This window comes from Diprion similis, chromosome 3 (genome assembly GCF_021155765.1).
Source record: "Diprion similis isolate iyDipSimi1 chromosome 3, iyDipSimi1.1, whole genome shotgun sequence".
Taxonomy (NCBI): domain Eukaryota; kingdom Metazoa; phylum Arthropoda; class Insecta; order Hymenoptera; family Diprionidae; genus Diprion; species Diprion similis.
The window spans coordinates 10,478,352-10,585,928 of NC_060107.1; the positions used below are offsets into that span (position 1 = coordinate 10,478,352).

A 107,577-nucleotide genomic window follows, 5' to 3' on the forward strand; every position below is an offset into this window, starting at 1 on the left:
ACAAGCACAACTGCAAATTCTTCTGAGTACGTTCCGATGTTACACGGCAGCACTAAAAATTCCGTAAGACAGAGGCAGAGCTACTCACGAACTCGATAGCGTAAAAAAGATGAAAGATTGTTGACAGCACTGCGAGCTAGTTAAACTATAAAATTCCTAGGGAATTTGGCAACCGTTGCGGGATTCAATGTACACTGAGTATAGAAATGCGCTAAGCGTTCCCTTCTCAGTGTAGGTTCATAGTCAAGGGTGGTCAGCGGTCTGTTTACAATCCTTGCGTTGTTTATGGTGAACTCTTATGCATATGAGATAAGTACATACATACAAAAGAAATGCATCTAATCAAGTGAGCGATATTGATAGCTCGGAGTAAAGTGAAATATGTTCGCGTGTGAAGTACGGGAATATTAATCACACTCGTTGTTTTTACCGCTTCGAATTACCGATCCCCGTAGTAAAGGCGTCTGAATATGTTGTCGCTTCTATTTGCGTACCTGATCGTGGCGGACGTCGTCAACGTGAGTCTTGGGCTCCACGCGCGAGACTCCCTTGAACATCATGGGCGATGTGAGCCGATAACGATACCGATGTGCATGAACATTCCGTACAACGAAACGATCATGCCGAACCTGATGAGCCACCAGAAACAGGAGGACGCCGGACTCGAGGTACATCAATTCCTCCCACTGGTCAAGGTAAAGTGCAGCCCAGACTTGCAGTTCTTTTTGTGCTCGATGTACGTTCCGGTCTGCACGATATTGGAGAAGGCGATACGGCCCTGCCGGTCGCTCTGTGAGAGTGCAAAAGCTGGCTGTGAGTTGCTCATGAATCGCTTTGGCTTCCTCTGGCCGGACAACTTGGAGTGTTCAAAGTTCCCGGTTTATGGTCACGACGAAATCTGTGTTGGCGACAACAATACCGCGTCCACCGAGCCTTCCAGAACACTCGAACCCCAATCCCAAGGTCCGCGAGCAGAGTATCAACCCGTCTGGAATAACCGGCCATCTGATGGCAGTGACTTCTTCGGCGCTCGTGACTATGGCTTTGTCTGCTCCATGCACTTCCAGGTCCCTCATGACCTTGGGTACAGTCTTAAGGTCGGGGATGACACAGAACCCAACTGTGGCGCACCCTGCGAAGACATGTTCTTCACTCCGAAGGAGCGACGTTTCTCTAGAATTTGGGTCGGCACCTGGGCCTTCGTCTGCGCAGCATCCTGCTTTTTCACTGCTCTGACTTTCCTCATTGACACGGACCGCTTTAGATATCCTGAAAGGCCGATCATCTTTCTCTCTGTTTGCTACTTGATGGTCGCCCTCGTATACGTCGTCGGGTGGGCTGCCGGCAACTCTATTTCTTGCCGTGAACCCTTTGCTCCACCTCTGAATGTCAGGGTCGAAACAGTCTCCACCATCACGCAGGGGACCAAGCACGAATTGTGCACCGTGCTCTTCATGGTCTTGTACTTCTTCAGCATGGCCTCCAGCATCTGGTGGGTCATTCTCACTCTCACTTGGTTCCTTGCTGCTGGACTCAAGTGGGGGCATGAAGCTATCGAGGCTCATTCGCAGTACTTTCATTTGGCTGCTTGGGCTGTTCCTGCCGTTAAAACTATCACCATTCTTGCTATGGGAAAAGTCGAGGGTAAGTATCAATGAGCCTTGGAAGTTACGAAGCTGTTATTAGTAGTCAAAGTTAGCAAGCCAGTACATTAACTTGTTATAAATGAGATAATTTAATAATATTGAAATCTGAGATTTTCTGAAATTATTAGATTTACATGAGAAGCTACAAAATTTTGATCAGCGAGCCTGACTGCCTTATTTTAATAAGAACAGAAAGTTTGCAGGCAGTTAACCTGCTGGTTTCAGTTTTAGTCGGATATTTTTTGTTATTCCGTATGCTCCTATCAAAAAAAAGAATACTTTTTAAAATTAGTTCTGATTAGTTTCTCTGAAATGCATTTCAAGAAATATTTTCAATAAAATAACTACGAAAAATTTTAACAAATTTTCAAGCCATATCTGAGTTTTTTCCATAAATCTACAAAAGTTAATTTTCGTCAGACTCACTTTTTCAGCCATCTACTCGTATATATCTCCTAATTAAGTCACGGATCACGTTTTACAGAATTCGGCCAAGTCATTTTTTTGAAATTCCAAACCCTTGGACAAATAATACGTTTCAACTAAATTCATTTGGTAGTTTCATTTTTATATTTATAGTGAATCTTTTCACAAAATGGCGTAAAATGTTATTTCAAATTATCCTCAAATCCAAAAAGAGAAGTCTAATTCACCGTATCTAAGCCTGTATCAATGAGGGATACAAATTTGAATTTTGGCCAATTAAAATGCTAAAGTCATGCTTCAATAATTAAATATTTGTTATACTTTTCAGGGGATATCTTGTCCGGCGTCTGTTACGTGGGATTATGGAACGTCAAGGCACTGAGAGGCTTTGTGTTGGCGCCGTTGTGCGTCTACCTGGTACTGGGAACGGTGTTTCTCCTTGCAGGATTTGTATCCCTGTTCCGCATTCGCACAGTAATGAAACACGACGGAACTAAGACAGACAAACTTGAAAAATTGATGATTCGCATTGGTATATTTTCTGTGCTTTACACAGTGCCTGCCTTGATAGTTATTGCTTGTTTATTCTACGAGCAAGCCTATTTTGACCATTGGATGCTCAATTGGTGGTCAGAGAAATGCACTAAGTACTTAATTCCTTGTCCCGTTGGCGAGCGAACACGCGATCTTGGTCGTCGTCCGGAATTTGAAGTCTTCATGATTAAGTATCTGATGGCAATGATTGTCGGGATAACCAGCAGCTTTTGGGTTTGGTCAAGCAAGACGCTGACTAGTTGGAGGCAATTTTTCAACCGCATTCAGGGGCGGCGAACTGAAGCTTATGTCTGAAGATTCGCTTCCTTCTTTTAACGACTCTTGATAATAACTTTGCGTCAAAATCAAACCAGTTTCATATTTTCTTCTCTTTTTGATTCACTTTCATTTTCACTATCATTCGAACATTGCTCTTTGAACAAGATTGTTCTATTCATTCCTAGTAATTTCTATGCAACAATCATGTCAAGTTTTATACAAATATCGAGCATTTCTCACCAGTTTTTTTTTTTTTTTTTTCATATCGATAACAAGTTGGTGAGGTTTACTTCTTTAATATAGTGTGTAGAACGGTAGCAAATTGTACGCATTTCATGATAATGTTCGACAAAACAAACCTTTTGAACCAAACATTGTTTAAACTCGCTCTCTGCCGTGCCACTTTTTTTACAAGGGTGACTTTTATATGTGACGTAATTAGCAACTGTTATCTAATCAAGTCTGATTAATTTCTTTGAACCAAATTTTGTTCAATCTTGCTCTCTGCCGTGCCACTTTTTTGTTAAAGCAAGGGTAACTTTTATATGTGACATAATGAGCAGCTATTACCCAATCAAGTCTGACTAATTTTCTTTTTTTTTTATCACTAGGTTTAACACAATGTTATTTTATTATTGCACGTTATTTAAATTCACCATCGTAATTCCGCGAAAGTTTTATTTTCAAGGATTTGCCCATAAGGTTTTATACTCGGGCATATTTTATAAGTGTTAGCATTTTTATACTTGTAACTTGTATCCATCATTGCCAGACTTGAAAAGATGATGGAGTAGAGCTCGCAAGAAGCTAGTTTGTGCGCAGATCTGACTTTTCCTGACTGCTGACATGAAAATAGAAACATAAAAATTCCTTAGAATAAATTATATGAATAATGTTTCCAAATAACATTTTTCAGTACTTGGAGATGTTTTGTCGAAAAGACATTACCGAAAAACGTGAATCATCTTTATAGACAAGTTGAAAGTGATAAAAATCATTTTAACAAACACATTTATTGTCTGTCTTAGATGTAAACTCACTAGAATTAATTGTATATTTAGTATCGTGGCAACAGATTCCATTTTAACTATGACAATTAGTAATGAAATGCCGGAATCTCAATATTTATTGATAGAATGATGTGCACAAGTCAAAACTATGACCTGCTACAGAATACCATAATCTATTTCAATTATCTCGTTACATGATGATATTTGGATCCTGGATGTAGCTCAAACCCAAATTTGAGAGCAAGGAGGATCAAGCGAGTATCTAAATACCATGGATGCTTGATGAATTGGAAAAACGATTCATTGAGAAAAAAAAAGCATTCAATCGAACTCTACGATCAATGGATTAACCGCATAGCCCCAATACATACAAAAGTATAACTCTCGGTGTCGAATACTTCGTGATTTTTGAACTTTTTTGAGCTGAGAGTTACTCATTCATTTGTAGTTTTTGTCGATGATAAAAGTGGTTTTTCAACACATATTTCACTCTGTGCTATTCCAATGTGACAAAATAAAAGTGTAACCGCATGTACAGGTTTAAATGAACATTTTTATCTGAAATTGAAAAATATTTTGAAACTTTATGATACTATAAATTATGAGGAAACTTTTCCGCCATTAAGACTACGTACTGAAATTTACACTCTTTTGGTTTTTAATTAGCACAGTTTTGAAAAATTACGAAGTAATCGGTTAATCGATCAACTTTTAGCAAGTTAATCAAGTCAGGTTTGATTGTTTTTCGGACTCGATTAATCGATACATCGATTATTTTCAGCTTCTTGGCCATCGCTACTACGGTTCTCAATCTCCCTGACCTTTACAGATTCGAACAAAACTTTGTAGATTTCTTAATGCAGACTTTGGAGCGTCGTCAATTTTTTTTGCGATTGCTGTTATTTGATGATCGATTCGAAATTTTAGATTATTCAAAAACGCATGATTCTTCTTTTTCTCTAGGCGACCCGTATCCATAGAGAATTAGATCTTACGCATAAGTTGCTACGAGTACGTAAGAATTTCTTTTAAGTGTAATGGGAAAACTTATGCTGCAATAGGATACCCTGTACATAGGTGCAGCTCTAGTTATGGTGTAGCATAATATATTTTTAAATACTCATGTATATAAATATTATACTGCCGTGCTGGGTTAAACAATAGAAATGAAGAAAAAATTAAACATAAATAATCGAGCTCATCGTATAAAAATGTCAGAGGATATTTTTAACTAAATAAAAGTACGGCAACGGGTAGGAAAAGAACGGCCTTTCGGTCATGTTCTTAACTTGCTCACGAAGAAGGTTGACTAGTTAAGTAAAAGAACGTGCTCTTACTATTCAAGTCACGCTACAATTCGTATCACCTGAGGAAAAAAACTGTTGCTGTTCCCTCAGTCTTTCCTGTTAAACATTGGTCGCTACATTGTTCACTATTTGTAACTATTATTTTCTAACATACAATCTCAATTCGTCCATTGAAACTATCGAGCTTCTGTATGTCGTGTAAATTACCCTTATGAAACGCTTGCGAAGAATATTCTATAATATAGATCCTCGTAATTTTATAAGTGTGCATGTTTTTGTTGCCGCACACGCGCGAATACATATACTTATCATTACTATATGTTAGGCAAACTTGTGTCAAATTATTATAGGCATTTATTCTTTATATAAATAAAAATATACATACCGGTACTATTATCGTATCAAAGATTCACAGCATAAGGTGTAATAACTAATGAACAGTTCCAATGTCAGGTCACAGTTAGTTGCATTTTCAAATTGAAAATGAATTTACTTGGATTCATTTATCGACTAACGAGTAGAAACCGCCATTTTTGGACTGTAAAAGATTGTGACAAGTTATATGAGAGTCACTTAGCCTCGATTTTGCCAGTCCAACTTTGGTTTTCAATCGATTTTTCGTCTCCTGGCATCGTTCGTTTTTGGAGGCACATCGAAGCGAAAAATTTTTCCCCATTATTTGAATACTGAATCTGTTCTAAAACGCTATGTGTAGCTATCCTTCAAAATATCTTGATCCATAAAGCTCGGTGTGTGTGTACGTATGCGTTATTAAGTATGGCGTGTTGACATGACTTTGTATCAATTTATGGTACAAGTTGAATTGGATAGTATAAGATAATGTTCTACTATTTAAATAATATGTTATGAAGTATACATTTGTCCTAATTTTTACCAAATTATTATCATATAATGTTTATCATACCTTTTTTATATTACTATAATTATATGCTTATGTAGTAAATAAGGTTTGACTTCCTCGATGTTTTTTTTTTTTTTTTTAATACAAAACATGAAGACGGACGTTTAGTCAAGCGATTCTCATGTATATACATATTTTATGAATTATTAATAGTATTAAGGTATTTTGTACATTTTATCATGATCTATGAATTTTATTTCTTTTAAAATTTACTTCTTTGAAGACTGAAGGTAGAGCGTGCCGAAGTTAATTTTCTTTCATTAATTCGACGCTACTTTAATTTCCCGGTTTGTTTTTTTTTCATTACATAAGTGACAAAATTTTCAATCAAGATACTAACTTCGCAAAAGAATTTGAACAGTCTTTGATATTGTGAATTTTAATAAAGCAATGTAATTTGTTTTACCCTTGTATTTGTAAAATGCAGTCATACTTTTTGCTAATAAAAAAAAATCGCTTTACTTTCTTCGTAAATTGTTGAAAACCGAATTCATTCAATTATATATACGATATGTACGTTGACTGTTGAACATAGTTACTCTGCTTGATATAAATATGTATCCGAAAATAAATGGAATGGTGTATACTTAATTTTATGATAAGTAAGGAAATTTATCACTACACTATTTATCGTAGCATGGTTTAAAAAGGGCCAAGGATCAATTAAGGCTTTGTCGAGTTTAAGAATGAGTTTCATTACTTTTTGAAATACACATGTGATTTCTAAGCTCAAGGTTTCCAACCCGCAAATCGGATTTTCATGATGTACGACCAGAGAAAGGGACGTAGAGAATGAGAGATATTTTTATTGCGGCTACGTTTTCAATACTACTTTTTCAAAATACAGGGAAACGTTTTTAGGCTCAAAAGAACTCATTGAATTCCGTCTCTTGTGTATTTGGCAACGCACGTATTATAAACACTGCCAAGTTGGTTTGAAAATTTTTTTCACAACGTTGTGATAAGAAAAATATGCGAAATACAACATTGAACTAGAATTGACAATAGTGATCATATATCAAATTACTTTTCTTGATAAATTGGGGTCCTTAAATTCAGAAGACATCATCTGTCAACACTAAATATATTCTTTCATTAACTAGGTGGTTTATTTAATTACAAAAGTGGTTTCTCATCGCATATTTCACACCACCTCCACTTAACTCAACAAAATTAAAGTCTACCAGCTTGCACGATGTTTTCTGTGCCTTCGTATTAGAGCAATTTATTCGAAACGATCTTCTGATTACCCAACGCGATACCAACTTGCCCTAACCACGTGTATGTCAAGGATCCCAATACCGAAAATCGTTTATTTTGGAGATAGTATACTGGAGAATGCCTTTGCCGGTGAAAAAATGCAATATGTTATCGATCAAAATCATAGCTTTCAATGTTTTTTTTTTCCATTTCATGTTATCCAGAATTATTATTATTATTATTATTTTTTGTAAAAGTATAAGCAGTATTTACTTATAACTGATTGTGACATCATCTACATGGAAGTTAAAATTTGAGTTTTAATGCTTTGTGATTTCAATTTTTACTTTAAAAACTATTTCTTAATAATGACGTAATATTTTTTCCTTGTAGTAAAGTAATAGTAACATTCGTGTGAAAAAGTGTGCTGGGTGGGGCTAAAGTAATTTGAATTGTACAGTAGTCATTTATTATACGTATATAATGAATATTGTCACCACTAAATAATATTTTTTGTACGGTGTCTCGTTTTTAATACAAAAAAAAAAAAAAACAATTACAATATCGTAACAATCGTTTATATGTATAATTATGTATTTAAAAATGAAAAAATATACAATATTCAAAGCAATTGCAGCCCGATTTTAATTATTTATCCGTCATAGTTACGCATAATAAGGGACTGAAAATGTAGAGAAGAAATAATTCATTTTAGAGAAGAACATATTAGATCATATTTTTCTCCGACAGCAAGAAGTGCTGAAAATTTGAAGATAAATATTTAAATCGAAATCATGATAGAATTGACTAACGTATTTTTCGTAAAAGAGATAAAAATTGAGGAGCTTTCATTCTTTGTGTATACACCAAACCATATCTAAATGGCACCCAGATCGAAATTTGTGTAATTCAAATTTGCTAAGTACCCTAAAAAAGCGACTTATATTGTCGGAATTAATTCTTATACGTAGGTTTACATAAATTTTTTACAAAAAAAAAGAAATAATGTATAAGGTATTGCTTGTAGAAAAGTGAAAGAAATGAAAAACTAGTCGTGAACAAAAATTGGGGCGAAACCCTGGTGATGAAATTGTTCAACAATTATTCTGAAATATACCATCTTGAGTAGTTTGAAAAAAAGTTTAAATTATTCTTACAATGTTGAGCGATTTCATGAGTTTCTAGAAAGAACTTATATTCTTTACGGACTTCATTTTCTTTTAAAAACATGAATAATGCGAGTTTTCTCATCTTATTTCTGACTCTCTTTCAGGGCATTTTAATTTGGATGTGTTAAATCGAACCATTTTCTGGAAAAATTAATACATTTTCAGCACTTCATTTTGCATCATCGACATGCTTTGAAGCACGGGTTTAATTTGGCTGACGTTATTGGGGCTAGCTTTAAGAATTTTTCTCTGAAATGCGTGTCGAGCCCATAAAATATTAACAAATGAATTTATTCCTTTTTTCATATTTAAACAACTCAAAACCTGCATGACCATTAAAATCCAAAATTTAGTCAGTTCTAAGCGAAAAAAAACTTTTCTTTACTTTGTTTTTTTGTTTGGAAAAAAGGAGCGGGAAGTTAAAAATCGAGTTCTGGTATTTCTGCGATAACTGGTGGATATTCTGAGAGAAATTAGAAATTTTTAGAACATATGTAGTTGAAATTGTTGTTACTGAAAGGCAGTGAAAAAAATCTGGACACATCTGTAAAAGAAAATTTTCAATAAAAAACAGAATTATAAAAACTATTCCAAAAATTTCAAGAAATATTAATATTTTTCTATAAAATTTTCTGAAATGAATTTCCTGCGAATACAACTATCGAAATATATTTTTTTTAAATTTGAAGATATGGTTAGAATTTGTAAAGAGACTTTTCAGAACCATTAAATAACTCTCGAAATCCACATTACGAGTTTACAATTGTTGGAAATTCGAGAAAGTTTGGGAAAATAATTTCGGCCCGGGAAACGTTTACAGGTATCCAAAAGAGGGTGCAGGTTGTAGAATCGATTGCGCGTGGGTGTCGCGAGCATCCTTTCCACGGTTTCGTTTTGCCGAACCTGATTGGTTGGCGAGTCGGAGTGACGCGTGGAGCTGTCCTGTTTCGACGAAGGTGTAATCGCAGGGTCCGAAGCCGCGCGCGTTTGTTGTCGAGGGGTATTCGAGTCTGCAGCTCGGGAAGGAGACGAAGCATCAGAGCCGGAATATCGCACCGAGTTCAAGCCCCAAAGCTCGGTTTGAACCCTGAAAATGGTCCGCGTTTTCTGCACCAGCTTGGCCCTGGGCCTCGCCCTGACGGCCTGCGCCGCCTTTCCGAGAGCCGTTATGGCCATAGACCTGAGCCGACTCTACGGCCACTTAAGCTCCAAGAGAACAGGTAAGTCAGACTCGACGAGGAATTCCCAGTGAACAGAGAGAGTTCGAAAACAATTGAAAGCAACTGGAATCCCAGAATAACGGTCGAAAACAATTGAAAGCAAGAGGGATCCCAATTTGAATTCTAGAATAACGGTCTAAAACAATTGAAAGCAAGAGGAGTTCTAAATTTGAATCCCAGACTAACGGTCGAAAACAATTGAAAGCAAGAGGGATCCCAAATTCGAATCCTAGAATAGCGGTTGAAAATAGTAGCTTGGATGACTAGCTGCATATGTTTCCACGACAATCCGTGGCCAATGGTTAGAATGGATCCACAGGTATATCTTGCAATTACAGTCGTCAGAATCAATTAATAATAATTTTAGGGTTCGATTGAAAATATTTAAAGAATTATGTTACAAATCTTGTAAATACTCGGAATATCTTTTGTTATTATTTCAACTAGATTCGTGGCGACTTGAATTACTACATAAAGTATCCGGTAGAAAATCTTAAAATCGTTAATGCTATTCATGGATTCGCATGAATGAAGTCGTGGCAGTATTCGGACAGAAAGGAATGAATAAAACTGTTCAAGATGTCTTAAACTTCATTTCAGATGAATTCAAATTTATACAAACGAATCGAATGAGAATGCGTGACACGGATTTGTATATTACAGTTTAAACACAAAAACTTGAAAAAAATCTAAACAGCCGGAAGGTATTTAAAACAGTAGAACATTCGAAAAAGGGATTGATTTATGCGGCATGCAAACCGTTTTCATGAGAAATTTATATACATTTGCGAATGAAGAAAACGAATCTACCTTAGAATGTTTGAATCTTTTTCATAAACCGGGTTTGTTTTTCGCCTTGAGGCCAGCTCAAATTATCCCTCGACTTGCATGCCACGTCATTGTGCGACAGTTTCTCCGTTCTACTTGCACCCTCAATGTCAAGGTTCAAATTGGTTCCCGAGAGCCGGCCTAGTTTACAAAAAAAAAAGAAAGATATAAAACGGACTAAAACAGATTCGTCTTGATTTTCGCCGATCCGAATTTCACAATAAATCTGATCGCGTGATGCAGAAACCGACCGAAATTGTTTTGAAAATGTATCGACAGATTTGGTTTCTATCCATTTTTTGGTGTTTGAATTGTAATGCAATTACATTTGATCCAAATTGTCATATACAATTCCGTTTCGATTCATTGATATTTGACTATTCTTAACCAATTTGAATCCACGTGGAAGCAAATCTAATAGTCATATCTTTAACAATTCGATTTCAATCTATTCGTTTCTGTCTCACGCTGTGCAGCGATGATTTTAATCTGTGTGAATCCCTGAATAGCACTAACGCTTTTATCATTTTCTACTGGTTAATTTTTGTGGTAATTCAAATTTTCATAAATCTAATTCAATCCCTGATACAAGATATTCCGACGGTTTTCGCGGGTTCGAATATAATTCATTCGGCACTTTGAATTGCATTCCAGTTTTACTTACAGTTCATTCTAGAAGCTGTAACTCTAACAATACCCGTCAATCCGTTGTATCGGTAGACAGTCTCTGTTATTGGTAAAAAAAAAAGATATCGAAACTAGTCCACGTAGCTGTTGTTTTCAATTCCAATCTTGGGATCCGAGAAGCAGATTCAGCTAGATTCAGACTTTCCATTGTTTTCAAATCCAATCTTGAGATCCGAGAAGCGGATTCAGCTAGATTCAGACTTTCCATTGTTTTCAAATTCAATATTGGGATCCGAGAAGCGGATTCAGCTAGATTCAGACTTTCCATTGTTTTCAAATCCAATCTTGAGATCCGAGAAGCGGATTCAGCTAGATTCTGACTTTCCATTGTTTTGAATATTTTCCATTCACCAGGGTGTGGATCAGTTCTATTTATGACGCCGTGCTGATCTTGACTCGCGACTGTATAGTCACTCCCTGCGCCCTTCCAGTCCGCTGAAATTAATTTGAATTAAGCGATATCGGTTCGTGGAACGGAGTAACGGAAGCGCCCTTTCCTCCGACGGCGCCTCCGCCTTATTCGATCGATACCGACACCAGTTACTCACCGCCTTTTTCACCTTGTTGTGCCTGCACCAACCGTTGCGCGCATTCACTTTACACAGTCACATGTATTACCCGCCCACTCTAGGGATATCAACAGGCGCCTATATGCTAACAATAACTTACACTTTTCCGCTCCGAGAGTTACGATGCGGTTGAAGTTGATGTAACAATGAAAATTCATGAAAAATCGTTACTTAGAACGCTTTTATGAACTCCTATGAAATTCAGTGAGACGTGAGAAAAAGGAAAGAAAATAAGATCTCCGAAGATCGCGATAAGGTTGAAGTCGTTGCAAAGAATGAATCCTTATCTATCAACTTTAAGATTTATACTAGAATTTGGTAAAATGTCTAAATGAAGCATAAATACTACAATTTTTTAGATCCTTCATTCATTCTAAATTAATTTCAAAACGATGATCTTTTTTTTTTTTTGCGTTAACGTCACTGACTTTATCCAATCAACAGGCGTCAAATCTTCTCTTTCAACTCACCGTCGATTTGAGGATTTTTCTTTTAGCCACGTCCTCATCGCAAATTACACTCTGCATTCAATATTTCAGTGAAAGAACCCTTGCAGTGTTCATTATGCCTTTGGAATTCATACTCAAATTTTCCGGCACGCGATCGTGACAGGATTCTCCGTATTACCAACAATTATAATATTTCTATATATCTCCACACAGCACGCAACGTTCTTACGCGTAAAGCTAAAATATTTTCTGGAATAATTCCTCTAACTTTGCTGCTCTGATAGCAGTATAGAAATATTACGACAATAGTTTCGAAATATTCCGTGCTATGTGGTTCACCGTAAACACCATTTCGATTCTTTTTTTTGGCTTTGCTAACTGACGAGCTCAATATAAGACTATTTTTGGAAAGTTCCAATTATTTTTATCCAATAATCAATTATTTATCAAGTCTGATTATTTTTCACTAATCGTCCCTTTAATCAAGGATTCAGTTGTTTTCTTTTAATCGACAGTTTGGCCTCTGACCACAATTTAGCTGATTTATCGTATATCGGGAAAGAATTCTCGGTTCCAATAGGAATAATATTTTTACAGGTGGAGCGTGTCACGCCTATGAGCCCTTCAAGTGCCCAAAGGATGGACTTTGCATCTCAATACAGTATCTTTGCGACGGTGCTCCTGATTGTCAAGACGGCTACGATGAAGATTCTCGTTTGTGCACTGCTGGTAAGTTTGCCAAATTAGCATGTTGTAGCTCAACGAAAAAACGAATTTTCTACACTGTGATCAAATAAATTCATGAGCAAGTCATTTGCAATTAGATTATGGTCGAACAAAATCAACAACAAGGTGGCAGATAGAATCTTGACATTTGTAATAACTGGAATGAAATTTAACAAAAGGTTTACACACAAAAAATCCCGAGATACTCATAATTATTGAGGAAAACCAACAGTCATTGAAAATATTTTTCAAGTAAAATACGGTATACGAAATATATATGGTCAATTCCAATTTTCATCTCAAAATTCGTAGCCTTTCCTGTCGCCGGAAAAAACTTTGATCCAACGTATTTCACGCGTGAAAAATTCTCATCTATCAAAATAGGAAATTAAATTTTGAATACACATATCACGACAGCTAAAAAAAGACTGAAAATTTATCAAAAAACGGATCTTACAGGTCAAACTGAAAGCTCAGATTTTTTGCTTGAAAAACTATTTCGCTAAGGCTTTTTCTCGTCAACAATAAGTAGTAGAAATCTGACGCCAAAAATTCGATGCCATTTTGTCATACATCAATGTACATACTAACACATTTCAGTGAGATAAAAATTTCGAAACCCAGTTGCGATGGTTTATTTATTATTGCCGGAATCGCTCATACCATGGCATGTCAGGAAACTGAAGACGCAAGTGCGCGTGCGCAAAGTTTTTCGTCTTCTCAAACAGGCTGGCCAACTCCGTCTGGTTGGGTTGCAACGTGAATTGCCAATACGCGCTAGAGTTTTGGGTGATGGCAACGTAAACGTAAATTCGTCACATTTTGGCTACATCAAATTTTCAACAGAACACAATCTCGAGGCAACTGTGAATCTTGATTACTAGCTTTCAGCCACAACTGAGTTGGTCATCCTGACAAACGGCCGAAAAACTCGGTGTAAATTAGTTGAATCTGCCTATAGAGTGACATGATTTGACACATCGGAATTTGGGTTTTCGGTACCGTGAGGCTGTCAGGACGTGACATTTATACAACAGCAACAATTTTTTCCAATGTTTTCCAATTTCAGCAAAAAGGCCTCCCGTCGAGGAGACAGCTAGCTTTCTGCAATCGTTGCTCGCCAGCCACGGTCCAAATTACCTCGAAAAATTATTCGGAAGTAAGGCTCGAGACGCTTTGGCGCCCCTCGGAGGCGTTCAAAAAGTTGCCATCGCTCTATCGGGTACGTAAAATTTTTCATTTTTGTAATGTTCTTTACCTATCGTAAGCCCAAGAGTGAATAAATTGTGGGATTGAGATTTAGAAATATTATTGAATTCAAATACCTTAAGAATTTGAAGGCGATTTCAAGAATTTCACGTGTTACTTTTTTTCAAACAGAATCTCAAACCATCGAAGATTTCGGCGCTGCTCTGCATCTCATGCGTTCCGATCTCGAGCACTTGAGGTCAGTTTTCATGGCTGTGGAGAACGGAGACATTGGAATGTTGAAATCGCTTGGCATCAAAGACTCGGAACTGGGTGACGTTAAATTTTTTTTGGAAAAATTGGTGAACACCGGTTTTCTGGACTGAATTATCTATTCTCGGTATTGCAAAAACGGAAACTCATCTTGCAGACACTCACTACAGACTTTCCCATGGTATCTTACATAGAACCCGATATTCTTACATTATTCACAAATTACACATTCAAAAAATGGACGATTCCCATACCTCTATATTTTACAAATCGCAAAAATTAGTACATCGTCAAATATTTGAGAGGGAATATTCGAGCAGTTATAGATGTTTTCAATAAAAATAACGTGCCACGCGTTTCCGAGTATTGCATAAGTCTTGTAACCTGCACTTCAGTATTTTCATTTTATATATATATATACAATGTGTATTAAAATTGAAGCAATGTGGTACAATGACAAATGCTTCGGTAAAAAAAAAAAAATTACTATGCCACGCGAAATCGGATTCAATGTCTATAAAAGTTTCACCAGCACAAGATATGATAATAATAATAATAATAATAATAATATATGAGTCAATATGGAGTTTTTGAACCGAGAAATCAATTCAATCTTATAGTAATTCACCGTACAGATATCACGATTGCACTATTTGGTATAAATGTTTTACAAAAAAGTTTTCGTACTTAAATAAAGTGGTGTAATATTAACCTCGAAATTTATCATATCAGAGTGACAACTTCCGAATTTCGAGTCATACCATTCTTCTAAAACATTTTATTCTTATGTCATCAAAAGAATTCAAGCTACAGATGTAAAGCATATGTGCCTGTGTATGTATGTGAGTAGGAATACGGTATACATACTCATATCAATATATATACAGGAATAAACATTTTGAATAAAAATATATACGTGTACAATATAAATACACACACACACACACACACACACACACATACATATACGAGGAAAGTTGACGTTTATACGAGCGCTATTATTTCATTAACTTTACTAACACTGGGATCCGAAATCACGAAAGGTGCCATGTGGCGGAAGAAAATTATATATACAACCTAATCGCGTTGTATTTAATGATAAACGTGGCTTTCCGATACATATTTCACTCCGTGCTACCCTAATTAATTAAAACAAAAATTTAACCGTTTGCACGACATTTTCTGTCACTTCGTGTTCCTGTAATTTAGCTAAAACCAGGGCTGAAACGATCAGCTGACGGCTCGGTGCCCCGCCATATTGCCCCAATCCTCTGGATCCCAATCTAGACCGCTGCAATATTTAATTCTTGTACTTCTCCCCTAAATCATACTACTTTCACGTATTTCATTGAAATATTATTTGGATTGTCCCGAACGGGAATTGCAGCGAGGTTGTGAAAGACTAAAGTAGCGTGTGTAGTTAGTTGATCATTTCCTTCTCCATGATTGGCTGTATTGAAATATATTTTTTTAACCTCTAACAGAATTTAAATCATTATTTGTTGATTAGTGTTCGTGACTGTCCATGATCTTATTCCAAATGATCGAATAATAAATGATCTAGCAAAGTACTACTTTCTTTTCGTCAGTACTTTAACAATAAGATAACTCGAATTTTTTTTTTTTTTTTTTTTTTTTTTTTGCTTAATATGTTTTTTTTATTAACCAGTATTTACCACACTTCTATCAAGCCATACGTGCCAACCATGTCAGGTGATGCAAATTTGCACTGGTCGGATTTCAAGGGTAATTCTGTTTGAAAATTTCTGAAGCTAAGAAAATATTGTTCGAATTCAACCGAAACAAGAAGGTCTTGATCAATGGAGAAGAATTTTTTTTGGAGAATGAACCGTCCATTGAGAAGCCTTGTATGAACGGACTTTTCTTTACAAATTGACATATCGATAACAAATGATAGTGATATGGGCGCAAGTGTAAACACGAAAAAAAGTCCTTCGGCGTTGTATAACGAGTAACAATCTTAGTAAATACAGTAAAAAAAAAAATATATATATATATATATATATATATATATATATATATATATATATATATATATATACATATCGATACATATCAGCAGCGTTGAGACTGCAAAATCTATAATAATAGCATTGCTTGACAGCGATAACTATACACTAATTTACAGGCGAAGAAAATCAATCATATTGTGGTGACTGTAAGTAAGATTTTGAAAGTGACTCCTTCTATGACGCGAATACAATCGTTCGTATTGAAATATTTGTTGGAGATGAAATAAATATGAAAGTATCTTTTTTGATGAAACGCTTAGTAATCGAGAAAGAAAAATTAATTCTTGTGCGAAAATAATTCGGGAAAGTTTTATACATTCCAAATAAAATATTAATGAAGACAACTATAGCGACGTAAAATGTTACTGTGATAATTTCGATATTATAATGGTATTGGGATTTAAAATGTCGAAAAACGCCATTCGTTGGCAGAAAATGAATGGTCTTGGTATCTATAATTATTGTAAAACTCGTTCCTTTCGCGTATTTTACTCTTTGCTAATTCAATGCAATAAAACAAAAATTTAGCTAATTGTACGGAGTTTTTTGTTCAATTATAATTGTATAATTTAGCTAAAACCCGGGCTGAAACGATCAGCTTATCATCAGCTTATCAAAGCGTACATTTTAAATCCCAGTACAAATAATAACGAATGAGAAAATCAGTGAATAGAAATTGGAAGATGTTCTAATTGATTCTGTATTCGCGTAATAATCCTATAGAATGTACGCAATGAAAGAAATAATACGTCAGCGGATATTTACGAAATGAATTCGCACATTGTGGGTATCTACGATTCCACGACATTTGCGAGGTTGAAGTCGAGTGCAATGGGAAACCTAACATTCGCGTTAAGAACAAATTGTAAAAGTCGTAAAAGACTCCCGTCGGCAAAAACAATTAAAATTAAGACAAAGTCGTGGTAGCCCTTACCTTGGTGCTACGAAAAATGATGGATCACTACGCAGCGTCTGTATCAGTTAATTTCTACAGTACCTCGTATTGTTCTGTGAAAAAAACATTATACATTTTTAGTAACAATAATTTGCATGTTTACATCGCGCCATGTGCAGTCAGTATCGGAAATTATGATCCGTAAATACCTAATTACAATCTGACATTCCATGATCTGCACTTACAGATGCGTTATTATAAATATATACAAGACATTTCCAATTAAAAACTGTGAATTTCGACACCTTTTATCTCCTTCATTTTTCACATTCACATTCTTAGTAAATTCGTTCAAATTTATGAATTTTTTGAAAAATAATCCTTTCTGAGGAACAGGAATTACATTTTTTATAAGGTAAATCGTGTGGTCGATGCCTACAGTAATTTTATGAACGTGAATAATATATTGCGTGACGCTGCGTGTACCCATTATCAACGTAGATTATATGCACAAAATTATATAATTTATATATGTATATATATAACCTCGTCGAGCACAGCAATATGGAACTTCCAATTGAAAAAATAAAAGAAAAAAGGCAAAAAAAATAAAAAATAATAATAATAATAAATCAAAAATTTAAATAGATAAAAGTAATTTATTAATAATATACCCTGTACGGTAACAACTGTATTCCAAAATAGGGCCTGGGATATAGAAGTCACCTATGAGGGATTATAATTGTAAGTCTACAGAAAAGATATTCGACAGTTTGGACTATCCGGTAATCTCATTACCTATTTATTACTGGTAAAAAGTTTGCCGGATTCTGCAAACAGTTGTGAAATATAAGTATATGATTCAATACTTGCATAATATATATGATATATATATTATATATACACGTATAATATATATACAGAATATATAATATTAAAAATAAATACATACATATCAATGATTACTTTTGTAATTTTAAGCTTTACTTACCTATCGTGTCTAAGTGTAATAAATGTGTAAATACCGTTAGTTCTGTAAGCTTCAAGATCTGTGACGCGTATTGTGGAATTCTCATGTAACACTTGTTGTATCGTAAACATATCAAACGGAATTTAGAAATTAGTATTATCTATCAACTATACACACTTGCAACCTTGAACACTAGTATTAAGTTTATTTGATCCACGTTTCTTTCATTCGTTGTTTTTTCATAACTCACTGACAGTAAACTGCAAGTTAATCAACTATGCTCATAGTTTACGATTTATCATAGGCACTCTAATTTTTTATGGTAACCACAGCAAGCTTCTTTTTCTGAAATTTATTTCATCACACTTTGTTATATGTATTGTGTCATTTATATCAAGATTTTATTACGGTTTGCAAAATTATTTAATTTTATTAGTTTACTAGTGTTGTTAAAAAAACAAGTTACCTTGTACACATCGTCGAATATTCTTTAAGTTTCTGCTGCTTTTATCACCAGTTTCACATTTTTTCCTTTCATTTTACGTTGTTAATCGTATAAACTGATCATATAATTGAAGTGACATTTTGATTTGAATCTTTTTCTTTTCAAAAACCTCGATAATCCAGAGTGCTGCTACCAATGCAGCCACGACCAAGTGTGGAGGACTAGAAAATGAATATATAGATTGAATTTAACTTGGGTCTATTCAAGGTGCCATAGAATTTCTTTTCACAATATATACAGTGTTGTTGTGATAATATCACAGCTGCTACATTACTCGAAGTATCATATTCCTTGTAACACAGAGATTGTTTAATCGAAGTGTAAAACAACCAAAACCACATTCCTGTTACCGAAATACGTATAGTTTTTCGATGAATTTATCTATTGATTGTATGAAATTGTGTGCAATTTTGCATTCAGTATTCAATATCTTAGCTAAAATTACCAAATATATTTTGTTCCTTCGTATTAAAATAAGTGCAGAAATCACGAGAAATATAGTATATATATATATATATATACAATATACATATATGTATTGTTGTTTAGTCACATATTTAAGAATTATTTGCAATGCCTCTATATTTGTGTCTTGCGTTTTTAGTAAACAATACATTTATACAGAAAGATCAAGCATTTTATTCACCTGCCTTTACTATCCCGAAGATAATTTTAAGGATTATATATAATTCATATTTTCAAATTCGCATAACTAAAATTCAAGATAATTCAAACATTTTATATATATCAACACAATTTGAGCAAAATGAAAAAGTTACTAGCCAAGATAAAACACGCAGATTTACTTTAATTGGAAGTATGTATAATTTTTGATTATTAGCCATCTTCCTCCCACTGTTAACCTAAAAAAAATCTTACCCAGTTTAGAGATGATGGCATTCGAGAACAGGACAGGTAAGGCGATACGAATATTCTTTCGTTACGATTCACACCGTATTTATTATTCCAATAGTATAAAAATATAACACTTAACAACGCACAATTCCGACGTCTGAAATTATGAAGTCTTATTTGTACCCGAAACATCCCCGATGAAAATGCTGGCTAGTTGGATCAGTCGGGTCTGTATGATGATATTTATAGGATTTGAATAGATTCCTGTAAAGACCGGACCGATTTACTTTTCCGCCATTTTTACCAGGGATAAGCATGGCTAGAGTAATATGGCGGCCCACCGAGCGATCAGCTGATCGTTTCGCCTCGGTTTCAGCAAACTTACATCAATATAACGGGGCGGAAAAGTCAATGAAAAAGATCTAAATTAAGAAAACTTTTTCACAGAAATGTTGAAAAGATTTCAAGGTCGAATTTCATCAATATATCGAAATGAACTTTGGGCATAGAATTTGGCATAGAAATGGGATTAGTTAGAGATTTTGAAAAATCCTGAGAAAATATAAGAAGTTTTTGAAAATTTTTAAGAATAAACCTCATCATGGCGGTACGTCACGAATGTCAATTTATAGATACAAAAGCTCTTACTTTTTGGAAATCAATTCACTGTGGTATGTATTCGGTCAGATGGGAGAGAAGATTGAAGCTTGTGCACGGTCCGGGCATATAGTCTCCGGAGTGACCGTTTTACGTCGTCTTTCCATACGAATATAATGAACACCATTATGCACTGCGACATTTGAAGCACATCCATGAACACCGACATTTTGTAACTTAGACTGCGCCTCGTTACGGTCCCGGTTAACCAGATCATCGGTCCCCCCATCACTACGAAAAGCTTCAAATACAAGTTGAACCTAAAATGAAACGTAGAATTATTGGGATTGTCACTTTGCAATGCGTCATCTGGTGGAAAAAAATAAAACTAATGCAGCCAAGCTGACAGTTGACCGTTGACCGTGTTTTTTTCGCGTATGGATAGTGGAGCAGGTATATTATTGATTATATTTAATTAATTTATCTGACAAAAGTAATTTGAAAGCCCAAGAATATTGATTTGCCTTCATTAGAATTAAAAACTTAGGTTATGTGGTGATAATATGGCGCCGACAACAAAGCTCTGACGTCATGAGGACATTTTCCAATATCCAATGCTGATCATTTTCACGATTTAATTTCGTGCTTCAGGATTAAAAATTTCTAGCATTATTTTTTATAACGAAACACATATTTTTATCGCACAATTTTGACCTTCGAGTTCTATTTAGGGATTCTCTTGACGTACATACCATTGTACATTTTCTTGATGGTGTTTATTCACTCCATGGACCAGGTGTGATGTATCTTTTTTACGCCGGATTATTGTTATGGCTGTAGCAATATATAAACATGTGTTGCAAATGCCTGCTGCAACAATGGGCCCGACCAAAAAACACAGGACGACGGTTTTATCTGTAAAAGGTGCAGAAAATAGATTTGAAAAATTTTTGGTGCACATTATTAATTAATGTTATAACAATCCGGGGGAGACATTAGATTTCGAACATTTTTCGCAATGACTGTGGGTTGTATTTTTCGAATTTGGTCAACAAAGGTTGTGTACAAATCGCTATTACATTATTGCACGGAGGGAAAGGATCATGTGATTCAAATTCAAGATAACACGGCGTGAGTTCCTTGCCGTAATACGAATTTTCTATAAACAAGATCATCAAAAATCATGTCACTTATAGCTCTCCTGACTGAAAATTCAGCGGGTTTAACCCGACACTTCATGGGTAAAACCTGAAAACATTTTGTTGAATAGCCAGAGAAACCTGAATTGAGGCTGGGTGAATTCTTTTTGTTTATTTGTAGTCAATGACAATTTCGGTTACTCGAAACTTGGTATTAAGTCTTCTTCGTTTATAATCACTAGGTCTAATGACGAATTTATGTTACGGTTTCCGTAAATCCAAACCCGGCCGACTACCTAGTTTTACAAGTATTTCTGAAGCTACTTTTGTAGCGAGAAAATTCGCCACCTAGTGGCCGTTTATAGTACTATCATATTCACGATGAATATATTCTCTAGTTCTTCCAAAGCACGTGGTGTTTCTTTTACCTCGTAAAATGGCATTCAATTCATGTGAACCTTTTGTTGGCAAGATTCATGTACTTACTTTATTTAAAGTGCCTAATTGTTTCTTTTAACAAATATGCGACTCGGAGGAACAAGACATAACCTTCAAATGAAATGATATTTACTTCACTCAATTCCGGAAATACATCAGAAGGTTTACTCGAATCAACACTTCATTCGATCCCGACAGGAACGGCTGTTGTTGAATCAAGGAATTGACTTGACTAAATCATTTTGATAAACTAACTGAATCAAAATTTTTTAATTGACATCATCGTATTTAGAACAAATAAGGGATACCATATTGAAGTGAGTGCACTCCAACAAAATCTGTTTTCTTGGTTCAAGAATTCCTTCCTTTCCTTCCGTGTGTTAATTAAGAATCTGATCTCATAAACGGACCTGGAATAAGCAGGAAGTAAATTACAATATATCATACACACTTTGACTGTGAGTCTTAACTAGTGAGACTACTCAAATTGCATGACTTGCGGCATAATTGCTGCCAATTTTCGCTTCATTACTTGCGATCATTTTATGGATGCAAAACACACTACATAAGTGGAAGTAAAATTAGCTAATTTGCACACAACTCGTGATGTCTTGCTTGCAAATTGCATGCAATTTGCGAACATTTCGTTATTTGGGTTGATTATAAAAGCGATTTTTTAACGCACGTTTTACTCTACGATGACTCAATGTCACAAAATACGTAAAAACCCAACAACTGGTCTGATGTTTTGTGACCCTCGGGATTTGGAAAACGGCTAACCGTAATTTACGACACCTTTTTATCCTTTGTAATGAAATATCATCAAACTTTGGTTTTAATATCAAATATCAATTTTCTAAATAAGTTCAAATTTGACAAAAACATTTCGAAATTAAATACAAATATTATTTTACCTAAAAACTCGATTATAGTAATCACCTTCTACTTTTAAATTTTTCTAAAATGACGTCGATTTATCGCAGGATTTTATAAGGTCTAATTATTCATGTGTGTACTTTTTTGAAAAGACTTTTTCGAAAACACAGTAATCACCTCGTTGTCATGAAAAATTCATTCATTGTGACAAGATTCTTCTTACCAAATTATGAATCAATACACTGGGTATATGGGTGAAATAGAATGATAAACTTCAATATCAACTCACTGCGAACATTTCCGAACAACACAACGAAACAAAACATTATCATCGGGACACCAGGACCCAACCAAGCATAAGCCATATACCATCGCAGTCTTTTCCTTTCTCTTTCTTTGACATTGCTCGGAGGGGGCGCGAGGCTTCTAAAACAAAAAAAAATGCCGTAAGTTTTACAACGCCGATATCGATTTGCTGAACTTATTTTTAATAACGAAGTTCGTTACATCTTGACCATTTCGATTTCAATCTATTTGTTTCTGTTTAAATGTTGCAACGGTATGAATCCATATTAATGCGTGAATAGCACTTGGCTTTCATCATTTTCTCGTTGAATTTTGTTTATAATAATTCAAATTGCTTATATGAATCTATTTAAATCCTTGACGAAAAGTAATAAATATTTTCGTCGTTTGGCATGTAATTTTTTGGATTGAATTCTGGTTTCTTTAATAACTTTGGGACCGTTAAAGTGGATTCAACCGGATTAAATTTTCCCATTGCTTTCAGTTCTTTTCAATATTATTAATAACTCATTTACTGGGGCCTTACCGTAGCGTCCACCAAATGTCGAAGCTCATCACGTTCAGCCATAATGCACAAGTGAGGCAAAAATAGATTCCGAAGCATGCTGGAATTTTGAAAATTAAGGTGAGTAGGGTGAAGTGAATTACGAGAATGAGAAACTTATCAGATAGCGTGTAGAGAATATCTGAAAAACTTCATTTTTGTTCAAAGGACTTCAGTAAAGTGAAAAATGCTTAAAAACGAATCGAGAAAATATTAAACATGATTAAAGATTCATGAATTAGAAGTTGGAAAGTAAACAGAGAAAATTCAAGTGTTTACGAGAGAACGATTACTTCTCTGAAAAAATCTACAGCTGATTTCAACCCCACATTTTATGCAACCCTTACCCTGTTACATGGGGTCTTTCGTGCTCGCTTAATTTCTTGTTATGCGTATATCTTGTAAACTAAAAAACGCGCGATTTGCTTCCAAACGAATTAGTAAGTGAAAAAACTATTGAATTTCCAATTACACATTTCAAAGAACATGCATGCATTTTTTCAGAATTTTCGGAGCACTTAAAATAGCCAAAATAAGGGTAAGAAGCGAAAGACTCCATGTGACAGCCAACGTATACTGAAAACCATGTGACAGGGTAAGGGTTAAAATAGGATTTAGAATCTTTGAAAAATTCAGAAATTCCTTTGGAATCCACAATTGCGGGACATATCATTTCGATTTTTGGCGGGAAATTTTCACCAGAATGGCCTGAGGTGAGTTTTACGATAACGCCTGAACGTCGTAAATAATAATACAACAGATTTTCTTTCTGACATCTCAAACAAATGGCAGTTGTTACAGATATCGGTTAGAATTTGAAATGAATTACAAAACGTTACAAGCAGTATTCAAAAAACTAATAACTCCCTTGCCATAAATTATTTTCGGAAACTTGTATTTGCACGAACTAACTCAGAAGACAAATTTCTCAAGTTTCTCAGTATTTCTACGCAAAACCATCACAAAATAAATAGAAACGCGAGAAATCCAACCTTACCAGATGAGAGTCAGAAATTGAAGTTCCGCAAAAAGTATAGATAAGTTTTATTTTGAATAGAATGTTTTTCAGATTTTCAATACAAAATGTATTTCGAAAAGAATCTGAGTTCATTCCGGGACCTGGAATATTTTGAAATAGTTCAAACATCGTCTGACTAGTTTGAATTTTCCATAAAAATAATATTTATTTTTCTCCGAACTGTCCGAAGACACGATGAATATTCTGGAGAAACTATTAAAGAATGAAAAATCTAATTTCTTTCACCAGGGTCAACTATACATGTATATCAGCATGGAATCAATCACCGTAAATTATTTCCGTGCAGGTTTTCAGATCGGTTATTAGCTTGAGCGGAGTCTGTGCGATGATTATGCATCCGATGTAGGATGCCAAGTACAGTCGGAAAATGAGTCCATGGAGGTTCCTGAGCTCCGGGACGATGGTGTAAACGACGAAGGTCGCCGAGGCGAAGAAGGCGCAAACAACGCACCCGATGATCCACGGCAAACTCTGCGGTTTCCACGCACGACAGAGCTTCGCCGAGAAAAACGACGATCCGACGTCGCGATACAGGCAGTACATTCCAACGTCGATAGTTTTGTTGCCATCCGACAGGCGCAGCGAGCCGTTTCCGAGCAAACTGAACGCCGTCGAACCTAGGAAGTTCGCAGATTCAGGACCGCAAGGATCAAGATTGAAGGGATGGAGCTGATCCAGCCTCGTTTCACCGTGCGAATAAAAAAAGTCTGTCAAATTTGGACTCGAATTGTCCTCAACGCAGCTGCCACTCTCACTTTTCGCCTGTCCCAAAGGGCAGCAGAGTGGCAAGCAGGTTTTCACGTTGCATAAACAGTTGAGCATCGTGTCGTTTTCAAAACGCGTTCCATTTTCCGCTGGAAATTCTCCCGCCTCTTCGCTACGGTTCACAACCGTCGCTGTCGGACACCGTTTCAAATATCCGTCTACTGCGAATTTTCCCGGTAAAAAATTCGCGGCCAATATCACGAGCAGCAATCCTCTCCTCACGGCCATGTCGAGGCGCGGTTCTTGCCACACTGTAGACACCAGGATTACCTACATCTATACGGGAATTTCCCGATCCCCACCAAGGCTTCTCTCATGTGTATTTCGCATTTTAAGTCTAGAAATGCCGATTTGTGGTGTAATCGTGAATCATGCGGGTATGCGGCAAATCATCTTGTCAGGTTATTCCATGATGGAAAAAATGTATACCTGATTATTGTTGCTTTCTTTTTACAAAATTCTGGTGTGAAAAAGGTGTCACTGCCTACAGCTTTGGCGATTCGAATCTTTATATTCATCACCACGCGGTCGTTGAAGCATTTCCAGTAAACACTCGCTGAAATTATCGGTACAATATTTTTATAGAGCCTTTTCTAATCGACATGAATAACGAACTGTGTGCAGTATGAAACGAAAAAGTAAGTAATCTACGCGTGTTGATCTAGGAACATGCCTTTCACTGTTCCGCTAGTGAGTTCTCGGTGTGAACGTCCATGGGCAAAAAACATCAAGTTTTTTCCGCAAATGTAACCTGTAATTTTATTGTATTTATTCATAGCAATGAGCGTAGGTTGACGAGTTGATGCGTAGTCCTTGAGGTGAATTATACTGCGTATTTCTAAGAAATATTCTTGGAAAACCCGTCTTGGACCAAAGTTCACATCAATATCACTCAGAATTACCGGACCGACTGGTTATAACGATCGGTGATTTATATCCTCGGGCTAGATAGAAATCGGCTGCTGCAACATAATAATCTCAGGATTATTTATAGAATTACCGAACACCCTGTTACGAATAATTAATCACTCCCGCGGCACGGGTTTTTATTTGCAACGGTGACGAAGTTTCATTTTCGGCATACGGAGAATATATTTTTATTCAGCTTTCAGGAAACGTTTTGAAAAAATTATACTGACGGCTGTTTAAAAACAAAAAAAAAACTTTCCAATTATTTTTAACATTAGAGATAATTAATAATAAATTTTATAAATCATATTGTTGCAGAAATAGTAAATTTACGTGAACTGACTTTGTTCGACTCCAATAAATTTATTCAAAACAATCAGTAATTCTATTTAAAAGCAATTAATTAAGCTAATGGATTTGCCATCCGTGCACAAGAGAATTGTTTATATTGCTTTGAAACCGAAATCGGGTAATGCAAAACTATTGACCCCAGAGAAAGTGTCTTGAGAATATATAGTCGATCATAGTTTTCTCTCACCCAATGTCATAGCAGATAAATAGTACATTTCATACTCATCATAATACAACGTTTTCTTAGCAATGGGTTCGACGGTTTCCGTTCCGCGGCCACGAATGAACCGCACAATAAGAGAGAAGCCGAGAAGCCTATAGTAATTAGAAAAAAACCTTTGTCAATAAAAAGCTGCCGCAGTTCCAATAAGTGTGCTGCTTTTCACTCTTCATTCTTCACTTACTTCAACGTCCCTGTTTATTCCATTGAGAAAGCTAGTCCAGCCTACGAAATTGCTATAAAATGTCAGTGATTTAACAAATTTCTTCATTGTTCCTTCAACACCGAGATGAATTCACTGGTAAATATTTAACCAATTTTATAAAACTTCATCATAATAACTGTAATATATTTTGGAAATAATCTTCAACTAGAATTTAAAGCTATTCAGTAAATATTGTCATAAATCAGATCAGATTTTTGGACTGCAATACATTATATATTTTGGATGTGAATTTTTTTGCACTCAAACTTTTTTTTAAACTGCACTATTTAGGCATTTTTTTTTACCTCTCTAGAAACTTCTTGCAATCAACTTACTGGATAATACAATTGCAAAAAAATTCAACACATTCAGAGGTTTGATAATGATTTCACGAAAAATTTGAGCTATATTCAAAGTTTCGATCAAGAAATCGATATTAACGTTGTAACATTTTTTTTAGAAATAAATTAACCAGACCAATATCTATAGGTGATAAAAAATAGATGAAAGATTTTGTGAAGAAAATTTTAATGATATTTTTGACAAAGTTTCGATTCTCCAGTGATTTACGTGAAACTGACAGTGCCTGAAAACTTTTGATTCGTGAAACCTCTACTAAACTTCTGGAACTGTTCCAATTGATTTTACAAGGAAATTTTTTTTCATAATCCCTTAATAATTCTCTTAAATTTTGACAAGTTTATGGAAAATTTCGCTAGTTCTTGCAAACGTCCGAGCAACTTTTTCCAACAGAAAATATGCTGGACACCTAAATTCAGAATTTTAAAAATGTGTGATGCTAAATGAAATTGCAAAGAAACGTTCCCCGATTTTCACGTCTAGCTCGACCGGGTCCAAAACAGGAATAAAAAAAAAACTCTCTTATTTAATCTTTCTTAAATTTCCTACAAAGAATTTGATTTCTTTCTAGAAAACCTGTACAATTTCTTGAAAACTCTCAGACATTGTCAGAATAATTGAAACGGTTTTCAGAAATATTACAAAAGTTTTTTTAGAACCGTAGAAAAAAGCAATAAATTTTTAGAATTTTTGGTCCTAAGGATGGTAATCGGTTTCAGCTCTTCACTCTAATTCTGCTGGTCGATGCCGGCCATCTCATCGCCGGCAGGTCAAGGTTCCTGGCGATCCCCCTTGACGACGTAAAGATAATCGAACTGACCTCTGGGATATCTTCTTTTATGCCGCGAGTGGCACGCAGCGCCGACGCCTACGTCCCTGTGGCCGTCGCGACGCTCCATAACGAGGAGGTCGAGCCAACTCCTAGGATCGAACGGGCGGCTGCTCACTACCTGGATTACGTCGATTTCGGTGGGCACACCGGAGAAAATGGCGCCTTTGGTTGGTACGCGGACTTCCCGGCGCATCAGTAACTAAATCATGATACATCGGAAATTCGGAATCTCTGGAAAGATGCTTCGTATTTAGTTATAAATTTCGACTTTTGACGCAGATTTTACTTATTCTAAACTCAGTGTAACAAAAAAAAAGTGCAACCATTTGCACGCCATTTTCAGTCTCTTTGTAGTCGCATAATTCAGCTAAAACTGAGGCCAAAACGATCAGCTGATCGCCTGGTGCGACGCCATGTTTGGTAGCGCTCACACTTTCAGTCTTGCCAATAGTGCAGATCTTTCTATTCAATTACGTTTGACACAAGTGATGCACGTTTGGACTTGACAAATTTTCAACTTTTTTGGATATTGTGAACGTTGATTCGTCGCGCTGTAGGTATAATAATAGTTTATTATTGTTAACATCATGGTACGCAGAGTAATTACAATTTACAATGAAATAAATATAGTGACATCCAACAACAGTGATCTTTCTCGATTGACATTTAAACATCATTATGCGTATTGTATACTACATATATATAGGTATACCTATATATTATCATTATTTTCTTTACTTCAACTGATTTTATCGATATTTTCTTTTTGGTACTAGTTTCTTTTGGTTGAATATATGTATACTCCATCTATTATTAAACTCTAAACTAAGATTAAGATATACCAAAAAGACAATATATTCGAATAAACATTCGTATAATTTAAACGTAGATATTTACAACTATGTATATAATATATTATCTACATATATCAATGTACTGTAGTTAAAGACTGTATATTGTTATGATCATTATTAATTATAATTCTTGTCATATAACATATAATATGTTTATTATATGCATATGGTAATAATAATTCCGCTATATTATTGACTCCGTATTGGATACATCATTGCCCTTCAACGTCGTTATTCAAATTTTATTTTCATTGATCTAACAAATACCTTCAATTTAGGTACACAAAGACTTATCTACAATATAGTTTCAGATATTCATATTAATTATTTTGTACATATTATATACTACATAGATCTAGATTGTGATGGGCATGGGACACACGTATAGAACCATCTAACAAAATTTTTAAGATAGTGACGATCGATCAATCATCAAGTATATACTGCGGAGGAAAATCAATCAAGTGTAAGATTTACTTGATTAGTACACGCAGCTCTCTGAAATATTTTACAATTTTTTTGGCCGCCCTTGGTCTTGGAAGATTTGCGACATACTTCTGATTATATACACATAAATTTTATTCATATAAATCTATATACCATTGTAGGTATATTTATAATTTTTTATCTTGTATAGTTTGATTATTTCATATTCAGCAATTTCTTTATCATTTCGACAATTTTTGTGTATATATATATATATATATATATATATATATATGTATACACACACGTTTTATATACACGTAATATTCGTTTTATACATTAAGATTTATATTATGGATTAGTATTTTAAAACCGGACACACCTTTGGATCTCGGGTTTCTGAAATATGTTTGTATTGAATGATTCACAACTCATGATTAGAAAATACATGATGCGTAAACATATTATGATGTCGATATAATATTAATAAATATTGATTGGATTCCAAGCACCTTTCAAGCGATTATATGGAGGACAAATGGCTTCCAGCAGAAATAAGGCAACGCATGAAAAACAATGATGACCATATTATTTAACCTCAAGATCAAGCATTTAAGATTTCAGAACGCAATTTGCATAGATATTAAAAATGCTTTTTCAAGTAAAACGTACAGGTTTCGTACACAAGCAGATAAAATTTTTACGGAAAAATACATGCGAAATATTCTTTATACCTAATTATAAATTGTTCCATTTTTCTATCACACTTTCGCAATATTAATGTTCAAAAATATTGAGATATTTGGAAGTCTCGCAAGACAATGAACAATTTGCAAAACATTTCGATTTTTATGGCCCTTTGTGTCCGTGACAAACAAGAAATGTAGTATAACCGAACGAAAGGAAAATACTTATGGCAACATACACTTAACACTGAACACGTATTATCTCCTTATATTTCCGTAGATATATGCTTGGCGTAAATATGGTTCCGACTATTTTCGAACAAAATTCTGGAAGACTCTTACAAACACTAAACAAGTTTTGTGAGCTGCGATGACGATCAGATTACTTCCACGTAATTCGAACACTTTCAGAAATTTTATGAAACATTTTTCAGATTCTTGATCAGAAATAGTCGATAATCTTTGTTAAACTTCGCTAACGTCACCTTTGTCAAGATTTGAGCTGAGATTTGAGTACGGCATCTATATACTCCAAAGTCGTTGATTCGGTAGAAATACAACCCATTTGCAAAAAACCGTTCCATTCCCTTTTAATTGGCGTTAATAAAGTACTAATAATTCGCACGAGTCACCTACTGAAACTGTCATTATGATCTCATCAAGGTTCGACTTATGTTTCCACAGTTATTTAGCGTGCATATTGATTGACGACCATTTCTCAAAGTTTACCATGTTACGGTTCCTTTCTGACGCCATATTAAGTAAGGTATGAAAATATCGTACAGAAATTCTACAGAGGACAGTATTTTACGACGTACCTGATTTAGCGACTTCACATTGTGTATTGAGACAGCAATATTTTTGGCGTAATCACAGCTGATGGCGTTGGTTGACTCGCGCATAGTGCCCCGTGTCAAGTGGTGCACCAAGCCATAACGACCTTCTTGAAGGGAACGAATACTGCTCGCCCAGAGTCACTGAAAAGTTTAATGGAAGAGGTTAGGTCGTTCCAATCACGTGAATTGTAACCAGAAAAATTTCAGACGCCAATCTATTGGGGTCAAAAGGATAAGCCCGTCTCCTGAAACAATATGGCGGTGCACCGAGCGATCAGCTGATCGTCTCAACTCCGATTTTGGCGAAAATTAAATTAAAGCCAGCCATAATGAAATGGTAGTGCGGTCTAGTCCTGAAATCTAGACTAACAGTCGCATCCATCGTCTGGTGGGACAGCACCATGGTTGAAACCGTAAAAGGACTTTTGTGCGAAACTTAAGATGCTTCATCCTGAGGTGCATCACGGTGCCTAGTATATTCCGAACGACTGATAAATACGAATGCTGTGAATGGAGGAAATCGATTACCTCTTATGTACCTCTTTGGTAAGAAATACTGGATTACCCTGGCGAGCAGGAACGCCAGAGTTATCCGCATAACTTACCTACCCGCCAATGGTATCATCTGGTAGACAGACGAATTCAGGGAGGAGGCGGGGGGGGGGGGGGGGGGGGGGAATTTTGGCCCTGGAGTATACTTCCGTAACGGAGGGAAGGGTTACATCCTTCCAGAGGGATTCTACACTACAGTGCAGCAAGCCAAGCTGATTGCAATAATCAATTGCTTACTTTGAACAAGCAAAGTCTACGATGAGGAACACTTATTCATCTGCTCGGTCAGCAAGTCCGGAAATTTTTGTATATGCTACTAGACTAAAGGTTGTGGGAAATCATTCAGCGTGCAACGAGATTATTTTAACCTACCAGTCGAAGAAACGGCGGCCATGAAAGGTACCGTCAGATGAGCCGCTATCCGTTGGCAGTTCGACACCAACGTGAAGATCTTGTCGACCCGGTACTGGGCCCACGTATCGCACCCTTCCTTGGAGAACTCGACCTTCCGGCGATATGACTTTGACGAGATGATTAAGCTTCAAGTCTCGTGGAATCTGTTGAGGTATCAGGTGTTATTATCATTGGTATTGAAAATAGCGAAAGATACCATCTGTTAGTAAAAAATCGAAGTTGTATTTGGAAATAAAATTAATTTTTGACCGATATTCTGCTCTATGTTAACTCGATACAACGAAACAAAAGTGTAACCACTTGCACGGAATTTTCTGTTCCTTTAAACGTATGCAGTTTTGCTAAAAGCGAGGTTGAGTGAATCAGCTGATCGCCCAGTGCAACGCCATGCTGCTTTAACCGCATGAAAATACTGGATTCTAACTCCCCTGAGGGAAAATCATCCATGAAAATTTTTAAAAATATTGCTAAGAATTTGCTCAACATATGAATTTTCGACGGTTTGTTAGATTTTCTGAAAACACTTTGATAAATTTTTATAATTTCTGGAAGATTTCCAAAAATCTTTCAACTTTCACGCAGGCAATTAATTTCGACTAATTTGTGGTAAAACCTCGACATTTTTTGACTAAAAAGCTTTCAAGGTTATATAGTTTTAATGATATTTACCTTCGGTAAGTACGGCCGAGCATCTTGAGGGGGATTCCATTCTCGAAGAAGATCAGGCTCTGAGTGTCGACGGGTTCTTCGTCGTCTTGTGGCTGTGTGACGGAAATATTCGGGTCCGGTAATCGTCAGCATCGAATCAATGCTTCGCCTAAGATAGTCTTCTGCTTCGTCGATCAACGATTCTGTCGAATCACCACTATTTTCAGCACCGATAGAGTCTGAACAAAGATTAGGAAGGCTACCTCTCGTTGCTGGACAGTCTAGAATAAAAACAAGCAATAAATCAATGCAAAAACGTGGGATTTAACTACACAGTAGAAGAACCGCACAACAAAGTTATTCGTGTCAAGTAGACTAAACTGTACAGGAGAGCAATATTAACACATTCATTTCTGCATATATACTCGCATACTTTTGACAAAATAGTTTTCATGGATCCACTGTTCCCGGGGACAAAATACAAAGTAAAGAATTACCTTGGAATGTGACCTTAGACCGTGTCCTCTTTGGTGGATTCTTGGAAGCCGTGCGAGAGGATGAGGCCCCAGAAATCAGTGGCGGATGAATATGAGTCGGCGAAGATGGCATCGATGACCAAGTTGGCCGTGGAGTCGATGTGGCGACGGGTATCCGCCAGGTGTCAAATGAGGCTGCCGTTGCTCTCCAAGAATGTCTTCGCGAGGATCCAACGGTAACTTCGAGACCGGGTGATGGTATCGACGTTAATGAGCCACGGTAGCGGGACGAATAAAGATCGGTCGACAATCGGCAGTCGCATGGACTAGGAAGTCCGGTCCCCGAATGACACCGGGGCCAATAACCCGCCAAGGAGCCCAAGGATTCCCGCCGGTGAACCTCCGGGGTTCTGGGACCACATCCTCGGGCGTTTAGGCAAGTCTGTCGAAAATCAAAGACCCGATTTCAGTGTTCCTAGTTCTTTTCAATCCAGAAGTCAATCTCACGAAACAGAATGATATTTCGGCAAACGCTTAATCTTATGTTTTGAAAAAAATTGTCTTTTTCAATAGAAGTTTAGTGTCAAGATTCTGTTATTCAGTATAAAACGTGCCAATTCACAAAACATTTCAGAGATTTGTAGCAAGTTGAAGTGAAATGCAAAGTCAAATCAAAAGGATAGATGATGATATTTGATTTTTTTGAAATTGTTGATTCGGAATTTTATGAACGTCTGATTGTACCTGAATTACATCACATGAAATTTGGTGACCATTCCAAAAAAATTGAAATCACAAAAGTTTTTATACTTTTTCGAATAATTTCATAGAAAACTAGTTGAAAAAAAATAAATGCTGTTGGATGATGTGAGGTATTTTTTGCTACCTGAGCATGGGGATCGTGACAGAGATGATCAGCGCTTCTCGACAATTCGGGTACCATGCTGGTGAAACTGATGTCAGAAAGCATGACTCGCCGAGCCTCTCTTGTTTTGTCCGATAGCCTGAGCCTCCCAGGAATGCCAGCAGGCAGCGCAAATTTACTCGGCAAAGTTGTAAATGCATGTGCAACTTTGTGAGCTAAGTAGCTTTCGGATCTCCACTGCGCTGGAAGTGCCGAAATATCGGTTTGGACTCCTGATTCACGACGGCTTCCTCCACCATTCCGATCCATCACTGGGCGAAGAGGCGTCGCACTCTTTCGACGTCCCGTTGCCAAGGCTTCACGATGTATGATTGGTCTGTAAAAAAAGTTGAGGATTCTGGTCACCATAAAAATTCGTATTTTGCATTTGGGCATGGATTGGGTCAGTAGATAAGACGGGAGTGTTAGAGATCCGTAAATTCACACGATGAATTTCAAACAAGGAAAAGGACTTGGCAGCTTCATTCTATAGTTACTCTGGACAAAAACACTAGAAAACATTTTCATGTAACGCAGAAATAAAGATATGGAACAAATTCTACGAAATCGAAAATGAAACGAAAACGAAAATGAAATGGAGTGTTTTTGTTCAGAACTGCGTTTGTTTTGTTCAGAAAAACAGCCAAGCCCCGAGAAATACACTTGTGCAAGGGATTTCTCGAGTCGCTGCTTCCAAGTCTGAAGTTAAATTTCTTCATAAAAAAGTGAGCTTTTTATCTTTTCACGAACCTGTAGGCAGTCGGAGGGGCCGCTAGAGTATTTCTCCGAGCAGCGTATCTAGCAGGATCTGGTTCTTCAAGAACGCCGCACTTGCTGATGTCGGTTTCAACGAGTACCGAGCATTGGGACCATATTTTGTTAAGCCTGGCACCAGACCCCTCGTCGAAGCGATCAACACTCTCTTCGCGATCGATGCTCGAGCTTTGGGATGAAACAGCCTCCTCGACCGACGAGCTTGTCTTGTCACCGTTGACCAGAGACTCGGGATCGGATGTCTTCGTGTACTTCAGAAGCACCGGTAGTCCGTCAGGTTGGCGATTGCGGAGAACAGGCCAAGCCTCATTTTCCGTGATCGATACTAGATCTTCTTGCAGACCGACTTCTCTTGTTTCGTCGGTTGTGAAGATTAGCTCGATATCGTCAAGCTCCTCAGAATCGTTCTCCGATTCTCCGGACGGTTTGAGGTGCGCCGACATCTCTTCATAGTCAGGATTACTGTCGGTGTTTCCCGGATTGTCACCGAACACCGAATTTTCTCCATCGGAGTTCGACTTCAGGCTCAACTCCTCTTGTTCACCCTCTGCGGACGGTTCAAGGTGCCCAAAATCGGTATCATGAACTCGCTGCAGCGATTCTTCACCGCCTCTTTCATTCTCTTGCAGCCGCGATGGTGTTTCCTTCTTCGTATCATCTCTACCGATCTCCATTTTGTCTTTCGATTCGCTCATCAGCGGACTCCGGTTTTTGGCAGGCACCGCAGTAGATCTGAAAATCAAAATTCATATGGATGAAGAATTATGATACCAAGACAACTAATTTACAGTCATATCCCGAAGAATTTCTTTGCATTATTTTGTGGTCTATGTATTCTGAAAAGGAAAGTATCAAATAGCCTCAAATATCGAGCTTTTGATGTGTAGTAGTTTTATCCGAAAGTCCTTCCATTGTTTAACTTTAATAGGCTAGGTTGTCTAAATATGCACTTATACTATTGCTCTCCTGTAATTCCGGAGCTTACACTTGAATCTACGAAACCCAATTATCGAAACTTCATCAGAGAGATTATGTTTGTCACGGGATTTCACTCATGAAACTGCTAATATGATAAAAATTCTTAAGTGAAAAAAGAGCCGTCAGATGAAACTTCATATCATAGGTTTCATATTTCAGATCACAGAAGCAACCATTATGGGAGTTTGAGCAGAGCCCATGATCCAGAGGCCCGATATTTCCCTAGTGAATTTGAAAATGGACGAGCAAAGAACTGTATCCGGTGGTTGGAAAATAGGAATAATGTTTCAGAAGCATTATAAGTGATACCCATCAATTTTGCACCCTAGTCTTCGTGATTTCTGAAAGGTTCGTGGTGCGGGCGCAAGTATTGCTACGCCTCCGCAGTCATTTTCGCGATCCACGACCATCTCGCGGTTCTTCGTACAGCATCCGACCGAATCAATACCGCGTTGAGGCGAGTGGGGATGTTGGTTTGACGGATGTAGAGAGACACTTTTTCACAATTGTGCATGATTGGTCAAAATACTATATGAGCTTTGTCTGAATACGTCTGGTTCGAAAAAGAAAAACAAGCCCTAAAAATCTGTTTATAAAATTTTGTTCGCAATGAATATTCAGAAAAATGATGATACAGCTAGCAAAAATTGGCTACAAATGAAGATTGAAATGTTAAATTCAAAATGTTTTTACCGGAATTGGAACCTTTTTTTGTAGCTTGATATCCTTACAGATACAATCATTCTAGTACTGACGAAATTTTAGGGGATTAACGATAAGTTTAAGAGACTTCATGGCACTTCAAATGAATTCACGTGACTTCATAAAATCGAAAAATTTCAATTCAAGTCAAGTTACTTCAATTGACTTCAAAACTTTTAAAATAAATTCAAATAACTTGAAGTGACTCCGTGTGTGAATTCATCTGACTTCTAGTGAATTTCTACTTTACTTCGTGCAGTTCTAAAACTTGAATTGTATTCAAATAACTTCAAATGACTCTAAGCTTCTTCATGGCAATTCAAATGACTGCAAACGCCTTCGAGTGACTTCACGTAAATTCAAATAACTTCAATTATTGACTTCGTGAATTAGGAAAGACTTGAAATGACTTCGTGTAAATTCCTGTAACTGACGTCAAGTTGATCACCAGTGATTTTAAATGACTTTTTGTCAAGTGAACCGAACCTGACTTGAAATACTATCAAGCCCCCGATGCAGATAGTCCTCATTCAATGGATGCGTATTATCAAAATCACGGAGCGCATTTTCATTGTTCAAATCTACAACGCAATTGTATAATAATGGGACATTGGCAATAAACAATTCCAGTGTAAGGTACGTGTATGTACATATACAACATCGGAAATGAATTGATTATAGTGTCGTTTGCCGAACATATAAGGTACGCGATTGGTAGGCCGCAGACATTACTATGCTGCGCGTGTGAATTTGTAGGCACGATATGCCTATTGCCATGACTGTATTTATGTGCGTAAATATATTTCGAAGTAGATACTAAACTACCGATTATTCAATGTTTCCGACTGTTCTTGGACAAGTATTTAGAAAAAATTGTAGGCAAATAGTTGATTATCTCTGATTTTATTCTAATTAGTTTCACGTAATTCGAACATTTTTACAGATTTTATGTAAAGATTTCACAGGGATCTTAAATATTCTTTCAGAATTGCTTTGAAAAGACTGAAATTATGAGTGAGAACATTGGCGAGAAATTGAAATAGAAATTTATATCACAAACTTTCTTGAAAATCTTTTGTGAAAAATTGGCAGCCTCAATGGATGATAAGTATTATCCTAATGATTTAAAAAAAAAAACTTTTACGTTCGTATGAAATTTTTGGAAGCGATCGAATGTAGTCAAAACTTGATCAGAATATAATCTAAGTTTGTTAGATTGGTTCAAAGTTTTATAATCTTTCGATACTTTGCTGGCAAATAGTGAAGAATATTTTTCAGCCAGAATACAAGTATAAAAAAGTAGGGAATATTTTCAAATAAAGACTTACCGTTTGTTTAAGTCGGGCGTCGTCGTAATGACTCTATTTTCTTCGGCATCCTGAAAACTTTTTTTCCTTCCGTCGAGTATTTTTCTACGCAAGACGTGATTTTCTATTGCGAGACGTTCTACCGTGTCAAGGTAACTCTCACCGCTAAAATCGCCTACGGACTCTTTCAGACGCCGGAGTTCTTCTCTGGACGAGTCGAGGGCTGTTCTTAAGGAGACGACGCTCTGCCAAAAAAACGCAATTTTCAAACACCCCTAATATCCTGGATTTTAGTATTAAATGTACTTGCTATCACTCGTGAATTAAAATATGTAATCTGCGTTGTATTTGCAATTGTTTGTAAAATAGTGAATAATTTTAACGATTTTTTTTCCCTATGGCATAATTAATGTTTAAATTAATAGAATTTTGCAAGGATATTTCAAGTTATCGATTACATTTCTAATTAAGTCATAACTGTTGAATTTTTCATTGCTTCTATGACTTGTGATTGAACTGTCAACACATTACTTTTTTTTAACATCCGTGTAACTGTACTTAGGCCACAAACATATATTTTATACTTTATTATTTTATTTGAAATGCACTTGATCTGCCAAGAAAAATTCTAGGCAAATTGTTTTTCGTTAATATTTTTAAATAACGTAGAGTTTTGTAGATTTCCATCTGGCTTTAGATTCGTTATCCTGTAATCATTTTCTACAGTAAGGCTATACTAATTGATCGAACTTCAATTCAAGCTATTTATACGTGGGAACAGAATGTGTCAAAAAGTTACGAAGAGTATAAACTTTTCTCTAATGCTTCACAAAATTTTCTAAAACATCCTTATTCAAAATCAGCGGTGTTGACTGATTTTCTACCAATAAAAAAAAAATTAATTGCACATTCCCCCTGACCGCAATTTCTTGCACAAAAGAAAAAAACTCCGAAACACCTAAAAACTATCAATAAAAATCCTTCGAATTTAATTTAAATCAGATAGAACAAATTATTCTGTATTTCCCTGGCGAAAAATGTTTCCAGCTCAGTTCAGTGAAATCAATTTCTACTACTTATGCTAAATAGAAAATAAACAAAAAATGAAGAAAAGGAACACCAACCTGATGCAAAGCTCTGACTACATCGAGGCCGGGGATCCCCGGGGTTGGAAGAACGAGCTGCAGCCCCTGCGACAGCTGACTGGTTGGAGCAGCCTCCATAACTCCCCACCCAATATTTCCGAAAAGTCACTCACTCCAACAGATATCATGCCGAATAATCTTCTCTTAACATTCACCCTGCAGCCCGATTTGTAATTTGACCAAAAGAAACTTCGGATCTCGTGTAAAACGTCACGTTTAACCGTAATTACTCATTTCCTCTGGGATATGTTTCAGTATCAATTAAATCAACGTTTGTCACCATCCACACGTACAGACAAAACGAAAAAACAAGGATATTTTTTTATTGAAAAATAGATAATCAACACTCGCGGTTAAGAATTCAAAATTGAAATATCGGTATTTTTATTTGTTCATTTTTCTCGTATTATACGGGACACCGACACACTTTCGTAGTTTAGAATACCTGATTCAATGAATATAGTTATAATCTAGACTATATTTACCCGCTCATCGATACCAGCTGCGTGTCGAGTAAATATGGGCAGGGGGAAAACGTGAGTTTGTTTTATCCCTGAATGTATAAAGCTTGCACTGTGGCGAGAAGCGAGGTGCGAGGAATTACCGCCTCTTGTTTCATTAGCTCGGTCCGTTCGTCGCGTGTCTAGAAAACAGTTAATTCTACGTCGATAGCGAAGCGCGGGCATTACGCCAACTATCTCATCTTGTGTACCTTTTCTACACACACACACAGAGACAATTGTACTGACTTTGAGTAAAAACAAGTAGTGCAAATTGAAGAAACGGTGAAATGAGAACAAAATTGGCTTTGAGTCAGTGATTATGATCAGGAAAGATCGCAAAACAATATAATTAGCAGATTTCAATACAAGTGAATTCTTTGAAATTCAAATATAAGTATCTATATTCCATTTTCGATAAACCACCACTTTGTTATAATATTAACTGAAATGCGTGTTATGGTTGAATCTTGTCAATGTAATATTAGTCTTCAATTGTCACACGCTAAGCATTCACTAAACATTCGTTCATTTTTTAATTTAGAATTTAGAATGGGTGAACCAGTTGATTTGAAAATCGCGTGTTCCATCAATAAAAGTATGTTGCATGGGAATAAGAGAACGGGATAGTCAGCTAGCAGCTGTCGAAATGGATGTGGAAATTGTTGTAAACTGAAATGAAAAACGACGTGCGGCTGGATGATGGTTGAGTGAATTCAACTTTGTTTTGTGATCACACGGCGAGAGAGAGGTTCCAGTTGTAACGGTTTGTAATTTAACCCACTTGAAACGTTTTGTTCCGTTGTTTATACCGAATGAAATTCACGGTGCAATTATTGTCGGGGTTGAGGAGGAGGAATATTGATTGGTACGAAACAGTCGGGAGCCAGACGCGTACTGTACCACGAGAATGGAGGGCCACTATACCTTACTCGAAACCTCGCTATGACGTGCAGAGCGCACGCATGTGTGTTGAGCCATAAGCAGAGTTGCATTAAGAGAATACCATAGTCCATCTTTACCGACTGAGTGAAATGTCATTTTTTTACAATTATCAGAGCTTAGCATCACTAGCGCGAAAAAATCACACCTGGTGCAATTATACATGGAATGCCTAACACAATTATGCAGCAAAATTTTTGGACTCATTTCACAGTAATGCCAGAAAATGTTATCTTGTGATTGAGTTATGTGTGACTAAATGCAGGAATACGAGTTCATGAAATTTTAGGAATATTTTCGCAACAGTGTGCGTAAAATTCAATTGTACACCTGGTTATTCGGGGTGTAAAACGCTATATCCAAAGCACTATCTAAACTTGAGCCTATTGCATTTAGTTTTTATTCTATCAACGGAAAATAAGAATCAAATGACTCGGTCGATAAAGGTAGAGCTGCTATATGGGCTTAAGCTTACATGCCTGCGATTAAAACGGTTGTTTGTTATTGCGTAGTGTGTTTCCACGTTGTTGAATTATTATTCGTCACTGCAAGTTTTAGTTGACATATCCGAAGTTACGCGTTTCGCAGTGTTTCGGTTTTCGCGGATTTTCGGTGTGTCTTTTAGCCAGTATTCGTAGCTCCTGTCCAAACGTCAGCACTCGCTGTTTATCTATGAGCAGATGTATAATATCACACAACTAGCTACTGAACAAGCTGCCAACTGTATAGTGTAGTTTTTATGGTTTTCACTAACTCTAGCCTTGTGTATAATTTACTCTACCTGCAGCATTCGATCGATGTTGTACAGCTAATTGAGGGTAGAGGACAACGGGTTATATATTCTGTGGGATCACCTGCATGAAGTATAGATTTACAAAAGGCGAATTTCTCGTGGCCACCATTGAATCTATTGCAACTCTATTTCCAAGCTAAATCTCGATCGTAGATCGGCTCAGATTTCAAACTGCTCGTAAATTTTAAACGGTATTTTCTCGTGATCTAATCACAACTAGCTATTGCAGTACGCATGCGCCACTATTTGTACGAAACCTGCGAGACACTTATAGACTTGATCTGGAGAGTTTCATTAAGAAGAGTAAAGCATCCAGCGACATTATTTTTTTAGTCATTGCTAGTATAAATTCACTTATAATTTTGTATACTCATCTTCTGCTTTCAAGTTCAATTGCCGCTCAGTAAGAATCAGCATTGCCAACTTAAAAACAAATACCAATTTGTCAATCTAGAAAATAAATTTTGCAGGATATCTATTTGAAGTAATCAATGAATGTTGATACGTACAATAAGAACCTTTTGAACGTCTAAAGCGGGTTCAAGATTGTCGAGGGCAAGATGGGAGCTCACAACCACATTGGAAGTAAACGAAATTCAGAGACCGTGGCGCCATCGCTTGGCAGTATCTTGCATTATATCGACTTGAGGCATTGGAAATTCCCTAGGTGTGAGAGAGAACTCGACGACATTTCATTCCTAGGAAATTTCGAGAATTGGTAGCTATGAGTAAATGGTAAATAAGGACGATATAGAACGATTTAGTATTAAATACTAGGAGAAGTTGAGCAGAAGAAAAAGAGGGAGGTTAGGTGTTCATTGTATTGTGATTTATGATATGTTCCTTTTGATAGAACGTTGTAAAAATGTTGATTGCACGTTTTGCGAGTCGACTCAAATACCTAAAAGTGGTCAAAGTACCGTTCAGATTCAAGCATAAAGACACACATTGGGTAAGCATCGAATATTTATAATCTGAAAATGCACTATCTTACCGGCATAATTCATTTTATAACTGTCTTGATTTTACCAAAGCGCCGGATTGATAAATGACGAAAAAACCATTTTTTTGTAGTCGGTAATAAGGAAGACTAAAACGAACACTGACAAAGCTCTGGAACATTTTGATGATTTTTATGACACCGTTTATGGAACACTTTGGCCTGATGTAAGGGCGGCTCTCCTCGTCGAGGACAACAAGTACATGGCTGTAGTTAACAATTTTAGTGACACAGATAGAATTGCTCAGACATTCGAGGTGAAGTAAACTTACGATGTTCGATTATCTTTAATTTTTTAAGGATGAGTTGGTCGTACAATCCATAAAACATGCGAAAGGAAGGAAAAATCTCTAGCAATGTTATTTGCACCATTGACCATGTACTACATCAATGAAATTTCATCACCAATATGTAATAGAAATAAATCATTTCAAAGTCGAATAACAAATGCTAAAATATCAACAATTTGAGAAAAGCTTTTAAAATTAGATTGATGAGACCGACTAAACTCTGGTGTTTTTGATCTGATGATTATGTCTTTGGGCTCATTTTTGTTTCAAGCCGAATCCCTAAAAATTGCATGAAAAATGTTACAAAAGTTCCAAGTCCAAAAACATTAGAATTTCATGTGAAATATCAGAGTTGAATCATGTTGAAGGTTCTAATTATAAAACATTTTGTCAATTTCAACAAATACTATTCAAATTTTCTCCGATTCATTTGCATTATATTTTATTATTCATGATCACCATTAATCGACGCAAAGAACATTGCTGGGGATATTTTAAACGGATTTTGTTTCTTTTTATCATTTTGATTCAGTCAGTACAGCCGAGTCATCCTTAATATGCCGATGCACAGAAGAAAGCCTCAATTTACAATTCCAAATGTTCATGCATATCTTGTTTGTGCTTATAAATTCAAAAATCTTTTCTGAGAATGAAAGTTTAGCTATATGAATACTTGAAGCGAATTAATTCAGGCTGATTATTAGTTGTTCTGATTTCAAATCTTTGTAACCTCCCTGGTGTAAAAATATAGTTGACTATTTTTGAAGTAATATCAAAAATTTTTTTTGTAATGTTTTACAATAATCAAGACTTACAAGACTGGGATTTAAAAATTTTTTCACAATTTCATTTGAAAACAGAAGAACTTTTCCACTAGCAGCATGTTTTTTTCTTTTTTCTGTGCGTTTGCCTGATGATATTGTTTTAGAAAATCAGATCACAAAGTTTAGAATGTAAATCAACAATATGTAATATTGTCTTTAGAATTCTGGAGCAATAAATCTGCGAGCAATCTACAAAGCTCAACGTAAATTGTTGAAATCGATAGAACAAGAAAAAGCGATTAAGAGAAAATTGAAAAATTTAGATGGAGGAATAGAAGGATTTTCTGCTGCCTCCGAGCAAAGCTTACAAGTCCCATCATCTGATCTCTCAGATAGTACCGATTCTGCAGATGAAACCGAGGAAGATTCTAGCTCCTCGAATGATTCTGCTGTTCCACCAGAATTGTTGTCAATCGCCAGCAGTGAAAGCTCAGGGCATTTGGACTTCGAACGAATCATAAATCCACAGAATGACTTGTCCATGAGTTCTCTGCACCAATATGTTCCTGCCACAAAACTCAAAGGTTTGAACAGGATGTAATGTTGATCATTTCAAAAATACCATTGAAATAATATCCAGTGATGAATAAAATTTTAATAAGCCAATTACAAATTACAAGTTCTAATTAGGCCGTGTCCAATACTGGCGATATCCTAGGATTTGGATTTTTCATATGGGTGGTTCTTTCATGCTGGAAATTTCCTTGAATATTTACGAAAAAAAAACATTGGACTTCTTTTTCATTCTTCAAATTTTCTATTCAGAATGAGACTCAATCAACGTTGAATATTTCCCTATTTTATTAGGCATGGAAGATTTTGTTTTGGAGTCAGAACACTACGACTACTACAAGAAAGGTTCAGACCTCTCGATTAAGGTTGAGAAGCAGCGGAAGTTGAATTTCCCTGAACATCTGAATATTTATACTTTCGAAGAGGAGAACGATACCAGATTTTCATCTCCACGAAAAGGATCGACTGGTGTTTTAGGTACGCTTCGTATTTAGTGCATTCTACAAGCTTGCGCTTTCGAATTGTTAATAGTTTGATTACTTAGATTATTACCTGCTTGATGGTGGCTCCATTCTACCTGTACTGGCTTTGGACCTAAGACAGAATGACCATGTGTTGGACATGTGCGCTGCACCTGGTGGAAAGACTCTAATCGCGCTTCAAACTCTTTTGCCTGGTCTGTTTGTCGCCAATGATAATGCACACTCCAGAGTTAAGAGGATAAAGAATGTATGTGATCAGTATTTTGACGGAATGGGCCAATGGGATGAAAAACTGGTAATCTCTCAGAATGATGCCAGAGTTATTGGTGAGCAGGATAAGTTTAACAAAGTAGGTAAAAATGAATGCGACGAAATACGGTTTCAACTAATACTTTCCGGTTGATTCCTTCTATTGACTCCCTTCATTGCTCAAAAGGCTTTTAGAATGCGAAATAATGAAAGAACCCTGATGAAAATTCTGAGAAATGTTTCGTGATATTTTTTAGAGATATCTTCTAAATATATGATCAAATGTAACATCTGAATACGATGATTGCAAAGTTGAGAAACTGTCAGATATTAAATCTTCTAGGTGAATTCCTGAAAATTTCTGAATGTTTCTAAAAATGATTTTTGCCAAGGACACCAATTGGTGACTCGTATTCAATTGTAAAAGCCATATTACTCTAGCAGCGCCAATAGTCCATATTCCTATTGCCTTCGAGCTTTTTTGGGCTTTTCCAACCGGAGAGAGTTCAAGATATGATTGAAATTAAACTTTCCCTTTCATCGTCTATGTTGCCAGATACTGGTTGATGTACCTTGCACAACTGACAGGCATTCCTTACACGAAAATGACAATAATATCTTCAAACCATCAAGGATCAAGGAACGATTAAAATTACCAGAGATCCAAACGGAAATTTTGCAGTACGTACCCATCAAAGAATCATTTCACCAGGAAGTTGCATTAATTCACTTTTCACGATCATATCCCTTTACAGAAATGCTCTGAAAATTGTTCGACCAGGTGGTACCGTTGTTTACTCAACTTGTTCTTTAAGCCCGATACAGAACGATGGTGTCGTCCAAATGGCGCTGAAAAAATCTTGGGAAGAAACGAACTCGATCTTTATCGTAAAGTAAGATTCTGTCCTCTTTACGTAGCTTTACAATATTCAATTATTCGTTCAATAATTACATTATCTTTGACATCGCAGAAACATGTCACCGTCGCTCCACCCATTGAGGTGCATCTATAATATCAGTAGGCACGGTCTCAAGTATGGTCAAGTTGTATTGCCTTCTCTCGGCAACAACTTCGGTCCTATGTACTTCTGCAAAATCATCAAAGTTCGGTAAATAAGGTGAGCACATACAAGTACTGAGAATAATATAATTTATCCTTAATTCAATTTATTACAAACACTTGTGTGTAAGCATCGTTGTCGCAATAAAAATCTTACACATTATCAAACAGAGTTTTTCATAATCATTGCACTAGTGTTCAGTTGTTGAAATTGTCCGAATCCAAAATATTGTAAGATGCCATCTGGTGGTAGAAAATGTTCCAGATATCCTTCCTACTCGAGCGCTCGATTCTAAGTGAATCGCGCGCGCGCCTGCGCTCGCTAAACCCCGTTTGCGCACAGCGCGCCGCCATGCGGCTGGGTACCCTCAACCTTGCGAGGTATAACCAATGGGTTCGCAAGGTTCGAGCATGGACATTTGGGGAATACGGATTCTGCACTTTCAGATATCTTTTCGGAATCCTGCACATTCCACTTCTTGCACTTTCAAAATTTTGATGCATCAGAGTTTTGCTTTTTGGAAGATCATATTTCGAATATGTGCTCATTTGAAGTTTTGGTCTTTGCATGTATAGAATTATTACCTTGCATTATATCAAACATGAGCTTAGTCGATGAGCAGTTTAATGATTCAGTATCAGTGCATTATGATAATAATGTTTTCAGTCACCATGCAGCACATACTAATTACAGACATGTATTTCATTAATTATCATACTTAAACAAGGTGTAAATAAATATATAACTTTTTCAAAGTTGAAACATTCACGTTGATATATTTTTTCTCCATAATTCTCCTCAACTGACTCATCTATTTTATTCTTATATTTACTTACATCTAATTTCGAGCTTCATTGCACAATTTTTCAATCGAATTCACATTTACTAGCCTACAATAAAGAAGTTCAAAAATTTAGCTCCACCCTGCACGACTTACTATTTTTATAGGAACATCATTGTTTTTCAAGTAAATTTGTTACTTAAAAATGCTAGATTTATCTGCTTCTGTGTAATCTGGAGGATTGATGTTTGTGTGCGTAAAGAATTCGGAAGGTTTTGTATTGAAGTACAAAAAAATTTTTAAACATTCTGTTTCTTGCTATGAAATTCTTGAAGCATTTTTAAATTGGCACAAATTATGAATTTAGTAATTTAACATGCAATGTACAAAGTCTGTAGTAGTGAAAATATTTCGTGTATGACAATTATTTTCTTCTTATACACTTTACACATTATTTAAACATCTTGGTTTTTCAATTGTCAATGGACCAAAGGTATAAAATTTGAATTTTTATTCTTAGTCCCGTAATATTTTTTGTTTTATAAGGAGGAAATATTGTTAATGTTTTGTTAATCTTACGTTAATTTTCTATGAATCAGATGCATGTACAGTTAAAAATATTACTTTAATGCACGATATGATTAATGAATGATTGAATAATCGAACTTATAATTAATAAATAATATTAATATTTTTTCACATTTGAGACAAATTTTTTACACGTAGAAATAGGCGATTATAATTTGAAAACTTAATCAATATAAAAATATCATTTAAGCAATCTTCAAGTTGCTTGTCGATGCGATGACTATCACTTGAGAATTTTAATAATCATTTACAAACCAACAAACGATTTATTTGCTGCATAAATAATTTGCTATGTTACAGACAAATTTAGAGAACGCAGGGTGGGGGCCATGATTCAAGCTAGGTATTAAGATAAATCTGTCGACGAATCGATAATACCTAGTTGAATTTACCATTTATGAAAATATTTTCTTCTCCTAATGCCTTACCTACTGCGCTGAGCAATTTGAAAAGCAATGCTTTTCTTTCATTTCGAAAATGTGACAAAACTGTAAAAAGTATACTAGAGCTTTCTCGATTGAAATTCGGGAAATGATGGATGATTCCGTTTGAAAAAAGAAGACGAAATAGAAAATGTTCCATCTCTTGAATCAGAAATGATTCCATCCAATTTGCCTGAAGTATCATATCCCGAAGTTCGGAAAAGTGACTGAAGTTGTCAGAAACAATAGTACGTAAGGCATTAAGAAGACATTAAAGCCAAACTCAGTACTTAAGCTACACATAATTTAGCTATTGGGATACAAAATATCGGACGACGTCATCTTGCGGTAGAAAATGTACTATAGAGGCTAACCAGGTCGTATTCAATTATAAAAGTCGAGGCTTAACGTATAATTCACTCTCTACAAATTCACTGTAATGAAATGAAATTGTAACTGCTTTCACGGAATATCCTGTTTTTCTATATTAGTTTAGTTGAACTAAATCTGAAGCTGAGACGATCAGCTGTTCGACCAGTGCGACGCCATCTTGCTTTAGCCACGTCCACACTTTGGATCCCAATTTTGCCACATCAATTCTTCTGAATAAATTATACCATTTAAGGTTTTTCGTGTTGTTTCAGAGGAACAGCTGCTTGATCCTGTGGCTTATGTCTGCTGGTGCCGATCTTATTCCATGGCTGTTCTACACCAGATCCAAAGATAGTGTAAGCCAATATTTCTACTATGTAAAGCGCTACAGTAACGAAGAAAATGATGCGCCACGCTTCGATGGTTTTCTAGAAACAAAACGTTGAGAATATTTTATTCAAATAATTTTCATTTGTTTTTCTTCTTTATTTCAGAAACAGCTATAGTTCGTTCAAAAATTTACTTCATGTTCCGGACTTGCAGAATTGTAGATTCTGAGATTTTGTAGAAATGTTCAATTATAAAACTAATAAATCGCTGTAAATACTCACATTTCCATTAGTCACGTAGCCTACAAATACCGGAACAATTAGTCCTGGTATTGTAGCAAAAGTATTTGTGATTGCGACCAAAGTTCCAGCAAAGTTTGGTGCAATGTCAACGTGGTTCGAAAGAAAACCACAAAACATTCCACCTATACAAGTTACTCCGACGGTTAAATAGAACACTGCCAAGCCTCGATCGCATCCAACGTAAGATACGCAGATCAAACACACCATTGGAACAAATGACGCTGAAAAATTAAGGTTTTGTCAAGGAAAATTACATTGATCAAATTTGCTGATATTTTTACTAAATACTTAACTCAAGTGATAAAATTTTACTAACGTTAAAGTCAACAAATTAAACGTGAATCACTTGTTTTTGTAAATTGATTTTTGGTAATCAAATCCGGAGGCTTTGAAATTATAAAAAATGCACCATCGAATTTGTCATAATTTGACGAATGTTCAATTAATACTCACCAATTAGCGTGGCAATTTTTCTCGCGACAGTAACTGAGATCCATTTCTTGCCCTGCATAACTGTAAGGATTTTACTCAGAGTCATTGTGAAGAGCCACATGCAGAGGTATGGCATTGCACTAAGAAGACCGTTCTAAAAATTTCATGAAATGATATTAGACAAAAATAAACCACATTTTTGGACAAGTATTCAATAGACATTTTGAGAAAATTTTTACCTCACTCAACTTGAATTGCAGAATATCGCTCATGAAGACCGGTAATTCGATCAACAACATGTACCACCCAAAGTTACTACAAACATGTGCAATTAAAATAGCCCAAAATGGTGGCGACTTCAAAATCTGCATTATGGGAACCGGTGGTTTCTGGAAAATCAAAGAATCAAGACATTCGAATTCAGAACGTTTACGTATTCTACTATATTTACATTCAGAATTGAAATTACCGGGATATTTTCTGCGTTGCTTTGACTTTTTCCCAGTGAGTTCGCAATGAGATCTTTTTCTTCCTGTGTAATAAACCTCTTTTGCTGTTGCGGAGAATCTTGAACTAAAAATGCCCAGCCGACGCACCAGATTAAGGATAAAGCTCCTTCCACGTAAAACACCGATTCCCAACCAAGATGTTGAGCAAGTACTCCGGACAGTGCTGTTGAGATTACTGTGCCTAATGATGTCCCTGTAAATGGCGAACAATTAATTAAAGTTTGGAAAACTATAATATTTACCCTGGCGAAAATTATTTTCAAAAATTGATCATCAATTTTCTCAGTATTTTTTTTTCATAACAATCTCTGAGAAATTCTGATAATAACTAACAATAAGAGTGTCGTACAAATTCCAATTTATATACAATGTAGGAAATTAATTTCGGCGCATTTATGAGAAGACTCTTATTTTTTCGAAATTCTTAAAAAAATTTCGTAATTCTAGTTTTAGTGCAAATATTCTTTTATAGATAAGTCAAGATCCTTGAAACTACCTTGTAGAAATTACTTTCAACTACTTCTAAAAATTTCCAAATTCTCTCAGAAACCATGATAGTTTTCGATCACGCGGTACCATCAAAAAATGCGCAGAACCCCAAAACTCTGATTCTTTTACATTTTCGATAAAAAATTAATTTGAAACGAATAAGAGAAATTTTTTTTTATCTCGAAACTCAACTTTCTTCGAAATAATAAGAAACTTGAAATCTCAAACTCTTTCAAGATATTGAGTAGAAAATGAAATTCAAAAAGATTATGACGTCTTTCCAGAAACTCTTTAGGATTTCTTGAAACCCTTCGGAAATTGTTAGAATAATTCAAACTTTTTCAGAAGTCATGTCAACGTTTTCTCAGAACTACTTAAAAAGTTCCAACTGACAGAATTTGTCAGACTTCCCATTGAGATTTTAGCTATAAATATCGCAGCAAATTTCTGAAAAAAATTCAACTGTTTTTAATGCATCAAAAAAAATCTGCAGGATATTAATATAAACTAATGAGATAATTTATGTTTATGTTGCTACAATGACAGCCGGAGAATTTCATTATAGGTTTCCACTCTGAACTAGAATGTGATTATAGTCATGGGAATCATTTAATTCTCTGGTCAAGCTAATATGGCGTCGGAATGAGTAATCAGCTGAGCATTTTAGATCAATTGAACAAATATCAAGGCATGGAGAACGTCGTGCACGGTATCAAGCGTTTATTTCGCGGCACTTAGTCGATGTGGACTAAAATTTGTGATAAAGAACTACTTTTATATTTAAATGCGGCGCAGTTACTGATGTTTACTACCAACAGATGGTATTCTCTGAATATAATAATCCCAGAAAACTGAAGCGAATTGGAGCACCGATATTTTTGTTTCAAACACTTGCCGTTATTATACGAATATCCAGGCCAACGCTGGCATAATGACTCATCTATTTTATATGCAGTGCATTACAACTACTGATTATTACCTGCATAAACGATGGAAGACAAAATGCTTCTCTCATTAGGCGGTGCCCACGTAGCAATCATGACATGCATCGCTGGAAAGGTGACACCCTGAAATAATAAGCCACAGTTTAGTCAGAGATTATAAATGCCTGTCGTCTAATTTTCCACTCGAACATGTCATGGATTGGTCCGGTAAAATCTAAAATTTTACCGCAACGTTCAATCTTTTTTATTCAGTAAAGACGTGTAGCAGTTATTGTAAAACTCACCCCTCCAAGACCTTGAGCAATACGCATCAAAATGAGGACGGAATAATGAAGTTTCGCTGCCATGGGTGACAAAATGGACGCCACGGCGTTCAACATTACCGATCCATTCATCACCCATCTTGCCGAGAAGAGTTCAGCCACCCGACCCCCTGGAAGTTGTGACACCAAGTAGCCCCAAAAGTAGGATGACAAAATGAGACCCTGTGTCGTTTTGTCCCATTGGAAGGGGCCGTCCGGTGTCTATTCAAGAAACAGTTTCAATTCACAATCAGTCACCCGATGAAGACGTATTTGTTTCAAAAGATTATCTCATCGAAGACGATTTTTTTTGTTTTTTTTTTCTGCGAAATTATAGAGGAGGTATTGGCAACCTTGATGCGAGCATGTTTGAAGCAATATGGCGTCGTATTAAGCAATCAGCTGATTACTTCAGCCGAGTTTAACGGTTATCAAGCCACAAAAAACTGCGCGCAAGCTTCTGGACTTTAATTTTATCGCATAAAGTCAACTTGGAGTAAAGTATGCAATAAAAAATCACAAGGTAGCGATATTCTGAATTTGGAGATCCCCAAAGAAAGGTCTTTATATAAGATGAACGTGGATGCGTCAAGTGAAAATCTAAATCAATTGCAATATGGTTGAAGTTTTTAGTCATAATTTGATTGAAGCACTCGAGCCGATTTAAATACGAAAATTTGGAATTTACAATATTTTCGGTCGCGTTGCCTCCGCTTCCTTCGTGAACGCACACAGAAGAATGGCTTCCATCATCTCTTGTTTGATTTCCCTGAGATCCGACGAAAGTTTGATTCACCATGGCCACCATGGCCAAGGTAAGGTTTACTTTGAACCCATAAACTATGGCCAGTCCCATAGACCCAGTAATAGCCATCAGGTATCGGGCCGGCAGAAGAACTTTTTTCCCCCCACCATTATCTGAAAAAATTTTGCACTGGTCACCTGAATACAAAAGCTATTAATTTCGAGCTTTGTACTCATTTTGCGATGTTTTTTCACAAAAAAAAAAAAAAAAAAAATGAAAAAATAACAATTGGTGCATGTCCAGAATAATGGAATAAACAAAACAAGTTCATGAAATCTATATGGAGAATGAGGTCAGCTTCTGTTGATCTAAAGTAAGTGGGACCGAATGTTGCGCCGAGATTGCTCGTCGCGCTTTTTTATAGCTTGGTGGGTGCCAAGTTATTCTGATCAGAGTTACGCAGAGGTCGGCTCAATATGGGCTCGGTTCATCCACCCCGCGTATTGATATATATTTTATTTTATATCAACTTCAAATTCAAACGAAATCCATTTTCACGAATAGCAATATTTTTCTCTGATCGCGATCTAGTCCTTTCGTATCTACACACATTAATATATTTATTTATTTATTTGCAACGGTCACGGTCTTCTGGATTCAATGATGTCAAAGGTTACGTAAACTGTTAAACGTGTAACACATGCTTGTAACTTTGTTTCGTTTCTTCGATACGGGTACTCATGGTATACGTGGAAAATATCACAGTCTATATTTGATGAACAAGTGTATGAACAATCCTGAACAATTTTTTTTTTTAATTATGAATATCTCTGCTTTCATTTTGACCGCTTTTACGTAATCCGACGATTTGTACAAATTCTGTATAAATCTTTTATAGAAAATTTGTTAGACGATTTCAGAGTCCGGATGAATAAGTCACAAATATTCTGAAATATTTGAAAGAAAATAGAATGTTATTATCTTGAAATTTATTTAAAGTCTCGTGCCAATATATGAAATCTTTTTTTACAATATGTAATGTTTTATAAAGCATTTAAGTTACGTGAAAACAATCAGTATATGTTGAGAAATAATCAGAGTATATAAACTTTTTCTAACTTTATCAGAGTTTTCAGAATTATTCAGAATTCTATGAGAAAATATTGGGAAGATTTTCACCCTAAAAAAATTATCATCCCATTGGCAGAACGTATGGGAACATAATTTTACAGTGTAAACCAAATTAGCAAGTGTATAAATTATTTGGAATCGGTCAAAGCGGTGTTATTGAGTCGTGATCAGGGATTCATAATCAACTCGTTAAATAACCGTTATAGAAATATGCGAGAAGAATTTTTTCCACTCCTTGAGCGATAAGATAAAATAAAAATATAGTAATAATGGGTCATATGTGGGGATAATAAGCACGGGTCAAGTATGTGAACGAGTATTAACTAATATTTTCAACGTTATCTATACTGTTCTGTTTGTCACTCGCGTAACTTGTTGAATTTTCAAGCCAAAACAATTATCACAGTTACCTCAATTTGTCCACGCTATTAACTCTACACGCCTTCGTAAAAAATTCAGGCAAATATATTAGGTTAACAATGAGAATAGATGTTCACACATGAATTGATAAAAATTATTCTCAGAAATTTCTCATGTATGAATTTATAAAATTTTATTAACCGTGTTTTCCGACAGTTCTGTAAAAAATTCTGTATTATTTGTGAAAAGTTTGAATTATTCTGATATTATTTGAGGGATTAGCAAAAATTGTAGAGAGTTTCTAGAAAAAGCTCATATACTTTCGAAATTTAATTTTTTGTTGAAAATCAGAAAAATTCTGGACTCTCAAGTGTCTAAAATTCTTTTTCCCAAAACCAATTTGTGGACAATAGTAATATTTTTTGGAAAACTATCGAGTTCTGGTGTTTTTGTATATTTTGCGACAAAACTGCGTAACGAAAAACTAGAATATATTTCTGAGAGAAATAAATTTAATTTTTCTAAAATGAGGACGAAGAAATTCGTAAAGGTCTGTAAAATAAAATTTCCGACAAAACATGAGTTATGAGAACTCCTCACCGCATATCAAGATTTTTCTATAAATTGAAATGTTTTTGCAGAATTCTTACAAATTATTGAAGTGGGTTACATTTTTTTTTTTTTTTTTTTTTTATCGAGAAGCTGCTGGAATTTACATTCTGAATAAAATCGTAGAAATTCCTGAAACTTTCAATTCGCGAAACATGATGCAAGAAGTTCCTCATAATTCAATTATTCAGGATTCAAAGAAATAATATCGCTGATCCTGACCAAATAGCTCGGTTAAAATCAGTGAAATTCGCGAAAAGGTCACGTGAGAAAGCTTCAAAGATTGCTGGAGGTCAGAGGGGCGAAGTATCGAATTTGGGCGGAGGCGCCAAGGTCGATCAAAGTTAAAGCCGCAAGCAGCGTGGGTTCAACATTCTCCTTAACGCACCGTAATGTCAACCAAGGTCAAAGGGTTTGCCAGGCTTCCAATTTCGAAAAAAAAAAGAAAATTCGCTTCATTTTTTTATTTTGCTTGCTTTCTTCTATATCTCAAATATATTTACCAAATAGAGAAATTTTCCTGAAAATTTTTAATAAAAATTCCAAAATTCAATGATTTGGGCACATTTCTGGAAATCCCCCATTTTTTACAGAATTTTTCAAGTTTTCTTTTAGAAGCGAAAGTCAAAGTGTAAGAATCAACTTCAGAGTCTTTACAGAGTATCAATTATCTTTTATGCTTATTTTGTATAATGTATATGAATTAATTCCTTGAATGACATCCAGTTTTACTTGCAATGTTTTCCTAAAATAAGCCGATTGCATCTTGAAAATTCCCGATTCACAGAATTTTTATAATTTTTCGAGAAACTTCAGAGAAAATAATTTAACACGTGGTTCATTGCATGCGAGGAGGTCCGGCAAGGTGAACCAAGGTTAAATTCTCCATAAATGGTTCCCCAGGGAAAAGAGGAGTCAATAATTTCCACTAGTATGAAATTTTGTCATCATGCTGAATGCACGCCTGCTATAAATATTCCGCTCGTAAATATTGATACTGCTGTCTAAAGATCCTCACCGACACGTGGATCAACTGTCAAGTTCTTAACATCAAATAGCATAAATTTTTCTAACCAAGGACACTCAAGGTTAAAGTTTGCACGGCGTAAATTCAATGAAATTTACGTCAATTTCATTCATTTTCAAATTCGAATATAATCAACGCTTTTCTCTGTGAATTTAATTTAAGGTTCGTTTTTGAAACGGTTGTCTTTTTTATGCTTCCCGCGCTAATCAATGCTGATAGAATAAGTAAGCCCATATCCTGAGATGATCGTTTTCATATCAATTACTTTTATTTCAGGTATATTGCGATGTACGACTTGTTGAAATGATTGATGACATTGCCACAAGTTTAATATAACTAAATCTTCAGTTTGTTTGCTGTTATTTCAAAACTCGTTTGCTTGTTAAACATTTCTATGTACACACCGAAGTCATCTAAAAATTATAAAAGCGATGGGGTATAAAAAATTGGCGGGAAATTCGAATCTTTCGGAAACAAAAGAACAAGAATTAAAAGGCAGCGTTTTCCGAAAGCAACAGTTAATCGTGCATTGACCCTCATAATTGTGACAAACGGGATCTCCAATCTCCCTTTCACCTGCACAGAATAGCCATGGCAAACCATTTAAAGCTCTTGACACGACATTGAGGTAAATTTTCCTGCAATTTACCATTCATTTTCAACTTGTAAATAAAAACTTACCGGCTCGATTATCAGTTTCCACTGCCATACTTGATTTACTTTTTCAACTCAATCACTGTCTTTACCCTCCAATAACTAAAAAAAATTTTTTCAAGCCAAACCTACGGTGAAAACTAATACAAATTTACTATTAAGCCAGAACAACAAGTGGCAGGTATTGACAGCATTTAGCTGTCAATAATTCGTTTATCATCAAAATATTTTTACCGAATATATAACAAAAAAAAAAGCAACACGTGACTTCGGAATATTCTATTAATACTTGTTACTCTTTCTTATTATCGTTAGAAATTTCACTAAGTTGTCGGTAAAGAAGCTAGGATTGAATCGAACGTTCTATATCGCAATTACAATTTTTCAAACACGAGCAGATCCGTTGGCTCGTTTTCGCGCGCTGAGAAATTTGTCGCAAGCTCGGAGAACGTAGAGCTTTTGAGGACTGACAGAGAGTAACTGAGGCGCCGGTCGAATCTCACCGCCTGGTGCTATCTATAAACGCACTTACACATCGACCCACTCTTACACTTTCGTTGTGAACTCGTTGAGGAACACGTCGAGCTTCGGGCAGTTTCGCGGAACTTGCGCAGAATGAGGCATCGATTTCTACAGTACTTCGAACTCGCGATTCTTTTTTACTCAGTGATGCCCAGTTCCCAATTAATACGGGATCTCCGAATTTGGGAGTAAAAATATATGACGCTGTATCATCCGATGGTAACAAAATGCGGTTCGCGAACAGCGCCATATTTAATTTTAAAACACGGACCTTTTTTCGCCACTTTTTTTTTTTTTTTTTTTGCATATTCGTCGTTTCTTGTCAAAGAAATAAATTTTTCACGGTTTTCACTGAATTCTTGCCGATTTTGTGTACATGCGCACTACGATTTACCTGGTATCGTGGGATAGTGAGCTAATTCCCTGTTTTCAGGCGCCATTTTACAACACGCTTGTTCACAAAATTTAAACAGCTGCTTGAGCAAGAATTTTGACGTAAGACACCCATAATCGGAAACTCATTCTAACGGTTATTGGAGGGCTTTGATTAGTTCAATGAATCAGATGTGATCGATCGATCAGTTTCGGCACAATGTTTTATCCAGTCGTAGATAACAGGCTAAAATTCTTGTGTGACATCAACAAAACAATAAACTTGGGAATGAAAAAATAATAAAATAATTTCCTGTGCTTATAAACAGAATTTGAAATGGTTATGGAAAACAAAAGGCCTAAGTGTGCATGTGCGCAGTGTGTACTGGACTCCTGTAAAACATAACAAATTTTCCATATTCCGACCTACCAAAAAATGTTTTTTTATTTTCCACATTGTTTATCGTTTTTTTTTTTTATTTTAAAGCTTATCGTTTTATTGACTTCACACAGGAACTTCGTACTGTTGTCTAGGCTCAATAAAACGTTGAGTCGGAAGTGATCACATCTAATTCATACTGTTTAATTAAATCCGCCATTTTTTCAACTTCTTTTTAACTTTGTCTAAATTCTACAAGAAAATATAAATACAATTCATATTTTATTCGTTAATGTAATCAATTACAAATTATAACCACGTAGTCCCCAATGCTGGTAGAATATATATGGGACATTCCACGTTAAGTCAACCAACGTCGTACCCTTACCATTTTTGATTTTCTTCAAAAAATTGTATGCCATTGTTCCAATTCCAAAACAGTACCCTGATTTTTTTCAGATTTATTTGAGTAGATTTATTTTACTTATAATTTTCTAAAACCACAATTTCCATGGTCGGGCGTAATTTAAAAGTCTGAAAAAATTCTCCAAAATCCTGGGTTATATATAAAAACGTTCAAGCAGTAACACACAAAAGACAGACTATTGTTTCTAACTTTTTCCAATTTTAGTTTCTTTAAAATGCTCAGAAAGGCGTAGAAGCAAACGACGCACCACTCTGGGTCGACGCTTAAGAATTTTGATACCTGATACAAGATTTATAAATTACGGCCAAAGACATGTTTTCAAAAATCATGAGTAAAAAAAACTTTATTAAAAAAAAATCTGAAAAAATCAGGGTATTGACTGTTTTGGAGTTCGGACAAAAGCATAAAAGTTGTCTGAAAAAAAACGAATAAAGTGAGTGTCTGACGTCGGTTGAATTGGCATCGAATGTCATGTATACTGTATATGTATACATATTATAACAATTTTCACTTTATTAAAAACATCGTAAAAACTATGAGTGCAAAACTAAATCAAGTTGTGAACCACTGTGGGTTCCTGACGTCTCGCGCTTACATGACTCTTCTCACGTAAGACGCTGTGCCACAGGCTAAATGCCCATCACGTACATACAAACATTGTATAGCTTTCTACATGTGCAATTTCAAGTGCAGGAAGTCGGTGACCATTGAGATAAGCGCCCAAACCGCAAGGAACTCTCATTTTTATTCCGCAACATGTGTTAAATGATCCTTTGTAATGAATAAATTTTTTTATGTTCATAATAAATTTCCAATTATTTCACAAATTTTACCTAAATGAATGATGATTTCTTCAAAAATTATAAAATAATTCATCGACTGACGATAAAAATCGTTTTCAAAATTTTTTGAACAGTGAAAATGAGGGAATAAGAAAAAACGTGTAGACTTCTTAAGGCTGGAAAATATTGAACATTATTTTTACCTCTTTGGCCAATTTTACAAAAATCTTTATTTTGTTTAATAGTTATAAAATGTTTGGAAAAATATTCGATAATATTCAGTTCTCAAATGTAATCCAAAATCTGAGGACTTATCAAAATTTATTTCGAAATAATCACAATTTTTGGGACTTGTGGTACAATTTTAAAGAGTTAGTAAATAACGGATTAATTCTGTGTGACGTTGCGCCACAGTTCAAATAAGTTACGTGTATTTCGTCATGCAGTAACTCGGGTCTCGCGTACCTGACGCAACACCAAGTTGTGATCGTGTCACATCTGGAGGCGGCGCCGGTAAAAAAAATCAGTCTAACTTTCAGCGTAAAAATTTTCAATCCGCAACTTATAATTTTCTATTGCAATTTCCTCGTGGTATTAATAGCTAGAGATTTCGTTACACAAAATAGAATAAAGAATGATTTTTCACTATAAAAAATAACAAAATAACTTTGTATTGATCTCTCGAAAATGAATTATTGTCAATATTCTTAATCGAAAGATAAACAAAAAGTAGGAACCTGCAGATGTTGAATTATCAAAAGAACAGTTGCAGTACTGCATACAACTATTGCAACTTTAATGGCAGGCGATAGTTTTTCTTTACCGGCTTTATTTGTACAGGTTTTCGTTTCATTTACAAACTATTGAACGGAATCAATTAAAACATAAACGGTGAATAACTGGGGTGATATGGAACGGTGGAAAGTATGTTAAAAGGACAAATCCGAGTAGAATATTTTGAAAATAAATTTTATTTTTATTCGCGTTTCTGAAAGTTTGCATTACCAAGAATATTGTGTGTAAATTGCATGATGAAATCCGAAGAATTGCAAAAGTTGCCGCCGATTCACCGAACTTGAATCTCGATTATCTCGAAACTAGGTTTGCGAGTCCGATATGGTTTTTTTTTAATTCAATTATATATTTTTTATGGTCCAAAAAGGTGTTCAATTTAGGCCGGAAAACGAAGGTTAAAGTCGAAACGTTCGAGAGCACACTATCACAATATATATGTTACCATTATATACATAATGGTCAATAACTTAGCGCAAATAATGAATTTGAAAACAAAGTTTTGAAGAAGATAGCTAGTTTACACTTTAAATTCGCTATCTCAGGAGATTAAAAAACGAAATTGCTGTTCCTCGCATAGCACTTCGGAGTCGAAATCAATTGTGTAAATTTGACACGTGCATATCGCTTTGAACGAATACAACTTTGGAAAAAAACTGATTCAGCCAAAATCTGCAAGAAGTATCTTAAGGTCGATGCCCCAAGCTCCAAAAGGATTTTTTTTCTACTGTTGTTTACGTACACTTTTCGCAAAATTAGGCAATTTTGAAATGACTGTTTTATCAACCGATAACACTGGTCTGAAAAAAAAGAACTTTTTTTTTCTCCTTATTATTATGGATAATTTGCAAAACTTAGCAAAATATCAATTATTGATCAATTTTGATCTATGAAACAAAATCATATCGTGTAATACATCCGTGACAGCCAAAAACGCAAAAAGCAGATAGACGACGCTGCCCCGAAAGATAGGCAACTGCAGCTACTTTTGAGGAACTTGTTGCATTTAATATGTAACGTCGGTTGCCTATCTGCCGGCGAAGCCTTAAATTACTTTTTTAAGGGGGAACTTGGGTGAAATTTCGGTGTTATCGAGTTTTTTGTTTCTCGAATGACTAAAAAAGATGTGGTCGAAAATTTCTTCCAACAAATTTTAGATTATGGTAGTATGTGTGCTGAAATAAAATTTCAATCTCCTGCGATGAAAGTGTATGCGCAAGGAACTTTTGACAGAAAATTTTCAGTTTACTGGTCCCAAAAATTCCTTGCGCATACACTTTTATCGGAGGAGATTGAAATTTTATTCCAGCATACATACTACCATCGTCTAAATTTTGTTGGGAGCAATTTTTGATCACATCTTTTTTAGTCGTTTCAAAAATGAAAAACTCGATATTATCAAAATTTCACTGTAGTCCCCCCTAAAATGTTGCTTCATTGGTTGTTTTCTATCATCTTCTATCATCTGAGATGTCTGTCAGCACGAACAGCGAAAAGTAAACTAGGTAAAGCGACTGAATTTTTAAATCTAGTATTTACCTGTATAATCTATGAAGCAAATCTCCTATATTGTGTTAGTACGAAGTAGTAATAAATATTTACTTTGACTCACTGGTCTTTGGCTGTGGAAGTCACTCATTATAGCGTGCATTCCGTTATTGTGTAGTCTAAGTCTGCTGATACGTCAAAGTGTGAAATAAGTCTTTATTTTAAGCTGAATGGTTACCTCTTGCTTATTTGGTATGCAAAATGCATTCATTCACACTTTAACTATAAAATTGATTTTATGTAGAATAACGAATCGATTAACTAGTGGAATAAGTAGTTTAATGTCTACTTATTCTATATAATAACGAATTATATACTTTACCGGCGACTTGTGCCTTCATCAAATTGTTATAAACTTAATTGACCTTTTAACAAAACAAAGGCTGTAAGTAATAGAAATTGGCACAAAGTTTCTTTTCTCATTGCCTCGATAATTTTATACGTCATATATTGTGGTGTAAATATATTATGTGTGCATTGCATAAATTTCAAGTATCCAGGTCAACTTGTCAACGGCCAATGTCATTTACAACCGTTACGATGGGAGTGAGTTGAAATATTGAAATGATCTTGCATTAGCGCAATTGAAAACATAAAATGCTTTGACATAGATATTTTTTAAGGAGGTTCAAGATCAAAGATTCCTCTTTGTAAATTTCTATTCTATTCGAGGTACGTCTTGAAGACGTATTTATCAAAATTATATATTTGGATGTAAAGAATAGTATAGAAATTATAAGCAAGAGCCTGGATATCGATTATTCATTTAAAATCGTTTTATAATTATAAAAAATCTGGTATATCTTTTCTACTTCACTCACTTCTCAGATTATTCTCTACAATATTCCACTGAGAAATTTTCTCCTAATATGTTGGTATTGTTGAGTATTTAATTTTTCAAAATTTCACTGACATTAATGTTGATCAAGTCATACTAATACTGAGTTGACTTTTGAACAAAAAAAAAATCTGTTTCAGTCAATTAAAAAAAAATAATTTTCTAACCGAAACAAACGATTTTAGAGTGAAGCAGAATGAATTTACTAGATTTTTTACAATTTTACAGCGTTTTGAGTTAAGAAGTCAATGTTTGAACTCTTTACAATTTAAAAGTATTTTTCTTTTCTACGTTATTAGAAACATCATCTTAGAAATCATGAAAATGTATCAATTAGATAAATACGAAGATAAATCCTCGAACATAATATTATTTTGATCGCTTCGAATTTGGTTTAACTGTAGTTTTATGATAATTCGTATTGATATTATTGAGATTTATATTAGAAAAGTTATCATATTTACGATTTCCAAGCCCCCTTTCCTTTTTTGCCATGACACACTTTCTAGGTTGAATTCGCAATATCTATATTAACTAAACAACGTTTGATTGTTCTGAGAAACGATCAGGCTTTGAACCACTTGCAGAATCAAAGTTCAGATGCAGAAAGTCTGAGCGAGGGTGAACCGATCGTAAAGAGAAGACTAATCAAGAATAAATTGATTTACGACTTAAACTTGAAGTAAAGAATTACCTATGATGGGCCACAAAATAGATTTAACTACGCTCAAAAAATATCAGCACGTATTAATTTGCATACTAGGCGAGACATTGGTTCTGTAACGGAAGTGATTCATTTGTGTCAATTTGTGATCAATTACTTACGATCGTCTTGTTTTCGTTTTTGCTAGCATTGGAAATTTTCATCATATTTTCCTGTTATTTGCATAAAAATATTCTCACTGATAATTTTCTTGAAAAAACAAGTTGCTTTGTGATTTCTTCATTTTTTTACATTCCCTTTATATCCATAAGTAGAACAAAATTGACTTGGACAGAATGAAGATTGAAAGAATTTTTTTAGCAAACGTCGTCTGCCGTTTACTTGCTAAAAACGTTGGAGTTTGCGGCATTAATTAGCGAAAAGAAACGGTTCTATACGCATAATTGAAAGGTCAATAGCTTGAAACCTGATTCAATCTTTCACGGTGAATTGTGATTCCTGCAACATACGACAAAATAAACCTGGCCTACGACAATTTCTTACCTACGAATTTCAACTCAGAGATCTTATGCGAATGTAAATTTTGCTATTGACTAGCTACTCACACATTCGACTCATTAATCGCTTCGGAGTTTACAGCAGAAAGAATTTTTTCAAGAAAATTCAATTCTTTGATTTTAACGTTTCCATTAATTCATCAATTTGCGTCAATTTGAAAAAAAAAAAAAATTATTCCACGTACTTTCAGAGAAAAATAACTTTTACAAGGCCGGTAAAAATCTGAAGAAAGAAGGTTTTTCGAAAATTTGACAGAACACTACGAATTTCTGTTCTGCATTGAATATTTGTACGGATTGTAATTTGCGATCTATGTTCAGTCGAATAAAATTTTAAACAATTCGCGGAAAGTCTTTTCAATAACAATCTTCAGGTAAGACTCTCATCGTGATTGAAAAAAAATCTATTCTCGTTTCACAATCAAAACAACTTGAAGTTTTGTTTAAGACGTAATTTTCAATACTCTTTTTTATGAACCTGTGACCCAAGATGGAAAAAACTATGTTCTGACATTGTTCAATGTCTCATTTCGTTCGAAAAGAAAATGTTTTGAAAAATCATTACTCAAGTACAATTTGGAATGAATAATTTAAAAAAATTGAAAAATATTAAGGAAATGAAAAACTCGTGTTCAAAATCTAATCCGACTTCAAGCGTGGTGCACAATAATTGTAGAACCTTTAAAAAATCTAAAAAAGTGATCATACAACTTGAAATTGAATATTAGAATAGGATTGTATAAGAAAAGTGGAAACATCAAAGTATAAATGGTTTTTCATCATGTCGCAGAGATTTGCGTGTGAAAAATTTCGTTTCTTACAAACCAAATAATAATAATAAATTGATTTTAGTGTAGAAAAAATTTCATTTATCATACAGTTGCTTGAAAATTCTGATAAAATTTATATTGTTAAAATAAATGTTTAGCTATTTTTTGAATGACAAAAAAAGTGCGGTACAAGAAACTATTCAGTGTCATTACACTTATCAATATCTACAACATTTTCTAAGTATTGCTGCAATTATTGTGATAACAGTTAAGGACTTCACAGTAACGACAACTAGAAATTTCTCCCGGTGTACTGATTGACTGATTGTGAATACAGACACCTTGTGTCCGTATCTCGAATATGCGATGGTGGGGAGACGTTGATTGTGAGACATCACAGTCACTGTCTGAGGCCTCGATTAGGCGACGGTGCTGTGAAATATGTCCGGCAGTTAGTCGTAACTTAATTGTCCTCGAGAGTGGCGTAACAAGATCGTCTCCTCTATCCGTTGTCTCTGACGTAACAAAACAGAAGTCCACAACCTCGGTCGCAGGATTTAACACCATGCATTCTGGTGCTTTTGTTATTTTCATCATCTGTGCCTCTCGAATTGGTACGTCAAGGATCAACCGCAAAGAATATTTTTCAAACAGTCCCTTAGGACGCAAGCAACCGTCAAAATTTCATTTTAATATAATAGAAAAATCGTGCCAATTTACAAAATGATATTCAAATAAAAACGGGCAAATTTGTACAGGCAGTTTGTTTTTTATCGAATTAATTATATCGATACGCGATATGTAGAATAATGTTTATTAATTAATACTTTCCCCTTCCGGCTACTTCGTTTTAGGTCCGAAACAAAATGCAACTTCGATTCTATACGAATTATGTCAGAATGACTTTCGTTCTCTCACGTCAACTTCATCGCCAGTTATTGTCAGGTAATTCGTACAGAATAGAACTCGCATTTTGTTTCAGACCGCAAACAAGTTAGCCAAAAGGGCCAGGCATTAATAAACATTACTGTACAAGTATGGCCATGTTTATTTAGTTTTTCTTTTATTTTGGTCACATCGTTTGACACTTCATTGTCCGTTTCTATCCAGCTTGTTTTGAGATGTCCCCTCAATGGTATCGTGATAAATTCAATTAAATCTTTACGAATAAGTTAGTATTCGTAACGTATAGTTTCGTCAATTTAAACAATAGTTTTAAACATTGTTGATTGTATACCTACTTTGGGAAACGATTGTTCGTCACAGTCGTATTTCGAACTACGTTGAATCAGCTTCAAAAATAGCTGTTAGGAAAGTTTTTAGGTTGAACGGTTTGAAAGACATAGCAAATCAAATATTTGAGCTCGAAGAGAGTCGACGTTTTGATATTTTTTATTCTGGACAGAAATTTAATAACGTGGGGATTTTTTTATGCAATTCAGATACACGTCTGAAAAATCTGTCAATTTTTCATTAAAATGTAAAGCGTCGCTCTTGAAGAACCAAATATTTATCATATTTGAGGGTAAAAAATTTGTTCGGAAATTAACAGAAGACTATCAATTTTTAACTCGACACTTTTCTTCTGCAACTTAGATTTTCGGCAACATAAATCTAGTCGGGTAAACAAAAGGTAAATGGTTCAAAAAATTTGAAATAGTCCGGAGAACGTTTTTTCAACCAAGTAGAAAAAAATCTGCGTGGCGAGTGCAGATAGTGTGACTTACAGATCACTTCATTCCGATTGAAATTAATTATATGCGCAGATTAATGAGCAGAATGCTCTAACAAACGAAACCTATTATGCACTTTTGTCGGTAATATTGATTTTTCTTGTCTCAGTGCGCGAAATTCGATTTTGCGTACCCAAATGAGTGCGCAAAATAGCACATTCTCGTAGTAGTACGCAAAATCGAATTTTGCACACTCTGATCGGAAAAACAGTACGCGCAACTCGTACGGGAATCACTTCTCTTAAAGTTTTGGTGACGAGGTCCCACGAATTCAACTGCAAATATTGAACAAGCTGCTGTAATGTAAAGTGCAACTACAAATCGGGATTGTTTATTCATCCAGAAAAACGTCCTTGGAAGTTTCAATAGAATCTGTGATCTGGATGTCTGATAGTCTCCTTATGAGTTCAACTTTAAGATGGACATTTCAGATAAATTAAGGCTTGGGTTTTGATTTTGATTCTTCGCAGGCGCACCGGTTGAAACGCACCCGGTTATTTATTCGAGTAAAGAAAATATCCGTATATCCGAGGATGTCGCGGCTCAAAGATTGGCTCTACTTCGAGAGCAGATGAACATCTATGGAATAGATGCTTACATAATTACCACGGCAGACGTTCATCAGGTAACTTTAGCCCCGCTAGCACTGCACATTCTAATGAAAAACTCTACATTTAGACAGCTCATCGTCAGTCAAAATTCACTGTAATTCTGTCAGTTGCTGTGAGAAACTTCAAATTCTCCCAATGTCTTAGAATTCGTTCCAAGAAATTAGCGATTTGAAGTAAAATCAAAGGTAAAATCAAGTTGGAAATTTTTCAAAAAAGCAATACTTTTCTCGAAGACTATTTTGCAATTTTTAAGGCCATTGCCATTTTACGGTTTTCTAATTTCTTCGGAATAGCTCTAAAATGTTACAGTCTTTGGCGTAAACCTTCAAAAGTATATGAGACTTTATATTTCAATGTCATTTAAGCTAATTCCTGAGATCAGATAATTAACCGGAAAATGTTGCCAATCTGGTTATTTCGACAAAAAATTTGTGGGTTTTTCGACTTTTTTTTTTTGCTTCGTGGAAACAACGGTTTCATTAGGTTCGATTTCATTAACTAATTGTAAGAGTTTCTAAACAATTCATTAAACGTTTTTGTTTAGACTCTAAGTCTGTTCGAATTATCCATTGTATAGTTTGCAGCACCGACGATTCGGACATCTTCCTTCGATCGGTGGCGTAATAAATCTATCACGATAAGATGTCTTTCGGCTGACGGTGGGATTAACAGGTTCAACTTAGCTGATAATGATTTGATGCTGATTGTACGACGAATAGATCATTTGAAATGACCGGTGCTAGCTCTAGAATTAAAATTGCAGGTCAAAAAGACTTTTGCAGCAATTTGACAGGGTACAATAAGTACATTTCTGGTTCGTTCTTATAAGTACTAGAATCAAAGAATAACATTATAACATTCTCTATTATTTTCCAGCTACGTTCTTTCTAAATACAAAAACCCGTGAAAAATAAATGACAGATGCCCAAAAATGTTTACAATTTGGAAAAACTTTCGTTCCACCAAAAAGATCGTTTTCCCTCAAAGACTTCTGATTATGATATTTTTCAAAACCATGAAACTTCCCCCAAAAAAATTATCCCCGGACTCATCTAATTTTCGAAATGCATGTATTTTGGTTCGGAAATTTATAGCTCGACTCAAGTTAGACGGAAAACTTTCAATTATTTGGACAGCAAGTATATATCGACATTGTTTTACCTATTGCTTTCGATTAATTTTCAAGTCAACAACGACCTAAATATTTTCACTACTATACTATCGTCTGCACCCTTGACCTGGAACGAATTACAGTGCCTATAAAATGGGCCGTAAAACAATTACGCTGGCATGCAATCGTTGACGTCAAATATTTTTACGCATGGTACCAATGAACCGTGAATAATTTGACACCGTAACATCATTACAAACAACTTCAAATGGTTTCGAAATTTAATTCCTGGTTTCAAAGATTTTAAATAACTTCACATATTTTTTCAAAGGTTCAGAGACTCGAAAATATTTCACATGATTTTAAGAGTTCATAGCTTACAAAGATTTTTTTGAGGATTTCACAAAAGGTCACAGGTTTCACAAAATTTTGATAAACTGACCTCTAATAATTTCATAAGATTTCATGAGTAGTGCATGCAAAATTTCAGGAATAATCAAACCCTCGCAATGTCGGAAGTTCGAAACATTTTTAATTGTCACCCAAAAAAATTACGCCAATTAATCCTTTCAGTCACAGAAGCCACTATAGTGACATTCTCTCATTTCTTTTTCGTTTCGTCAGTTTTTTATGTTTCATGCAAAATCCTGAATGTTTTACATTTTCAAAAAAGTGAATTGCGTGACTGAAAGGATTAATAATTCTCTCCACGAGATCAAACTCGGAATGTCGTTAAATAAATACTTGACAATCTGAAGTACTTCACAATATCATTGTTGTTCCAATGGTTAGGGTTATTCGAAGTACAAAAATGATCTCTAAATTATCGCCGTTAGTTGAGGTTTGAAAAAAAAATCTTTTAAACGAATGAAATTTTACAGAGTGAATATATAGCGAACCGTGACATGCGTAGAAGTTGGATTAGCGGGTACACTGGAAGCGCAGGAACGGCTGTCGTAACGTTGAATGAAGCAGCTCTGTGGACAGACAGCCGTTACTACGAACAGGCCACCCTGCAACTATCCGACGATTGGGTGCTGATGAAGAGCGGCTTGACCTCTGTAAAAACCGCTATCCACCCATAAAAATCCCGCCGGAATCAACTTTTCAAATTACATTTCAACCGTTCAATTTTTAGACACCCAGTCTTCAAGTTTGGCTCACTACTGTTCTTGCAGCAAACACAACAGTCGGAACTGATCCCGAAATAACGACCTATTCCCAATGGACCACGTGGGATGCGGTGCTCGGTGAGATACTATTCTGCAATTATGGTTGGAAATCGATTATGCTGATACGATGCGTTTAATGACGGCATGGCATATGCATGATATGTTGTAATGTGGAAGTCCTTATTCGCCACGGAAGATATTGGAATCCTTTAGCCCGTGGTTGCCGCAATACCATGAGTTTATGGTGAACCGGAAAGGTCGAGTGAACAATGCACATACGTCACACCTGCCCATATTTAACACGAGTTCAAGCAGCGCAACGCGCGCCACCAATTGTTGCCAACCCGTACGTAAAAAAGATGGATGAAAATGAAGGGCGTCTCGCAAGAGGTTAGAAATCATTTCGTTTAATAGGTTGGCAGCAGTGCGTACCACGCTTTGAGATGTTCAGGTCACTCGACCTTTCTTGTTCATAATAAATTCACAGTATGGCGTCGTGCCTGACAAGCAGCTGATTGTTTTCGGTAAATTTATTAAACATCAAGGCACAGAATTTATCGCGCAAGCTGTCGGACTTCCATTTTGCGATATTGAAATGATGTGGAGTAAAATATGAGCGGAATAAACACTTATTTTATTAAATACGACGGCCATGACAGTTATTATATTATATTTATTGCCGCAAAATGGCGTTTGCTCTGATTAGGAATCCCAACGAGTACATAGTGAAGTTGAATTGACATCAAGTGGTCCAGAATTGATTATTTCAATAACGATGTAGACTCAGTTTCTATTCTTGAAGTGTGTTCATTAGTATAAGATCTTCACCTGCTTTTCATACCGCCTATTATCAAAAGCGCCATCATTCTAGTATCATAATTTTTAGCATGGTTTATAATTAATCCACCTTTATTCAACTATTACATGAAACGAAAAAAGTGAATTCATCTCTTAAACATTGACGCGTTGCAGCTGCCAGCAATATAAGTTTATTGCCTGTAGAGGAAAATTTGATCGATATTATTTGGACGGATCAACCTGACTATCCAATGGATGCAATTTTCGATCATCCCATAGAATTCGCTGGTTTGTAAAAAATTAAATACAGAAACAAAGTTCGATTGAAAAGACGCGCAAGAAAACTACAAAAATTTTTTCTGTTCATTCACAGGTTTGTCACGGGAAGAAAAACTCGCAAATGCAAGGATTGCCATGGCGGAAGCCGGCGTCGATCTCTATGTGATAACGGCGTTGGACGAAGTTGCGTGGCTGACGAACCTTCGAGGATCCGATATTCCAAATACTCCGGTATTTCGCAGCTATCTTCTAATCACGAATGAAACCGCCACCATTTACATTCCATCACCAGCGACCAGACTCAACGAAACTCTCATTGAGGAATTAACAGGCGGCGAGAATTCCAGCTTTGCGTAATATACAATTATATATACACATGAATCTTCAGCTTAAATGCAATAAATTATTACGAGAAGTTTTACAACTTCATCGTCATCGAAGTTTAAAGCGTGTTTTTACAAGCGCTGGTTAACTGAAACGAAATTTTTCATTTTCCTCAATTTTTTTTAACTCCTTTTATGAATCGTATTCCAAAGTAAAATTGAGCAAAATCTGAGATTCGTACGACTTTGGCTTTCAAAGTTACACTCAGGAGTAGTGAAACTAATTTTCATAGGGTACAAAGCACACCTTTCATCAGAACTTTTTGACATTGAATACGAATCTCATAAAATGAATTCATTTTTTCTTCTCTGAGTATACAAGACATTTTTTCCACAAATAATTGCAAATGTCACGGATCAAAAACATCCGAGTTCATCATCAGTCATTTCGGACCTTCCAATTATAAAAATGTCTCAAGTTTATGTAATCGACTTTGACCAGATCATTTGTATTGCATAGCAAGAATGGTGTTTCTTGCGTGTTCGCCATCATTGGCGCAAATAACGCCACTTGGAATTTTTAAAACGAGTTTTCCTTCATTTTTCTTTCGTGATTAAGATGATGTAGCTCTTTCAACGTTCAAAATGAAATATTAACGTCATACGATGAGCCAATGTACTAATTTCCAAATACTTGAACTAGGATTGCCAATTATGAGGACATCTGGGAGGATTTAGCAGTTGCCGGAGAATTAGCCACGGCCATTCTACTACCAGCACCGTACAGCTACGCTTTGGGAATAAGTTACCGAGTGTACACAACGGTTCGTAACAATATTACAACCAGGCACCGTACTTCGTCGTTGATCAAATCGATCAGCAGTCCTGTTAATAATAAAAAATTCACCTGCTGAAGGTTCCCTCGAGTAAAGTCAAATCTGCAACCTCACCTGTGTTGCTAGTCAAGGATCGGAAGACAGAGGTCGAGGCGAATGGGATGCGAAATGCGCACATCAAGGACGCCGTGGCGCTGTGTCAGTTTCTCTTCATCCTGGAGGAAGCGGTAACGTTGGCATAATAGCGATTTCCTCACTCCCGGTTTTAGAGCTTCCAGAAATTTCTTCGATGATCTACGTGTCGCCGTTTCTTTTTGCACAGATAAAAAATGGCGAGGAATACGACGAGCTTCGAGCTGTCGAAGAACTAAGCGCCCTTCGAGCTGCTCAGGCGTACAACTTCGGTGACAGCTTCGATACCATCGCTGGATACGCGGCCAATTCTGCACTGCCTCATTACACTCCCACAAACGAAACCAATGTTGTCATTGGCACCAACAGCACCTTCATGTTGGACTCCGGAGGACAATATTACGGTAAACAATTTAATTACGACCAAATTATCTTTATGTAATAGTGTAATTTTGAAAAACTGACTCACGAGTAGGTTCAAAAACAATTTAGTTTTATAGAATAACGATGAAGAAAGCCATGTTTTAAACACACACTGCAATTTTACAGTCATTACGCACAGACACCCAACCTAAGATGGCCACACACTGAAACTATAAAATATAATTTCTCTAACGTTCATTTGGATGGCCGCCATATTTAATAGTCAACGTTTTTCAGCACACATTTTAATCCAGATTGACTCAATATTACAAATTGAAAGCCCGATAGTCTGTCTGGCGTCCTGTTTACCACGATGTTTGTTAAATGCACCCAAAACGATCAGCTGATCAGTACTCGCGACGCCATGTTGCAGATGGAACAACCGATGTAACCAGAACCATGCATTATGGCACACCGACGGAAGAGCAACGAGACACTTACACGGCACTTCTGGCCGGCTGCATCGACTTGGCTAGACTAATATTTCCAGTTGGACAGACTTATTCTACGACTGATCTTCTCATGCGGTCGCAGCTTTACAGACTTGGGAGGAATTATGGCCATGGCAGTACGCATGGCGTTGGCTACTTCTTGTCGGTTCACGAAGGTTTGCCACATCTGTAAAACTCCGAATTGCGTAATACTTGAGTAAACTAAAAATAGCAAATGAAAATGATTGGTTGTAATACGTAAAGAATTGATTTTGAACATCGAAAAGATCAAACATTACTAGTTAGTGACAAATTCCCTATTTATAGCTTGGAACACCACTTATGACGTCAACTTCTTCGGATCCCAGGAACCTGGTTATTACCAGGAAGGATCCTGGGGCATGCGACTAGAAAATTTAGTCGTCGTAGTGCCGGCGAATACGACGGTAAGAGCTAGAATTCCAAAAATATCCCCGACGTTTATTTTTTATTTAAAAATTTTATTTAAACCGTTATGAATCCCAATCAAATGAAAATTTTTAAACATACTAAACTCATGGCGAATTATTTTACGACGCAATATAGTAAACTTAATGTTTCGAAGGAACGTCTAAGTTAATTCTGCCCAAAAATTCATCATATCTTTACAGTATGATCCAGAAGAAACGTTTCTGACATTTGAAACCGTCACGTTGGTTCCCTACGCCAGGAACTTAATTGACGAGACCAAATTATCCGACGATCAGGTAAACATTTTAACTATCGCAGAAAACATTTCTGAAAAATTTGAATTTCAGTACTAAAATTCTGTCGTCTGTACTAATCAAAGTCCAATACATCAAATTTTTCCAAGTTTTTCATGAAATTTTATTTCTGAAAAAAGTTTCGCCTCGCTAAATGAGATTTCAATTCAACTGACTAGTGCAATTTATTACCACTTGCAGCTGTCATGGCTGAACCAGTATCACGCTACAGTGAGGGAAAAAGTTGGTGCTGAGCTTCTGCGACAAGGGCACAACGCGACTTACGACTGGCTGGTTGAACAGACGAATCCAATTACAAGACCAAGAAACGTTTATCGGAGGTTTAATTTCATTGCTCTTCCATAAACTGGCAATTACGAAATCGATAATAAAGTGAGATATTCTGTTGAATGAAACCGATTTTATCCCCTCTTGTCCTTTTTTTTCTTTACAGGGTGATATTGATCACGAATTGGTGATAAAATTATGGTACCTACAGAATTTTTTTTATATAGAGGAAATAATATTATATATAATATGTACATACATTGATATCTCCATTTGGTTTGATTAAAGGTGAACGAGAATTTAGGATATAGTATACATAAATAGATTAGATCGGTATAGTACCTATATGTACAAAATCATTAATCTCTTTTAAATTAAATAAGTAAATAAGAGTAAACTGTGGTAATTAGATTGAAAGAGACAAAGTGTACAAAAAGGATTTCTAAACTGATCAGACCGTGTTAGTTCAAATTCGAACAATGCTTTTGAGAAAGAAACGTCAATGTTAGACTCTGATTACGCAGACGTTGAAAATGTCCACAACGTATTTCTTTTCATTTCATCAACGCCCCACGAATCTGCTTCCCAATTGCACTGGACGTGTTGAATTTTTTCAACATCCTTATTCGAATTCGTAATTTACACACTTTACACCACAACATATAACATATCAGGTATCGTATGATATCATAAGTACACAAAACATGTCTTCCCTAGATTCCGGACGCGCCATCTTGTAGCAGAAAACACACAGCGTCATATTTAATTATAAAACTTTTTTTTCACAAACAATTTTTTCCCACATCGATTCAATGTCACAAATATATAGTCCGTAAGCTTGCTCAGCGTTATCCGTGCCTTGAGACTCTCCATATCGACCCTAAACGATCAGCTGATCGTCCGACGCGCCGCCATGTTGCCGAACCACATCCTGCTTCCAAAACTGTGCCATAATTCATCTCTTCGTAGAAAATTGCTACTGAACACAGTTGGATCACATTTTTTTCTCCTTCCAGCACACTTTTCCCTCAATTTGGCAGCGGCGGAAGTGGCTGAAGGTATTCGCATCTGTTCACCGGTGCCGGTAGCAAGTAACCGTCGGTGTCGAGGGCGTCCGGCGATCGGATGGCGACTGGCCCTTGCGGAGGACGAGGCAGCGAACCCTTGTCGCTAGATTTCTCGCGTGCGAGTTCCAGCTTCTCCAGGATGTCGGTGAACCTGAGCCGATCCTTCGGCTCCGTCTTCCAGCAGCCCCGCATGACGTCACAAATGAATGGCGGACAGTCTTCGGGCGGAAGGAGCATTATTCCCTGTAGAATCAGCTTCATCACCTACGAAACGAAAATGCTGATCGTTAATGCCCGAAAAGCAAAATCCAAAAGCAATTTTTTGTCACCCGGTGACAGGGATTTTTTATGGCGTCCGATAGATTCTTGTCAGACGGCGTTGAACTTCCTTGAAATCTGGTTTGGAATTTTTTTTAATGAATTTTGTAAAATCTGTTGAAATCGGATACCTATAAAATCATTAAAAATCCTTTTGAATCGTGTGAAATTTTATGAAACCCTTTTGAGTCTCTAGAATCTTTAAAATTATGTCAAATCTATTGTAAAAGTCCAATCTCGAAATCTGGTATACACACGAAATGATGAGTGATTAAGCCCTAAGCTTATGACATAAAAATCTGTGAATTTGGAATTGATCTTCCAAATTCTCATCTTGCAGATAGAAACAGTTGTCTTCTATCTTTTCATGACGAAAGGTCAGTCTTCTAAGGTGGATAGAAAAAGTTTTATTTTTTCCTTCCGCAGCTGTGTAGTTTCTTCGCGCTACGGTCACACGAATGAAGATAATATCTTACTTCGTCGTTGTTGTGTCCGTAATACGGCTGCTTTCCGAAGGAATAAACTTCCCAAAGAACAACCCCGAAACTCCAGACATCACTTTCTAACGTGAATCGACCAAATATCACACTTTCTGGAGCCATCCAACGAACGGGTAACAATCGAGATCCGCCAATCTGTGGATGAAGAATTATTATTACGATTTCTAATGGGTTTCAAACGACACCTTAGCCGATAAATAACAACTTAAAAAATATATAACATTGTTACATCAAGTGTCTATAGAATACTCTTACTTTAACCTTCGCAAGTGTTTGAAACCTTCAGTTTTACATGTCATTATTATATTACTATCACCTCTCCTATAAAACAGAGGTTTTTATACCTTGCTGATGTTAGAATACTGAATAATAACGTCAACAGAATGGCGGGAATTACTTGTTTCAATTCTCGTGACTTTCTTCATATTTTAAACTGCTGATACGTTAAAATGGTTTGATAAATACAATGAGAGAGAGAGAAAGAGAGAAAAGTAATTGGAAACTTTTTTATTCACGTTTCAAGGAACAAGTTTTTGTTTTTTCAGTGAAGTCTTAAGTACCTTGTAATAGTCGCAGGTGTAGACGTCACGTGACATTCCAAAGTCAGCAATCTTCACGATCAAGTCGGAACCAACGAGACAATTACGACAGGCCAGATCTCGGTGAACAAATCTTTGCGATGACAAATACGTCATTCCAGCCGCGATTTGTGTTGATATCCATAACAAAGAATCCTGTTTTCATAAATAACATTACACAAATTATAAATTGCAAATTGCGGTTTTCTCAGGAGACTAAATTGAATTTTTTGATTCGATCTGAAATGGCTCAAATCAAAAACGTGACAAGACGAAGGTTTAAGAAATGCAACTAAAACTTATGAAGATAAATCTGATTTTAAAAAAAATTCCTGTTATGAATTTCTAAATTTCTGAATTGCGTCTGTGAATACGTTTATTATTAATAATATCAGAAAAAATATATTATTCTATTATTTAAAAAAAAAATCCCTATAGATCCCTATAGATATAGAAATGAATTCGCTTTGTGGACAAATTAGTTGAGGAATAAAATGAGCTCTTGTTTTATCCGAATCGGACAAACAATATTCAGTTTTCGGTAAATAAAAATGGTTGTAAAATGTCAATATCAGTCGAAATAGTTTCTCAATCTGCGAATTGATTTTATAATCTCTGAAATAACACCGAAATCAGTTATATTCAAAATAAAATACTGCAACGCAATCATCGAGGTAATCATTGGTAGTCATGAAAAATCATTTAGGATCACAAGAATCCGTTTAAAATCTTAAAAATTCATATCAATTCTTAGAAATCATAAGAATCAACGTAATCAAAGTGAAATTCAACTGTCAAGTAATCTCTCATAATCACTCTATAAAATGTAAGTAATCACGAAATACGTAATCATGGTTACCAATTTTCGTTCCGCTGAAAGACTTCTTGGAAGAATCGGTATAGACTAAGAAAAATATTTCTTATACCGTGTTCCTCCGATCAAATAATAAAATAAAACGTTTTCATATTTGTCTCCAAGGAATTTTCCATTGGATCAATTGCGCAGTGAATCGCGAATTAAAAAAATTGGAGCAATCGGAATTTCTGGAACTTTATTTTGAAATCTGCAACAATTCAACTGTTTCTACTCGACGATCCTCACCCTTGTCAGAGGCGGTAATCCAGGTGTGGAGCATCTAAGTTGTCGCGAGTTTGCTCTGAGAACTTCGGCAAGATCTCCATGCGGCATGTATTCGAAAACCATCCATGGGCTGTTGGTCGAATCCCGGAGAACAACACCGATCAGGAAAAGGATATTCCGGTGGCGGAAGGACGACATTATGTCCACCTCTCGCATGAAGTCTTCTTCAGCTTCGCAGGAGGCTGAATCTTTCAGGACTTTGACTGCCACCGTTTCAGTTGCATCGCCACGACGCAGTTCACCTGTTCAACCAAGATTAGACAGGATCTATAAGCTAGCTTCATTGCTGAAAATTTTTTACGCATCTAATAGATTATAGATTGGAAAAAAATTATTTTATAAAAAACGAAGCATTTCGTATACCTGCAAAACAAAACCTACTTAATTACAATTTGTAATTAGTGACATTTTAATCACAAATTAATATCAGTTCAAATACAATTTTTTAAAGTTATGTTTAAAAATTTCAAATTTTATTAACATGTTCATTTTAAAATAATGAAAATACAATTGAAAGGGAGAAAATTTTGTCGAGAAGGTAAATCATCGCTCACCTTTGTAAACCTTGCCGAAACAACCCTCTCCTATATCTTGCAGGAACAAAACGCAGTCACGACGAAGTATGGGAACTTCCGGGGATCCATAAGTTGAGTATTGCGTGTTTGGTATGTACTTGTTGGGGAGGAGAAATCCCTTTTTCAGATTCATGGGAGACGGCTGTAAGAGTGATTAAAATAAGACAAGTTCAAAAAAAATTTATTTTCATTTTGTATTTACTTCGTTATTTTTTCTACAAATGTAATTATTTTCATTCAATCTCACTGAAACGGAACTATTCATAATTTCTGTGTAAATACTCTTTCACCGTCTTATCTCAGGCAGTAAGATCCTGTTTTAATATACATATAAATCGCAATAGTTTTATAAATTCACGTCATTGGATTTGATGAATAGTTATCGTTCATAAGAAGTAAAAAATTAATTAATCATATATTGGTTTGATGGATTCTAAATTATTTTCTCGCAATTTACTGATCAGTTATGAATACTGAAAGACTTTGAAAATCTCTGTGAAAAATCCTATATACTGCAATAATATCTGTACAAACTATTTCAAAAAGATTATAGCAATACACTTTGTATACTAGATTTTTTTCACAACATTGTCAAACATTTTCGAAGTACAATTTGACAGTACAATTAAAAAAGAAAAAAAAAAAAAACGGAATGTTATACTTTTTTTAGTCTTGATCCGAAATCATTCGACATTTGTTTTTTTTTTTTTTAAGAAACAAAGCTAATTATAAATCGAAATGAAAATTGTTCAAATGTAAACCACAATAAGACAAAAAATATCAAAACATTTTGCGATAAAATCTAAATAGTTTACGAAATTCATTATTCATTTTCTCGTTTAATTTTGTGGAATCTATGAAAATGTTTTTCACAGTTTCTTTTTATGTTATTCCACAAATTTTGCATAGATAATCAGCTAAATATTATATATATTTCCATGTCGGTGAAATTATACAGAAATAATGTATAAAAAGTATGACATTAATTCGATTTCTGTGTATATTTATTTATTCGGATGTTGAGATTGATCTTCAAAAGATCCTTTATGAATAGTCAAACGTTACGATTTGATCTAGATAGATTATTAATATCAGAATAAGAAAGTATTAGAAAATTAAGTAGTCAAGCAATGGTTGAAACGTCGTTATAAATAATTAAAGAAATAAAATATGTAATGTTTCTAATCTTCTCAATAGCTCGCAGGAAATCGAGCACGAATAAATCACGCAACTGTAATAATTTTAAAGCATTCGATTTTTATCTGAACTGCAATATAACTCGTCGTACAGTCGAACGATGAAGGTGAAGATGTGAGGCAATCTCCCATATATTTATATGAAGTATAACGAGTGTAAATATATAAAGCCTGTCATCGTTTGAAATTGTAACTGGGTTATGCTTCGGCCAGGCAATCAATTCCAAAGCCTCCGGTTCCGCTACTTCGTTGATGATCGCGTACACAGAGAACTGAGCTAACGATCTTCCGGAGGGTTTTTAAACACTGGCTAGTCACTGATTAGACGGAAAGTTGAACACTGAAAGAAACTATGACGCGCAGCTGTCTTTGATCCTGTGAAAAAATCGAACCCCCCCCCCCCCCCCCTGCAGCATGTGTGGCGAAAAAATTTCTTCAATTTACCAAACATGGCGATCAAACCTGCCCAAAGAAATTTTCTTGTGATTTGACCCTTACTCTGCACACCGGGGTCAAATGATTACCCAAAATAATAAAAAAATATCGATTTTTGATTTTTGTAGCCAAAACATGTTTTTGGCCATTTTTGGTCATCAAGCTTATTAAATTGAGAAATTTTTTTGTGTGGTCTCCGTAATTTCCTTTCCCTATATTTGAGCACCGTTATGTTTCGTTCATCAAGCGAGATTGCGTATGGCTATTTAGATTCTACGTTTGATACTTACGTTCAAAGATGTTCGGCTGCATTTGGACGTGTATGCTCGCCGCCGCTGGCAATACCTAGCAAGAATAATCAGCCCGATCGTCAGGACGAGAAGAGTGGCAGTGCCACCGATAATTTCAGGTAGTTTTCGTTGCTGGCTCGGTCCCACTTGAGCAGTAGTAGGTACCTTTAACAAATCCACGGTCAAGATAAAGCCAGTTGAAAAATTCGCATGGCAAAGTGCCACAATATTTTTATTTTATTCTACGCGAAAATTAAGGAGACATTTATGTTTTCGTTTCACAATTTAGGAGCTTGTTTCCTGTCTCACGATACTCTGATACGTTTACTGAAAGTTTATAAAAAAATCGACCTAAACCTAAATGAAACCATGAACTGATAAATCGGGATCCAAAAAATACGACGCATCTCGTTATTTTCAGTATCAAAGAATATTAAAAGTAATTATTAGAATCAGAAATAGTCAGATTTTATACGTATAATATAGAGCGCGGAATGCACCATACACTACCCTAAGGCCACGTAACAGTTCTACCTTTACCGACTGAGAAATGTCGTCCCGGTTTTTTGTTTATTTAATAAACAAACGGATAGAATCAACCCAAATTTAGATAGTAGATTTGATTTTTGATCGCGGAAATTGAAAGCTTCATGCATTTTATCCTACTTCGGAAATTTTTCAGTAATATGAAAATTAGACAAACCTCTTTCTTGTCTGGCAACTCGGTTGTTCTGTTCGTCATGTTTCCACTTGGTGGTATGATGTTGTGAATGGCTATCGGCTCCATCGGAACTGCAATGCAAACCACCATTATCGAGATTAGAGTATGATTATTTATAAATATATAAATCATTCTACGTTGAACCACCCAGCCTGTGACTCTGTTTCGAATTTGTGGTTTTCCTTTCTTATGCGATAGTCCTCGCCTCGGGAACTACAGAATATTTTTTTATTCCTCCGACATTTTTTTACAAATTACTTAAGCTATATTAAAAACGATACTGGTTCGGTTTTCTATAAAATATAGACAAATTCAACTATGCGAAATTACAATTTTGAAACCATAATTGAAGTGAGATTTCAGGATTTTTTTCTCAATTTTTTCCAAAAGCATTTAACTCTTTTTTTCATCGCAAAAGTTAAAATTGAATATTTATTTTGTTTTACGACTGTTATTCCTATGATTTCTTAAAGTTAAATAACAACACACCACAGAATAACCTTGTGAATAATTACCTGGAAATTGTTCAAATAAATAATTGAAATTTTTCTTAGAAAAATGAGAAAAAAAGGAATCCTACTTTCGTTTTTGACATAAAATTATCATTTTACATGACGAGTTTTTTTAAATTCACTCTAAAAATCAAGCATTACTATTAATATGCAAAATAAAATGATTCGAAAATATATTTTTATAAAGGTTTTACAGCTTGTGGAATAACGACTGCACGAAAGTAATAATTAATCAAACAAAAATCTGGGACCGTCAGAGCTACAGTCTGGTTGATTTCACCATGGAATGCCCTATACTTACCCGTAATACGCGGGCATGTCAGGGCAGCGGTTGGTATCGAAGAATCATGAGGACAAATACAGATCGCTGTGTAGTTCTTGAGATTTTTGCAAGCCGCATCCATCCCGCAAACTTGAGGATTTCCATGGCAGTTTATAATCGTTCTGTTCAATGCGATTGCTGTCTGCTTCCACCTTATCGTTGGATCTTCAGATTGCTCAAGCGGAAGGCCTGCAGTTTCAGTGGGACCTGGAAATTTAAATTCCGGTTCTATTAGCTGCATAAATTATTTTCAAAGAACTGAAAACGTATGTGAAAGCCCATCGTGTAGGTCGAGAAAAAAAAAATTTCAAAAACACGATGAACCAAGTTTAATATAAGTAAAAAAAAAATTTATTCGACTCAAAGTCATGTTATATTTATTATTTCAACGAATTAGCAAATAATTTCAGCAACTTTCAGCGAGATTTACTGATTTCGATGAAATTCTTTTCAATAACATATTTTTAAAGCTGTAAGCTCGATTATCTGTTGGAAGAAATTATCGGGGCACTGCTTTGTGGAAGTAATATGAGGCGTTCCTTCACTTCAAATAAAATTTGACTATTTGTTAGCTGAATCAAAGTCGCTTTGACGGTCATTTCGTGCTTTGCTGAATCAATTTAACAAATGAAAAGCGAAGCTGATCGCCCAGAGCTTGCACTGCTTTACATCCCTTTATATTCGCGCTGTTCAGCTAAAACCGAGGCTGAAATGATCAGCTGTTCGTCCAGGCGACGCCATGTTGCTTTTGGAATTGTCACTCGCAACGCGTCATCCGGTGGAAAAGAATAAAACTAATGCAACCAGGCTGACAGCTGACGGTTGTCGGTGTTTTTCGCGTGTGGATGATACAGCAGATATATTATTGATTACGTTTCATTAACTTATGTAAGATGAGTAATTTGAAGCCTCAAAAATTACTATTTCTCTCCATTAAAATTAAAAACTTAGGTTATGTGGTGACAAAATGGCGCCGACAACCAGGCTCTGACGTCATGAGGACATTTTCGGAATGGAATCGTATTTATTCGTATCTCTCTGGTAAAATTAGAGCAGTTTAAGGGGACTAGAAATATTCTTTTGCCTGTGTAAATGTAACACACGTTACGCTCCGTATTTATCCGAACTCCAAGGAGCGGAGGCGGCCAGAATTAATCAAGATCGAGGCCTCATGGCGCAGGGCGGCGTTGAACAGAGCGCCGACTGTTAACCGAAGAGTAATTAGGCGTTTGAACGGGTTCGTCTGCTCCGACCTCTCCGGGGTCATTTCGTGTTCCGGAGGGGAAATCCTGCGCCATAGTCCTGGACAACTGCGCACGTGTTCGAAATTGGCAAGTTTTATCAACCGCATCTTACGACGTACGCTTAATCGCAAAATATCGACAAGAATCAAATTATGGTGTGGGATCGAACAATTCATTGGAATATTAGTACGAAAAAAAAAGAAAATTCGAAGAAGAAGGAGTCTCTTCGAAATAAACATAAATACTTTTTCAGACAAAGTAACTATTGTTTTCCTCATGCATTCTATGCGTGAAATTCATTTTTTTTTTTTTTTTCTTTATTAATGTACTCAAAAATATTTCTTGGAACCAGCTGCAAACCTTGTAATTAATTTTGTAAAATAATTTATTTTTATTCGTCTACAAAAAAAGCTTGAATATAATATCCTGGAATTATTTTTCAATTTAGATAAAATCTGATTCAATTTTCTGCTTAATTTTTTTTTTTAAATTCGTGAAAAAAATCGCGAATGCTCTTTTATACACGCAAAATTAAATAGAGAAAAAGAAAAGAAAGTATAATTTGAAAATTGAAATTAAAAAATTGAAATTACTCGGTTTCAAAAACAATCAAACTCTGTTCTCAGTTTAGAAAATTTTTAGATACGAATCGTTGATCATCCTTCTCTCGGAGATCGGAGAATAATACTTGTTTCTCGTTTAACATACTTGAATACTTTATCTTACACAATAATACAACGACCTAAATTAGTAACGGCACGGTTGTTTACAAGGGGGCCACCAAAACAAGCAAAGCGATACTCCCACTGTATTAGAATACTGATAGGAATTTCATTTCACTTGACGTGAAGTATTTGAATAATCGAGACTTCATTTTTCCGACCAAATTTTCGGTGGTTAAACAATTACCCGAATTATCGAGTTAGTTTTCAATTATAATCTGAAAAATTCAAAATTATGCATATACAGTTAGGTGGTTAATAAACAATAAAAAAAAATTTATTGCATATTTTAATGGATTATAATATTATCGCTACTTTTTTCACGTCGTAAGTTTTGCGCTTTTTATCGATATCTGTGATATTTGTGGAGATGTAACGACTCTGTATCACAGGTCGATAAGTGATCAATAAAACATAACAAATAACCTCAGTATCCTCTTTCTTATCTTCCTCATTTTCATAAGTTTATACGTTTTTTTTTTAAAGCCTACCTATCTAAAATGCGTCAGGAAAGTTAACTTCGTTTCAACGAGAAAAAAGGAAAACACGGATTTTCGTTATCCGAAGTTATCCGAGTAATAAATCTTTTAACCAAATCTAAGTTATTTTAGTGACTGGAAAAAATTGACAAGAGAGATTAATTTAATCAGCGCATAAACTTGACTGTTTACATTTTCGAAAAAACGATTTGTTTTTAAATTGTGGCTAAAAAATTAGCTAAAAGAAAAAAATCATAAGATGAGAGCTTCTGAAATAGCTCGAGTTACTAATTAAGTCAACATTATTTAAAAAAATCCTTCAACAATACAAAAACGAAAATATTGAACAGCGTGAATTCGAATGAAGAAAGCTTAGTTGTTGACAATATGAAGAAGTTTAAAAATTGGATTGGAAACGAATTTTAACTACATCGGCGTATTTTTCACGTAAAACATTTTTTAAAAATTGATCAAGAGGTATGATTGAAAAATTTCAGCCATCCAATCAAGAAATTGGAATTGTTATAATTTCTTTGAAGAATTTAGTTGATTAACAAAAAAAAAATTGCTATTTCCCTGAAATTAACATACGAGTTAAACAATATGCGAAAATCTGAAAATCCTCGATGAAATCATAACAAAATTTGAATTTCATGGTATTTTTCTAAAAATTAGTCCTCGTTTTTGAAACTCAATTAAAAAACCATCATTCAGAAATATTTTCTCACCAGAAATCAGCCAAAAATGTTTGAAAATCTGAGCTTGTGAATAAAACTCACGGGTGTGTAAATTTTTCATGAGGCAAAAACGCGTCACAGTCGCAGAATTCGAGTCTCCACCATTTAATTTTGTCTTTTATTTCGGAGGATGGAATAAATGGAATAAAGGCGTTATCCGTTGGGCCCGGCGCGGCGGTTTGGGCCTTGGGTTGGGGTTGAGGCCGGCAGGGCCGCATATTTGAATCCAGCTGAGGTCGGCGCGAAGGGGTATCTTGGGACAGAGACGCTATTCATATGGTGCTCCGAACTCGTAACGGGTCAAGGCGTTATCTCCGCGGTCAGCCATCTCCGATGCTGCACCGACGGCACAACGCGACGGGCTTTCTCCTCTCTGCGTTCACTTTTTGCGCACGTGTGCTACGGCCTACGGCCTACGGCAATGACACCGTGCTCTGTGCTGCCCCTTGTCCTTATAATGAACACCATTGGCCACCGCACGAATATCGACGATTAGCTGATTTGGAAAGCCGATTTTTAACCATTTTTATCCTCAATTGATTCGAGTAAAACTTTTCAAAAGAAGCATTATTTTTTGGATCGGATTAAATTTTTAAGTGGATTGTTCGCTATGCTTCGTTTTATTTGCATTAATCATTTCACGCTTAAATTGGCCCTAGAATTAGAAATTTATCGATAATGTATTGACCGATTTTATATTTTGACTTTCTAATTCACGTTTTAACCTTTCTATACATTTTATGATGTTTTGTTGCCAACATACTATTTGACTTCTGTTTATCGAGTGAAAAGAAATCCCTGCACCACGTGATCAATCAACAAAAATGGCAATTGCGACAAAAAGAGTAGAAAAAAAAATTACAATCAGAAGTTATCATTTAAAAATATTAAAACCAATCGATCAAGATCTGGCTAACTTTTTATCATTACTCTTTGTCAATGAAAGGTTTGCCCGAAGTTACACAAGTTTTAAGAAAACGATTTTTCTTGTACGCCTGATGATTTCAAAGATATAATCGAAGTTTTATATCGGTTGAAAAAATCGTCAATATAGATATTTTTAAGTAATATCAACATTTTTTCACAACAATACGGTGAGATTAATTTTCTGTATAGAAATTAAAATATTTCTGTAAAATTCCTGGCAATTCATACCGAGAGGTTTTCTCAAAAAGACCTCCTCGTAGCGTGCGCTCTTTAACTTGCCTAATTTTCATTGGCTAACACTTATTCATAGAACAAATTCCCTAGATTCGACCTGCTGACAATTGACAGTCAAACATAACCTCTCGCGTATTAAGAATCGCCTGATCACTGCGCCGCCGCCACTCTGCTCACCATGCTGGTAACATTTTTACGAAGTTGGCTACACTTTGAAACTAGACAAATTGCAATTGTCTAGCAGGTCTCTCCAAGTGAACCCCTCGATATAAAATCTGACACCGATATTTGAGAAAAATTGAAAAACCGTCAAAAACTCAAATTCGGAGCAAGTTCGGATAGAAATTTGTGCAAGTTTAGAAAAATAATTTATTTCGAGGGTACCTCTCCCTAAAAAAAAAAGAAAAAGACAAAAATATTGTTCCGCATTGTTATGAAAGAAATCAAAACCAATTGACTTCCTCGGCATTAAGCCCCGTGAGCCCTCTGATCTCTCGACGTTTAACTACCGCCGCTGAATTAAGATAAGGTTGAGATATCAGTTATATTCGTGTGTATACCTATCATCTCCCAGCTTCCCAGACTGTCGGAGCAGCAGCAGCAACTATCAAATGTTCCGAGGCCTGAAAAATTGGGCAAAAAATAGTTACCCTCCATTATCGTATACGTTCGTTATCCTGCAGCGCCAGCTTTCCACCATTTTTTGCGTCCCACGCTGTGCTCGGGATCCGTCGTAATTAACGGTTCAAAAATGGGGAGGGGGGAGAAAATTTCTGATCCACAAAACGGTACGGATAAACGAAAACCTTACTGTTTTACACGATCGTAATAAATATTGTCGTAACTAGTAAATATAGATAGAATAAAATATTTTTTCCAATTTTTTCATTCATTCAAAATTACGAGAACATTCTGAATAAGTTATCCTCAACTTTCATTATTCGAATATATTTTTTATTTAGCATTGATTAATGTATTTTTCTCTAATTGTTTCTTCGTCAAATTCTGTAATGCGATCGATTTACATTGTTATTGTCATTAAACCACGACCAATTTAATCCTTTTCTCGTTTCTCTGCTCGCGGGTAAATTTATTTGTCATACAATTTTTGGCAGTCCCTGCAATCTTGTTATTTATTTATTGGGGTTATCAGGATCGATGAGATATTATTACAATTATGTTTGGCTCCAAATGGTTACGCAATAATTACGACGTTGGATGATGCTTCGTCTGCATAATAAGTGGTAAAAAATTGACGACAAATACTTGATGAATGCGGTTTAATACTTTCAAGTTTATTTAAACCCTTTATTTAGATCTGAGGTGATTCAGAACAGTTAAAAAAAAAACATCAAAATACCGGTTTTCCGATTCTAATTCGTGTTAATGATTCATTTCTAGACTTAAAATATATTGATTTTCAAAGATACAAACAACTCATCGGCTATAAAAATTGCACAACAACGGAGCTTCAGCGTCTTTGACTAAATTCAATCGAGTTAAATCTACTTAAAATGATCTCGTATTAGCACAGGAAAAAATTTTCAACTAATAAAACCGGATCATCAATTATTTACGACTGATTAAATTATTCTGTCATTATTTTCATCCGCTTTTAATGAATCATGCATCATTTTACTCATAAATAAATTCTCTATACATTTGCTGAGACATTTTTTTTTTCCATTTTGGACCTTATTTCCGCACAAATTAACATTACCTAAAATTATTTTTACGGGATTTGTAGACCACCAATACTATAAATAAATGAGCCATGATCACTGAAAATTGGACAAACAATTCTATTTACTAATTTTCTTGAGTTTATTTACTAACTTTTTGAACTTTTTTCAATTTGTTTCTCAATACCGTGAACAGACACTTAAAGTAAAATTTCACGCTGGATTAACTCGATTCATATTTTGAATATTGATCACTAATTTTGTTGTATTTTGTATATTTATTGTTAAAAATAAACCCTTTTTTCGATTTTATTACGAGGTAGTGGGAAATGGCATTGAGTACTCATGAAATAATTATATTATTCCTCAGCCGTGATGAATTTCAATTTATCAACTAACACTGGAATTATAAACAAGAGGGTAGATATCGACAGAGAATATCGATTATTCATTTTAAATAGCTTTAAAAAGATATTAAATCTATTTTATTCTTTTTATTTCACTTCGCTATGGCTTATATCTTGTGTCTCAAACTACTCTTCACAAATTCATTTATACCGAATTTTTTTAGCAATATTTTATTCACTACTGATATTCAGTTGATGAAAATCCTAATTAAGAATTCAACGATACCGACAGATATTTTTATAAAATAGTTTTTTATATAAAATAAGTGATCGCAAAGTGGAATCGAACGAATCTACTAAATTTTTGCACAATTCTGCAGAAATGATTCGAAATGAAAAAACGATATCTAATCTATTATTAATAACTTCTCTAATGGATAAATGGATGAAATAAATTTCATTAATATGTACCTACTACTTTTTTTACTGTCTAGTAATAAACGAACGAAATTTCGAAACGATAAAAATACTGCCATCGTATAACAACATCACCCATTAAATTCACGACTAATGTCAAAATCGAACGAATGTTGCCAGGTGCAGTGAGCTGGACGCTGGAGCAGACGACGACTCCTTGTAATTGACCAAGAGTTCGAATTAAGTCTCTGATACAAAAAAAAAATATCCAATCTATTTTCGTTTTCCACCATTAAATCAAAAAATATGATTCTAGACACAAAGTAAAAATGAATTTGGTAGCTGAATTTAATTCTCTACAAAATGTTAACAATTTAAAAAAAAAAAAAAACCATGACTTCTTCGCATTGTTCTTTACAAAGATAAACTTCGAACTCCGAGATCGAACTTTCAAAATTGTACTCAAAAGATATCCTTGAGCGCAAATTTTTTATTTGCTATCTACGGATAGTCTTTTAAGTGGAAGCATGAAAAAAATATTGTTTTCAAATGAAATAGTGCATTAAATAACGTTACGATTTAATTTACTTGATCAGAAAAAAACATTTGGCGAACAACTGTAGTAACGCATTTTTTTATTTTTACATAATACGAGTAAGAGAGGAATACGCATGCGCACGAAGTGACTAACTTCCTTTTGATGAAGTTAATTACCCAATAATGGTCATGTGCATGTATACGTACGTTACGTAAACAATTAGATTATTTACTCGTATATAACTTTGCACTGCGCGCCACACGAGAGATTAGAAGCTCGCTTATCGAACTTTAATACGAACTCCGTTCAGTCTTGTTTGTACTATTAACAACGAGAAATATTTTGTCAAATAATGTTTCCGCCTCGCATCAAGTTCCGAGTAATTCAGAAAGAGCCTGTAGTTGATTGCAACTGTAAATATTTTTTATAGTTCTAAAAAAAAAATCATCGAAATTTGTTTATTGATTTTTTCGAAAACTGACGACTTTTTCCGGATAAATCTGTGTTTTTGGAATTCATATAATTATACAGAGAGAAATTTTGCAAAACAACGCGCAGAAGCTGAGATAAATGAAAATAAGATAAACGAATGTAACGAAAAAAACACTGTGAAAAAATTCCTGCATCGTAAATTGTCGAGTTCATCTGATACCCTGATGCCATTGGAAACATAAATACAAAGTGGATTTACCTCAAGTGAAAGACAATTGTCAGATAACGGCGTAAAGTTGAAGCATTGTTTACCCTGATACGACCATAAGCATGTAAATAATTAAAATATGCACAAACATTCTGCGTTGTAATTTCATTCTCGGTACTCTGATTGAATTCCATAAGATTCTCAATATAACTACACAGCCAAAGTTCAGAAGTAAAAAATTTGCTGAAATTTCAGTGAAATTATGTGATATGTCATCGATAGTCGCAATTTACACAATTTTTCACAGTGTTGGTAAAAAAAAAAAAAAAAAAATTTAACCACCGAATTGGATGAAAATTCTAAACGAACTTTCATTTTGTTTTTACATACTTCAGGTAAATTCCGTGCGATGAAGACGAGTCAAGATGATAGTAAAGACATTTTTTCACAGTCATTATGGCGAAAGAGAGAAGAGATCGAGGCACAAAAGTTCGAATATGGAAAGAAGTGAGTACAAAAGAAATTTTTTTTTTACTATCCATAATCACACGGAAAAAAATGAATTCTAGATTTTAGATGAGAAAACGTGACAACTACTGTGACGGATTCTGTGGTAGGATTTAGATCAATTGAAAACTGTCTGCGGTCTAATTTTTTGGATAATAATCGTTTTTTTTCTTTTCACCCAAATGCTTTAAAATTTGCGGCTGTGTGTTTGCTGTACCAAAGAACCTGCTTTGCCAAAACTTTAGCGTTGGTGATTCTCCATGTTCGCCCATCACGTGTCATAACTACTTGAACATAAACTTGAAATAGTTGTAAAAATTTTTACGCGCCGCAGTAATTCCGTTTCGATGATTGAATATCATGTTTTGAGCAGCCTTTATATCAGCCTTGTTTCGACTAACATTTAACCCATGATTATTTATTAGTTCCACTAATCTTATCGTTTTCCAGATTTTCATACTCCAAGTATTTCGTACTAAACTTTATTGTCGCCCCGTAGATAATTTTACAACGAAGTTTGTAACTCGGACTGTTTTAAATTCGCATACAGATCGACTTTTGCAAATATCTTCCTCTTTTTCCGTAGTTCAATGAGCTTCACCGAGTATTATCAGCCCAAATTTTTCCAGAAAATTCGGTTTTTATTCGCGGAAATACGAACAGTTTTCAATTTTCTTGCATTTCAATCAAAATTCACTACCATTGCTACAGATTCTACTGAAAAATTAGACACTGCCGGTACAACAGTTACCTGCATTGTTCTCAAACAGCGGAAGATCGGAAAGTTATTGTAGAACACTTAAAAAATCAAACAACGATTTTTACACTACAACTCCGTGTTTACAGGTACAAGTGTGACAAAATTTTTCACGATAATTGAGAATGAGTTAACAGATTTTAATCATTTTGATCTCAATCGACGCGGCTTTTCTTACTTAGTAACGATTGAAATTTCACGCGATTAGTCAAGTACTTTTTAAGTATTTCGAACAACAAAATAAAAAAAAAAAAAAAAAAAAAAAAAAAAAAAAAAAAAAAAAACATTCGATCGATGACATCTCGATAACTAGTCAACGGACTTTGACGACTTTGATATCTTTCTAAATTCCGATTAGCCCTAATAATTTTCCGCGTACCTGACTGCAAGTCCCCTTGCTTCAAGGCCCGCCTGAGCTTGGCGGGTCTGTTTGGAGCCATGAAGAGGCGATCTGGTCCGTCTGAGAAGGCGCCAAGCCAGCAAGAAATCTTGGCGAAGGTGAGACGACATGCACCTGCACAAGCACAATAAGCACCACGGCACCAAACACTCGTGCAATTATCAGAGCAGCGGTGGCTGGGTTCGAACTGTTACCACCGCCTCGCTAATTCCTCCATTAAGAGCCGAACCCCTCGTCGCGCAGCATTCTTCGTTGGCCAATCTTCTGGACAGCAGAGAAGACTAGAGCGCTGGTTCCACTCCACCGCCGTTTTGGACCATGGCTAAAAAGCGGCCTGAAAATCGGCGCCAAATTTCAACCCGGCAGCTCTTCACGGACTTCCGTTCCAACCACTCCGCGTCGCACTTCTCACGGCCTGAGTGAGTGACTGACTGACTGACTGACTGTCTTACTCGCGGACCGCACGCGTGCCTTCTTCACACTACTTCTGCCCACTCAAGTTAGTGCCCACCCACTGCATCAGATCCCTAAGCCCGGCCACGAGTGCCAGATTACGCTCATCACGCGCCGCCGGAATTAGGGACGCACTTTGGGGCGGTCACGCACACGGAAAGAGGAAAGAGGAAAGAGGAAAAATACTCACAACGCATTAAGCGGGGTGATCACCCTTTCGCGCGTCATTTTTTTTAATCTGAGGAGGTGGATCGAGTGAAGATTGGGTTTGTCGAAGACTTTTTTTTAATCGTATCTCGAAATAGTCTTACGTTCCGTACTTGTTGAATTACCCTGAGAAGATATTTCGGAAGATAGAAAAATGCTGAATACTGGAATTGGAAGGAGAAGCTTAGATATCGATGTTTCGTCTCGAACAACTTAAAATTTCTTCGAAATATTCAGCAGATTCTCGCTCATCCATTTCATTCGAAATAATATTTGCTACAAAGTCAATGCAATAGAAAATTTATTTGCGATGCGTTCGTTTCCGAAACTGGGGTAGATACTGTAAAATAAATAGAATCAAAAAATGCTCTACCAGATAGTGAAACTATACAGAATAGATGGAGACTTTTTGGAAATTTTGAAAAAGCAACAGATAGAAGAAAAACTTTTGTTTTTTACCAGAACACTTCACCGTAGAATGATTGTTATTAAAAAACCATTATATTTAGCAAAAAATCATCCAGATATTTGTGCAAAATTGTTATAAAAAATATTCGTGCAAAATTACAAGTCAACGGGACTAATATTTTCTGCGAAAACTTTTTGTTTTTTCCGGAAATAATTTTTTCAGGAGTCACAATTATATTTTCTAGCAAATAATTACTTCGATATAATTGAAAAACTATAAGAAAAAATTGATCATAGTTCGGAATATTTCATAATTTTTTTTACCAAAATGCAGCGAGAAACATTATTCCGTATTCGAGGATATTTTTTTTTAGTTTTAGTGCTTTCGTCAAGTGAAAATTTTCCGTGATAATCTCAACACACGATAAACTCTTTGAAAATAAAAAAGAAATGGGTTATTATATTATCTTTATCACATGGGGGCAATAAATTCGCGAATAATATCACAAAGCTCAAGAGTCATTTATTTTTTTCGCTCACGATTGTTTCATGTTTTAACAATATTGGCTGGGTGAATTATAGTTTTGGGTTTCTTCAGCGTAAACGATTTTCAACATAAATTATTTCGCTGAAACTAAATCCAGAACAATAAACTGTGTATATGATATATGAAATAATGATAGTATCTTCGTTTTTTTTATTCCAGGCCATAAATTTTTCATCCGCTATGTAGCATTGGCCGTAAATAGTTCAACAACAGTTAAATCGCTGATCACTGCGTCCCGCGGAACCAATAAAAAAAAACGCTTTCTGGTTTCGCTCTTCGATATTTTCGCTTCAAAGTTTAGGGTACAACAATGGGATCAAGTTGAATCAAATCTCCTATAACTGAACATGATTCCAATGTTGTGCAAAACCGACAACATTTTTAAGTGTTTGTCCTCTTTTTTTTTCAAATAAATTTGTTCAACTGTTATTTCGTATAAATATTTTTCTTCTACAACGTTCTTTCGGCGAAAGCTGAATCGTCTAACGCCATCTTCAAGCTTTTTTCTTGATCCGATAGTAAATAATCGCTATGTCCAAGGGTTATTTTTCGGAAAACAATGTTATGAGAGAAATCGATCATATACAGCTTCTGCAAATAAACCCATAGACACGGAATTATGCAGAAATCGTGTTTACAAAGCGTCGAGTCACAGCTTGTGGATGTAAACGAATCCTCTGTTAGTTATGCGCCGGAATTAAGCTCCTCTGCAGTTGCGTTTGCCTCACTGTTTACAAGGGCTGCTTTGTTTTCATACCAAAAGGCTCGTAAATGCGACTGATTCACAAAACAACCCGCAAATTCGGTAGCAATTGGACAGATAAGCGCTTATCTCCGTTCCCGGTTCTCAACCTTTTTGAGTAAATAAACCAACGAGTAGAGATAGAAAATCGTTTTCCTTGTGTCAGTCGCTGTGCTTCCGCTCCGAATTTTTGCTTGGCTTTTCCGAAATTCTACATCATTTGGCATACACGTGGAAAAATTTTTTTACTCACTCTAAATATATCAGCTCATTGTATCCTGAATACTTTTCGTTATTCGAATAATTTGAGACAATTCACGCAGATTTTGCAACAAACTTTGGCGTAGATCAAAAAAATATTTCTTAATCAAATTAATCTATCAAATCTACTCTTTTATGAGTTTTGAGAAATTCTTAGCGGAAGTTCACATATTAAGGAGACGAAAATGTTAAAAAACGAATTCAAGATAGAGTTTTCGAAAAAATGTAGACAAAAATCCAATCTTGTTAAAAATATCAACCATGAATCATACAAGATAAACCAACTAAATAGGAAAAATTCAAAAATACAAATGATTTTTGAAACAAAAAACTATAATTCACATCTAAAGTTTAAGGCACGGTTTATCAAAAAATCGCGGCACATTTTTCTACCAAGAATAAAATAATTTTTAGAGAAGATCCGAAGCATGATCGATGGATCTTGATCATCGTTAGCGGCTTGAATGATTAATCGTTAGGTGGCAAGCGCGGATGGTTGATTCGGGGTGTTCTAGCTCCCCTCGTTGATCGGCATAGTTATTTTCGACAATTCTCTTCCCGAGTAAGAAACAACGGAACAGACTTTGACCCCGTGCACGATGGGCCTGTGCCCACTTCGCCTTTCGCCGCGTGCTCTATTATTACAAATGCCGTCGCGGCCAGGTCTCGATGAAGAGAAGCGGGAGGGTGCGGCGGTTATGTTTACACTGGGCTACAGCTTTACACCTGGCAACAAGAATAGCGCCGGATTCTTTGGGTGGAAGTGTTTACTCTTCTTTTAAATTAAAGAGCGAATAACAAAAGGATTCCGTACAATTCTATCCACCCTTTGCCTCCCCCCTCCCCCTCCCCCATTGCTCTTAACTCTGACGTCCATTATGATTCGAACATTTTTTTATCCCCGCTGCTATTCTCAAATGGCAGTCAAATTATTATACGAATACAGATTACTCGGTTATTACAGAGATAATTGGACCGTGGCCAAAGTCATGTTTCTCATTGTTAGAGAAAATTTACACCGTATTCTATTGTAGAAGTAGTTTTTTCAGCTGTATTTCACTATTTACCAGCTCATTGTTACAAAATAAGAGCTTAATCGCTTGCACAGAATTTTCCGTGACACGGTATTCGCGAAATTGTACTAAAACTGAGGCTGAATCGATCAGCTGATCGCCCGGGACAACGCCATCTTGCTCTAGCCACGCCCATACTTTGGATCTTGAATACCGATTTGCTAGACGAAGTTTTGAAATGTATATAAATAAAGCATCAGGCCAGAAACATTTATGTGAATTCAATAATGATTATTAATAATAAACTACAGAGAATCGGTAAGAAAGAGAATGAGATGAACAAACATCTTAAGGATACGCTGCAGCAGATCCTTGATTCATTAAAACGCAAGAAGAAAGAAGAAACGCGGCTTGGATCGCATCGGCTCTCGTTATTACGTATCGAACAAACGAAAAATGATTCAGAGCCATAAAAAACATGCATTCGTCTCAAACCGTTTTCTCGATCTCAAAATTACAATTGAAAACGATTGCCTGGATCGTCTATTTGACTCTGTTTTTATACCGGCAAGTAGTTCATGATTAAAATATATCGGCAGGAATTGCTTCAGTTACAGTTCTTAGAATCAAGTAATTATGAATAGAGTGTTTGAGGAATTACATATCAAATTGTGTTAGCATTCGAAATATTGTTTGTCGCGTATTGTTGAACTAGATTTATAACAATTTCAATTACAACGCGTCGTGCTGGCGACGAATTCACAGTATGGAACAAGGGATGGAAATTGAATTGTTCAAAACATTTTAAGCTTCATTCGAGCTGAATTCAAATCTTTACAAAAGAATCGAATAGTAACAATATGAACGTAATCATGTATAACTGATTGCATCGATCTGAGATTGCGTGGCAATTGAAATACGAAAAAAATTATAGATATCAAATCTATACACATATTATTAAAAAAAAATTGAATGAACCGATTAATTCAGATTCATTTTTGCATCATACGATCGGTTTTCTTGTGAACTTTGAATCGGCGGGGATCAAAATGAATCTGTTTCACTAGGTTCTAATCTTTTTTCCTTTACTATATATTTACCTACGGTGTTGTACATGCTTATGTACAAGGTGGAGGACCATACGCTGCCGCTGACGTAGGGACGGTATGCGCACAGATGGAGGCTGTTCGGGGATAGTCTAGAATAATAAAGCGGCGGAGACATAGAGATGGGAAATGTTTGTGTTTCTTGACGTGGTCCGCATACCCGCAAGTTTCCTCCTCCACGGCGAGCACCATCGCCAACGCAACGTGATACGTTGCAACCGGTCCTGCCTTCTTTCCCCCCTCCTTTTACCAACTTTTCACCATTTGTTCTGTTCTTCTTTGCTTTATTTCATTTGTACTTTTCACGTGATATTAAAAATTCATTTGTCGTACATCAGTCGAGTCGAGGAATTAATCCAATAGAATAATAATTAAGGGTGGGTGGGGCAAAGTGGGCCCCTTAAAAAAATAATGCCTTAAATCAGAATAAAATTCTTAGTTTTCACTTGAACAATTATATTAAATTGTTACCTAGCTTTCTTGAGAAAAAGTAATCATAAATTCAAGTTCAGAAAATTATTTGACTTTGACGAGCTGAGAGTAAAGCATAACTTCAAACCTTTCCCGTTATGAGCTGTGCAATTACTTGTGTAAATTATTTCCGAAGAATTCATATTTAATAAGAAGTTCAGGTGGTTGATTTTATCTCTTATTAAAAAAATTTTAGAGGGCCCACTTTGCCCCACCCTCCCTCAATTCCGAATTATTAAAGATTTTTTGAAGGTTTGTACGGTATGCGGTATTTCAAATGAAAGTCAATTTGCCAATGGAAAAGTACGTTTTTTCGCATCAAGATAAACTTATAAATAGGTATACTCAGAATTGTGTTGTCGAAGCGGATCTTAGAAAATTTGATGTTTTCTTACAGGTTCTTTGCAGATGTTTTAAATTTTCATGCTGCTTTTCGTAAGAGGCGTAGTTATAATGTCGTCAATTAATTAATTCTCATTTGATAAAATTTTGAATAACGATAATATATTTGTTTATCAGTCATAGTTTCACTAACTAAAACCTGTTATGATTTTTCATACAACCTTCGGGGAACGGATCCCGAGGCTACGAAATTAAAGAATTCATCATAGAATTGGCAGTTACGCACGAAGTCACTCAAAATTTATTAAAATTGAATAGACTATTTGCTTTGGAATAAAAAAATATATGTATATTGCAAAATGAATCACTGTGAAAAATTAATGATAAGCCAATTTTTCAAGACAAAATTCCTGCGCCTAAAGATTTTTTCTGTGCTCGTAAGGCATCGTTTCAGTTTAATTCCACTTGAGTAATTTTATACACAGTTTCTAAAGCTTCGATTTATCATTTTTTTTTGTTTTATTTCGACACTCTTGAGTTTAAACTTTGCGTCCAATCTATCTTTGAAGATTCATGCTTCCATTCCCATATTTGTGTATCTATATTATTTTCATAATAAACGCTAAGTTATACGTGAATTGGTGGTTTACAAGTATACGTGGCCTGAATGCTGCACAATCCGGAATATCATGTATTAATGGGGCATTCAAACATCATGATCGTCGTCTTTTTTTGGTCTTTTTAGACTTCCATCAGGACAATTTTTCAAAGTCAAACTGTTGTATTATAGACGATTATGTGAAATAGATATAACAATAAATTTTCCTTCTTTCCCAACTAATTATAAACTTCGGTGTATTCACCGATAGTATTTTAAATATTTCTTTCAAACGAATATTCAATTTCCTTTTCCAAAATAAATCATTTTCAATACGCACGATGTTCATTTTCACATGATTAATGATTTTTTTCAAAGCCTTCGTTGTATATAAAATAAAAATTTTAAGTTGTACGGCTGCCTTCACTAGGTTTTTGTAAAATAATTGAAATTCATAAGAAACAGTGACGCAAGCATGCTGGCGTCTCATATTTTAACGAATCTCTACTAATTGTAAGCTCCACCTAGTCTTGAGACCGTATATAACGTATATTTTGATTCTGAAAGTAGCCTGGAAGGCGACAAAACCTCTTAGAGATTACACAGTGCCGAATGTATTCAAGAATACAAGTCTGGCGGGTAAATTATACAACTTTTAAGGCAAGTTTGGAGAGCGTGTCGAGCCCAATTGAACCCGACTCGTAATCCCTGCAGCACGTTTGCGCGTGGGATTGCCGAATGAGCCCCAAAAAGGAGATGCAAATCCCAACAAAGTGTACCGCCGTTAACAAGGAAAGAAAGAAGGCCTTCGGGTCGGTTGGAGAGTCAGGAACCGGGATGGAAACCCCTTAGAGATTGCTTTAAACAAGCAAATAGAACCAAAGCCTTGCTTTATGGGGGTCAAAGATCAGTATAAGATATGCTTTACACCCTTGCACCCTTAATTACTTCAGAATGTTTATTATTGGGATCGGAAGTATCGAGATATGCCATCTGGCGGCGCAACTGGACATCAATTTCATCAACATCCACGACGACTACACGTTATAATAAAGATCAGTGCACTTCATTCTTTATTAATTAAGTCAATATAACAAAAGAAAATCGGAACCGCTTCCACGCAGTTTTCCATTACTTCAGATTTCTATGATTTAGTTCAAATTCAGGCTGACACCATCAGCTGATCTCCCAGTGCGACGTCATATTGCTATGATAGTCATATACTTGTCGGATAATTAGATGTCGTTACAACAATTATCAAGTGATGTTCTTACCTGATTTACATGAGAAAATATGTAAGGAAACAAAAACCAGCAAATCAAAATGAATTCGGAGAACGGGATTCGGAACAATTCGTTACGATTATATGTTTCTAATCCTGATGTCTCAAAGATTTGAATTGTTTATATTCTTTAGAATGAGGAATGAGTGAATAGGAATTGTTTTGTAGTAGATTCCAAATCTCACAGTGTAAAACGAATAGTTGCATTCTTTGCAATGATCAATCTTCTAAAGTAGTGTATATTTGATTTGTAATACCAATTCGTTTCGTTTTACTGGTAACGAATAGTTACAGTTACTGGGAAATAGATTCTTGCCACGTATAAGTAATATGTGTGAATACGGTGGGTTGAAGCACATTTTGTTGTGGTTATAACAATATTCATAGAATATATTGCTGTACCATCACCATTTAACCACAATTATTTTATATTAGTTTTAACACAATCAAAATTGATGTCAGTGTAAAACGCGGTTTAAAAAAATTCAAATTCAAACTTTTGAATTTCGTCTGGAACAACCATACAGTTAAGATTACAGGGTTACCGATTGCAGCACTATTCTAATGATAACTAGTAAAAACTATTGATTCTGTAGGTAGCTGTTGTCGTTTGAAACTTGCGTCGATAAAGAACAGTTTACTTTAGTTAACAGGCGAACAACGGTGTTGTGTGTCAATCAGTAGCTGTTGCACAGTTCAGTCGATAATCTAATTAATAATAGCTCGCATTACCAACAAACGGTGTAACTTCTGGAATTACCGAAGATTTCCTCAAGAGTCTCACCAACCGCGTTATGTCTGTACTTTTTATATTACAATTTTAAATTTGATAGTGAAAGTAAACCACAATTTACTTATATGATTCGTACCACAAACTTTTCCAAGCACTGTACTCACGTTGTGTTCAAATAAAGATGAAAAAAAAGTTCAGTTATACGAATGAATTTAAAGCTCAATTTATGTAATCATAGGTAGTAATTTCATCTCTCGGTAAAACAGGCCGTTTCCGCGTACTCGTCGGGTAACTTACCGACCACACGCTATCCAAAACTTTTATTTTTGTCAGGTTGTATCTGCGCTTTGGTGCGCTGAGTACGGCACCGCAATAGGTTCGTAGAGAGAAATAATAGCCGAATTCAACCCCTGACAACAACGAAGACCCAAGAAAAAGGCCGGCTATACCGCCAAAAGAGACGAGTAAATCGACCCAGCCGAACCGAACCGTTCTTCTAAACTTCAACTTGGACCTTGCCATTATTTTGATCTCGCAGTTTTCCGATGCTGACTTCAGTTCGAACTGGGCCTTCTTGAAGGCAATGTTGTCGCAGGACAGCCGGCATAAACACCTCGACACGTCCAATATCTCTGCGGACTTGCTGGTCAAGCACTCGTATCTGTTTATCGGACATTCCTTGACACCAACCCTGGCAAGGTACCAAGGAACACAATTACAGTGTTTGAGAGAGTTGGCCACCTGACAATCCAGCAGGCATTTCAAAACGGGAGGCTGCTCTCCCGGAAAATAACATTTCCGTTGAAATCGTGCGAGCACTCTGGCTTCCGGTGACGTGTACGTTTCCTGCAGCTCCACCGTTATGGCGGATGGAAAGAGAAAAATGTGAAACGGAAAATGCGGCAGGACTTCTGGATCTTCACGTAGAGCCATAAAAACTCTATAATCAATTGCATTTAAGGTAAGATGTGCACAAGACAAAAAAAATCAGGATTATATATAATTTTTGCAATATGGCAAATGGTATAATGAAATTCACAAACTGTTCATCGAGTTTTTATAGATTATCTATAAAATTTGATTCGCTATTGTCGGTGGCTTTCATTTTACCATATAATTATAAAAAAATTGATATCATTCCTTTTCGTGCTTTGAAACAATTATCATAAACGGTTTATTTTATATTTCGAAGTAACGGTTTCGAACACTCTTAAAGTTTCTTTTGATAATTCTTTCGTTAATATTCCTATATAAGCTCGCCAGTCTATTTGAATTTTTAATTTCATTTTATTACAATGACGAAGGGAAAAATATATATCAAAGAAGTTTTCGAAACTTGTGCCGACGTGATAAAGAAACGATGTCAAGATCGACTCACCTTGTTGGGTAGAACGTTGGTTTGAAGCTGAAGTTGATTTCAACGGTATCGATAACAAGGTCTAAAGATGGAACAATAAAGCATTTGCCCGCTGGCCCAAACGAGCCCTCAAAAGAGGAACATTTCAATTGTTTTCCGCTGTAAGATAATTCATTTCAGTTAATCACTTGATTTTTATTTGTATGTTAAGATCATTGTTTATTCCTATAATATAGTGAAAATATATTACTTTAAAGAGAAGTTTCGGATGAAAGTTTCGCACTTTGGTGAATGCTGAACGAAAAACTCCCTTGCACGTGCGGAGTCATCAGAATTAGTTACGTTTACATGCAAAGGCTTACTAAAGTCCCATTTGTAGAGGCGTTTGTAAACATCGTTGCTGTGCTTCTGCCGGAGACAATTATTAGCTTGTTACACAAATCAGGGGGAAATCAGGGTAAACGGGCATCATCTATAGGGTCATACATTGAATCCTGACTGCCAGACCCTTGACTGTGAGAGGACTAATTTCTGTGACCACTTTTTAAATTCAACCTATTGAACCATCTTACAGAACCATCAACACTTGGCCTTTTTTTGTAGAGCAGCCTCACCTATCGTGCCCCTTAAATCGGGCCTGATCCCAACTGTGGCTAGTATTCAATAAATGACTGTATAGTATAAAACCCAGTAATAAGTTTAAGACCATTCAGTTCGACCTTATTTTCACCAATTCCTGCAAACGGTTCCCAAGGAGGACATAGATAAATTTTTGGAAAAGGAATCGGAGCACCCCCAGGTCGGGTATCTAGACTATCCAACATTGGATTAGTCTGGAATCTGTCCATAAGCGTAACAATAATGCCCAACGCCGCAGCACTCGATATTAAAACGCAAACACCCCAGCCGATTCTAGGTAAAAAGTGATGAACAAAGAGTTAGATTATGTTTTTAAACTTAACGTTAATTAAGTCGAAATTTACATTTATTGTCGGAGTCACATTGGGCACCGTGTACTTACAATTCGTGATGAATTAAATTTATTACATATACAATTTGTGATTGATGCGAGATAAATTTCAAATTCCATTTTTAATCGGTAATTAGTGATTGCTAACTAATTTCATATGAATAAAAATTTTCGATTGTAATCAACGTCTTCATTCAATCAAATTGCAATTTTTCAACGTAATCCATTGCCATGCATCAATCTGAAATTACAGTCCTAATTACAAAATAAACAATCTAATTTTCATTTCACGTGTCGCCTCAATTACAAATCGGATTCTTAATTCTTAATTTGTAATCCACTAATTACAATTTTTTCCCATCACGGTTTCCCAATAATATAATTTCAATTTTTGAAATCCATCACCTCTCTGCCCGCGGTCTTGTCGGGTCGGCGACATATGCAACGCCATGAAGAGCAGCCACTCTTGGATATTCTTGGCCACGGCTACGGAGGCTCAACCTGAGCAGTGCTCGTGACGGTTTATAGTTCTCCGGGCACAGCATTGCGTCACTATTTCACTATCGAGTGACACTAGGATGCTCTAGGCATGATCGTGTCGTCGCTCTGCAGTCGAGCGTATCGCACGCGCGCAGCTCCGTTGCGTTCAAATCTCGCTCGAAATCAAGTCTAACGATCAATTACCATCAGGGTTACGTGTTTCAACCTCTTCAGAAATGCACATAATTAATCGTATCAATTCATTTATTCATAAAGTATTCAGAATTTCGCTAGATAATCATTTTCCAAAGAACTCTAAGCAGTCGTTAATATCTATTGTAACATGGCGGCGTACCAGGTGATCAGCTGATCGTTTAGCTCTGGGTTTTACCTAATTTAAAAGAACATAATAAGATGATAAATGCCGTGCAATCGGTTATCGCTTTCCATTGTGACATTGAATTAGCAAAAAGCCAAATAAGCTCCAGATGACAGCTTTTATCATTGCATACGATGCGGTTAGCGTGCAGAATATTTTCCTCTATCAGTTGATAGCATCGTTCTCTACGTATTGTTTCACCACTACGCACAAGAACAAATTTATCATCGATGATTTGCCGACTTTTGCAGGGGGGGGGGGGGCTTTGGTCCTCGTGTGAAGCGACTTATCACTCCGGTTGTCAGCAGTCAACTGATCTATATCGCGCTCCGATTTTCGGTTGGATCGCTTCGATCGCCGGTGGCGCCCCCCTGCGCCCAAAATGAATTTGTCGCGAGTTCATCTGATTTTGATACCGAATGTATATGAGTTTATTCTTCCGGCTCATCTGCCGGAGCAACCACGAGTTTGGAATGCGAGCGCTTGAATGACACGAGCTTCTTGCTCTGTTTTGCAGAAATCCCGTTGGGGCGTTTTACTTGAACCAAGGAAATATTCAAACACCCCCTTTTTGGGGGGTACATTCAGGATTCGCTTCGGATTATCTTGACCGGTAATTAACTCATTCTCATGACCACTGTCGTGTGATGGTGTCAGCAACAGTCGTAATATCGATTTAAGGGGTTATATACAGTAAGGAGGCCCGAAAAAATCGAATTTTTAAGAATTTTTCTTCAGAGGCCCTTTTAATTTATTAAAGAAACAATTTGTACACATATTATGGTAATTTTTAACTGTATTTTAAGATTTTACATTTGTAAAAACAATTATTTTGAAAACTGCTATAAATGATTTTCGGGAGCAACTCTAAAAAAAGGCGTCTTGCGGTGAGCACGATATCACTGAACTGAATAATATAAAACGAAAAAACCAAAAATATTTCATCAATATAATGTATTATCTTGTAGTTGATCGGAAGAATAAGCAAAATAATAATTTTTGCCAAAATGGTGGCTTCTTAAAAAAAAAAAAACGATATTTGACAAAAATGTAGGCCTTACATTGTTTATAAAATGGAAAATATTTATCGATGAGAGAAAACCTTCGATAAATTACTAAAAAATATACCTACTTAAAAAACTTGTGTTGAAATTTGAGATTCACCGGATGAGCGATTTCCGAGAAATCTTACTCACCGACTTTAAGAACACAGTTTCGAGAAAAGTACGTTCAAAGTTTCAGAAGCACTTTACATGTAATAGAAAATTTTTTTTGTTCAGCTTAGATCGAATTGTCAATATTTTCTGGATTGACAAGAAATTTTCTGTCTGTTTACTTGAATATACGTACATTACGAAAATGAAATTTAAAAAAAAAATCGATTTTTTGAAAATTTTAACTGTAGATAAGCCATTAAATAAACAGTAGCGTCTCCCGGTTGACAACAAGTTTCTTAAAATTATTCGTTACTTAATATTTACGACAAACAATATATTTAAAATTGGAAAATTCTGACAAGGGTTGCTCGAGCAGCTGAGAAGAGTAATAAAAATATTTCACGTCACTTCTACCCAGCAAAAAATAACTTCTTCCAATCGATGAGACTTGTATTGATTTTCACGTTACGCGTTTCAACCTCCTCAAGAATAATATACCTACGTTGGTAACGTAAAAATGCATAATTTCGATGTAAATAATTTTTTCACGACTTCTAAGCTGTTTTTAATGTCTATTAAAATATGAAAGGGCACTCGGGAATCGGCTGATCGTTTTTACCTCGGATTTAGCACAATAGTAGGTACCAACAGTCCAAAGGGGCTGTAAACTCAGTGCAAGCGAATAAGACAATTTTTTTTCCATCGAGCTTGTATAAAAAAAAAGTGAAGTGCAATATTTTGCATTGCAATAAATTCGATAGATATATGTAAACAAGACCTTCAAATTTCAGAAGATAGAGAGGAATGAGTCCAGATTACAGATTCTAATATACCGATAAAATTTGTAGTCGAATTATTTCGCAGAAAAAACTTGTATGAAAAAAAAAAAAAAAACTTTTTTTCGCAGCTATTAAAAATAGCTCTAAATATTATTGAGATCGGAAACAATTATTCACCGACCTTAACATTCCGCTGCACAAAGACTCATTCCGGAGTTGATCGAGCATCTGAAAAGCAGAACGGATCACGCTCTTGCCACACGTGACCGTATACAAAACATGTTCAACGTGCGGAAATGAGAACGTAATTTTCGTTCCTTCCACATACACATATCTACGTATAATAAATACTTACTGCTTGGTTGATAATTCGGTTGTAACGTAAACTGATAACAATTCACACATACATACGAAGTGAAATGGGAACAAAAAGCCACGTTTCATATATATAACGAGAGAGTCCACTAATTACGAATGCGTTAATTGATCAAGTTGAATTGAGTCAACATAAATTTTCGATTGGGGGTTTGCTTGTATGTATACATATTTGAGTTTATCTTTTCGTACACGAGTTTCGTTATTGTGATTAAATAGGGCACGTTTACCGGAACGTCCATCGGGCACGTGTAATGCAAACGGCGGGTTAAATTTAGCAGATAACGGATTTTCCGTTGCCTGGTTATATGACTGTCTAAACTGTGTTATAAAATCATGCAACGTGTCGCGTTATCTGTCCACCGATTCGCGGTTCTTATATTTTTTCAATCAATTTCCCATCCTTCTCCAAACATTCTATTTCTCTTCGAACTTCTATTTAAGGATGTTAGGCCGTTGAGTGGAGAATTTCGTCACGACTTGTGTAGATAAAACAGAAAAAAAATTTTACGAGCGTTCAGAATATATGCTCAAAGAATTTTAGAATTCGAGTGATAAAAATAACCGGAAGAAATTATGTAGGTGTATTAATAACTATGGATATGATTAATTTTAAGTAGTGATAACATGTCTTTTGAAATTATTTATACGTGCCTATCTACTTTGTATCTTATTCAAATTCTGGTCAAAGCCCGTCGGCAAACACGGTTAAAAATGATTCCTGTTCAAGTTCATCGAAATGTTCATTAATGGTTGAAAAAAAAAATAAGAGTATCGTTTCGTAAAGTATTCAAGAATTCCCCACAAATTTACTTTCGATCGTTCTTGTCGTAATCCTAATCGTTTCCGGGTTACACCCGCGTTAATGAATGGACAAAATTTCAAAGTAAAACGAAACCAAACTAGTCGATCACAAAATGAAAACATTCGTGCCTCGTTATTTTCCATGTAGAACAATATTGCGAGAGGTTTCGAATACTAATTAATTTCGTAATACGTAATTCAAAAATTTAGTAATTTATTTAGTAATAAAGTAATTTAATTTTTTAAATCATTAATAACAAAAGTAATGAGTAATGATTTTTTTTTCAATTTCCTATAAATTCAGAAGTAAATGGTAATTAATTTTTTTCAAATCACACACTACGAGAGTTGTGCAACTATATTTACCTGCAACTTTCACAACTTTATTGGTGTAGAGATATAGATGAAAAAAAAAAATAAAGAACATAAATAAACAAATAAAAAAAGAAACCACATAAGAATAGGGTGAAACGGAAAATTGTTTCAACCTGTGAATAACCCAATTCTGCAAGTCAAGTGACTTCTCTCGGAACGATCGTCAGTGGAATATATACAAGATATTAACTTGATTATGAATGTCTAAGGTAGAATCCTGCGGAGATAACGGCATGACGATGGACTCGCGGTGAAAGCGATTGGGGGTGGTATTACCCACGTGTCACATGTGACGTTGCTTCTCGGCTAAGGGCGCAGGGCAACAAGGTGAACTTGATTACGCACTTGTGGGTCTGTTGTCCACGGCCACGTGACTGTCCAGAATCCAGTAAATCTCTGCAGTGGTCCTTGTCGTTTTCAAACTAGTATAATAACGGGTAATTAGGCAAGGCTGAGCTTTGGTAAACACGTGCCAATTTACGTCATAGCCTGAGACTACCATTGTCATTCAATCACATCGATCATTCATATGTAAAATTCAATCGTAACGTTAGAAGATACACATATCGGTAAGACCATTGATTAATCGTGAGTCGTGATTGTCGTCGATTGCACGATGTTTCGTGAAATGATTAAAAGCCGTTTTTTGTTTTTAGGCGAGGATTTTCCATTCAGAACGCTGTTTTCTCGAAATTTTTTTTCTTCACAGTAAGCTTACTTTAGATCATTTGGGATACATATGTATCGTGAATTACACATTTCAAGACAGAAGATTTTTTCTTCTCTTTTCAAATCTTACGACCATGATATCCGCACTGCACTTCAAATCATTTGAAACAAAAGAATTCAAACATATTCTCATGAAGTATGTACTTGTTTCGCTATGGCATGAACTAGGATCTTGGAAAAATATTGAAAGATAACAAAATGGCGTAGCTTTAAACATTTTTTTTTTTTTTCATTTCTTCCTATTTTTTTCACCCTAAACTATTTGTAACTTTGTTAAATATTAACAAAAAGTTATAATCCTAATTCACGCAAAAACTATACATTCGGTGAACATCTGTGCAAAATTTTAGCTGAACCGGATCATTAGATTGACTGGAATCGTGATTCTAAGCTCGAAAAATGCAGTTTCGAGAATATCGCGTTTAAAATTTTAATTTGCGAGTAAAAATACGAGAAAAAACTAATGAGCCTTCTGTTCCGTCAAAAATTCATTTTGATCTGCTCTGGACTTTCTTATTTTAGTACGACGTTCTTTTGACGCCTTTGGGGACTTCCGCAGTAACTCAGTTTTGGACCCGTTCTCGGTCGATTAAAGGAAAAAGAAAATTTTCACCTTATTCCTGAGGGTTTGTAGTATAAAGTACGCAAAAAAAAAACAACGATTTTTTTTAAATTCTTAATGGGAAACCATCCTTAAATGCCTTCTCGGGTCTTAATGTTTACTCCAGCTTCAGAGAGGGATCTGAAATGAACCTTTATACGACCGATAAACCGACAGAGTAATGAAGCGTTGTCGTTATTCAAACCATATATTGATTGTAAATGAGAAGCAAACAATTAGACGATTTTGTACATAAGTTACAATAATATGGATTCAAGTAAAGTTCACATAATTTCAATTCTGCGCATATAAACTGTAGAACGTCGCACGGTTTTTCACAATAGAATTAACAGTAAGGAATAATTACATTTGTGCTGGAATCATTCTCTCGTTTTTTATGTATCCACCATTAGCGCGACTTCGAGTTTAGGGTGCAGAGCAAGATGGCGTCACACCGGGTGATCAGCTGATCGTTTTACCCTCAGTTTTAGCTAAATTATACGAAAATAAATGCACAATGAACCCTTAAGAAGTGGGTACACGTTTCTTTTGGTGCATCGAGTCAACAAAGGGTGAATTATGGATCCTCGGACAAATTTCGATAGTTATATTATTTCGATATTTCAGATCCGATCGTGATTAATTAGCCTGACTGAGAAAATCCGGTGTTTACTCTTAGAGGACGAACAATTCGATTGGCTGAAAAAAATTTCGACAATCGTGAGAGTATGATGCCAAACAGGATATGAACAGTGTCGTCGTTAAACGCAAGGCCTCAATTCGTCACATTCTTACTCAATTCTTATTTGGTTTGGTCTGATTATTGTTATTGTCGACTAGCAGTCAGGGAATGTGTAGAAGAAATGTATGATTAAAAGTGAATTTCATGTTAAATAGAATCGCAAGAGTTCGTGTGAATAATTAGTGAATAGAAAAAGATCCTTTTGAGCATCCGGATGTGTCGAAAATACCGGAGGCAAGGTCATCGCATCTTTGCCGAAAATAATAACAAATACTTCCGGCGCACAGGCGCATTTCTGGCACAAGAATGATACAGATCAAAAATATCGCCGCGACATAATATCATATACCCGTAGTATATTACCGACTATGTTCGAAAAAAAAGATCATCGTGGCATCGTGGCTTTGAGTTATTCCCAGAATTCTTCAAAAACGTAATAAAATTTCGTTGAGAATGAAAATAAAAATTTAAAAAAAAACTACACAATTTTCACATACGTATCACGCGACCATTAATTTCAGAGGTGTAATAACTTTGAAAGTTACTCAGCATATGAAATGTGACTGAAACTTGTGACTCGAATTTTTTTTTCAAATTCTTCTGAAGTTTTGGGTAGTCATTCTAATTAACTTGTGCAGTAATGATAACAGTCGGAGTGTAAAGAACTCGACAAAGAAGTGGTCTAGAACGATCTTTCACAACTTATTGTTAATCCATTTATATGTATACATAGAGAGTGTGTACTTGAATGGAAGAAACGCCTCCGGTTGGGTATACGACTTTTAAAAATACATCGTACGTATCTCGAGGGCAGATATGCAATAAACAGGAATGCGATGTAACAGGTAATTAACTGATTTTCGTCTTATGAATTATTATCATTGTACTAATAAGATGTTTTACATACATTACTAACAATTTTCCGGGGGTAATCTAAAAAAAAATTCTACCTTTTTCGTTCGTGGGTTTGTTATAATTTATGAAATTCGTAAGAAATGGGTAAATGGTTTACTGCAACGTGGCTAGAAAAAAAAACATTATAAAAACAACAGATGAATTTTATTAGAAAAATTTCTTCTATAATTAATACTACACGGTTAAAAAAAAAAAATTTCGGCTTAATTGAACCATTTTTTAATGTATTACTAAGTAAAAAATAAAGTACAAACTACAATGAAATGTTGATATGAAAATTTAAATGTCAAAATGACAATAATTTTCGTC

General features: G+C 35.6%; 10 protein-coding genes and 1 long non-coding RNA gene across 12 annotated transcripts; 6 read left to right on the plus strand and 5 right to left on the minus strand.

Moving 5' to 3' along the window:
• Nucleotides 1–264: 264 nt before the first annotated feature.
• Nucleotides 265–3,245, plus strand: LOC124404987 (frizzled-2). The gene is made up of 2 exons (XM_046879571.1): nt 265–1,644; nt 2,401–3,245. The coding sequence occupies exons 1-2, from the start codon at nt 471–473 to the stop codon at nt 2,919–2,921; spliced, it is 1,695 nt and encodes a 564-aa protein (XP_046735527.1). The 5' UTR covers nt 265–470; the 3' UTR covers nt 2,922–3,245.
• A 6,174-nt stretch (nt 3,246–9,419) lies between these two features.
• LOC124404998 (IDLSRF-like peptide) lies at nt 9,420–15,318 on the plus strand. Its single transcript, XM_046879587.1, has 4 exons — nt 9,420–9,713; nt 12,844–12,975; nt 14,042–14,194; nt 14,353–15,318. Exons 1-4 carry the CDS (start codon nt 9,587–9,589, stop codon nt 14,544–14,546), a joined length of 606 nt encoding a protein of 201 aa, XP_046735543.1. The 5' UTR covers nt 9,420–9,586; the 3' UTR covers nt 14,547–15,318.
• Nucleotides 15,319–17,701: 2,383 nt separating this feature from the next.
• On the plus strand, nt 17,702–19,469 carry LOC124405004. The gene is made up of 2 exons (XR_006929044.1): nt 17,702–18,267; nt 19,330–19,469. It is a non-coding gene; the product is annotated as an uncharacterized LOC124405004 (long non-coding RNA).
• Nucleotides 19,470–20,228: 759 nt separating this feature from the next.
• LOC124404992 (G-protein coupled receptor Mth2-like) lies at nt 20,229–25,635 on the minus strand. The gene is made up of 5 exons (XM_046879576.1): nt 24,897–25,635; nt 23,574–23,652; nt 23,031–23,167; nt 21,041–21,203; nt 20,229–20,608 (listed from the first exon to the last, which is right to left on the minus strand). Exons 1-5 carry the CDS (start codon nt 25,621–25,623, stop codon nt 20,350–20,352), a joined length of 1,365 nt encoding a protein of 454 aa, XP_046735532.1. The 5' UTR covers nt 25,624–25,635; the 3' UTR covers nt 20,229–20,349.
• Nucleotides 25,636–27,061: 1,426 nt separating this feature from the next.
• Nucleotides 27,062–29,034, plus strand: LOC124405000. The gene is made up of 2 exons (XM_046879589.1): nt 27,062–27,176; nt 28,160–29,034. The coding sequence occupies exons 1-2, from the start codon at nt 27,165–27,167 to the stop codon at nt 28,469–28,471; spliced, it is 324 nt and encodes a 107-aa protein (XP_046735545.1). The 5' UTR covers nt 27,062–27,164; the 3' UTR covers nt 28,472–29,034.
• A 1,469-nt stretch (nt 29,035–30,503) lies between these two features.
• Nucleotides 30,504–39,252, minus strand: LOC124404664. Its single transcript, XM_046878997.1, has 9 exons — nt 38,954–39,252; nt 37,851–38,074; nt 34,819–35,586; nt 34,051–34,405; nt 33,186–33,606; nt 32,710–32,969; nt 31,999–32,183; nt 31,057–31,215; nt 30,504–30,803 (listed from the first exon to the last, which is right to left on the minus strand). Exons 1-8 carry the CDS (start codon nt 39,050–39,052, stop codon nt 31,152–31,154), a joined length of 2,376 nt encoding a protein of 791 aa, XP_046734953.1. The 5' UTR covers nt 39,053–39,252; the 3' UTR covers nt 30,504–30,803; nt 31,057–31,151.
• Nucleotides 39,253–42,005: 2,753 nt separating this feature from the next.
• Nucleotides 42,006–48,200, plus strand: LOC124404991 (5-methylcytosine rRNA methyltransferase NSUN4). The gene is made up of 9 exons (XM_046879574.1): nt 42,006–42,161; nt 42,284–42,466; nt 43,484–43,847; nt 44,131–44,313; nt 44,381–44,667; nt 45,124–45,248; nt 45,323–45,460; nt 45,539–45,685; nt 48,064–48,200. Exons 1-8 carry the CDS (start codon nt 42,075–42,077, stop codon nt 45,678–45,680), a joined length of 1,509 nt encoding a protein of 502 aa, XP_046735530.1. The 5' UTR covers nt 42,006–42,074; the 3' UTR covers nt 45,681–45,685; nt 48,064–48,200.
• Nucleotides 47,520–55,773, minus strand: LOC124404990 (sialin). The gene is made up of 9 exons (XM_046879573.1): nt 55,653–55,773; nt 51,791–52,017; nt 51,082–51,315; nt 50,833–50,920; nt 49,325–49,557; nt 49,095–49,244; nt 48,877–49,009; nt 48,403–48,644; nt 47,520–48,219 (listed from the first exon to the last, which is right to left on the minus strand). Exons 1-9 carry the CDS (start codon nt 55,678–55,680, stop codon nt 48,040–48,042), a joined length of 1,515 nt encoding a protein of 504 aa, XP_046735529.1. The 5' UTR covers nt 55,681–55,773; the 3' UTR covers nt 47,520–48,039.
• A 6,107-nt stretch (nt 55,774–61,880) lies between these two features.
• On the plus strand, nt 61,881–72,275 carry LOC124404985 (xaa-Pro aminopeptidase 1-like). Of its 2 annotated transcripts, XM_046879566.1 has the most exons (13): nt 63,623–63,890; nt 65,480–65,634; nt 67,613–67,792; nt 67,870–67,981; nt 68,876–68,989; nt 69,075–69,333; nt 70,007–70,127; nt 70,220–70,366; nt 70,462–70,675; nt 71,068–71,301; nt 71,453–71,571; nt 71,776–71,871; nt 72,070–72,275. In XM_046879566.1, exons 1-13 carry the CDS (start codon nt 63,638–63,640, stop codon nt 72,232–72,234), a joined length of 2,169 nt encoding a protein of 722 aa, XP_046735522.1. In that variant the 5' UTR covers nt 63,623–63,637; the 3' UTR covers nt 72,235–72,275. The 2 variants fall into 2 exon arrangements, with proteins under 2 accessions (XP_046735523.1, XP_046735522.1); XM_046879567.1 differs by lacking the exons at nt 63,623–63,890; nt 65,480–65,634 and adding an exon at nt 61,881–62,004 and having other exon boundaries at nt 67,611–67,792.
• A 403-nt stretch (nt 72,276–72,678) lies between these two features.
• LOC124404989 (muscle, skeletal receptor tyrosine-protein kinase-like) lies at nt 72,679–89,927 on the minus strand. Its single transcript, XM_046879572.1, has 9 exons — nt 89,437–89,927; nt 79,791–80,036; nt 78,960–79,048; nt 78,257–78,421; nt 76,315–76,477; nt 75,722–76,002; nt 74,602–74,775; nt 74,018–74,176; nt 72,679–73,487 (listed from the first exon to the last, which is right to left on the minus strand). Exons 1-9 carry the CDS (start codon nt 89,480–89,482, stop codon nt 73,185–73,187), a joined length of 1,626 nt encoding a protein of 541 aa, XP_046735528.1. The 5' UTR covers nt 89,483–89,927; the 3' UTR covers nt 72,679–73,184.
• Nucleotides 89,928–97,824: 7,897 nt separating this feature from the next.
• On the minus strand, nt 97,825–100,585 carry LOC124405001. Its single transcript, XM_046879590.1, has 5 exons — nt 100,338–100,585; nt 99,682–99,874; nt 99,213–99,370; nt 98,984–99,121; nt 97,825–98,545 (listed from the first exon to the last, which is right to left on the minus strand). The coding sequence occupies exons 1-5, from the start codon at nt 100,475–100,477 to the stop codon at nt 97,825–97,827; spliced, it is 1,350 nt and encodes a 449-aa protein (XP_046735546.1). The 5' UTR covers nt 100,478–100,585.
• Nucleotides 100,586–107,577: the final 6,992 nt, after the last annotated feature.

Excerpts from the sequence above, each read along its gene's own strand:
- LOC124404987 (XM_046879571.1), top strand. The coding sequence starts at position 471 with ATGTTGTCGCTTCTATTTGCGTACCTGATCGTGGCGGACGTCGTCAAC. Across the intron at positions 1,645-2,400 it reads TGCTATGGGAAAAGTCGAGG|GGGATATCTTGTCCGGCGTC; the intron begins GTAAGTATCAAT and ends TATACTTTTCAG.
- LOC124404998 (XM_046879587.1), top strand. The coding sequence starts at position 9,587 with ATGGTCCGCGTTTTCTGCACCAGCTTGGCCCTGGGCCTCGCCCTGACG. Across the intron at positions 9,714-12,843 it reads CTTAAGCTCCAAGAGAACAG|GTGGAGCGTGTCACGCCTAT; the intron begins GTAAGTCAGACT and ends ATATTTTTACAG. Across the intron at positions 14,195-14,352 it reads AGTTGCCATCGCTCTATCGG|AATCTCAAACCATCGAAGAT; the intron begins GTACGTAAAATT and ends TTTTTCAAACAG.
- LOC124404992 (XM_046879576.1), bottom strand. The coding sequence starts at position 25,623 with ATGGCCGTGAGGAGAGGATTGCTGCTCGTGATATTGGCCGCGAATTTT. Across the intron at positions 23,653-24,896 it reads CTGCACGGAAATAATTTACG|CATGCTTCGGAATCTATTTT; the intron begins GTGATTGATTCC and ends TCAAAATTCCAG. Across the intron at positions 20,609-21,040 it reads CATCAAGAAAATGTACAATG|GTTCAACTTGTATTTGAAGC; the intron begins GTATGTACGTCA and ends GTTTCATTTTAG.
- LOC124404664 (XM_046878997.1), bottom strand. The coding sequence starts at position 39,052 with ATGGAGGCTGCTCCAACCAGTCAGCTGTCGCAGGGGCTGCAGCTCGTT. Across the intron at positions 35,587-37,850 it reads ACGCCCGACTTAAACAAACG|TTTGATTTTCAGATCTACTG; the intron begins GTAAGTCTTTAT and ends ATCCATATGAAT. Across the intron at positions 31,216-31,998 it reads GGCCGCCGTTTCTTCGACTG|TGACTCTGGGCGAGCAGTAT; the intron begins GTAGGTTAAAAT and ends TAAACTTTTCAG.
- LOC124404991 (XM_046879574.1), top strand. The coding sequence starts at position 42,075 with ATGTTGATTGCACGTTTTGCGAGTCGACTCAAATACCTAAAAGTGGTC. Across the intron at positions 43,848-44,130 it reads TCCTGCCACAAAACTCAAAG|GCATGGAAGATTTTGTTTTG; the intron begins GTTTGAACAGGA and ends CTATTTTATTAG. Across the intron at positions 45,249-45,322 it reads ATCCAAACGGAAATTTTGCA|AAATGCTCTGAAAATTGTTC; the intron begins GTACGTACCCAT and ends ATCCCTTTACAG.
- LOC124404990 (XM_046879573.1), bottom strand. The coding sequence starts at position 55,680 with ATGGCAGTGGAAACTGATAATCGAGCCG. Across the intron at positions 51,316-51,790 it reads GAGGCAACGCGACCGAAAAT|GACGGCCCCTTCCAATGGGA; the intron begins ATTGTAAATTCC and ends GAATAGACACCG. Across the intron at positions 49,558-50,832 it reads GTCTTCCATCGTTTATGCAG|GGACATCATTAGGCACAGTA; the intron begins GTAATAATCAGT and ends CGCCATTTACAG.
- LOC124404985 (XM_046879566.1), top strand. The coding sequence starts at position 63,638 with ATGCGATGGTGGGGAGACGTTGATTGTGAGACATCACAGTCACTGTCT. Across the intron at positions 65,635-67,612 it reads CCACGGCAGACGTTCATCAG|AGTGAATATATAGCGAACCG; the intron begins GTAACTTTAGCC and ends GAAATTTTACAG. Across the intron at positions 70,367-70,461 it reads TCTTCATCCTGGAGGAAGCG|ATAAAAAATGGCGAGGAATA; the intron begins GTAACGTTGGCA and ends CTTTTTGCACAG.
- LOC124404989 (XM_046879572.1), bottom strand. The coding sequence starts at position 89,482 with ATGGCTCCAAACAGACCCGCCAAGCTCAGGCGGGCCTTGAAGCAAG. Across the intron at positions 78,422-78,959 it reads AGTTGCCAGACAAGAAAGAG|GTACCTACTACTGCTCAAGT; the intron begins GTTTGTCTAATT and ends GATTTGTTAAAG. Across the intron at positions 74,776-75,721 it reads GATTACCGCCTCTGACAAGG|GATTCTTTGTTATGGATATC; the intron begins GTGAGGATCGTC and ends TTATGAAAACAG.
- LOC124405001 (XM_046879590.1), bottom strand. The coding sequence starts at position 100,477 with ATGCTGTGCCCGGAGAACTATAAACCGTCACGAGCACTGCTCAGGTTG. Across the intron at positions 99,122-99,212 it reads ATCCGAAACTTCTCTTTAAA|CGGAAAACAATTGAAATGTT; the intron begins GTAATATATTTT and ends ATTATCTTACAG. Across the intron at positions 98,546-98,983 it reads CCAACGTTCTACCCAACAAG|AGTTTTTATGGCTCTACGTG; the intron begins GTGAGTCGATCT and ends AATTGATTATAG.